The sequence below is a fragment of the Syngnathoides biaculeatus genome, chromosome 11 (genome assembly GCF_019802595.1).
Source record: "Syngnathoides biaculeatus isolate LvHL_M chromosome 11, ASM1980259v1, whole genome shotgun sequence".
NCBI classification, from domain to species: Eukaryota; Metazoa; Chordata; class Actinopteri; order Syngnathiformes; family Syngnathidae; genus Syngnathoides; species Syngnathoides biaculeatus.
In genome coordinates, this window is record NC_084650.1 from 31,072,741 (window position 1) to 31,201,557 (window position 128,817).

At 49.7% G+C, this 128,817-nt stretch overlaps 10 protein-coding genes and 1 long non-coding RNA gene across 44 annotated transcripts; 7 read left to right on the top strand and 4 right to left on the bottom strand.

Moving 5' to 3' along the window:
- Nucleotides 1–5,320: 5,320 nt before the first annotated feature.
- On the top strand, nucleotides 5,321–18,616 carry tbc1d2 (TBC1 domain family, member 2). 9 transcript variants are annotated; one of them, XM_061834440.1, is made up of 19 exons: nucleotides 5,399–5,477; nucleotides 5,557–5,609; nucleotides 5,715–5,814; nucleotides 6,044–6,373; nucleotides 6,446–7,846; nucleotides 7,927–8,038; nucleotides 10,111–10,231; nucleotides 10,311–10,420; nucleotides 10,886–11,055; nucleotides 11,908–12,138; nucleotides 12,662–12,766; nucleotides 12,834–12,944; nucleotides 13,030–13,311; nucleotides 13,587–13,787; nucleotides 14,677–14,864; nucleotides 15,324–15,444; nucleotides 15,526–15,711; nucleotides 15,778–15,899; nucleotides 16,791–18,212. In XM_061834440.1, exons 5-19 carry the CDS (start codon nucleotides 6,488–6,490, stop codon nucleotides 16,990–16,992), a joined length of 3,621 nt encoding a protein of 1,206 aa, XP_061690424.1. In that variant the 5' UTR covers nucleotides 5,399–5,477; nucleotides 5,557–5,609; nucleotides 5,715–5,814; nucleotides 6,044–6,373; nucleotides 6,446–6,487; the 3' UTR covers nucleotides 16,993–18,212. The 9 variants fall into 9 exon arrangements, with proteins under 9 accessions (XP_061690429.1, XP_061690424.1, XP_061690425.1 ...); XM_061834441.1 differs by lacking the exon at nucleotides 16,791–18,212 and adding an exon at nucleotides 18,479–18,616 and having other exon boundaries at nucleotides 6,044–7,846; XM_061834436.1 differs by having other exon boundaries at nucleotides 6,044–7,846.
- Nucleotides 18,617–18,619: 3 nt separating this feature from the next.
- On the bottom strand, nucleotides 18,620–29,735 carry slc44a1b (solute carrier family 44 member 1b). Of its 9 annotated transcripts, none has more exons than XM_061834446.1 (17): nucleotides 29,402–29,732; nucleotides 26,201–26,290; nucleotides 24,967–25,109; nucleotides 24,739–24,875; nucleotides 24,044–24,137; nucleotides 23,799–23,968; nucleotides 23,183–23,272; nucleotides 22,970–23,115; nucleotides 22,105–22,291; nucleotides 21,503–21,671; nucleotides 21,107–21,263; nucleotides 20,953–21,036; nucleotides 20,718–20,855; nucleotides 20,401–20,637; nucleotides 20,147–20,245; nucleotides 19,103–19,159; nucleotides 18,620–18,913 (listed from the first exon to the last, which is right to left on the bottom strand). In XM_061834446.1, the coding sequence occupies exons 1-17, from the start codon at nucleotides 29,633–29,635 to the stop codon at nucleotides 18,620–18,622; spliced, it is 2,526 nt and encodes an 841-aa protein (XP_061690430.1). In that variant the 5' UTR covers nucleotides 29,636–29,732. The 9 variants fall into 9 exon arrangements, 7 of the variants coding, with proteins under 7 accessions (XP_061690430.1, XP_061690434.1, XP_061690431.1 ...); XM_061834450.1 differs by lacking the exon at nucleotides 29,402–29,732 and adding an exon at nucleotides 26,499–26,633; XM_061834453.1 differs by having other exon boundaries at nucleotides 18,787–18,913; nucleotides 19,103–19,166; nucleotides 29,402–29,733.
- Nucleotides 26,297–29,146, top strand: LOC133508421 (uncharacterized). Of its 2 annotated transcripts, none has more exons than XR_009797049.1 (3): nucleotides 26,297–26,531; nucleotides 27,431–27,538; nucleotides 28,014–29,146. It is a non-coding gene; the product is annotated as an uncharacterized LOC133508421 (long non-coding RNA). The 2 variants fall into 2 exon arrangements; XR_009797048.1 differs by lacking the exon at nucleotides 26,297–26,531 and adding an exon at nucleotides 26,891–27,020.
- Nucleotides 29,736–31,496: 1,761 nt separating the features above from the next.
- Nucleotides 31,497–57,086, top strand: LOC133508410 (phospholipid-transporting ATPase ABCA1-like). 3 transcript variants are annotated; one of them, XM_061834413.1, is made up of 49 exons: nucleotides 31,497–31,702; nucleotides 32,584–32,723; nucleotides 33,632–33,725; nucleotides 36,528–36,669; nucleotides 37,526–37,644; nucleotides 38,509–38,630; nucleotides 38,717–38,920; nucleotides 40,317–40,406; nucleotides 41,504–41,744; nucleotides 42,301–42,440; nucleotides 42,522–42,638; nucleotides 42,743–42,937; nucleotides 43,033–43,238; nucleotides 43,355–43,531; nucleotides 43,606–43,828; nucleotides 44,166–44,387; nucleotides 44,476–44,680; nucleotides 45,915–46,028; nucleotides 46,130–46,304; nucleotides 46,391–46,522; nucleotides 46,612–46,889; nucleotides 47,596–47,816; nucleotides 47,886–47,958; nucleotides 48,043–48,293; nucleotides 48,776–48,827; nucleotides 48,900–49,022; nucleotides 49,100–49,248; nucleotides 49,329–49,453; nucleotides 49,532–49,630; nucleotides 49,732–49,921; nucleotides 49,993–50,087; nucleotides 50,159–50,191; nucleotides 50,259–50,364; nucleotides 50,505–50,579; nucleotides 50,642–50,811; nucleotides 50,890–51,067; nucleotides 51,138–51,253; nucleotides 51,646–51,790; nucleotides 51,853–51,976; nucleotides 52,175–52,304; nucleotides 52,950–53,076; nucleotides 53,154–53,216; nucleotides 53,297–53,403; nucleotides 53,468–53,609; nucleotides 53,697–53,831; nucleotides 55,169–55,272; nucleotides 56,223–56,315; nucleotides 56,376–56,619; nucleotides 56,680–57,086. In XM_061834413.1, exons 2-49 carry the CDS (start codon nucleotides 32,658–32,660, stop codon nucleotides 56,794–56,796), a joined length of 6,849 nt encoding a protein of 2,282 aa, XP_061690397.1. In that variant the 5' UTR covers nucleotides 31,497–31,702; nucleotides 32,584–32,657; the 3' UTR covers nucleotides 56,797–57,086. The 3 variants fall into 3 exon arrangements, with proteins under 3 accessions (XP_061690397.1, XP_061690396.1, XP_061690398.1); XM_061834412.1 differs by having other exon boundaries at nucleotides 47,596–47,958; XM_061834414.1 differs by lacking the exons at nucleotides 45,915–46,028; nucleotides 46,130–46,304; nucleotides 46,391–46,522; nucleotides 46,612–46,889 and having other exon boundaries at nucleotides 47,596–47,958.
- Nucleotides 56,963–61,007, bottom strand: nipsnap3a (nipsnap homolog 3A (C. elegans)). Its single transcript, XM_061834435.1, has 6 exons — nucleotides 60,796–61,007; nucleotides 59,569–59,782; nucleotides 59,326–59,487; nucleotides 57,493–57,633; nucleotides 57,365–57,427; nucleotides 56,963–57,297 (listed from the first exon to the last, which is right to left on the bottom strand). The coding sequence occupies exons 1-6, from the start codon at nucleotides 60,865–60,867 to the stop codon at nucleotides 57,221–57,223; spliced, it is 729 nt and encodes a 242-aa protein (XP_061690419.1). The 5' UTR covers nucleotides 60,868–61,007; the 3' UTR covers nucleotides 56,963–57,220.
- Nucleotides 61,008–61,553: 546 nt separating this feature from the next.
- noa1 (nitric oxide associated 1) lies at nucleotides 61,554–67,113 on the top strand. Of its 2 annotated transcripts, XM_061834418.1 has the most exons (10): nucleotides 61,554–61,918; nucleotides 62,858–63,573; nucleotides 63,643–63,790; nucleotides 64,988–65,152; nucleotides 65,220–65,327; nucleotides 65,385–65,479; nucleotides 65,564–65,695; nucleotides 66,352–66,468; nucleotides 66,542–66,659; nucleotides 66,728–67,113. In XM_061834418.1, exons 1-10 carry the CDS (start codon nucleotides 61,714–61,716, stop codon nucleotides 66,979–66,981), a joined length of 2,058 nt encoding a protein of 685 aa, XP_061690402.1. In that variant the 5' UTR covers nucleotides 61,554–61,713; the 3' UTR covers nucleotides 66,982–67,113. The 2 variants fall into 2 exon arrangements, with proteins under 2 accessions (XP_061690402.1, XP_061690401.1); XM_061834417.1 differs by having other exon boundaries at nucleotides 62,858–63,790; nucleotides 66,728–67,112.
- A 2,732-nt stretch (nucleotides 67,114–69,845) lies between these two features.
- On the bottom strand, nucleotides 69,846–78,368 carry rest (RE1-silencing transcription factor). Of its 2 annotated transcripts, none has more exons than XM_061834416.1 (6): nucleotides 78,109–78,368; nucleotides 75,052–75,302; nucleotides 74,446–74,979; nucleotides 73,999–74,159; nucleotides 73,806–73,889; nucleotides 69,846–71,691 (listed from the first exon to the last, which is right to left on the bottom strand). In XM_061834416.1, exons 2-6 carry the CDS (start codon nucleotides 75,276–75,278, stop codon nucleotides 70,172–70,174), a joined length of 2,526 nt encoding a protein of 841 aa, XP_061690400.1. In that variant the 5' UTR covers nucleotides 75,279–75,302; nucleotides 78,109–78,368; the 3' UTR covers nucleotides 69,846–70,171. The 2 variants fall into 2 exon arrangements, with proteins under 2 accessions (XP_061690400.1, XP_061690399.1); XM_061834415.1 differs by lacking the exon at nucleotides 78,109–78,368 and adding an exon at nucleotides 77,708–78,033 and having other exon boundaries at nucleotides 69,848–71,691.
- A 3,850-nt stretch (nucleotides 78,369–82,218) lies between these two features.
- Nucleotides 82,219–97,714, top strand: b4galt1l (DP-Gal:betaGlcNAc beta 1,4- galactosyltransferase, polypeptide 1, like). The gene is made up of 6 exons (XM_061834434.1): nucleotides 82,219–82,778; nucleotides 85,364–85,599; nucleotides 88,273–88,460; nucleotides 89,825–89,947; nucleotides 94,126–94,230; nucleotides 96,513–97,714. The coding sequence occupies exons 1-6, from the start codon at nucleotides 82,511–82,513 to the stop codon at nucleotides 96,640–96,642; spliced, it is 1,050 nt and encodes a 349-aa protein (XP_061690418.1). The 5' UTR covers nucleotides 82,219–82,510; the 3' UTR covers nucleotides 96,643–97,714.
- Nucleotides 94,136–116,067, top strand: stard15 (StAR-related lipid transfer (START) domain containing 15). Of its 12 annotated transcripts, none has more exons than XM_061834421.1 (10): nucleotides 106,873–107,751; nucleotides 107,924–108,188; nucleotides 108,458–108,557; nucleotides 109,364–109,542; nucleotides 110,161–110,265; nucleotides 110,762–110,909; nucleotides 111,497–111,600; nucleotides 111,743–111,860; nucleotides 111,974–112,026; nucleotides 114,629–116,067. In XM_061834421.1, the coding sequence occupies exons 2-10, from the start codon at nucleotides 108,024–108,026 to the stop codon at nucleotides 114,848–114,850; spliced, it is 1,194 nt and encodes a 397-aa protein (XP_061690405.1). In that variant the 5' UTR covers nucleotides 106,873–107,751; nucleotides 107,924–108,023; the 3' UTR covers nucleotides 114,851–116,067. The 12 variants fall into 12 exon arrangements, with proteins under 12 accessions (XP_061690410.1, XP_061690409.1, XP_061690405.1 ...); XM_061834424.1 differs by having other exon boundaries at nucleotides 107,924–108,028; nucleotides 109,286–109,542; XM_061834422.1 differs by having other exon boundaries at nucleotides 107,924–108,028.
- tgfbi (transforming growth factor, beta-induced) lies at nucleotides 97,853–106,759 on the bottom strand. Its single transcript, XM_061834420.1, has 17 exons — nucleotides 106,512–106,759; nucleotides 105,876–105,974; nucleotides 103,333–103,397; nucleotides 102,950–103,107; nucleotides 101,599–101,763; nucleotides 101,381–101,527; nucleotides 101,156–101,297; nucleotides 100,860–101,072; nucleotides 100,007–100,144; nucleotides 99,794–99,930; nucleotides 99,341–99,477; nucleotides 99,144–99,274; nucleotides 98,800–98,924; nucleotides 98,631–98,733; nucleotides 98,486–98,562; nucleotides 98,349–98,376; nucleotides 97,853–98,288 (listed from the first exon to the last, which is right to left on the bottom strand). Exons 1-17 carry the CDS (start codon nucleotides 106,631–106,633, stop codon nucleotides 98,227–98,229), a joined length of 2,049 nt encoding a protein of 682 aa, XP_061690404.1. The 5' UTR covers nucleotides 106,634–106,759; the 3' UTR covers nucleotides 97,853–98,226.
- A 3,222-nt stretch (nucleotides 116,068–119,289) lies between the features above and the next one.
- tsr2 (TSR2 ribosome maturation factor) lies at nucleotides 119,290–127,671 on the top strand. 2 transcript variants are annotated; one of them, XM_061835277.1, is made up of 6 exons: nucleotides 119,299–119,482; nucleotides 121,384–121,474; nucleotides 122,043–122,134; nucleotides 123,998–124,156; nucleotides 125,777–125,895; nucleotides 125,979–127,671. In XM_061835277.1, the coding sequence occupies exons 1-5, from the start codon at nucleotides 119,405–119,407 to the stop codon at nucleotides 125,864–125,866; spliced, it is 510 nt and encodes a 169-aa protein (XP_061691261.1). In that variant the 5' UTR covers nucleotides 119,299–119,404; the 3' UTR covers nucleotides 125,867–125,895; nucleotides 125,979–127,671. The 2 variants fall into 2 exon arrangements, with proteins under 2 accessions (XP_061691262.1, XP_061691261.1); XM_061835278.1 differs by lacking the exon at nucleotides 125,979–127,671 and having other exon boundaries at nucleotides 119,290–119,482; nucleotides 125,777–125,899.
- The last annotated feature ends 1,146 nt before the right edge of the window (nucleotides 127,672–128,817 follow it).

Genomic DNA, 128,817 nt, shown 5'->3' on the forward strand with positions numbered 1-128,817 from the left:
GATACACATACAGATTCCGCACACAAGTGTGATATGTAACATGTTATAATATATTATATTATGTGGCTTCTCGGTCTTCCTCTGACTCCGGAAAGATCTCGCGCTAATATCGATGCTTTCTCCGCCGATATGCATGGAAATACTATTGAAATCCCCCTCGCTGAAGTACTTGAAGCCCTGCTGTCTGCTTTTCAATTATATCAATATTTCACTATTCGCTAAGAATGCGAGTGAGAAATCAGCTGGTAAATCGGACAATTTCGCTCTCGTCTTTTCTTCCTGCGCCGCCATTTTTGCTACTTGTTTGTCCGAGGTTAGCGCAGGTGGGGTGACGTAACTTCGGGAGGCGTGGTTAAGCGCGCCCTGGTCGGAGGGGTCGATTCACGTCAAATTGCACCAGACGCGTCTGATCATTTCAAACAAAAATTCATGACGGAATCAGGCACTCATTGCTTTTCTTTTCTATTTGTTCTTTTCTCTTTTTGCTGATGTCACTTCTGAGTTTGACTTGAGCTAGAGAAGATCATTTTCTCCACCCATTCTTCCCAACCATTACTGAACTAAACGTGGTCGATTGCCATCTGGCGGACGAGCGTGGAATTGCTCTGCCCGTCACTCGACGTCGTTGGCATCGACAGAAAGATTGGTGGCAAATCATCCATCCATCCATCCATCCACCCATATCATATTACTGTATTGAGGCACACCTGTCTGTATTGATATGATTGGCTGTCAGAGTTTACAAGTGGGAGGGGCTTTTGCCTTTTTTTATGGCACGTCAACTTCAAAGTGTCGGCGTGCTGTAAACTTTACGGATGCGCGTGCGGGTGGGCGTGCGCGCACACATTGTCATCGGCCTCGGCGTGCTAACAGAGCTAGCGTTCGCGATGCACAGGATGCTAAACGTGAAAATCAAGCTAGCCCAAAGTTGGCAGCTGGTGAGACCGTGATGGCGGCTTTCTTTCTTCCTTGTGGCCACGTTCATTTGTTTTGTGTACCCTTGCACACTCTGTGATACATCCCAAAAGCCTCAGCCCCCCTCCCTAAAAGCGTCCCCCCACCCCTGATGAGGAGAAAGAAAACAAGTGAGGGAGAAAAGCACAGGAGTGAGAGGTCTGCACGGAGAGCAGCTCGGACGGGATTAAGACACAGACACCCCCCCGCCAAACTCACGCAAGGGCGGAAACCTCATCCTCCCTCGACGATGGTTTTGGTCTTGCGCCGCCGAAAAGTAAAAGTAGGTCACGATTTTGGAGAAGCAGCGTCAGGAGAGGCCGTTTGGAGAAAAGTCCGGAGGGCCAAAGCAAAGCAAAGCAAAGCCTCCGGAAGTCCCACCCTCGGAAGAAAGCAAATTCCCAGAGGTCCATCGCGTGAAAGTCGCCAAAAGTCACTTTGAAGAAGGGCTCGAGCTCATCACTCCAACTCGAAACTCCGGCAAAAAGAGCAACCGTCGTGTCTACGTGGAAGATTTCACGGCATCAAGAAGTAATCCAGACCGAGGAGAACGCAGCGTCATGGCGGCCATCTTGACTTGTTGCCGTCGACGGGAAATGGTCAAAATGTGCCGCTTGGAGGTGTGGAGAAATCATTGTTATTCTTCCATTTGATTCAAAGTTCATTTGACCTTTGGGGCGGCGAGATACCGTCCGTCAAGTGCGAGCCACTCGGGCCGGTAACCTTGGCCTTGAAATTGATTAAAAGGTCACGCCGTTCGACCCCGGTCGCGACACAATCCCTTGAGCGTCGCAACATTTGCCTGACGAGCCAACGACGAGAATGTCGTCAACCTCGTTCTGCGCGGCGCGTTTCTTGCCGCAACGCCAGCACGAAGCAGGTCACTTTTGACTTTTGCCGTCTCGCTTCACCCGGACCCAAACTTTTTTGGGGAGATGAAATTATTTTCAAAACACAGAGTTTTTTTTCTCCAAATACGCAGAGGCCAATCTCGCAATAATCAATCTTCACCGCAGGGGCGAGTTTTGTCAGGTGTACGCAAGCGACGACGATATCAGAGATGACGTCAGCAGTGTGGCGGCTTTCGGGACATTTCCTGTACGCTTTCTCGAGATCAACTTTTGCTCGCGAGATGACGTGTGACGGGTCGCCATCCCGTTCTGCCCACATCTCCACCGATCGTCCTTTTTCTTCCGCAACGCAACAAAGCAACCGTGACAAAACTAGCCAATGGGAGGCTTTGGCACGTCTCCAGATGGTGGAGCGGGCAACTTTGCCCACTCAGTCCGCCGCTTGCTGTGCAGTCTTCGTCACGATGGACCCGGGAGAACACAGCAAAAAAAAAAAAAAAAAAAAAAAAAGCTTCGGTGGTTCTGCCTCAGAACCCGGCGAAAGAGACCTGACAAGCGGGTCCGCCTCAGGCCTCTTCTTCTTCGTCGACCGAGTCGAACCGGCATCGAGTCCTCCTACGGACGCAAAGAGGTCGCAACCTTTGAAATGTTTGCCAAGATGACTTCTGCCGCTCGTCCGTGGCCCGGGTCAGGCGAGGCGGCCGTTTGCAGCCTCGGCTCCAAACTTTCCAATGCGGATAAATGAGTGGGCCTCGCGTAACATTTGCGACAACCCGACCCGGCCTTCCTTCATACGCAAAACCTCGGACAAAAAATGGGCGCTCGCGGGCTCGGAGGTGTCGTCAAGGGGGGGGCCGCTATTGTAAAGCGGGCAGCCGGGAAGCCGCGAACAAAACCCGGTTTCATAAAACGTGCGCCCCGCCGGCCCGGACGGCCTCGACGCCGCCAGTTTGCGGGGCGACCTGACGAGCGTTTCCCCGGTGCCGGCAAAACGAGGAAGTAAATTATCAGACGAGCAAACAGCGGGCGACAAGTGAAAAGGGAGCGTCGGCCTCCCACAATCCCTCAGCAGATTGATGAAGACGCATTCACGCGTGGGTGATTGACGACGGCCAGCGTTACATTAAAACCTTCCTGGGCGACAATGGACGGGGCCCGCCGTGATGGATGCAAAGACGGTCGGTCTCAGGGAGGGAAGAGCGCCGCGCCGCGCCGCTTTGTCCTGATGTTTACCCGCCCGCCGCACGTTTGCGGGGGCCCCGGGACGCGGAGGTGCCGGATGCCGCTCACGTGACTCGTCGCTGACAACGTCCACAATTTCAGGACTTGGGCGAAAACTTGAGCCCGAGCTTCATGACCTGACGGGAGGAAAAGACGTATTTCATTACTACTCGGACGGCACAGTCGAGAATTTTATGTGTAGAGTGGTGACTTGAGCTACAAGTTTCATTCCTTCTGTGTCCGTGCTCTGAAGTCAAAACACTCCTATCCCAAATCATCTTTCCCCATTGAAATGAATGAAAATGCCATCGAACCCCGATCCCCGGAACTGCGAGGCCGACGCTCGAACCGTTTCCCATCGTCCTGCCTGTTGTCGAAATAGAATCGAGATATAAGTTGATAAAGCGTTTGCAAAGGTCATCAGATAGCAGGAAGAAGGAACAATGCAGACAACGGTTTGCAGCGGCAATAGTTGTCTCCTTTTTAGGAAAGGAAGGAAGGAAGGAAGGAAGGAAGGAAGGAAGGACGCCCATCAAAGCAGAAGAAAACTGAACATGGTTCGCTGAAAACAGCAAATATAGCGTTAACTTCATGACGCTCTTGTCTTTCTTACAGTCTTTGCAAGCTCCGTATGTCGGTACCATCCCGAAGCGCCCGTCCAAGACCCGTCCCAAATGCTTCCGTGACCCACTTTTAGGTGCCCACCCACCAGTTGAGAACCACTCGCACATTTCCTCAATGTGCCTGCTGACGACCGTTTGTGGTGTCAGCATTTACGACAGCCGAAATGGACCGTGGCATTCAGGCCGAGCCAGCCTGTACGTGTGTGTGTGTGTGTGTCTGTGGGTTATGGCTGGGTGCGTGAGGGGTCGGGTTGGGAGGGGGGGGGGGGGGGGTCCTCGGGGCTGTTTTTGAGAGCAATAACTTGAATTGGTGGCAACAAAAGAAGCGGTGAAAGGGAGACGACGAGCTGCGAGTCTTGACTTGACAAAGCTGCAAAAACTTTCTTTCAGGCTAATGAAGCTGTTGTCTGGGGGCGGGGGCGGGGGCGGGGGCGGGCCAGGGGGGTGGTCGCACGGCGGAGGGCCGACGGGCGGGTGGGTGTCCTCGGACGTGATTTGTCATACAATCAGAATCTTTAGGAGCCCACGACACCTCCTCTCCATATGTCTGCTTAGTTTGCATCTGAAAGGGGGGGGGGGGGGCACAGCGTGTGTGTGTGTGTGTGTGTGTGTGGGGGGGGTCTTCTTTATGGCTGCATGGTTTCAACTCTGACCAAGACAACACACACACACAATAAAACTAAAGATTAATAAAAGATTGTTTTTGATGTGTCTGGATGTGGACGTTGTTGGGGAACCATGGCAACATCACAATGACGATGATGATAGCGTCCGTAGATAGAGCGGGACGGACGTCCGGTGACGCAAGGGGGTCGTCGGTTCGAATCCCTGCTCCGACTGCCCGTATGTCCAAGTGTTCTTGGGCAAGACGCAGTTGACCGATTTGGTCCCGGCCGGCGGGCCTGCCAGCGGTCGCTCGTCCGGAGCTGTCGAAAGTTTGAAATGCGAACATTTGGAAAAGGCCTCTGCGGCCACCGCCGTGGTGGCGAGGAAGATGAGGATGAAGATGAGGATGGGGACGGTGGTGATGACGATGACTGCAGGGGAAATCCTGATGAGGATGGAGATGACGACCATGTTGACGTTGTTTTTAGACATTCTCAATCAGGCTGTCAGCTGCACTGTGAGAGGAGGAGAAGAAGACAAAGAGAAAGAAAGAGAGAAGGAGAGAAAGAGAGCGAGGTGCGCTTGTGTCAGCGTGTGTGCGTGCGTGTGTTTTCCTGTGCTGCCATCTGCTGGCGGAGATGCTTGAGTACTTGCACGTTTCACGTCGCATGGACCGAGATGAGCTCACATCACTGCAAGAATATGCGGAATTGCAATCTTAGTCATGCTTGAAATAGTTGTTGATTTTTTTTTTTCTCATTAGTCTCCAATATGACCATGGTGGGCGACGGTGGTTCAAATCCAGGCCTCGAAATTGCCGTTCAGCTCATGCTTGCCCTGCGATTGGCTGGCGGCCAGTTCAGGGTCTGCCCCGCCCCCTTCCCGAAGTTATCTGGGATAGGCTCTGGCGCTCCCGCGACCCTTGTGAGGATAACTAGCTCCAGTGTGGTCCACTAACAAGTGGGTGTGTTCACTGGCAAGAGGGAAATGCGGACAACAAATTTCCTGTGCGTGCATGTTCGTGCCAATAAAAATTCTCAACAATTCAGTTTCAAGTGTATTTTTCTTGTCAAATGGCTCCATGTGTGGATGCTATTATTTTGATACTCCACAGCGGAAGTTGCGAGTTTAGGAATGTGGGTGGGGCAGAAGAAGAAGAAGAAGAAGAAGAAGAAAAAAGGTCGGCAAGGCGAACAAGTGAGCAAGCAAGTCTGAGACGCGGGTGAGAAGAAAACGGAGAAAAAGAAACACAAAGACATGACAGGAAGTCAACTTCCTTCCTTCTTTCCTTCCTTGTGCAGCTGCCAATCAAAGAGGATCCTTCACCCAGGTGTGCTCAGGCCACGCCCCCCCGGTGAGTTCTCTGAAACCGTCGCGTTCGTTCGTCTTCCTCTTCACATTTGACACAAATAACTAAAAGTGTACTGCAGCACTCAACGTGTATTACTGCATGTTCTAGCGAATCCTCACTGAGCGCTCATGAAGTTCCTCATGGAAAGTGGACTGCGGTACTCCCCAATTGTACTTCTGTGCTAGCTAAGTTTGCTTTAAGCAGTAAGGTAATGTTTTCTTCTTCATTGGACTGTTTTTCTTTTGTTTTGAGAGCGAATGACGTCAGCGTCCGTGTCCTTGCGAGACGTTGCCCAGTGGGCTCTGACGTGGTCGTTCCGTCTCAAACAAATTGTCTTCTCTTCGGGATGGACGCAAAGCACTTAACAGGAAATGACATCGGCACCTCGTCTGGCTCATTTACTCCATCCATTGTAAACACTACTCATCCCGCTTCAGGTCGCGGAACCCTGGAACCTAACCCAGTTAACATCGGGCAAAGGGCGGACTGAGCAAGCAAGCGCCCTGAGGCGGTCGCCAGCCAGTTGCAGACACGGACAGGCACTCACTGACAAGTTTCAACACCATTTAAACAGCCTCCGATGTGGTCGCGGAGCCACCAGCTACCAAGTCTGCCGGTCCGTGTCCCGACAGAGTGCACCAGAGACCTCCCACGGCACTCCAGAGACGTAAAAGACCAATCATACTCCTGCAGAAACTCCCTAGACAGTCTGCATAGTCCTCCATACACACAAGGGACCCACCAGAATCCTGCAGAGAAACCAAACAGTAAGCCAGAAAAGCAAAGATTTCCCACCAAAACCAGGCCAGCATTTGGTGACGGAACAATCTTTGTTCCAGGGAAGGGGCCTGGAAACTGACTCACTTGTTGAAGAGCAGGTGATGAACCAGGACAAAGACCACCAGAGTCACCAGAAGGCTACAACGAGGCTAACTTCAATCACACCTCTGGCTCCTCTCCCTGCTCACCTCGACCTTCATCAGACTGTTAATTCTGCTGACCTGGACCCCCACCAGGCTCAGAGTCCTACCCCTACTGCCCTGCATCCCCAGCTTCCTGCTCACCTGGACTCCTATCAGGATACACTCCATGCTGACCTAGAACGCCATCAGACTGCTAGCTCTGCGCACTTGGATTCCCATCATTCACCACTTCATGGTCACCTAGACCTCCAACAGACTCCTAACCCTCCTCACCCGGACCCTCAGCTTCCTGCCGACCGGGACTCCCATCAGTCTCCATTCCCTGCTGAGCGAGAGCTCCATCAGACTACTACCTCTGTTCCGCTAGACCCCCATCAAGCCCCTGACTCTGCCCACCTAAACCCCCAGTTTCCTGCTCACCTGAATTCTGATCAGCCACATCTTCCTGCTCACCTGGAACCCCCACCAACATCTACCCCTGCTATAGAAACCCATCAGGCTCCACCTGCTCATCCGGATCGCCCTCAGGCTGCTTCTGTTCACATGGACCCACAGCTTCATGTTTCTCTGAAGTCCCACCGGGTTCCTCGTCCTGCTCACCTAGACATCCATCAAGCTCCTCCCCGTGCTCCCCCGGACCCTTACAAGCCTCTTCCCTCCGTTCATATGGATCCGCAGGTTCCTGCTCACCCGGACCCAGACCAGAACTCCCATCAGATGTGTGTTTCTGCTCAGCTGGAGCGCCATCGATCTCCCTCAGCTGCCCGGCAAGCCCCTTCCGTTGCTCTCCCGGACTCGCCCCGGACTCGTTCATCCGTCCACTCGGACACGAATCAGACTCCTCCGTCTCCTTACACGGACCCCCGTCAGACGTGTACCTCTGCTCACCTGGTTCCTCAGCATCCTGCTCAGCTACTATCCCATCGGACCTCTCTCCCGGCTCACCCGGACCCCCATCAGACGAGTCTACCTGTTCACCTTGACCATTGTGAGGCACCCTCACTTGCTGGACTGGACTCGCATGACACTCCACTCTCTGTTCAGTTTGAGGGCCAAGACGCCGGCAACTTTTCGGGTAGTTCAGGTGAGGCCAAACTTTGCGGCTTTCTGCAGAAGCAGGGTGGTCCTCTGCGGGCCTGGAAGCGGCGCTGGTTCACCTACGAGGAGAAGCAGAACCAGATGTACTACTACCGCACCCCGCAGGATGTGACTCCTCTGGGCCGGGTGGACCTCACCTCCGCCACCTTCTCCTACCCGCTCAAGGCGGAGATGGGCACCTTCCACATTGAGACGCCCGAGCGCATTTACACCCTCAAAGTATGACTTTGACAAGCCCAGACCGGACTCAGACTTTCTCCCCGTTTTGTTCACCCCGTCTTTTGCTCTTCCCCACTCAGGCTGTGACTCAAGACCTGATGCTTTATTGGTTGCACCAGCTGCAGCTCAAACGCTGGCATCACCGACAGAACCAAAAGACGAGTTCTTGCCCCGAGGCCGCTGACATTGGAGGTACCCCCGCATTGTACTGCTTAACTTCACTGATCTGATACTGGTTTCACTGGGCTCAGCTGCTTCGTTTGTTTTTTGTTTTGTTTTTTTTCCCCTCGTTTGAATCAATTTTTTTGTGGTCCAAAATAAGGTTTTAACTGGTCTAGTAGGGTTTTCACTGATGGGAACAGGTTTAAGTGGCCTGTATTTTTTTCCTTCCCCGATCTGATACAGGCTTAACCCATCTGAATTTGTTGGAATCGGTCTGATATCGGTCACACGAGTGGGGAATATTTTTCCACTTGTTGAACTGTCCGGCAGAGGTTTCGGTGGTCACTTTCAAGCATTGTAAAAGCTTCCAGTGGTTTGGAAGTCACTTCCCGTGCAGAGGTCCACTTGTGAGCGACATCGTCACCGGTGATGTCATAGCAAAGATCTTCCAGAGAGTTCCCAAATCAAGTGTCGCTCTGGCTCAGGCGTGGTTAGACCGACCTCGAGTCCTTCCTCCCTCCCAAATGTTTTTAGTGGAGTTCATCTAGTGTGGAGAAGGGATGTCGCGGAGGTGGGCCGGGCGGGAGGAAGGTCGGAAGTGACTTTTCCGGGAGCTTCCCGTTTTTACCCTCCTCGTTGTGACGGCGGCGGCTCCTCTCTCCCGAGCCTTCAGCGACAACCTCAGCGGACTCAAAACCGTTCGCCTTTGCTCACGTGTGCGGTGTGTACGCGTACACGTCCGCTTGCGTGTTTGGCGCTTGCGGCAGATGACTCGTTCGTCAGGAATCACGGTCCTGTTGTCGTAACTTGTTCAAGCGTCAAAAAGTTTCGACATCCTGTCTGACGTCGCGAAAGTCCACTTTAGGAATGTTCGGATTCGGTCTTGATGTTCTCTCCTCGCTCGCCCGGGTTGTCCTTTGGGTACTCGGGCTTCCTCTTACATTCCATAAACATGTTACCGTCGTTGAAGTTGTCCGTAGGTGTAAGACTGTGAATGGTCATAGGATTGGATCACTAACGGTAAAGGCACAAAAAACCCCAAATGAAAAGTCGCTACGTTTTGCACGCCGCCTCGGTTTTCTCTGGGTAAATGTCTCCCACGCACGGAAATTCCCGCTTTCCCCAAAAGTTGCGGATTTCCACATGTGATGGCTCTGTGGGGGCCTGTTGAAGCACGTTTGGAGAAGGCCTGAGACAAAAGTGGCGACCGTCAAGGACATCACCCAAATGGTGGTTCTCTTGGAGCTCTGATGAAGCGCATGAACCATCGATCCCAACGACTCATTCAAGACGTTCATTACGCGCGTGTTGTGACGCGCAAAAAGTTACAACACTGCAGATCCAACATACGCGCGTAGTGTGACTTCGTCTCTCAGAAACGACAGAATATCTCCGGTGCGTCAACGCAGAATGGCCGCCGCCTCAAAGAGGTGCGGGACTTTCTCACAACGTTTAGAAAGTGGCATTAATCCTAACGAGAGCTTGAGTGACAGAAAAAAAACCCAGATGAATTCATGCCAGTTTTCAAAGAAGAGAGGAGGGGAAAAAAAAAAAAAAAAAAACCCTCCCCCAAAATGTCATCAGACCTCGTTTAGGACACCTCGTTGTGAAGACGTTTTCTCATTCAAAGTTTGAAAAATGGGCCTTTTACAAACACATTGGTGAACTTTTGATGGATAGCAACTGACAAGAAATGAAATGATTTGATTTCAGTCGGAAACTCTTTGGTTAGGGTTATTGATCAAGTTGTACGAAAGTGACCCAAATGTACCGTTGTCAAAATGTGACAAGTTCAGGTTGTACGGCGCTTCTCGGCCACCGTCTGCCGCGACCCCGACCCCGACCCTGGTGGGGTCAAGCGTGCTAGAAAAACAATGGAGGCCGAAAAGCATCGGCGGCGCCCCCTGCCGCTGACCAATGAGCATCGCAGGCCTTGGGGAAGGTGGCGCCTGACGAGGAGAACTCTCCTTATGAGCCCTTTCGCTGTCGTAAAGGTCTAAAACGACGTCGGTTCGGAGCACTGGAACAAGCGAGGTCCGCGTTTGTAATTGCTGGAAGGTCCGAGTGAGCAACGGCAGCGTTTGTGCATCCTGTCACTGCAGACGACTTCCTGCCGCTGTTGAAAAGTCCCGCGGGGCTAGTCGGGGAGGAGGCCGCCGACGAGTCGCCTCACGGGACGGCGCTCGGCGACGTGTCCATCAAACATCCCTTCATCCAGATCCAGTGAGTCCCTTTGGGCTGCCAAATGTCCCAAAAGTGAAGGACGCAGAGAAGGAAAGACGCTTTGCACTTACCGCGACAGGAACACAGTCCACAGTCTTCGGAAGAGGTCTTCCCAGGACTGGGCGCAAAGTGTCTTCTACGTGCGGGCTCCAGCCGGCGTCGGAGTGGACGCCGACGCCGACGACCCCGGTAGGTACCATTTGACCGCATTGCAGTACCGTCCGAGGTGTACCGTTCTACGCACGCTCTGGCAACGCAGTAACAACTCCGTACTTCCAATGTGTACTACTGGGCCCACGCTGCAGTACCGGTCCACCTTCACCGCAGTAGGTTGCTCAGGTCAAAGCGTGGTGAAGTCAAATACCCCCCCACCCCACCCCCCCCAAAATAAATAAATAAATAAATAAATAAAAAGTACTGTTTTGATGCCATCTTGTAGCTACGACCCTCAGTTCAAAAGCAGGCCTGGCATTTGACTAAGTCGAGACTTTTTGAAAGAAGCCTTGTGAAATAGCGCAAGGTGCTCGACTGCAATCTTGTGGCGGACTTACGGCCATTCCATTTAGGTGTCCGTTCGTGACGTATTCGGTGGGTGTCGGTGATGGGGTCTGGACTTCTGGATCAGGGTCGTGTCTCCTTTTTTCTTTCTTCAAGCCTCCGTGACGGCGCCTCCCACTGTTCCGGTCGGACGGGCGCTGGTGCGCGCCGCCAGCTGCGCTCTGCCGAACACTCGGCGGAGAAAGAAGGATTTCAGCTCCTCGGAGTCTGTGTCCCGCCTCCAGCGTGACAAGGAGATGCTAATGGAGGAAGTTAAAGCTCAGAAGGTCAGCACGCTCACATTGTGTTGGGACTCATCCCCGCAGCGTAATCGAGGTAATTGGCCATTTTCTAGTGTTGTCGGACTGCGGCAAAAGGTTTTCCCCAGCGGTGACGGTGGCGCCTCGATAAGACGCACCCCGAAATAACCGGTGTAATATAAAAGGGGACTGAACAATGTGTCCAAAATAGTTTCCAAAGTCTGTTAGGTCCAGAATCGGCGCTGTGGCGCAATGCAGGCAGAGAACGGAGCTGGCATATTTCCTGCCGCGAGACGTGCAGCATTGCAAGATCCGATTCCAAAAATCGTGCCAGCCGGCCATGTCGGATGTGGCACCTGGTGTCCTGTTGTCTTATTTTACGTAGAGTGAAATGGGAAGATTGTCTCGGGACTCTGGAACATGCTAGTTTGGGTACAGCCGCTTGCCTTTGGCAACAGATTTGGGGCGAGGAAGCTCACCGTTTCCTCACAGCTCATGAGTGCAGTCTGTCCAAAATGTCAACGGCGTGCTCGGTTTTGATAAAATGTCAAACTTTTCAAACATTTTCAATCTTTCGCGTATGCATTTACAATAAGAGTGCAGTACATGAAAATCCTGTCGCTGAGTTCGCCATCATTCACTCATTCCCTAATTCCTAAAGTGTGAGTGGACGTTTTAGGAAGTATCTCGCTCCGCTATCTCTCAGTCACCGCGTATTCGTAATTTCGCTTTGGTGAATGGATCTACAGTATTTGTGGATTTTCTTTGGAACCTCGGTTTCCTGAAGCAGCGGGAGATTGCTCCAGTCTATCTGGTCCTCGTGTCAAACACAAGACTTGACTTGCGCTGATGTGGGGATGACGTGAGTGCTCCCTGCAGGAGCTCGTGTGGTTGCTCCACAAAACCTTGGAGGCCACCCAGCTGGAAAGGCCGGCAGGCGTCGACTTCGTGGCGGCCGAAGGAGAGCGGGAGCGACCGGAACTGCTGCGACACCCGCTCGGCCGGTCAGAACAAGTGGCCGGGAACCATCTGGACCGGAAGGACCCGCGGGTGGCGCAACTTCGTGAGCGGGTCAGGGAGCTGACGGAAAAGAACCATGCCAAGCAGGAGGTCATCCTCACTCGCCAGGCCACACGGGAACTTCTCATCGTGCCCAACTTCCTGCCCCGAACGTGCCGTTTTCACCTTTTTGGGGCCGACTTTATGTGTCCAACTGCCACTGTGCAACTTCCTCTTCCCAAATTCTCGTGTCCAATTTCCTGGGGCCTGTGTTCAGCTTCTTCTATTGGAGTCCTTTTGCGTCTAAATTCCTGCGTCCAAGTGCCTGTTTTTTTTTTTTTTTTTTTGGCCGACTTCCTGTGCTCGTTTCCCTGTGTCCAACTTCTCGTGATCAACTTCCTGTATCCAACTTACTCTGCCCAAATTCCTTCCTTCATTCAACTTCCTGTGTTCACTTTCCAGCGTCTTACTTCTCTGTGGAGCTTTCAGTTGTCCTACTGGCCGTGTCCAACTTCCATCGTCGTGCTTCCTGTGTCCCCTTCCGACGTCCATCTTGCAGTGTCCAACATCCCGTATCCGAATTCCTGTTTCCTGTTGCTAGTTTGTGACCGGTCGTTGTCTCCTTTCCGCTCAGGTGATCCTCAAGCTGTCCGACCACGTGGCCGCATTCCCGCCAACTTCCGCCTCGTCCGTCCCAGACACAATCAGACAACTGCAGCAGCGTGTCGAGGACCTGAAGGTAAAGAGAGTCCTCCAGGGGGAGCCGGTACATTGAGCCTCTCACGATTTGTTCATGTGTCCTTCAGGACGACATTGAGGCTTACAAGACACAGAACAAGTTTCTGAACTCTGAGATCCTCCAGCTGACCAAACTGTGGAGGAAGAGCTCGGAGCAGGAGCGCAGTCTGATGGTCAAGGTACGTCGGCCCAAGAACGCCGTTAGCCTTTAACCTTCTTTTGTGTATCCGCTGAACGTCCCTGTGTGTGTGTGCGTGTCCCCAGTGTGCTTACCTGGAGGCTTGGTGCTGCCAGGCCGAGAGTCGCTACCTTGGAGTCCTGCGGAAGCTGCAGGAGAACAGAAGTCTGGCTCCGGACCAGCAGCGGACTATACAAAAGATAGTTGAGGATGCTCTGGAAGGGCAGACAAAGAACGTCAATGCCACCACAAGGATCCTTCACGATGAGTATGGCTTCAAGTTCTTTCCCGACTATGAGGTGGAAGACGTGAAGCTTCTGGCTAAAATCCAAGCGCTGGAGATTCGCTCGCACAACCTGCTCCAACAGGTTTGACCTGATGCCATCTACTAAATTGATGCTAAATTTTTGCAGGTGGACTTTTGTTTGGTTTTGGTGCCTTGATAAACTTGCCAGTGTAAATTTTCCAACTGTAACAGTGATTTATAGATTATTGCAAGACAATCCTAAACCTATTTAAAGAAAAACCGTGTTTGTGGTGAAAATAATTTCATCTCAAAAAGGAAGGCGCTGCGACCACAAGTTTGGGAAGGGTTAGTGTTAGACTTGACACGTCTCCAAACTTCACCCGGTCTTTGTTGCAGGAGGATCGAGAGCGCCCGCTGTTGAGTCGCTGGGCTCAGTACCTGGCCGGCAGGTCGGATGAGGACTTTTGCCATTCGCCAGAACTCAAAGGTCTGCTGCGGGCCGGGGTACCGCAAGAGTACCGGCAGAGCGTTTGGCGCTCCCTCGTCCGATCCAGGACCAGGACCGTCAGAGAGCGCCACCCGCAGCGATACCAGCAGGTAATTGTAGTGCATTACTGACCTTGTCTGAAGGCATGTCCCTTTGACAGACCTTCCGTCATCCCGTTAGCTCAAATGCTACGTGTAACATTCAGGTCGGCTCGAGTAGTGAGTAGTCACTCAACTGACGTGGTCGAGTGGTGATCTTTCGCAATCGTGTTTAAGTCTCGGCGGTTACCTGATGGAGCTAGAGCAGTCGTTTTGGATCTGGTGCGATCACCTGACTGATCAGGTGTGGTGACAGGTCACAGGACGTACTCTTTAAAATACCTCGAAAGCTCACACTTGCGGCACCCAAGAGGCTCTTCTTTAAGGGTGGCGATATTCCAGGGGGAGGACTGCTACCCGCTTCCCGGTGCCCTGAAGCCCAAAAGTCACACGTGTGTCATTCTGGACGCTACCCTGTCCTTCCGGTACCAAATTCTCAACTTCGCCCAACACCGTCCTCGAGGCCCTCACCCATGCTTTCAGCTTCAGATGTCTGGCAATGGAGTCCTTTTCCTGGCCCTACTCTGGGTACCCTGAACAGAACTCCCCAAACACCAGTACATCCAGGACTGAGGTGCCAGCGTTCTCATCCACGCCAGGCCCCGGTTCGTTTATCTGGTGAACGTATTAAGTAATGCCGTCTGATTGCTTTATCGCTTGCCGGCGTACAAAGTGCGCGTTTATCGTCCCAGTTTCAACGGAAAATGGTCCGAGTCAAGCAGAGTGGCTCCCGAAGTCGCGCGACAACATTTTTCCAGATTTTGGAACTCAATGCACTATTTTGGAGAAAAGTAAACGCTTTCAGGTGGGCCTCGTAGTGCGTACAATACGGTGGTATAGGTCCACCGTGTGGGGTCTAGTGGCACACCATCTGACCGAGCTCCTGCTTGTGTGCCTCCAGTTGTGTGACAAGAGCCGCACGTGTCCTCATCCCGCCTCCAGACAGATCCAGTTGGACCTTCACCGAACTCTAACCAGCAACCTCCATTTCTCCTCGCCGTCCAGTCCCGCCCACCAGCAGCTGCAGCGCATCCTATTGGCCTTCTCCTGGCAGAACCCCTCCGTTGGCTACTGCCAGGGACTGAACAGGTACACGCACTCCTTACGTACAGTATACTCCTCGAAAGCTTACAAATGCAGCGCTACCTTGACTTCAACTCGTTCCGTGATGAAGCCAAATTCATGGGAATACCTTGAATCCTTTCCAGCGGAACCAAAAAACAAAACCTCACGCTGGGTGTTTTGAACGAAGCCAAATCGGCCCGTATCACACAAAAACCTGTAACGATACAAAGGGCGCATCCATTTGTGAGCAGCGTCGCAGTCCAATCCTGCCTAAGCGTGTTTGCTTCTCGCTCTTACCCAAGTCTGCAAGCCCGACTGGCTTTCTCTGCCCCAAGAATTTCTCGGCTTTATTCTGGACCTAAACCATGGACCAGACCGCTTCCAAATCTGTTCTATAGCTGACTGGGAGACTGACTCGAGGACTGGAGTCATATGCTGCCATCTTGTTAAGTCAAGAAACTAGTAATGTCTTTGCTGTCTCAGGTTGGCCGCCATTGCTCTTTTAGTTCTCCAAAGTGAAGAGGAAGCGTTTTGGTGCGTGGTGGCCGTGGTTGATGCCATCATGCCTCAGGACTACTACAGCAAGAACCTGCTGGCCGCACAGGTGCGCAACCCACCACAAGGACTCGGTCGGTCGGTCGGTCAATCGACTGACTGACTGACTGACTGACTGACTGATCGACAGGCGGACCAGTACGTTCTGAAGGACTTTCTCGTGGAGAAGGTTCCTCGCCTGGCGGCGCACTTTGACCTTTATGGAGTCGACGTGTCTCTCGTTACCTTAAACTGGTTCCTGGTGGTTTTTGTTGAGAGTCTGCCCAGCGACATCCTGCTGCCTGTGTGGGACGCCTTTTTGCACGAGGGCACCAAGGTACGCTGGCACCCGCGCGCCCACGCTCAAGCGCGCCCGCAAACTTAACGCGTCTCCACGTTTCAGGTGATGTTCAGGTATGCTTTGGCGTTGTTCAAATACAAAGAAGACGACATCCTGAAGATCCGTGACGGCGCCGACATCCACCAATACCTCCGTTTCTTCACCAAGACCATCACCGACACCAGGTACCGCCGTCACACACATTAGCATCCGATCATCTGATCTGAACACGCGCACCTCTGGCTTCTTAGTCTTGTTGTTCGTACACGCATTCATCAAAAATCGCCTCTCAGCTTTTCTCACGATAAACAGGCGCGGCATACGGTCTATTCTATTAATGCGCAGAATGAACCACACCGCAAAAACCTTATTTTGAAGAAGGCAACCAACACAAGATGACAAAGACCTGCTTAAAAAAAAATGATGTACAGCAAATGAATGAGACTTGCCGTCGCCTTCCGGGGCAGCGTTCGAAATAACGACCGGTCAACCGGCGAGAAGTTGCCACTGGTGGACTTTGTCCTTTTCTGTCTTTTGAACCGCTCGCAAAATACATTTTATATTTCAAGGGTTATGCTACCATTTGGTGACACCGAAAGCATGAGAGCGTTTATGTGGTTTGCCATCCGCTCCGTTGCCGAGACCGGATCCAAACCTGGTTCATAACCACAATCGCAGCTGGTTTTGATGATTGACGGTACCCCGGGCATATTGTAGATCAGGGGGCTCACACGCTTTTGCCCCAAAATCTACTTTTCACGCAGTCAGCTCTCATGATCTGTTGACGTGGGTGCAGCTCGCTAGAACGGACCTTTATGAACACGTGGTTCGTCAAGCCAAGCGGCAGTCAACCAACGCGTGTTGGCCACGCCCGCCCGCATCGAGCACCAAGATGGATGCTAGGCCCGTGTCTCGACGATCCACACATCGGCCTCCACCCTCGCTGTCGTTGATCCGAGCGCAGTATGCCCGACATCGGCGCAATTGCTTGAGGCGTACGCAACGACGTCGGATTTCGGCACCCTCGACGTCGACGTCGGTCCGACGGAGTTGCGCTCGCGCTTGTGTCCGTGCAGGAAGTTGATGAGAATGGCCTTCGTCGACGTGAACCCGTTCCCCGGCCGGCTGCTGAGGAACCGGCGAGCTCTTCATCTGGAGCGCCTGCTGGGGGAGCTGCGAGAACTGGAGGAACAGCAGAAGGCGTTTGCGGCGCTCGACGACGACCCCTCGCAACGGCGCGCCGGCGACCCCGTCACTGACGATGAGGAGATGAGCTGAGTCCCGTCGCTGGATTCCCTGCCTGACCTTCGCCGCTTTGTGCCGACCGATTTCACCCAAAACATTTTGAATCAGGGAAACTACGACATCTATTCCAATGTCAGCTGTCACTCAAATTTGGGTGCAAATTGCAGGCAAACCCGCACTGTGGGACTAATAAAGGTTGTCTAATGTAATCTACATTGACTGGACGTTGAATTCTGTTCATGTCCAACCGGAAATGAGGTGACTTGCCCCGCTGTCCAAATGTCCATCTCCAAACAAGCATCTTCTATCACTCGTATGGCGGAAAACCACCCAGGTCGGCAGAAGCCGTCATTGGCTCACAATGCGGAGAAACGCCAGCGTTGACCTCGCGGTTACCGTAGTTGCGAGGACCACGGGTTCAAATCCCGGCCACCTCCTGTGTGGCTTTTCTCCTCCAGCATCCCCAAAACCTTCATTGGACACTGTGAATTGTCCCGAGGTGTGATTGTGACTGCCACAATTGTCTCTTATGTGCCCCGTGACTGGCTGGCAACAGGTTGAGGGCGTACCCTCCCTCCTGCCCGACGATAGCCGGGATTGCCTCTGGCGCTCCCGCGACCCTCGTGAGGTTAAGCGGCTCGGAAAATGGATGGATGCGCGAGTCCGAGGCCGGATGAGGCGGCGGGAGCGTCTGATCCGGAGGTCGTCCCGGTGGGAGGAGAACCCGGGGACGACCGGGGACACGCCGGAAGGACCGTCTCTCGGCCGGCCGGGGAACCCCTCGGCACCCGCCCAGAGGAGCCGGATGAGGTGGCTGCGGAAAGGGAAGTCTGGGTGTCCCCGCTAAAGCTACTGCCTTCGTGACCCGACTTCCGATAAGTGGGAGAAGATGGATGAAAAAATGATTTTATTCCTTCTTTGATCGTCTCCATTCTCTTTCAAGTAACAATTTGCCCAGTCGTGACCCCGGAGACGTCCGTTTTTATTTGGTTGTAAAGATCACACCTGTTGTTTTGTACGTACATTTGAACGTGCCGACCCCGACCCATGCGGCCTCTAACATTGGGACTAATCCACTTTTTTCACACCTCAGACCACAGGATCGTCCTGGGAGATGGAACGTACGTACGCGACATACGTTATTCTTTGCGGTCGGGAGGGTGCAAAATCAGGACAAAACGGGCCAGCGTGGGGTCAAAGTTGAGGATTGGCCATGGTGAAGGGGGCGGGGCCATCTTTGTTAACTGCGTCCAGCTTTCATTATCATTAAAGTCAGAGCATTAAAATTCATTGTGATTTTTATTGGAAGATTTTCTAAAAAAAAAAAAAAAAAAAAAAACTTAAATATATTTATAAAATCTCCAGGAAGAGAAGAAAACGTTCTCAAGCGAGTCAAGTGATGCGATGGCCTCGATGACGGCATTTCCATTTCCTGCTGAGCTCGCGAGATTTGGAATGTTTCAGCGGCAACAGACAGGAAGTGACCTAACGCATCATTTGTGATGTCACAATTCTGCAGATCGTGTGCCCTTTGGTGGCCTTTCTCCTCTGCTTGGTGACCGGTTGTCAACGCGCGCCGCGATCCTGGCGTCCAATGGGGCGACGCTCGCTACTGGAAGCGGACGCTGTAAAAGATTCCAGCTTTTACAGGTCACGCGCGTCAAAGAAATTCACCCAAGTTGCGCTTCGCGTTTGTTTTTGAAAAGGTGCGATGCCTCTTCCGACCACCGGGGAGCGTCGTCGTCACCAGCGCAGCAATCGCTGCACTTGGAACTGTGTAACATCCTGTCCGAGACACGAGGAAGATCTTTTTATTGCCGTGGCCGCAATCGCTCGTAACCTTTGCGCCGAGAGCTCCGGGGAGTCGGGATCCACCAATCGCAGACGCAGCCTCCAATGACATCGTCGTCCTTTTCGCCCGGGTGGTTAGAAAGCGTCTTGTCCAAACAAACATCTTTGAAAGTGAACATGAGTCATGTTTAGATTTAAAAAAAAAAAAAAAAAAAGAAAAGAAAAAAACAAGCAAAAAAAAAAAAAGGAGCAGTGCTTCCATATAAAGTGCTTGTTACATTGTCTTGTTATTAAAATATTGTTTTCCTGGAGTGAAAAGAGAGTAAACAAGTTGCACGTCGCTAAAAAATACATTTTCTTTTCTTTGAACAAGTCCCACCGGCTCCTTTTCGTCAAGCCGAACTTGTCCCTGGAGCCTGAAACGGGAAATGACAATCGCGAGGTTAGACGGGAACATTGCGGGAAATCAAGCCAACGAGCGAGCGATCGTCTGGCGTACCGTCGGGTGTCACCGGGGTGATGATGAAAATGAGGAGTCGGCGATGGAAAACCGCAAAGAAAAACATGGCGGGAACAAAATGATGATGATTAGGGATGGGCGAGTGCGCGTTTGGGCCGATTTGCGAAGGCTGCCAATACTTAAGGCAAAAAAACGTTAGGCCTCCTCACAAGCTAAACGGTGGCGCTTTGACACATTGCGCCGTCGTCGTGTGGAAGGAAGGAAAGAGTGAGTGAGAGAGAGAGAGAGTCTTCACCATTGTCTGTCATTACGTATTATAAATGCTGATGCTCCTGGTAATCTACAAATAATTACAATTGCCATGGATAAAGGTTGTCCCCCCCCCCCAAAAAAAATAGGCGGGAATGCACCGACTACAGGCATTTTCCACACACATGAAAAAAAAACAAGAGGGGCTGGTTCCGCTGTTGTCAAAATGTAAAAACTGCACAATTGATCCTAACCCTACGAACAGGCAAATCCGTGAAGAAGCAAATAACCGTTTGGAAGCAGTAAAGCGCCGCAATCAAGTGTGAACAAGTAGCGCTGTCGAGCATCCCTCATGATGAATATGACGGCGGCCTCGACGACGACGACGACAAGGCGTGAACCACGGAGCAGTTGGCGTGTCCGTCGCTCCGCTTAGTGAGCAGAGCCAGGCGGCGTGGAAGGGGCGGAGCCCGGAGTGGAGTCCAGCAGGCGTACGAACAGGAAGAGGGTGGAGGTCGGCAGGAAGACGCACAGGAAGAGGAAGATGTCGTGGCTGAGGCAGAACAGGAAGTCTGCGCGCGGTGTGAGGGCGCAGTCCAGGAAGACCGCCACCAGGAGGTAGTACACCTGGAACTCCTCCAGCTCCTCCCACTCCACGCACACCCCGGCCCCACCCTCGCCACTCACCATGGGTTTCATCTCCGCCCCCTCCGACGGCGCTTCCTTGACGCGGGTCCGCCCCCTGCCGGCCGCCCGCTCCGAGCGCCGGCTGCGCTCGACCAGTTCCTGCACACACGAGCGGCCGACGGGTGTGTCCAAATGTGTGCGGCGGATGCGGACGCGGACTAACCCGAACCGGATCCAGATCTTCAGATCCCGGCGGCGGCTTTAATGTTCTAGCGAAGTGAGAAAGAGTTCTGCGAACATCCCGGGGGACTCACCATGAGAGCTTTGTCCATGAAGAACTCCTTTCCCGGCGTGCCGTCGTTGTACTTTGTGTCGATGGCGAAGCACAGGAAGAGGACGTCCACCACCATCTCGAAGACGGACAGGAAGCAGTGCGCCACCAAGAAGGCGAACAGACACACGATGACCAGCGGCAGCAGCCACTCGGCGTAATCTCGACGCGCGTTGAGCAGCAGAACGCCGGCGAACGCCGTCGTGGTAACGATCAGAATCTACCGGAGCAAACGCACACGGACAGGTCTCAGCTGAAGCGCCCCGTCTTTGAGGGAGGAGGGCGCCTCCGAGCGCTCACCTTCCCCAGGAAGAGAACAAAGTCCCCGATGGCGTTGACAGTCGCGACCCGCAGGGCGTTCTCCACCAGCAGGACGAAAGCGTCTCGGGCGGACGTGCAGAAGCCCGTGCTGTTGATGGCGGTGGCGGCGTAAGCGTTCTGGGGAGGGGGTTGGAGTGCAATGCCACAATCATCAGGACTTTTAATTCCACAGACCCCCCCACCCGCCCCTGACGGAAGGACAGCAAAAGGTCACCTGGTTGAGATAATTGAGGCACTTCTCCAGACACCAGAGGCAGCAGATGCACGACCTGAGCACGCAGCGAGCGCACGCGTTTTCCTGAAAGCATCAACGCGCATCAGCCCCTTTTCGCGGCCCCCCGCCCCCGCCCCCGCCCCACCTTCATTACCTTCCCTTTGAGCTGCTTGTGCACGTAGATGAGGAGGAGTCTGGGCACCTTGACCAGCGTGATGATGAAGGAGCCCTTGGCCACCGTGCCCACGTGATAGCGCAGCAGCCGCAAGGCCGCGCCAACGACGGGCCAGGCCGGAAGTCGCTTCTTGTCCCTGCAAACCCGCCGGCCCGCCGTCACTTAGCGGCGCAATGGCAGCACTTTAGCAGCCACATCCAAACCCGACGTTTTGCTCTGCTTGGAATTGTCAACTCGACTCCTTTCCACGCAGCCTTTTTGGGCTTCTACCGCGTCCGCGCGTCAAGTAGCGATCGCTCACGCTGTTCAAGCGCTCGCCCAATAGCGGGACGACACCGGATAACCTGACGGATGCGTGCGGCGTTGTCGGCTAACCTGGTGAAGTAGTAGGTGACCACGGCGCCGGCCACCGTCATCTGCTGGCAGGCCAGGATGAACTCGGTAATCCACAGCAGGCCCACGGCGTGGAACCAGGTCAGGTACTCCAGGCGACCCGTCAGACGGAATTCGGTCAGCCCGGCCTCCTCGTTGTGCACCGCCTCCCCTGCGCCGGCGACGGAGTCACAAGCTAACTCGTCGCCGAACGCGCTCGACACGAGCCGCTGGCGCTTCCGCCGTGAGCCGATCGAGCGGAAAAGGCCACGAGTGTGACGGTGAGCGCGCAACTCAAATGAATCGACCGACAGCTGCTCGACAAATCTGTCCTTTGATCTTATCTGGTTTTGATTTGCAAAGGTACGTGATGGCCGAGCACAACGTGGACCCCCGAAGCTTTTGCGTCGGGACTTCTTCGGCTTAGGTCGCCGTCCCGCTACAAGGGTCACGAGTTCAAATGGGGCGGCTGGAGAGCCTCGGCCTTACGGTTCTGACAAACAACCGGTCCCACTCACAATCACACCATCGTTATTACTTTGAGGAATAATGCTGAGTATCGTGATGACGATACATATTGAAGAAGTTTGCGGGTGGGCACGTACCGCTAGTTCCCAGGAACAGGAGGACCAGGATCCAATAAATCCAGAAGAAGAGCAGCACGAGAAAGGTGACGAACGGCTGCAGCGTGAGCAGCGGCAAATGAATGAAAACTTTTCCGGCCACGTGGAACAGAGCGATGGCCAACGCCACGCGCTTCCTCATGAACAGCATCAGCAGCAGCAGGATCCCCTGACGGAGCACAAGAACCCGTCAGCCCGTCAGGACGGAAACGGCAAAAACTAAATCACAAACCGTATAGAAACGCTCGACGGGACCCGGAGGACCGTCAAAGAGGGAAGAGTAAGATTCCGGCGTCAAAGTTATTCTGGAGCCTATCCCAGCTGTCAACGGGCAGGAGGCGGGGCACACCCTGAACTGGTCGCCGGTCAGTCGCGGGGCACAACGGACACCGTCATTGAGTGGGAACTGAACCCAGACGGGGGAGTGGACCGCTACACCAGCAGTGACCGTCAGGACAGCCTCACTCTGGAAAAAGCTTCTTGCAGTCTAGGCAAACCACACCGGCTAGGACCTGATGAACCCGTTGAAGAAGACCTAATGGGGGCGGGGGGGCTAAATGAGAAACTAAATGAAGAAGATTTGACATATATAAACGGGAATGTCTCTTGTTCTTTGTTCCTGACCGACCGCCGGAGAAAAATTCCTTGTGTATTTTTACACATTTGGTTATCAAAGCCGATTCTGAAAAAGTGCAGGTCGAAACGAGGAAAGCTGCCCGGTCATTTGAGGGAGTCCTTTCCGGTGCGAGCCCCCGGCTGCAACTTCTATCGCAAGGCAAAATAGGAAGCGCTCGACAATCCTACGGAGAGCCCCGAAACCTCATTTTGAAGGCGTGTGCGTCGATACCGTGAAGACGGAGGCGGCGACGGCGTAGACCAGCAGCGTCCGGTCTCCGTCCCAACCGAGCTCCTCCTCTTTGGCCGCCTCGGTGTCCGTGTGGTTTCTGTGGAGACGGTGGTCCACGTAGAACCACCACAGAATGCCGGTGCCCGCTGGGGCACCACGGCCGTCACGGCGACGCTCTCGTCTTAAAAGCGAGCCAACGGGAACCGGACTCACCCAGAGAGCCGAGCACCGCCAACGAGCTGAGGATCCACACCAGGGCCGTCGAGATGTAGCGAATGATTACCGTCAGCACCGTCGACAGAACTGAAACGCACACACAATTACGTCTGAACCAGCTTTATGGGATCTTCGGAACCACCTTCAGTCACATGGGAAGAGTCAAGGTCACGTCGTACAAGTCACACGGGAGGCTCACAGATCTGACAAGTAACTGTTAAATCCAGGACACGGCAGTCTTAGATCTGGCCAAGATCCCATACATCTGTCTACAGATGAGTCCGAAGACAGCCAAGGCGCTAATCGTTGAGTCTCAAACACATACGAGCCAGTGACGTAAGAGTTGGGTAACTTTCTGATCCATCAAATGCAGATAAGTCGCAGAAAAGAAGTCGGAATTCGAAGACGCGCGAGTCGGCGATATGACGCGTGCAATTTCGACCCATCGCAAATAAACACGGCGAAAGCAATTGCTCCGAGCCAAAGACAGACCGGCCGGAGATTGGCCGGTCACGGACAAATGGATCGGACACAGGTCACAGTCGGTGACGAGCGGGTGATAAAAAAACTCGACCGGTCAAATCCGGATGGAGGTTGACGTTTGTGGGCTGACCGAGCGCGAAGACACAAAGGCCCACGATGACTTCTTTACAGGCCGCCACGCCGGCGATGACTCGATGCAGGAAGGAGTCGTCGCTAACGAAGGTCACCACGGCTTCGGCGAACTTGGAGTAACACGAGATGTCCACCGGCGTGCAGCGATTGAAGAGCGGCAAAGGCTTGCTGGCGACGGCAAAAGGTCTCGGCTTAGGGTCGGGCTTTCTGCTTCTTCGGACCGCGGGCGTCGCTCATTCTTACCTGGGCGGGACGGGAAGCTTGGGACACTTGGCGAACCTCTCGGGCAGGCCGGGGTACTTGTGACCCGCCAACTCGTACGAACACAGCTCAGAACCTGGAACGCAGGTGCGCACGTTGAAATACGAACGGCGTCCTGTCCCACAACTGTCACCTCAAGGAGGGAGAGGACACACATCACCGTCGTTCCCATCAAAGGCGTACTTATCGGATGTCTTTGAACCGGCGTGCCTTCACGGTCGCTTTTACTCTTGTGTCTGTCAAGCCGTTTCAAATGTTACTGACGTTAAAGCGGTTCAGTATTTTCCAGCGCAAATCCTTGTGCGAGCGCTCGATTGTGATCGTGACGTTAAATGCGACGATAGCCAGCGGGGAAGCGACTGACCGGCGACCAGTCCAGGGTGAATTCCGCCTTTTGCCCGGAGTCAGCCGGCATTGGCTCGACGCCCCGTGATCCTAACTGTTGAAAATGGAGGGACGGCGCTGAAACCATCCAAATACTAATGAAGGTTGGTGGCTTCATTTTCATCGGTTTGGGGTTTGCGCTCCCGGAGTACGACTGTCGAGCGACGCATATTTCACCGTTTTCCTGGACCTTTGCCTGCGACGTGTGTACCACCCCCCCCAACCCCCCACCCCACTTGGATTCTGCTCATCATTATGTGTTCGAATGTCTTCGGCGTGTGCGTGACTGTCACCGTTGAGCACGGCGAAGGTCTTGAGGTCGTGGTAGGTGTGGAGGGTGTGGGGGGGGCACAGGGACACGCAGAGCGCCACCGACTTCATCTTCCTCTGAACGATGTCGATGTTGCACGGATCCAAAAAGAAGACGAACCTGGGGGGAGGGGCACAGGAGCAAGACAACGCCACATTTGTCATCTGAGCAGCGCACCCGCCGCCAAACATGGGCGTGCGCAAACACTGACTTCCTGTCCGTGTGGTCCAGGCCGCTGAGCCGGACCCCGTCCAGGTGCTGGTTCCGGCGTCCGCAGGTGTTGCCGTAGCTGTCGTAGCCCGAGATCAGGCGGGCCGCGCCCCCCGACGCCACCGTGAACGCGCACACGCTGCCCTGAGGGACACCGCGACAATCGAGGACGTCAGCGTTTCCCGACCTCGATTGAGTCGGGGCGCATATTTGATATTTTACGATGTAACGGCTCCCCCCAAAAAAGGGGATGCAAAGACAAGATTTCATTGCACGAGTCTGACAAATTTGTCTTATCGTCGTGTTTTTTTTTTTTTGGGGGGGGGGGGGGGGAATAACTTTGTAATCCGTCCAATATTTACAGTCGTGCGTCAAACGACCCGCGACAAGCTTTCGGATGCAAATACGCTGCACGACGCCGACACGTCTTTTGCGGAGGCCGTCAATGAAGTCATTGATCAAATGGGCAAATGATGACACTGAAGCCGATCGGCCTAAAATGCAAAATATCGACGTCGTCTAAAAGAAAGCGATTGATGCAAACCTCATTACAACAAAGTCGTGTTAAACATTTCAAAACAGAATCGAATGATTTGCAAATCATTGAATGCACGATCTCGAATGTTCAAAGTGATAAAGTAAATAATGAGGAACTTTCATTTGATGTTCCCAAAAGGCGCGACCGGGTCACGTTTAGCGCTCGCGTTCCGTCACCTTTTCTTTGAACAAGATTCAGTCGCCATGTAGGAAGCGACCCCCGCGGCGGGGACCCGAACCCCGAACTTTTCCAAACAGGGTTGGGTTGTTATTTTTTGTTTGTTTTTTTTTTTCCCCTTTATGAGCGGAATCGCCATTTAAAAACAAGCATTTTCAGTTCATATTTGCCTATTTCCATTTGTTTGATGACGTGTAAGAATTTTCCGTGGGACAACACTGAGGAGAAACGGCACCTCGCTAGCGTAGACCGTTTACGTACCACGTAAAGTCCAAAGCACGGGCAGGTCAAGAAAACGGAGGGCAAATGTTGATTGTTGCAAAATGTCCTTTCGTCAGTGTCGCCCCGTGAAGCGAGACCAGAAAAGATTGACAAAAGCCACCCGTGACTGATTGTTCGGAGCAAATGAATCCGACTCGGGCGAGTTTCCCGACACATTAAATGTGTTTGGCGATCATTGTTCTAGGTGAACGTGATCTACGATGAGATGAGGATGAGGAGAAGGAGGAGGCTGCGTTACCATGCCGACACAGAAGATGATGAAGAGCAGGAACCAGGGCAGGTCAGTGCAGCTTCGCTCCTCCAGCGGTCTCCAGTCTCTCTTTGTCCTCTGCAACAACACAAACACGTCCACGTCCACGTCCACGTTCGCAATGCAGAGGATTCGTGCGCGCGCACGCAGCCGGTGTTAGCAGGCCCGGTGACCCCGCGGCGGCTAATTGGATGACGCGCAAACAGCATTCTTGGATTAAGGGGGGACGGATCGTTCGAATCGCACATCGACGCCGCAGACGAGAACCGAGCTGAGCCGAGCTCACCTCCGCGCTACCGCAGCATCCCATCTCATCCGGGTGGGTGTGTGGGTGGGGCGGAGGGGGTTCCGTGCGCGCGATGATGATGAGACGGAGCTCGGGGCGAGCGGCACCGACGGCCGGAGCCGGGAGGGGGTCGGGGGCAGTTAGGGCTGGGGCTGGGGCTGGGGCTCGGAACGCGCGGCCCCGCGGACGCAGGCGGCTCGCATGAAAGGCCAAAGTCGGAACCGGACCCGACGCTCGCAGTCCGAGCCGATGGCGTCCAAACGTCTGTCAGATCGGTCGCACGCCTCACTTCCTGGTGGCCTGGCAGCGTAGCGGCCATTCATGTCATTGCGCATGCGCAACGCCGAGACGCCGACGACGCCTGCTCGGCCGCCGGGAGGTGACGCAGTACTCGATGCCACCGCGAGGGGTCTCTCTGCACGTGAAAACGTCCGGAGATGTGAACGTGAACAACGAAGAAGCCGTCGGGGTCGACGTGCTTACGAGACGGCCATGACGGAAAGGTCGACCTTCCCATAGAAAGTACGGAGCATGAAGTCGTAACTTGCTTTTCTCAATCGATTTCTGTGAGAATTGCTTCTTTGTCAGTGCCAAAACGTATACTTTCGATAAATAACCTTTTTGTCGTTGTTGTTGAAAAAGCAGCAAAGATTATATGTAAGTCCATTTTTTTTTTTTCACGTGAAAGAGACGCGCAAGTCTGACACGACGCACCAGGACGAAGCAGAAGGGAAGCGAAAGTTTTGTCGCTCTTTTGCTTCTCTTGCGACTTTGACCTTCGGCACGGAGCTGAGAATGCGCGTGCGCGTGCGCGGGACGCCTGTCTTCTTTTGGTTCTCTTTCCTCCTCTTCACATTTCGGAGGAGCAAAGAAAATAAAACGTTTGAAGAAGAAAATCAAGAGTTGACGTCATTTAGTTTTTTTCTTTTTAGGGACAGCAGTTCGGGGGAGCAAGGTCCAAATCCTGGGTGGAGTTTGCATATTCTCCACATACCTGCCAGTTTTTCTTGGGCCACTCTGGTCTCCCGGTCGCTGTGATTGTGAGTGCCACTGTTGTCTGTCTCCGTGTGCGTGCCCTGCGATTGACCGGCGACCAGTTCAGGGTGAAAGTATCCACAGTGCAGTCTGCAAACATCTGCCTTCTCTTTGTATTCATCTCTTTGTCATTGAGTGACAGTGCTGCAGTATTTCAAAATGATGTCACGGTGGGAAGGCACTGAATACAAAATGTATGACGTCATCGCCGAGAACGTCGACAGTGTAGAGCACAGTTGTCAAAGTCAAGGCCCGGGGGCCGGACCTGGCCCACCGCATCATTCTGTGCCTTCCGTGATTCCCCGTGAAAAATCTCTACCGAAATTCCAAATGTTCATGGATAATATGAGCATTTTTGCGTTACCAATCATGAACAATGGTTGAAAAACAATGGCGACAATGAAAACAAACTTCTGAAAGAACACGTTTTCTCTAATAATTATTTGTTAATTATTCATTCTTTCTTTTTTCCTTGCCCAGACTTCCCTCCCCCCAGCATCTTTGTTCCGCACTTTCGGGGAGCTCACGAGGCGTTGGTAGGCCAGCCGGGAGACGGACGTGTCGCGGGTGGTCCCCGGCCAGGGAGCCGCTCGTTAGGCATCCTAACCAGATACCCGAACCGCCTTATCTGGCTGCTTTTGAGATGAAGAGCGACACGTGGACTCTGACTCAGGACTCTCCGATTTGACAGTGCTGATTCTCACTGGGGCCTTAAAACACCCCAGCGAGAGTTGGAGATTGCGGCTTGATGAAGCCACCAGAACCACATTTTCTGCAAAAGCAGAGATGTCATTACTGAGGTTACCAAATTGGCACCTCATATTCCTGGAGCACCCTCCACAGGAGTCCCCGAGAGACGCCGTTAAACGCCATCTCAAAGTCCACAAAGCACACGTACGCTGGTTGTGCAAACTGCCACGTACTCTTTAGAACCCCGCAGAGGGTGTGGAGCCGGTCCACATATTCCACGGCCAGGACGAAAACCAAAGCCGACCAAACCTAAATCTGAGATGGAATTTCCGAGCACCCCGCAATAGAGAACAGCAGAGAGGCACAGCAGTGTGATCCCTTTCTAGTTGGAACCCGGCCGGCCCTTCTTATGGGGGGGGGGCGACCCGTCTCCAAGCCCACAGGTACCGTCCATGCCGCAGAGGCGCGTACGCCAGGTCTGCCCCGCAACATCAAGAGTACCTTCCATCGCCTCCGGGGGTCTTGCCCAAGAGCGGATTTTGAAACTCAGATGTAGAAAACTGGAAGTCTTTTTCAGTTTCAGACAGCTGAATTATGTTTACGTTTTATGAAAACGAAATCGATGTTTCGAGCTCTGTTTATGTTAAGAAGGGAAAAAAATCGGAGCATATCTTGTAAGAAGTGAAGAAAGATGACAATTTCGGGACCTCGAAGTCCACTCACTTTTTTTTGCTGGGGTGGGCCACAAAAAAACGATGTGATGTGTGGCCCATCACATCACAACTTAGACAAGTGTTATGTGTAAGAAAAAAATTATATTATCCCACGACTGTACACAAGATTATTGCTGTCGGGCAGAACCGTATTCTTTGATAAATTTCATATTTTTTTCACAGATCAATAAAGCTACTGCTCAGTCCCAACCTGATTCAGTTTTTTTTTTTTAAACATTGTATTGTATTACCAATCTAAAGTGTTGAAAATAGCAAGCTCTCTTTCACGATACGTTTGTGTTTTTTAATTGCCGCTTTTTGATATGCAAGGGTGAGGTTCCGCCCGACATCAACGATGGATCCCCTACGATTTTGAAGGTGAACATTTTTTCAAAATCACACACGGGAATTGAAGGTGACGGCAAATTTTGGCAATGTTATTCCATCTCCGTGAACATTTTCTACCTTCAACCTGAAGCGGAGTTGCTGCTCAGGACGTCTGGACTCCATGTTGACAGATTGCCCTGGAGAGACTTGGAAGCTTCTGGAAGGTCTCGGAAGGTCCTGCTGATACATGGGAGGACGTTGCGCAAGGTCTCGGACGGGCTTTGAAAGTTTGGGAGCGATTTGAACGGTCCCGGAGTGACTTGGAAGGTGGCGCACGGACTTTGGGGGTTTTAGAAGGTCCTGGGTAGACATGTGAGATCTTGGACGGTCCCGAAGGCTCTCGGAGGATCTGGAAGGGCCTCGGAGGCTCTCGGGGTTGTCACTGTGTGAATAAGGTCTGCTCTGATGTGCTTACAGTCACACACAGAGATCTTCTGTCCTTTTGTTTACTGTTGTACCAGGACGTGTGTGTGTGTGTGTGTGTGTGTGTGCGCGTGAGAGAGGGGGGGGGGGGGGGGGGGGGAGAGAGAGAGAGAGAGAGAGAGAGAGAGAGAGAGAGAGAGAGAGAGAGAGAGGGAGGGAGAGAGACAAACGGTTGATTCATTGATTGGAGAAACACACTTTATCTTTGAAATGGAATGAGGAGCAGAGCTACTTTGATTACGGATACGCTCAATTACGCCAATAACAATCAATACATAAATTAATTGGCGATTCTAAACGGGAGAAAGCTTTGAGGAGGGCGCCCTCTAGTGCTTGCTTCCGTGAACACTGACACCATCGTCAATGCAGTTGACGCGCACACTTGACTTGCTCCATACTCGAGAATCTGACATGCAGTACTCTTGAGGTAGTGACGCAATCGGGATTTTGTGTGTGGATGTTCAGTTTTAGGAGATTTTTTTTTTCTTTCATCCAATCAGATTTCAGCATGTGCCCGTTGGCATGTGTATGTCATGTGCAGAGATGTCCAAAGTACTGCTATACAGTACAGTACTTAAGTAAAAGTAGGGAGTGTCCAAAGAAATAAAAGTACTGAAGCCACGCAGTTGTTTAAGTAAAAGTACAAAAGTATACACTTATAAATGTCCATCCATTTTCTGAGCCACTCATCCTCACAAGGGCCGGCTGTCATCGTACAGGAGGCGGGGCGCACGCTGAACTGGTCGCCGGTCAATCGCAGGGCACACGGAGACAGACAGCAGTCGCACTCACAATCACAGCGACCGGGAGACCAGAGTGCCCCAAGAAAAACTGGCAGGTATGCGGAGAATATGCAAACTCCACCCAGGATTTGGACCTTGCTCCCCCGAACTGCGAGACCACCGCTTTACCGCTGGCCTACTGTGCCGCCTGGAGTATTGCAATCACAGTACAAAAAGAATAAAAATGACTCAAAGAAGATGAAAATAAGCAAATTGTGGAAATTTTCACGTTGGTGGGCAAACGGAGGGCCCGCAACTCAGTGGTTAGAGCACTGGTTTGGTAAGCCAGGGTTTGTGGGTTCGTATCCCACTGGGGCCTCCACTCTCTGAGAAGGCTCGAGTCAGGAACCCCAAAAGGGACAATCCGAAAGATTTACATTGTCAATGGGCAAATGTTGTATGGAACACGACATCGATTACTGCCGGGAGGCTGGCAAAGCTTCGCAGCTCTTTGCTACAAAAGAATAAGATAAAATAGAGTTTTTAAAAAAAAAAAAACAAGAGAGTGTGGAAAAAGATGCTGCTTCTTTGTATTTCTCTTTGTTGCCGCCATTGGGGGGAGGTGGTTCATCTAAGATGACACGCTGTAGCGACCCCTAACGGGACAAGCCGAAAGGAAAAGAAGAAGAAGAAGAAGAAGAAGAAGAAAGATGGCTTATTTTTGGAGAAATTACCTTTTCAAACGGCTGCTGTTTAGTTGTTATGAATGCTGCCTCCATTTGAAAGAAAGAAAGAAAGAAAGAAAGAAAGAAAGAAGAAAGAAAGAAAGAAAGAAAGAAAGAAAGAAAGAAAGAAAGAAAGCAAAACGCGTCGTCATTGAATTGTTGTTTTTCCCGGCCACCGTACATAACGCTCGGGAGCAACATGGCGCCGTTAAAGCACGTGACACCGATTCAACCAATGACGGAGTAGTGCGCGGACTCACAATGTCTAATCTTTGTTTCTCTTCCGCTTTGAGGAAGGCACCGATTTTTATTTTGAAGAGCCTGGCGGAAGCAGCGCGTGCAACTAACTGCTGCTGCTGCTGCTGCTGCTCACAGACGCCGGTCCATTACGGAGAAAGTGAGCCGAGACTTTTTTTTCCAGCGGGGCGGCCGAAAAACATAAACTACGCTGACGAGCTCGCCAAAAGAAGAAGAAGAAGGAGAAGGAGAGGAAGACGAAGAGGGTGGAGGTAAGTTCGCTGTTTTTTTCCTGACGTCTTTTCGTCAGCGAACCCTGGAAGTTTTCCGTTTCGCCCCCCCAACAAGTCAGCTCAAGTTTGTCGTACAAAAGTTCATCAAAGTTCACCAAAGGCACAAAAAGAAGGTTGATGTTGATCGACAAGTGGAGACGGTCCATCCATCACCTGCTCATCATTCTGCCATTTTATTATTTTTTTTTTGAAAAATAGTTCTTTCGTGAAAGGGCTCCAATGAATTGTGTGAATGGTTGCCAACGTCCAGATTGATTCCCTTTCAAAGAGCTTCATTTGTTGGACTGACAGCTCGTCAGTCAATTTGAGTCATGGCGGGGTCGTCTTCCAGACGAAATCCGCGAAGTAGCCACCACTCTAGATTCTTCTTAATCTTCTCTTAACCTCGTCCATAATCTTAGAAACGCATCTTTCTATACTTGCCGTTCACCTCTCAAGTATACAGTAATGCGTTTGATTTCCATCCAGAGAATTCAACCCAAAATGCTTTTGGCGTTTGCGAGCAAGCCAAACGTTTGCCGAGGATCCCGAAGTGCTGCCCCCCAAAGGTTTGCCGGGGATCCCGAGATGCTGCCCCCCACCCCACCCCAAGTTTGCCGAGGATCCCGAGATGCCCACCCCACTCCGGACGCGAAAGGGGTCCAACGTCGACCCTTTTGTTTGCTTTTATTCTCGTTCGCGCTTCCGGCCCGAGGGACAGAATATTAGGGACACTGCTCAGGTCAACACTGGTTATTGATTAGTGATCAGCGGAAGATAACCAGGTCTCCCTAATAAAGCGACACGATAGCGTGCGTAGAAGCGCCGTGATCAGCACCTTCGCTATCTGACGCAGCGTTTGTTGACCTTTCCCCTTTGAGACGTGCGTCAGAGAGTCGGCGAGGGTCGTGGTCCCCGCCTGCGCCGGGCGCTCGCATCCTCCGCCGCCGCCGCCATGTCCCGGCGGACGCAGCTGACTCTGCTGCTATGGAAGAACTTCACATACAGACGTAGGCAAAAGGTGAGAGGTCGTCGTCTCTCTTGTTCACTTACCGTATGCGTCATTTCGGGTTGCGAGCTAAATATCTGATTTTTTTTTTTTTTTTTTTTTTTTTTTGGAATGAGAATATTTTTCCATTCCCATCCCTCCAGTTGACATTCACCGAGGTCTCCAAATTACGACTCGATTATCAAAATAGTTTCATAGATGAGGGATTAGCTGTCCGTCCGTAAATTGTCACCCGAAGCTTTACGGTCCCAACCTTCCTGAAATTGTTGCACGTTTTGCCATTTTTGCACAAGTTGCAGTTCGACAGCAAGGACCAATTTTCCAAGGACGTCCTCTCGTGCGCCTTTCTGTGACCCCCTCCAGTGGCCCACGCCGTTGGGAATATTGGACTTGAAACGGAGGGAGGGGGGCGCGGCCACTGACGGCAGAGAGCGGAGGAGTCACAGAAAGGAACTTTTCATCCACGCATGGACGCAGGAAAGTTGATCTGAGGTCAAAGAGCATTTGAGCTTCATTTGGAAATTTCAAATTTTAGTGGAAACCTTTTGAGAGCGGTCGAAAATGTTTACTTGACAAAGTCACGACGAGGAGTTAACTTCTTCTTTGGTGCTTGTGGCGGGTGCCATAGCAACACACAAACGCAGCGATTGTCCATCGTTGGCTTGCCTTGCGTTGACGTGTTGTGTTCCGTTAGCTTGGGTGGTGTTGACTTGTGCTGTACTGTGTGATGTGTTGTTTTGTTTCATTTTGTGTCGTGCGGTCTTTGTCCCTTTTGTGTTGTTGTTGTTGTCTGGTATGTTGCAATTACTCGTATGGTATTGTGGCCTTCTGCGCCGTGTCCCTTTTGCCTGGCCGGCTGTTGACTCGGGTGGTTTTGCGACGTGCCCTTTTGGGGTCGTGTCGTGTTGTGTTGTGTGCAGCTGCAGCTGCTGGTGGAGATCGTGTGGCCGCTCTTCATCTTCGTCATCCTCATCGCCGTGCGCCTCAGCTACCCGCCGTACGAGCAGCACCAATGTGAGTCCGCTGGCTCGGCCTTCCTCTTTTCTCCAGTCCGTCCGTCGGTGTCGCGTCCGCCGCCCCGTTTGAACTTTGAACTTTGAAAGGGTCGGCACCCAACGGCTCCCCGCCCGTCGACCGAAGCCGCGCGCGGGCGGACTTTGACGCCCGTGTCAACACGTCAGCCGTCGTGCGACGATTGGCCCGCTATCAGCGAGCGGAGCGCCTGACCGACAAACAATTGATAAGCTCGACCTCCTCCTCCTCATCCTCAATTATCCTTTGCTTTTGCTTTTTTTTTTTTTTTTTTTTAATGAACGCGATATTTGACTGACATCGCCGTCCGGCATGAAACCTTTTGGACTTGGGGTCGTGACCCTTACTGGCCCAGCCCCAGGCAGATCTTGAAAATCTGTGCGCAATAATTACGTGGAAACGTGTTTATTTATTCATGAATTCATGTAAGGGGATGGAAATCCCAGAAACTCTGCCAGTGAGCAGTTAAAAAAAAAAAAAAAAAAAAAAAAAGCAAATAGACTGGACCCCCCCACGACCCCGGCAAAAATCGTCGAAGCGCAAGCATGCGGGCGTCCTCCGTCTTACTTTGACTCGTAATGATGACGAACTCTTGCGTTGATATGAATGCGTATAGATATCCATTTCTGGAAAAGCACCATTGATAGATTCAAGTACCAAACTACCGACATCTTCAATGTTCGTTTAACATTTCAGCTTGGCTGTTTAATATATTTCATGCAATGTCTTGGTACCACCGATTGACCTATTCCTGTAATTTTTTTTTTTTCTTTCCATTTTTTTCCACTTTTTTCCCCCCTTGCTGGAGCAGCACTGACAATTGCAGAATAAACCTCGTCTTGTCATCTGTAACGCGATGAAGGTCAGGGACGGAGGACGTGCGGCAAAAATGAACCCAATTGAAAAGCGTCATCCGCCGCCAGCCTTCCCATTTGACTTGGAAAGCCGTCAATGGCAGTGAATGTCTTTTGAATGGAATGCATGAAACTCTTGCGTATTTGCCTTGGTGCAAAAGCAAAGACAGTTCGTGCCTTCCCGATCATTCCTCGTTATTCTCGACTCCCCAATCGGCACCGCTGGATTCGCAGTGGCCGTGAAATCATTCTGCCCGAGTAAAATGTATTTCTGGCCACTGGGGGACAGGTCAACGGTTCCTAACGTTTGGTTTTTTTTTTGTGCCGACCGCGTCTGCGTCGGGAGTAGTTTGAGGAATGTCGGCACAGTGATTCAGCGACTCGGCCTTTTGTAACTTGTCGTGACTTGTCGCCGCCGAGTCAGCCCGCGGTGGAAATATTCGACTTGGTTCCAGGCCGCACCGAGACGCGAACATTCTATATCACGCCTCACGTAATTGCTGTTAACATTTAACAATATGTAAAGTGATTTCAGTACAAAATGTTTGTCATCGTAATACAGTAATGACATTAGTGGGGGGAAAATGTGTAGCGAATGTTCATGATTGCAGTTTTCCTTACGTTTGAAAAATAGCCCCAAAAGCTCAGGTGCTCCGGCTCCTCCGCCGCTTGTGATTGGCTCTCTCTCTTTGTACACATAAAATGAAAATTCCCTTTTGAACATCTGTCAGCTTTCTCATTTTGGGCTTGTCTTATGGAACATTCACTTCTCTAGTTGTCATATGAAGCCATGTTGAGGTCAACGTGGTGTCGCCTTTTCCACATCCAGTAGACAAAAGCTTTTTTTAACCATGGATTTACATGTTTTGTTAGCGGTCTATTATTTGTGGAAAGATGAAACAATGTGGTGAATTCAAAATAATGATCACTTTTTTTGGAAGTGTCATGCTGATGCGTTCATTCAGACTTAGCAGAAGTCGTCAAAATGTAATCACTTGCTTGATAAAGTCAATGAAATCGTGAACCTTCTCTTCCGTTTCCAACGGGGTAACTTGTAATTGTCAGCGATTCCAAAGTCATCTTAGGTAATATAATGATGATGATAAACAACAGAGCGCACGCACGTATATAACGCTTTTGCTACACGATACTGCGGGCAAAGCGCTTTCCTGAGGCTCTCATTCGCGCCCCGAAAGGCAGCTGCTGCCGTCCAAGCACTGCGAGGCCCAATGTGAACAATTTAGGCTTCAGTGTATTACCCAAGGGCGCTTTGGCAGTCGACGGTTGCCCACCGCTGACCCGGTCTCCCAACTGATACTGATACTGATAACTGATAGCGTAATCGCCGTCGTACCTTTCTTCTTCTTTCTTTCGGCTTGTCCCTTTCGGGGTCGCCACAGCGTGTCATCTCAGATGAACGCATATATATGTTTGGCACAATTTTTACGCCGGATGCCCTTCCTGACGCAACCCTTCTCAGGGAGTGGAGGCCCCAGTGGGATACGAACCCACAACCCCTGGTTTACCAAACCAGTGCTCTAACCACTGAGCTACAGGGCCTCTTATCGCCGTCGTACCATCACTATCAAATTAAGAATCTGCTTTATTGTCATTGCACCGAAAAAAGAAACGGAAGAAAAACAATAGCCGCACGCACGCACGCACAACATGCCTAGAAATAATATCTCAAATATTGGACCGGGTTTCACCTGGAAAACCTAAAGTATCAACGAGTCTCCGAATACTTCAGTCTTGGATGAAGAAGATCAAGGACGCGGAGTTTAGTCAGCACCGTTGGCTTTCTGTTGTTTGTTATCTAATCAGACGCGATAAAAGGTGTCACTTGTCTTCCGATTGCGCATCCGGGGTCGGGGGTCAAGGCCGAGGGACGTGCGGCCGCGCCCGTTGACTTCCTGTTTTCCGTCCGCAGGTCACTTCCCCAACAAGGCCATGCCCTCGGCGGGCACGTTGCCATGGATACAGGGCATCCTGTGCAACGCCAACAACCCGTGCTTCCGCAGCCCCACGCCGGGCGAGTCGCCCGGCGTCGTCGGGAACTTCAATGACTCCATGTGAGACCCGCCTCGCTTCACTTCGGCTTTAAGGTTTCAAGTCTGCGTTAAAGTGTCCAATTTGGCTTCGGAGCCGGTGGCGTTAGACCAGTGGTCCCCAACCGTACCGGTCCGCCGAAGTCATAATTAGTTCCGTTGTATTCATTATCTGAGTGTGAAGAATCTTTGATTTTGAAAAGTGATGGGATTCTTTGGGGTACATATCGGTCACTCGAGCGCTATTTAAAAAAACAAAAACAAAAAAAAAAAACATTGAATAGCTCGAAGAAGAGCCTCCAACTTCCAGGAAAAAGAAAGTTCCAAATTTTAACGGGCGCCTTTTTGAGGAGCTTTGCAAAGCGACGGACGCAGATGCTTCTCATCCGCACGGAAATGCTCAGGTGGTCATCCGGAGGGAAATCGCTCACAAGACGAGAGCCGCCGCAAAGATTTCTCTCGTTTGCGACATATCCGTGAAGCGAGCTTTTGTGGGATGACGCCAACCAAAAGGAAACACTTGGGGTGACGTTAGCGTCTGGTTGCGGAGAAACAAGCTCAGGGCTCCCGTTGATCCTAATTCCCAATTTGAGTATAAAGCCGCAGTGAAGGTTCCAAGCCTGGGTTGGGGTTTCAAACGAGGGTGAAGTTTGCAGACAAATTTTCCAGGTTTTGAAGGTAGGGTCTCAAGACGGTAAGATAGAAGGTCAGGGCTGAATGAAATGCAACGGAATCGAGGAGACCACGTCAGCTGGAGGTGAAAGTGTTGGTGTCATCGCCGGCACCTCCTACTGGTGAAAAGGAGCAGAAGGGGACTGCAGTAGCGCTGTTGTTGTCTGCGGCGGTAGACTCAAGAGGTTTTGTGTGTGTGTGTGCCCAGAATCTCTCGCCTGTTCTCCGACGCCAAGAAGATTCTTCTGTACAGTCAGAACGACAAAAATTTGGACGGCTTTAAGGAGCTCGCACGTGCCCTCGGGAAACTCCAGAGCACCAGAACAGGTACCGACCCATCCAAACCAAACCATCGCCTCATTATTACGACCCGGTCATCGTCGTCGTCGTCGGCGGCGGCGGCGGCGGCGGTGGTGGTGGTCTTTTTGTTTTGTTTTTTTTTTTTTTTTTTTTGAAAGAACTTGATCGGTGGTCAGATTTTTACAGTACTACATCAAAAGATCAAATAAATCAACTCAAATCAACTGCGCAGAATGGCAACACTGTAAATGTCTTTTTGGGGAGGATTGATCCGATCGGGCGACTAAGACACGAAAGCCGATCGGCATAAAATGCTTCTTATCGGCTGCTCCAGATCAGAGCCATCAGATGGGTGTAAAGTCTACTTTCAGTCCCAGGTTGACCCTCACGGTGCTTTGTGTTTGCGCTTGCTTCGGTGCCACAGTTTTACCTTAATTGCAAAAGCTGCTGCGGTAAAGGAATGTTGCCGTGGCAACTGGAGCTCGCGCAATACGCCATCGGCATAACAAGCTGCCACTTCTCGCCGCGCCGTCAAGAGTTGACGTCCCGGAATAAGCCGTCCCCCGGGAAACGCACGGACGCGGGCCTTTGACGAACGGGAGCCGACGGGCTTCTCTGCTGGAAACGCGGCTCGCTCGTTTGACCGATCTCGTCGCGGCGAGTCAAGCCGTCGCGCTTTCCGCACTCCCCCCTTTCGCAATCTCACCCGTGCTTGTTTTTACTTGCAAGTCAAGACGAAGCCGGAGGAGGCGTGTGTAATTCTTTGATCAAAAAAAGGAACAGTCGCCGGTCCTGACATGTGACAGCTTGAAAATGTGACATCATCAAATAAAGCCCACATCGCCTGATGTGACGCGGGGGTGGGGGGTGTTTTGCCTGCGTACATTTCAGGCTTCAAGTTAAAGCACTTCCTGCGGGATGAGGAGACTTTGTCCAGCTTCCTGTTGAGGAACGCCTCCTTGCCTGCGTCTGTGGTGGACCAGCTCCTGGAGGCCGACGTGAACTTGGAGAAGGTCAACATCCCACGATGGAGCGATCCAACGATGAGTGACAAACGTGTGAACCAAAGTGATCCGCGTCCGCGCGTGCGTGCGTTCAGGTCCTCCTGAGAGGTTTCGGGGTCCGTTTGCGGGACGCGTGTCCCCGCAGGCCCGGGGGCCTGGCCGTGCGGGACTTCGTGGAGATCGCGGACCCCCTGGCCGCCGTGATGGTGCAGGAAGTGGTGTGCCGGGCGCCGCCGGCGTGGCTCGACCAGGCCGAGCTTCACTTCCTAGACGACGTGGACTTCCTCAAACCCATCCTGGTGAGCCGGGCCGCAAAACCGCCCCGAGGCGCACGCACAGCGCGTCACTCGGCTCTCCTTCGCCCGCGGGCGTGTCGCGGCGCGTCTTTTTTTCTTCCGTTTCTGTGGTCGACAGTCCCGCTTTCCGCCGCCCGAGGCTTCTCTTTTCCAACCCGGGAAACGGGAAGCGAGTGGCCGACGGAGCGTGTGAACCCGGGGCCTTGAACGCTCGTTTCCATAGCAACGCGCCACAGCCAGCAAAACATCGATTGTGAATTCGAAAGAAAGAAAGAAAGAAAGAAACGGGACTGTTCAGTTTTACGAGCGACCGGTACTTGATTTGTGTTCGAGTCGCACGAGCCAACTTTAAGAAATCCAAAAAGAGGCTGTGCTGGGGACCCCTCGATATTCGCTCGCGTCCATTTTCAGGCGCTGTTGGAATGTGTAGCGTGTGTGTGGTTGGGGGGGGGGGGGGTTGCTTCGCCAAGGGTCGCCGCTCAGGGTCCACGTTTGAATTTGAAAAGGCACACCTGGGCTCTCAGCTGTCGTTAAGAATTTAGGAGTAAGTCGCGGCGACTTAACCCTAACCCTGATTCTCAGGAATAGTTCACGTGGAACAATATTGTACACATCAATTGTTGCAATGCTTCAAGGATAGGCAATCTTTTTCCTGCCGGTACGCAGATATGGTCAGATCTGCCAACCCTCATGCAGGCGACTCTGGGGGAACGCGGAGACTGACTTACTGACTTGATCCTCCCTCTGAATTGAACTTCGAAATCGTTCTAGAAGCGACGATGCAGTCTCACTTTTAAGCGCTTCAGGCATGTTAGGCAACATCCAGTCTGTGTCTGTTTTCAAAGAACTTTTCATTTTTCGATACGCCTCCACGAATAGTAGATGTTTCTGCATGTTTTTACATGTCCTTGGTCACATTTCGCATGTCAGAATTACCTGTCATGGTAGGTATTATTCATTTAAACCTCGGCGAAAGTGCGAGAACGTTAAAAAGCGGACACGCAAACTTTGACTTTCAAGTATATCGATTTAGCAACCGTTTCAGCCCCCCACGCTTTGCGCCGATGCTTTTGTGGATTGTTGCAAGAGTTTTCCAATGTCTGACTGTCTTTAAGACCGTGAAGGGCTCCAGACATGCAAGTGTGACAGAAGAGAGCTAAGATAGGAGCAGGTGCAAAGGTTCTGTATTCAGAGCAAACGCTTTGGCCTTGACAAAAAAAAAAAAAACCCTCATGAAAAACCAGTTGAGAAATGAGCAAAGTCACCCCCACCGACATGGCCGTCGCGTAGACACGTCGGTTAGCCCGTACATACTGCCGTGACTGGTGTCAAAGATTTCAGGGGATGTCTTTCGGAACAATCCGAGGCCACGATGTCAAAGTGTGTGCGTGTGTCTCAGAGGGACGCCCGATCGGACCCTGACGCCGTCCAGGATGTTTCTATGGCAACCAACAAGCTGCTGGACAGTCTGGGATCCCTGGCCGTGGAGGTAAGACCTCCCCTCCCTGTGATATCGCATCACACGCGCCGCCTGGACGTGACGTCACGTGAACTCCACCCGTAGTCCTCATTGTCCTTTGGTGTTGGGAGGACGCTAACGCGTTGGATTCGGTTCAGAGGTCAGGAGCGTGTGCGTGACTTTGAGCGGCTTCTCCCGGAAGAAGGCTGCGGATAAAAAGTCACGTTAGCCGCTTCACGGTCAGGACACCCGACGTTTCAGCTGAACAAAGAACCAGAACCAACAAACACACGGCGTGCGACCACCAGCTGTCTCGGCCTCGTTGACTTGCGGTCCGCGGAAACATCTGGAAGCGGCGCACATCAGGCTTCGTGAACTCATTGACTACGGTTGACTGTTCGGTAACGGGAAAATGAAGACATAATGCCGTTATCTAGAAAAATAGCAAATGGCACTTTGTTCTTGACTTTATTTGGGGAAAATGACATTTTGTTCATTATTCTGATAAGGTGATGGTTTCTTCCAGTTTCCGATTCCGTACCGTGACAGAGCACATTCATTTGTGATGGTTGGATAACATTTTGTCGTGTCTTATCTCACAACGTCCTCCAATGCGTCTCCCCAAACACATGGGCAGGTTTGCGGACAAGCGTGGACCCTTTTCCGAGAAACGTGAACTTGATTTGCTCCTGGTCAATTTGGGGATGAATGAAGGGAGGCTGTCTTAGTTGTCGTGACTGAAGCTGCAGTCGTTGTGCAAAGTTTGACCTGGAATCGAAATCATCTTTTTTTGGCCACGTATGAATGACACGAGGAATTTGTCTCCGGTAGACGGATTCCCGACCTCCCTCTATTGTTTTTTTTTTTTTGAAGCGAGCCAACCCCAAAAGTAGTTATTGGCAATTTATCTCCACTCTTTCAAAAAAAGTGTGTGCGTTAAGAAGTAAGTGCAGTTCTTTGCGGATTTTCCCTATTCACGGTCCGGCCAGGTCCTCCCCCGTAGCGGGCGTCCACTGTACTGATCAAGAAGCATGAGACGTAAAAATAACGCTTTCCTGGAAGCGGAGCCCGACCAGACTGCGCCGGATGGACAGAGGGCCGATCTGGTTTGTGTGAATTTGCCGCAGCTGGCCGGCATGAAAAGCTGGATGGACCTGAGGAAGGAGATCGTCTTCCTGACGCGCAACGCCACGTCCTCGCCCAGCGCCATGTACCAAGCCGTGTCGCGCATCGTGTGTGGCCACCCGGAGGGCGGCGGTCTGCAGATCAAATCCCTCAACTGGTACGAGGACAGCAACTACAAGGCGCTCTTCGGGAACCACAACAGCAGCGAGGACGACGCCGCGCAGCACTACGACAACTCCTCATGTCAGTGCGCAGACCGCTTTCCGTCTCCATCCCGCCGCTTCCCGTCTGGTCTGCGCGACGTCACCTCCTGCCCCGTCTTTGCCGTTTCCTTTCCGTATTGCACCACTTCCTGTTGGTGTCTCACAACTTCCCGTCTGCCACTTCCCCGCAGCTTCCTGTCCGCGTCCTGCCGCTTCCAGTCTGTGTCACCCCACTTCCTGTGTACGTCACATCACTGCTTTCCTGTCCTGGCCGCTTCCTGTCTGGTTCCCTTCACGGAGCGTCTTGTCCCGTCCGTGTTGTGCCGCTTCCTGTCTGCCTCACGCCGCTTCCTGGCTCGTCCGCGTCACGCCGGGTCGCCGTCCGAGGTGTTCGTCTTTTCAGAAGTTGACCGACTCCCCGTGGTGGCCGTCTTGCCGCGTTGTAAAAGTGAAACTGCGATCCCTCTCGAGCGGACATGTCGAAAACGGCCAGATGCGAGCCCCGTGATGTTTGATTTCGTCTGTCTGGGAAACGTTTCACGTTGCGACATCCCTCTCGATAAAGGGCACGTGTGCGTGTACCGTTTGTCTTGTAGCTCCTTTCTGCAACAGTCTGGTGAGGAACATGGATTCCAACCCCATGTCCAGGATGATATGGGAAGCGGTGAAGCCACTATTGATGGGGAAAATCCTCTACACTCCCGACACTCCTGCCACCCAGAGGGTTATCCACCAGGTGATGATGTCACTTCCTTGTTGCCCACCTCCAGTCTGCCGTGAGTGAGTGCGCGGCAACGCTGTGTGTGTTTGCCTTCAGGTCAACCGGACGTTCCAGGAGTTAGGCGTGTTCAGGGACTTGGAAGGAATGTGGAAGGAGATGCGACCCAAAGTTTGGAACTTCCTGGAGAACAGCGAACAGATGAACCTGATCCGGGTAATCCGTCGTTCCGTGAAAACCGATTTGATGACGCTCGTGATGATTCTTTACTTGCTGCCAACGAAAGACAAGATAAGTCAAAGCACATGTGTGCGTTCCAGTCCCTGCTGAAAAACAACGCGACCGCCACCTACTTCCACGCGCAATTGGCCGACACCGACTGGACAGTGGCCGACGTCTCCGACTTCCTGTCCAGGCACGCCGACCGGCATCGACTGACGAGCGGAGCCCTCACCTGGAGAGACGTCTTCAATGAGACCGATCAGGCCGTCACCAGCATCTCCCGTTTCATGGAGGTTAGCGTCCAAACGCCGGCTAAAAACCCGCTAGCGACCAGCGCGCACTTGGCCTTGACTCGAGACTGGCTTCGCGTGACCGGGACATGTTTCAGTGCGTGAATCTGGACAAACTGGAGCCCGTCTCGACCGAGGAGCACATGATCAACGAGTCGATGGTCCTGCTGGAGGACAGGAAGTTCTGGGCCGGGATCGTCTTCCCGGACGTCGCCACCAATGCCACAGAGCTCCCCCCCGTCATGAGCTACAAAATCCGTATGGACATCGACAACGTGGAGCGGACCAATAAGATCAAAGACGCGTAAGGAGAGGCGTGGGCCGCTACGAGACGGACTAAAAACTCGTTTGTTTTCAAGGACTTTGTTCAATCTGCTGCACCTGCGCTGTTGAGACACTGCTCTGCCTGGTCATCTTCAGGTACTGGGACCCGGGTCCTCGCGCTGACCCTTTTGAGGACATGCGCTACATCTGGGGAGGGTTCTCCTACCTGCAAGACGTCATCGAGCACGCCCTTGTCCGAGCCATGACCGACACCAAAGAGAAGACGGGAGTCTACATCCAGCAGATGCCGTACCCGTGCTACGTGGACGACATGTACGCCGCTAGTCGCCGCTGGCGGGGCGCGCGGGAGTCGGCTCACTTGTCTGCTTCTTTCTGTGCCCCCTCAGCTTCCTGCGGGTCATGAGCCGCTCCATGCCGCTCTTCATGACCCTGGCCTGGATGTTCTCCGTGTCCATCATTCTGAAGAGTGTGGTGTACGAGAAGGAGGCACGTCTGAAGGAGACCATGAGGATCATGGGATTAGACAACGGCATCCTGTGGTTCAGCTGGTTCATCAGCAGTCTGATTCCTCTGCTCATCAGTGCTGGACTCCTGGTGTTGATGCTCAAGGTCAGTTTATTTGTCGACGTTTTTTTACGGTTCTGAACGGAGGCAAAGGAATTGCGGTCTCAGCATGTCGCAGCGCATAAGATTCAAATGTGCTCCCGAGAGTTTGGATGCTCGCTTGTGGGCTGCTCCGTTGTTGTCTTGGTGCGGGTGACTTTTTCATCGGGGTCGGGTTACCTGATTTATTGAGGTCTGATTGTAGTGGCCCGAGTGATTGTGATCCGGCTGTCCGGTTGATTTTGGACGGGTTCTGTTATCGGTTGCGATCTTGCTGTTAGGACGATTGCGGTCCGTGTGACTACAGTTCGTTCCCTCAAGAATCTGATTCTCTGGCCCTCAGAAAGGAAACTTGCTGCCATACAGCGACAGCGGCGTCGTCTTCCTCTTCCTGGCGTCTTTTGCCGTGGTGACCATCATGCAGTGCTTTCTCCTCAGCACGGCATTCGCTCGAGCCAATTTGGCTGCTGCCTGTGGAGGAATCATCTACTTCACGCTGTACTTGCCCTACGTACTCTGCGTGGCCTGGCAGGACCACATCGGGTTTGGCACCAAAGTCTTTGCCGTACGAACGCACAAGAGTGACACTTTGTGAGATGTGAAGTTACCATTTGACAGCGCAACTCACGAGTCCGGTACCCCAACTCTTACAGAGCCTCCTGTCGCCTGTGGCTTTTGGGTTCGGCTGCGAGTACTTTGCTCTCTTCGAAGAGCAGGGCGTTGGCATCCAGTGGAAGAACCTGGTGGCGAGTCCCCTGGAGGAAGACGACTTCAGCCTCCGCACCGCCATTATCATCATGTATTTTGACTCCTTCCTTTACGGGCTCCTCACCTGGTACATCGAAGCCGTCTTTCCAGGTGGGCGACTCAGCGTGTGTAGTCAAACATTGTTTCCAAAAATTGTGTGAGTATGCGGACGTCCGCTTCGCATTTGTGAGGACCGGGATTCTCCCTGTGCCTGTCTCCGTGGCTTTTCTCCGGCCACTCTTCTTCTTTGAAGACTCTAAATCACTAAATCGGTGTGAATGGTTGTTTTGGTTGGTTCTGTGCCTCGCGGTTGGCTGGCAATCAGTCCGGGGTCTACCTTGCCTCCTGGCGTCCTGGCCGAAGATAGCTGGGATAGGCTTAAAAACTTGTGAGGATAAGCGGCTCAGAAAACTGATGGATGGATGGATGGATGGATGGATACTATAAATTACTAGCATATATTGTTACCACCTCATATTTGTGTGCACTTGAGTTTTGTGTTTTTTGTTTTTTTTTTTGTTTGTTTTTTTTACACATCCCTGTTTGTTTTCATTTTTTTTGCTACACTTCTGCTAGAGACTGTGTGTGCGTGTGTGTGTTTGTGTGTATTCCTCTTCTTGTTAGAAGTGTGAGAAAACATTGATTGTCAAACTTCGAAGAGAAATGACCTTATTTGCAGCAGAATACAGACATAAGACCAATAAACTGGACTCCACTGAACAATGGGAGCCAGAGAACATGCGTAAAGACTAGAACGTACTAAGAGGAAAACAATGGCAACAAAAGGTTGGGTGTGGAAACCCAAGAAACTTAAGTCGATGGAGTGAGCCACAACCAGAGTTAGCTGTCACTAAAGTTCAAATAAGAACAAAATCTCTAGGAAACAAGAATTAACAGTAGCAAGCACAACAAATGAACAGCATCTTCATTGCACAAATTAACAAGGAACTTAAGACATGATAAGAACAATGTAGAAAGTTGCTTTGACAAATGAACCACACAGGAAGTACGAGGAGGAATCAAGAAAATAACTAGAAGTACGTTTGACAAGTGTACACAGAAGCATCGTAAAAAAGTTGGAAATCAAAATAAGCGAACAAGCACTAGGACCGGCAAATGGTCCGGCATTCCCGCTGCGCTCAAGAATCTAAAATTGTTGTAATGCAGACTGACACGTGTACACAGGAGGCTCCGCCCATCCAGACTCGCAGGCCACTGAGAAACCCAAAAACGAGGCAGGAAGGAAGCAGACAGATACTGGGATCACAACATCATCTGCATTCAACAGAACCAAACGGGACTCTCGGTCCAGCCAGTTAGGATGCGACTTGTTTGTGTGTTCCAGGTCAATACGGAATTCCTCGGCCGTGGTTCTTCCCCTTCACCAAGTCCTACTGGTTTGGAGACAAGGAGAATAAATCCAACAAAGTGCCTCTGAAATACAAAGGAAACCGCAGTGGTGAGAACGCAAACCGCGACAAACAAAGACAACAAATCCGAACGATGACCGTGAGTTTTATTGCCAAAGTACTAAACTGTGTGCGTTTTGTTGGCGGCCAGCGGTGTGCACGGAAGAGGAGCCGGCTCATCTCGACCCCGGCGTCTACATCGAGAATCTGGTGAAGGTTTACCGGCACGGAAAGAAGCTGGCGGTGGACGGACTGACGCTGGGCTTCTACGAGGGACAGATCACCTCCTTCCTGGGACATAACGGCGCAGGAAAGACCACCACCATGTAAGCCGGGACAAGCGCACCCTCAAGCACTCGCAGACTATTTGGGGAATTGAAAGGAGTACCGACTCGACTGCCCGTCACCGCAGGTCCATCCTCACCGGCCTGTTCCCACCCACCTCCGGTACAGCCTACATTCTGGGTCGAGACATCCGCACGGAGCTGAGCGCCATCAGGCAGAGTCTGGGCGTCTGCCCTCAACACAACGTCCTCTTCAGCATGTGAGCACTCTTCTGTTCCCGCTCGAGTTCTTTCTCAGTCTTCCCTTTTGGCCGGCGACTGTTACGCGCGCATCGGGCGCCCCGCACAGGTTGACTGTGGAAGAGCACATCTGGTTCTACGCTCAACTCAAAGGCCTGTCGGAGGAGCAGGTGAAGGGGGAGATGGAGCAGATCCTCCACGATACTGGCCTGCCACACAAACGCAAGTCCAAGACCAGCACCTTGTCCGGCGGCATGCAGAGGAAGCTGTCTGTCGCTCTCGCCTTCGTCGGGGGTTCGAAGGTGGTCATCCTGGACGAGCCCACGGCCGGAGTCGATCCCTACGCCCGGAGGGGAATCTGGGATCTGCTGCTGAAGTATCGGCAGGGTGGGTGAGCTTCATCCTGGACTTCTTTCCTCTTGAGATGGGCTCTTGTTTTTGAGGGGATCTCGGTGTGTGCAGAAAGAATGAGTGGCCAAGCGTAACGTTCTGCAAAGTCAGATGAAGTAGTAGTTCTAGTAGTAGTAGTAGTTCAAAAACTAGTTCATAGCAGACACGCAGAATTCTGGAGAAAGACCATTTCTTCTATCAGGCTATATTTGTCTAGAATCCTGGTTGCTTAGACCCATCTGCCCATTTTTCGTAGCACTTCTCTTCAGGCAGGTCAGGGGCACGCTGGAGTCCATCGCGGCTATCTTCGGGCCCCGACCCGGACGCCGGCCCTTCGCGGGGCACATTGAAACAAACAACCCGTGGCGATCACATTCACACCTACGTGCACGTTAGAGACTTCAGTTACTCTCCGCTGCATGTAGCCACCCAGGCACGGGGAGAAGGTGCAAGTCCCACATAAGTGGGACTGGGATTTCAATCCCAGTCCCCAGAACTGTGAGGCAGGTGTGCAAACCACTCCACCACTGCGCCAGCACTGATTTCTATTTGTACATTGTTTTTACATCGGTGAAACCAGGATGATGATTGGGTATTGGGACCGCCAAGAATAAAATGACATGCGGTATTTGAAAAGAAAGCTGCGAGTTCAACATCGTAGCAAGATTGAGAAGTCGTCCATCATTTCTGAACCCAAACTCAGGACGCACCATCATCCTGTCCACGCACCACATGGACGAGGCCGACATCCTGGGCGACCGGATCGCCATCATCTCGCACGGCAAGTTGTGCTGTGTCGGGTCCTCGCTCTTCCTCAAAAACCAGCTGGGGACGGGCTACTACCTGACCCTGGTCAAGAAGGACCCCGAACCCTCGCTCAGCTCCTACAGGAACTCGTCCAGCACCGTGTCCTTTACCAAGAAGGTCCCGTACCCCCGGGCTACTTTTCATTCACGAGCGGCTCGACCCACGAGTCTTCTGGTTCGATTGCAGGACGAGAACGGTTCCGTCAGCAGCAGTGACGCCGGACTGGGGAGCGAGCAGGAAAGTGACGCCGCCACCGTCGGTGAGGGGCGTGCCATCTTCTTCACCTTCTAAACTGTCATCACTTTGCTGTGGAACCACTTTCCCCTTTCATCTGTATCCCTAGAAACCGGGAAGGCGGCGTCGGGGTGCGACGCGCCCCTCTCGCCGGTGGATACGTCCCGGGTGTCGGCTCTGATCCTGCGCCACATCCCCGCCGCCCGCATGGTGGAGGACCTCGGCCACGAGCTGACCTTCGTGCTGCCGTACTCTGCAGCCAAGGACGGAGCCTTTGTAGAGCTTTTCAGGGAAATGGACGAAAAGCTGAGCGACTTGAACATCTCCAGTTACGGCGTGTCCGACACCACCTTGGAGGAGGTGAGTCGCTAATCTCCCCCCCCCGTACAAAGCACATGACTGGGTCCCTTGAAGTAACGATCAATCAAAATCCAAACATTCATTGAACCAGAGAAACCTAGACCAATTTTGGGTCTGGCCAAGAAGGCGACACGCAATATGCATATTCAGTGTATAGAAGAAGGAGACTCCGATGACAAACAAAAAACTGCTATTGTTCGACTAGCATCCACGCAGAATAGAGACGAGTCGATAGTGGTCAGAGGGACAAAGTGCAAGCGCGATAAAACAAAAGAATATCAGCACCCAATTGGGAGGATCAGCAAAGTCAGTGAGTGTGCAGGTGCAACGAGGATCACAAACTCCAGCAATGCGTTTGAATTGACTCTGAAGGTCGTTCCAGAAGTAAAAAGAGATTCTCTTACTGGCCCCAACGAGGCACTGAGATTTGTGGAATTTCAATCATCACGAAATGTTTTTTTTTTTTGTTGTTGCTGCGACAGATTTTCCTGAAAGTGGCTGAAGATAACGGCGTGGACACAGACGTGCCCTCGGGTAACGTCCCATCTCCGAGGCGCTCGCCGCGTTCCGCGCTCCGACGGGTTATAATCCGCCTCGTGTGTGTAGACGGCACGCTTCCTGTGCGCCGCCGCCGCCGACGGGCCCACGCCTTCGGAGGAAGCGACCCTCAGAGTTGCCTGAGACCGTTGACTGACGAGCACGACGACGACGCGTCCGACGTCGATCCCGGTATACACGCGCACCTGACCGACACGAACGCGCGAGGACGTCGGCGCGCACGTCAAACAGCGTACGTGGTGTTCCAGAGAGTCGTGAAACGGACCGCTTGAAGTGTGTCGGCGGGAAGGGGTCGGAGAAAGTGAGCGGCTGGAATCTGAGGAAACAGCAATTTGTGGCGCTCATGTGGAAACGATTTCTTTACGCCCGACGCTCCCGCAAAGGTTTCTTTGCCCAGGTCTGCCTACGGCCGCTCGCCATTTTTATCACGCTCTTTGTCAACGTTCACGCTGGTGATGACACGGTCTCGTCTCGCAGATCGTCCTTCCCGCCGTCTTCGTCTGCATCGCGCTCGTCTTCAGCCTAATCGTCCCTCCTTTCGGGAAATATCCCAATTTGGAGCTGCAGCCCTGGATGTACGAAGACCAGGTCACCTTCATCAGGTACTCCCGTCTCCGTGACTCACTTTTGTGCCAGCAACATAAACGCGACCTTGGACTCTCATTGCGCGTGTCCGATAGTGACGACGCGCCAGGAGACGCCACCATGCAGAAATTGCTGAGTTCGCTTTTGGACCCGCCGGGACTGGGGACGCGTTGCATGCTGGGACATCCCGTCCCGTAAGACGAGCGTTCCTCTCGCCTCGCCCCTCTTCTGGCCTCCTTCGGGCCCTACCCGTCTTTCCGGGTTCTCACGAGCAGTCTGGACTTCTCCTCGCCAGCGACGCGCCGTGCACAATGGGCGACGACGACTGGAGCGCCCCGGAGGTCCCGGAGAGTGTCCGGCGACTGTTTGTGTCCGGGAACTGGACTATGGAGGACCCGTCTCCCGCCTGCTTGTGCAGCTGCGACGGCAGGAAGAAGATGCTGCCCGAGTGCCCCGCCGGAGCCGGCGGAATGCCCCCGCCCGAGGTAACAGTGACGCGGCGACGCCGACGACGGCATCGCAGGGCACGAGTCAGCGACGTGCGCTTTGTGTTCAGATGAAGGTGAGTTCCACAGACACGCTGCAGAACCTGACCGGGAGAAACGTCTCGGACTACCTGGTCAAGACTTACGCTCAAATCATCGGCAAGAGGTCGGAGACGATACGCGGTGCACACGGGCTGCGCAAAACACACCTCAACTTGAAGTTTGTGTCCTTTGCAGTTTGAAGAACAAAGTTTGGGTCAACGAGTTCAGGTGAGTCTGCGCGATCGCTGATTATGTTTGGGATCAGTGGTTGATCACGTGACCGGCGGGCGCACAGGTACGGAGGCTTCTCGTTGGGCGCCAGGAGCACGCAGGTCCTGCCCCCGGCCGCCGAGATCGACGACGCCATCCGGCGCATCCGCAAAATCTTCGAAGTCCCGAAGGTTCGCTTCCTCGATGACTGTTGGTTGTGTTTATCTGCTTAGTATTGGTCACGTCCTCGTTACGATGCGGGGGTTAGCGATCGTTAGTACGTGCGCGTCGCCCGCGACCTCCCCATGACGACTTGTCGACGGTTGAACAGGGAGCCGCGGCCGATCGATTTCTGGACAATTTGTCGGCTTTCATCAACGGTTTGGACACCAAAAACAACGTCAAGGTGAGCACAGGCGCACACGAGCGAGCGACGGGCCGACTGTTGACTGTCGACCGGCCGTCCAGATCTGGTTCAACAACAAAGGCTGGCACAGCATGGGCTCCTTCATGAACGTGATGAGCAACGCCATCCTGAGGGCCAACCTCCCTCCCGGGAAGGACGCCGCCCGCTTCGGCATCCGGGCCTTCAATCACCCGCTCAACCTGACCAAGGAGCAACTGTCCCAGGTGGCGCTGTGAGTGACTCGCGGGAATACACGGCCGCACTCGCCGGCGCCGTCCCGTGCGTGAGCGCTTGCGCCGCTGCTCTGCAGGGTGACCACCTCGGTGGACGTGCTGGTGTCCATCTGCGTGATCTTCGCCATGTCCTTCGTCCCGGCCAGCTTTGTGGTTTTCCTCATCCAGGAGCGCGTGAGCAAAGCCAAGCACATGCACTTCATCAGCGGCGTGCACCCCCTCCTCTACTGGAGCGCCAACTTCATCTGGGACATGGTACGTACGTGCGTGCGTGCGTGCGTGCGCGCCTGCCGACTGGCTGACCTGCTGTGTTGCGTCTCTGCAGTGCAACTACGTCGTCCCGGCAACGCTGGTCATCGTCATCTTCGTGTGTTTCCAACAAAAAGCTTACGTCTCGTCCACAAACCTTCCCGTGCTCGCTCTGCTACTCCTGCTCTACGGGTACACACGTGCGACCGCACGACACGCGGGTTCGGGTTACAAATAACCCGACATTGTGGTTGGTTGGTGCACTCGATGCATTAGCTGAAAGTTCCAGGTTCCGTTGCGTACCTTGACGACTACGTGTGCGGGGTTACTGCAAAAACCAAAGTCAACACGGACACAAAAGTTTGACGCTTGTTACTACTACTAATTTGATAGTTCTACACGACGTCATATTAGATGGAAAAACTATTCAGAAAATCAACACACAACTGTTAATTGGAACTCTGGTTATTTTGCATCAAGTACGAGTGAAAGTTGATCAAATCCAAGTTAACCGTGTACAATAAAAATGCTGCTATCACATACGGCGTCCTACCATCGACTCCGGTACACGCGTGTGCGTGCAGGTGGTCGATCACGCCGCTGATGTACCCGGCGTCGTTCGTCTTCAGCATCCCCAGCACGGCCTACGTGGTCCTCACCAGCGTCAACATCCTCATCGGCATCAACGGGAGCATCTCCACCTTTGTCATGGAGCTCTTCGGAGACCACGTGAGTGCACTGCGCCGCGCCACCGATCTCGCTAGTGTGTTTACCCGCTAATGTGGCTTCAGGAGATCGGCGGCATCAACGACATCCTGAAGAACGTCCTCCTCATCTTCCCGCACTTCTGTTTGGGCCGAGGCCTCATCGACATGGTCAAGAACCAGGCCATGGCCGACGCGCTGCAGAGATTTGGTAACGTCTGCGTGGGTGACGTGACCTGACGTGACCTGACGTGAGGTGACGTGACGTGACGTGACCTGACCTGACCTGACCTGACCTGACCTGACCTGACCTGACCTGACCTGACCTGACCTGACCTGACCTGACCTGACGTGACCTGACCTGACCTGACGTGACGTGACCTGACCTGACGTGCATTTGGTGTTTCAGGAGAGAACAGGCTGCGTTCTCCTCTGGAGTGGGACATGGTGGGCAAGAATTTGTTTGCCATGGCGCTGGAGGGTGTCGTCTTCTTCATCATCACCGTCCTCATACAGTACAGGTTCTGCGTCAAACCCAGGTGAGAAACGCAACCAGACGCGGTCGTGCTTTACTCAGCGATTCAGTTCATTTGTGTGATGAATGCGTCTGTTTTTTTCTTTTCAACTCTGCGTTCGTTATACATTTTTTTTTTTAAAAAAAACCCACTTTTTTAAACTATAGTTTTTATTTTAGTATTAGTTTTTTGTTTTTGTTTTTAAATACAGGGTATTTCTGGCAGCATGTCAGACAACTGATTAGCACATCTGCCTCACAGTTCTGAGAACCGGGGTTCAAATCCCGGCCCGCCCGCCTGTGTGGCGTTCGCGTGCTCCGCCTGTCCCTGCGTGGCTTTTCTCCGGTTTCCTCCCACGTCCCCAAAACATGCCTACATTGAAGACTCTAAATTGCCCTTAGGTGTGATTGTGAGTGCGAATGGTTGTTCGTTTCTACGTGCCCTGCGATTGGCTGGCGACCAATTCAAGTCGTTGGCTGTCAAATGCGGCTTCGACACTCGCTTTCCTTCCGTTGCTGGCCAATTGTAAAGTGGAGTTGGGGCGCGGGAAGGATATCACTCATAAATTTGCTTGAGTCATAGTTAGCTTGAGTTCATTTGGGAATTTCTTTTACAACATTTTTTTCAGTTTGAGTGAGTTCTTTTGTTGCTGTTGTACACGTACGACAGGCCAACGAGTCATATGGGCAAACTGGGAGTTCTGGGAGAGGAAGACGAGGACGTCGCCCGCGAGAGGCAGCGGATCGTACACGGACTCGGGCACGGACACATTCTGGAACTCCGACAACTCACAAAAGTCCGTCCGTCCGTCCGTCCGTCCTTCCGTCCTCGTGTGCGTGTGCTTCTCATCACTTCCTGCTTCCTGGCCTCCAGGTGTTCAAAAGGAAACAGAAACCGGCAGTCGATCGACTTTGCGTCGGAATTCCTCCCGGAGAGGTTTGTTGTGTACGCGCGCATGGGCAGTTGTCTGTCTGTCTGTATCAAGTGTGTAAGTGCGTGCGCGTGCGTGCGGTCAGTGTTTTGGCCTGCTGGGCGTGAACGGCGCAGGAAAGACCACCACCTTCAAAATGCTGACAGGCGACACCACGGTGACCAGCGGGGAGGCCTTCCTGGCTGGGAAGAGGTGAGGTCAGGTCAAAGTTCTCCAGTCACTGTCACGCCCAGGCTAACGTGCTAATCCTCATCAGCATCCTGCGGGAGCTGGACCAGGTCCACCAGAACATGGGCTACTGTCCGCAGTTCGACGCCGTCAACGAGCTGCTTACGGGCCGAGAACATCTCGAGCTCTACGCCATCCTCAGAGGCGTTCCCGGCGAGGAAGTGTGCGACGTGCGTGGCGAGCCCAGATTGCCGCCGGCCCTTACGGCCTGATGATGATGATGATGACGATGACGACGACGCCGGTGTCATTGATAGGTGGCCGAGTGGGGCATCAGGAGATTGGGCCTGCTCAAGTACGCCGACAAAGCGACAGGAAGTTACAGTGGCGGTAATCTGCGCAAACTGTCCACCGCCATGGCGCTTATCGGCGCGCCGCCCGTCGTCTTCCTGGTGAGTGCAGCGGTGGCGACGCGCTCTACGGGAGCTGATCCGTGCGCACCTTCAGCGTCCTTCGCTTGGCACAGCGCTACTTCCTACGTGACGTTATTAGTTACAGCAACCTGAGGCCTGGTCCGCACACGGCCGCCGCAATCAGACAGTTTTTGTCCCGATTTTGCTTCGACCTTACCGAGTGTGTCAAATGCCACATCAGATCCTGTCTTATTAGCGGATCCTTAAGTTTGTATTCCCTTCTTTTTTTTGTGAAGGCTTAGGTTCCGGACCGTCCTCGCTATCGGGGAAATCTGCAAAGTCGCTACCGCATATTTTTAGGCTCATACATTTCCATCTTTTAAAGCCCTATCCACAAGCCAGTGCAAAGAGGCGATGTAGGGTTAAAACAAAAGAGGAAAAAAACTGTAAAAAAAAAAAAAAAGCAATAAAAATACTCAGCTGTTGGGGAAAAGCAGTACAAAGGGAAATAGCACAAATGCAAAGATGAGGAAAAATATGCAAGAAACAGAGCGTAAACTAAACTCGCAATAAGAAAAGTGCAAAACCATCCGTGTGGGGAAAGAGAAACGGCGGAGAAGAAGCAGACCGTCGACAACGGGCGCACGAGACGACGAGCTCTCTCGTGTCTGTCGGACCTGCCAAATTCGGGCTGGAGGCTCCAAAAAAAGAACGCGAGCGTTCAGACTGGATTCATCGCCTTCGTTGGGTTCCAAACGGGTCACTATTGAACGCGTTCAGTATTTGCGAGCACAAATCTGACCCCCGCCGAGTCGCTGCTCAGTGAATTGTGACCCGGGACAGAATGAAGCTGGCTTCAAAAAAAAAAAAACCAAAAAACAGGAAGTGGCCATCAACCAAAACCGTTCTGCAACACCCACGCTTCCAGTCCCCCTTCCGCTCATGCTTCCTCTTCTTTGGTTTTACGAGCTCGATCTCGGTCTTGGAGTACCGGATTGGAGATCAGTGGCCAAACAGAAACTTTACGTGCGTGGTGTTGACATTGTCGGACAACGCCGCGCGCGGTACGAGCGAGCGTAGGTTCTGAATCAAAACAATTTAGTCTTGTGTGGACCAGGCCTGGTTTCGACGTTAGGACTTTTTTGGTGTGCACTTTCTCGTTGTTTTGATGAATTCGTAGTCATGTGATCGGGGTCGATTGGGTAGAAGTTTGTGTTTCGGGTTTTACACACCAGATTAGGAGGCCCTCGGCCCTTCACCGCTCAGTTTTAAATGACATCGTCCCGAAGATCTTCTCGTCATCCTCGCGGCCTTCTTGCTCTGCTCCTTTATGCGCTTGCGGGCGGAGCTAACGGTGGCTGTCGCCGTGACAACAGGACGAGCCAACCACGGGCATGGACCCCAAAGCCCGCCGAGCGCTCTGGAACTGCATCCTCGGGGTCGTCAAGGAGGGACGCTCCGTGGTGCTCACCTCGCACAGGTGCCACACACCGTTCCTTGTCTCCTTGTCTCCTCGTCCCCTCGTCTCCTTGTCCTTCGCATTTCGCCTCGTCCTCCTTGTCACTTTGCCCTTGTTACGGCTTTGTGCACAGTTCGCTTGGTACTAAATAAAAGGCCGGCGCAAAACAGGTTGGACCATCGATTGCCAAAAAACGATTTAGCATCACGCGCGCACGCAGATAAACACAAGAATATTTTCTGAAGAAAAAGAAAAAAGGAGTCCTTCCTTCGGGGTACGCCGAGGCCAAAACATGTCTGACTTTCACCAATTCACCGATTGGACCAGCAGGATGTGAGTGTGTGTCCCAACGATGGCACAAGGCAGAAAATAGGAGGGCCGCTCGATCGACAATTATACGATTTCATTGGCAGAGGGAAAAACAAAACCGTTAAAAAAAAGTTTGGACGAGCATCGATCTGTAGCGCCGACCTGAAGGAAGGCGCTGGAAGAGCAGGTGGCCAGGATGCGGAGGGGCCGAAAGGATCCTGCCCGCTCTGGACTTAGCCTGCCTGTGCAAGTCTTAAGTCAAGTGGGTAGACGGGTGGCGACGATCCGTTCAGTGGTTTTGATTGTCCGTTTCAGGAAATGGGAGCTTCGTGCTCGACGTACAGACGGTTAACAAATTCGGGGAAAGCACAAAATGCTCACCAACAACGGGAGGAAATACTGTAGTACTGAACGAACGAGAGGCTTTACGGCTGCTACAGAGAAAACAAAAGTGAAGCAGCGAAGAGCGATTCTGCTCCCGGTTCCAAACCATTTGCTTCTGTAAGGACGGATTTCAGTTAGCGGCTCATCACCCCCGCGTTAATGGAGGGGACACTGTAAACAGACGTTTCTGTGCACGTTAAACGTATTAGAAAACGTTTTAGTGGTATTTTGAAGACATTTTTGGAATATTGACAAAATGTCCTCTGTGTTTGCGTCAGTATGGAGGAGTGTGAGGCCTTGTGCACCCGCATGGCCATCATGGTGAACGGCAGGTTCAAATGTCTCGGCAGCGTCCAACATTTGAAGAACAGGTACGGCGGCCGGCGCGCAACCCGATTGTCGCGGAAGCACCTCATGCGCTCGCACGGCAGGTTCGGCGACGGATACACCATCGTGCTGCGCGTGGCGGGGCCCGACCCCGATCTGGTTCCCGTCATGAAGTTCATCGAGAGCGAGCTGAGCGGCAGCGCGCTGAAGGAGAAACACGGAAACATGCTGCAGTACCAGCTGCCGTCCACGCGGGGCTCTCTCACGCACATTTTCTCCACGCTAGCCGACAACAAACAGGCCCTCAACATCCAAGACTACTCGGTCACGCAGACCACACTGGACCAGGTAAACACAGGCGCACGCGCACGCCTGTGTGTCATTGACACGCGCTTGCTTTGCGCGCAGGTTTTCGTGAACTTCGCCAAGGACCAAAGTGACGACTATCATCACTCCAAAGACATTCCCTTTTCCTCTTCCTCAACAAAGCGGCGCCCGGGAAGACCCGACGAGAGCGCCGTGTGACATCCGCGTGAGCCCACATTTCCGGGGGAGGGAAGAAAAACAAACAAAAAAAACACGGCGGAAGAAAAAAAAAACTTGAAGCGGTGCTCGCGCATCACTGCCTTTTTTTAATTTGGCGAACGGTCTCGCGCCGTCCGTGTTGATGAAGATTCCAAACAATTTCAAATCAGCTTTCTTTAACTTTATTTATCTTTGTTCGACTACGAATCATAGTGTTGCTTTTTTTTAAGAAACCAAAATGTGAAAATAACTGTCAGTGAAAACATTAAAATCAAAGAAGTCCACTCTTACTTTCTGCCAACTGCTCCGTCCACATCAAATAGCTATTTTTTTTTTTGGGGGGGGGGGGGGGCTCTCCATGGCGACAGAAGACAAGCTCCGCCCACCACCGGTCATCGAAGACGAAGCCGAAGCTGCCAGAAAATCACTTGAGCGGCGAGAAGGAACATGGGAACAGGACTTTGTTTTCGCGGGATTCCACGTGGGCCAAACTGTGCAGGACTGAAGAACCGCACCACAATGACGCCATCGTTCAGTGCGATGTGATAGGCCGGCGGGGGGGTCTCACCTGCAGTGTCGCTTTCCGCTGGACGGCGCTCGTCGGCGCTCTCGAACCAACGCAGGGCGTAAACTGAGGAGAGAAAAAGGACGTCACGCGTGTACAAAGCCACACGGGCTGACGCGCGTTCGGCTGACCCGTGTCCAGCTGGCCCACGTCGCTGTGGAAGGCGGCGACCAGGTGAGCGCGTCGGGGTTCTTCGAGGCCGTCCCGGAGGGCGGCGCCCAAAAGTCCGGCCCCGCCCGGACGGATCCTGAATGACGCCAGTTCAAACGCGCCTGAAAGGTGGACGCACGCCACGTGAATGGCCATGCCAAACATTTCGAGTCATCCCGTTGAAAATGTGCAACAAAAAAGGTATTTAGTCAGCAACCGATTGCGCATCTTCTCCCGCTTCAAAAGATGAGAGGCCTGGGAGTGTTCATCATCGCTGGACACTGTCTCATCTTTAAACGAATGTATTTGCAATTTGGGCCGGTAGGACAAGCTGAGAAGCAGGGCGTCGCGCTCCTGTACGGTAAGTGGAGAGTTGGGGGGTTTGTCAGCTGACCGTTGAGCTCCTCTGCCACTGGTGGGCTTGTGTCACGTCACAGCCTCTGAGGTTCGGGAGGCTCCGTAGCGACTGCCGCTGTCAAAATCGGACTTCCGCTCATACTCCTTTTTGATAACTCCCCCCCCCCCCAGTTCCGTTGGAGCCGTGCCGTAAAGACCTCTGTCACCTGACCCGAGGACTGAAGGGAACCAACTGGTCATCGGGGGTTTCTGATTGGGAAAAACCCTGATGCACACAATTTGATAGAGTCTAGTACCATGCTCATGTATCTATCCAGGTCCAAGTCTGTTTATTGAGAGCAGGTCCGGCCAGGTTGTTACCGTCTTGGCGGTGGCCCCGGTTCTGCGTCTGAGGCGGATGTGGTCTGAATCACCAACGTGGGGGAGGGGAGCGGTCGTGTCGCCGTGCTTGGTGTTGGAGGACACGCGGTCGAAAGGGTTTCCATCCTTTATTGGATATTTAACACGCCGGTGGAATTTAGGGAGGACAGTTTTCGAATAGTCCCCCGCTAGAACGTGAATGCCTTTACGCCGCTCTGAATGAATGTGGTTCGGCAACGGAGAAAGAGCAGCTTTAGCGTTAGCGTCTGGTGGTATGTAAAACAGCCATGATGACGGCTACAGTTAGGTTAGCTCCCTCGGGATGTACACGCGCACTTATCCGATCAACTTGGCTGTGGTGGTCCAGTCTTTTGGAAGCTTCTCCTGTCTCACCTCTTCCGGAAAAGTCACACCACACTCTTTCTTGGTTCCCTGGTTCACTGCCTTTGTCTTATTCATCTTCTTCCCCGCCACCCCGACCCTAACCCTATCTTGATTCTCTTCCTGCCAAGGGCAGAGCACCGGACAGGACCCAAATGCACGAGTCCAACAACAAGGGGAAGTTGCAGACGAGAAGTTCAGTTTCAGGCAACCGTGTCCAAATTGTGATGCGAAGAGGCGAGATCAAAAAACACAACAGGGTCCAGCTCACTATGAGTCCGTGACGAGGAACGCTGCAACACGGACGTGGCGACGATCAAAATGTGGGGCAAAAAGGCGGGGTCAAAGAACACGGCAGGGTCCAGCTCACTATGAGTCCGTGACGAGGAACGCTGCAACACGGACGTGGCGACGATCAAAATGTGGGGCAAAAAGGCGGGGTCAAAGAACACGGCAGCGTCGAGCTCACTATGAGTCAGTGACGGGGACGCAAGACTGCATTTTTCTGGGGTTGGGACAGGCCTATAGTTTGCATCGTGCAACACAAGTGCAAAAAGGATGAAAAGGATGCGTTTGCAAGTGAAAAGTGTTTCTAGGTCGACCAAGTCGATAACCGGGTGCATGACGCTGAGCGTTTTGTTTTAGTCGTATTTATGTACTGCCCTGTATGACGTGCGGTGGCGTGAAGTGATGAGATTGAGCGTGACGCCTCTGACCTCCGTGGTGCGGCGGCGCGCAGATACGGCTCCAGGGCAGCAGGGAGGCGACCTGGTTGTCCTGGCGTGCGAGCATGGGGATGGCGCGGCTCACGTACTCTTGGATCCAGCGCTCGTCCCGGGCCAGCGCCGCACGCACCGCCGCACGCTGGCCGAATGACTCTAATGGGAGGAAGCACAGCGCAGCTTAGTCACACTTCCTAGAGGGGCAAGACCACGACAGAAGGGCGGACGGCCACGCACCGTATTTCCAAATGTGAAAGACCTGATTGAGAGCGCCGTACTCGACGCTCCAGTAGCCAATGAGCTCTGAGTGGGCAGTCCTGAGGTGAATCTTCTCGTCGGTCAGCTTCAGGAAGGCAGAGCATCGGTCCGGATGAATTTGGTAGGTGCGGAACTCGTACAAGGGTCCGCCTCCTTGCCGGGGTACCGCAGAGCGGCTCGCTGCGCTCGCGCACTGACAACACACAAAGTCTTGAACGTGTCCTTATGTACGGCGTTCCCTCCTTACTTCGCCCTTCACTTTTTTCGGCTTCAGTGCTTCGCGCATTTGTATTCATCAAAAACAAACAAACGTGTAAAATACGGTCAGATCGGCATATTGCAGAAGACATGTCGATACGAGTCGCGGGATCGGTTCCCGGCGTGACATCGGCCGAGGAGAGCACGAGCGGCTCGATCCCGTGAGCCGACCGGTCGTACGTCATCGGAGCCTCACCCGGCAACGTCCCTTCAGCCGCCCATTTCCTTGTTTTGCGCGATGGCTCGTCCACGCACTGTTGACCGTCTCGCGCGTGTATTTGTATGTCTCTTAACGCCGTGTACGTGATCAGAATCAGAATCAGCTTTAATGGCCGAGTGTGTAAAAACACACGAGGCAGTCGGTGCTGCCCTGGTACGGCACGCAGAAGAAAGAACAAGGAACAAGAGTTGATAGGAACTATTCCATATAAGACGTGCAAGTGTGTTAACAATGTCAACTGTGCACATGCTTTGTTGCAAACGGATCAATGAGACTTTTTTGTTGGTTAGTGAAGGCCGGCAAACTTGGTTTGGACTTGGTTAATTTTCAACTTGAAAGATTTCACAGTTCATCCAGTCCAAAGAGCGACACTGTTTTTGTTTGCGTACGTAAAGCACTCGCCTTAAGTCCTGAAATGGTCTTGAGTCCATTTGAATTGAATACAAAGAAAATGCTACCACTCGATTGATTGATTGCAAAGTAGACATTCTTTTTTTTTTGCAAAGCCTTCAGATTGGGTTTGTTTTGTGATTTTTAAAAAAAAATTCCGTGATTTTTTTAATGTGGTTTTTCTGCTTGTTATCCATTACTATGACAGATCACGCGTCAAGTGTTCTAATAAGTCACGCTATGGCGATACATAAATCGGTGGATAAAGATGAAACTTTGGAGTTGTCAGAGTCCTGACACGTCACTAATCCGTTTCAATCGGGTTAGGGTGCACTCACGTGAGCCTGAAGAACATCCGGCGAGAGGCGGAAACGAGCCAACAGTCGCGTGCAGCGTGACGTGAGGGGCATCGTCTCGAAATCGAAAGGCAAGAAAAAAGTGACGAAAAAGAGAAGAAAAGGAGAGGCGAGAAAGCGCTCAAAGATCCTCTCGAGTTGGAGGCCTCACTCCACTTTTTTTTTTTTTTTTTTGCATGAACGTGTCTACAAACGATTTTCACCTTTCTCCTTTCTAGTTAGTATTATTACTATTGGAGAATGTGTCTTCATGTTAAGAGAAAAATGACCAAATGCATTTGGAGCTATTGGCGGCTTGATTTAGTTGTGACGACCTTCAAATGCGGCCTCGCATTTGGCGTTGGCGTTGGCATGCTCTCCCCGTGCCTGTGTGGCTTTTCTCCGGGTTCCGTTTTGCGGTTTCTTCCCACATTCCAAAAACATGCCTGGCGGGTTCAGGGGATGGACGAACGGTGGCTTCGAATTGTATTGTGACGGAAGAGCGAGGCCTGCTTTTTTTTTTTTTTTTTCACTTCGACTTCTTTTTCTTTACTCCTCCCCTCCGGTCCGTTTTCCGAAGTGCTTTCCATTTTCTTTTTGTACAAACTTGAGTCGTTTTTTTTTTCTTTGACAAAGTAAGACAACTTGCCTAAGATTCTATCTCGATGTGACGTATTGAGGGGGCCGTCATCCCGTGCATGTCGGTCACGTGTTACAGTTCGCTGTCGTTTGTTTTTTTTTTTTCCGACGTATTATTTTCATATTCGTTTATCTTCTATTTTTCTCCAACTTTTTTTGGACCAGCAGTATAGTATGCACCCGTCCCCCCTGGTCGGTTTGACGACGTCTGTATACGGCGTGACGTCACATCCGCGAAGTGACGACTCGACCGCGTGACTTAGTGTCGAAGCAGACCGAAGCATGCAGAAAGTCGCACGCGTAGCCGCGACCTTGGGGCGCGCGTTGCGGGGTTCGGCTGGAAGTTGCGGCTCACTTCCGGGTCCAAGATCAGCGTCGGGAGGCTTTTTGAGCCGGCACGCGCACGACAGGTTCCCGCGTGGCGTCGAACGGAGCTGCGTGGTGGACCCGAACCAGGAAGAAGGCTTCTGGTTCGATGAGGTCACAGGTCAGTCAGCACTGCGCTGCTCGGGTTTGTGTATCGTGCCAATGCTTGTTTCCTGCTGTGTTAACTGTTTGTTTACGTTGGCGTGTGTATGGTTTTCAAATATGTTGAGTTGACGGGTGTCGCACGTGCGACCCGGTGGCCAGACATCGGTACCGATTATATGAACTGGAGCGCTTTTCTTCTTTTCCTGCTTCATTCACTCAAGTGATGGCGGTTCGGTTTCTTGTTCACAGAAACAAGTTGTGCTTGGAGTCCAAAAGTTTAGTTGACAAAAGAGCTCAGTCCACAAAAAAAAAAAAAAGTCGCTGCCCTTTGACCCATCAAGTTCCTTTTTTTGGTGTTCCTGCCTGCGGAGTATTTCATTTCAATTTTTTCCCCCGTACAGCGGAGCATCGGTAAAACAGACCCCGATCGAACGGGTATCGTATAAAACGGACCGTGGGAACTCGAACGCTGCGTCCCAGAAATAGTTCCTCCAGTGCCTCTGTGGCAGCCATCTTGAATGAGGGGCCATCAAAATGACATCGGTGGTGCCGATTTGATCGCGCGTTAGCACCTGAGGAGTGCAAAATGCAGTTTTGGGTATCAAGCCAAGCCAAGCCATTTACCTTCGCCAACTAGAAGCACGTGAATTCCGTGCTGCTCATGAAAGCAACTCGACTATGACGACGAGTACTGTATGTCAACAATGTCGCCGGAATGGTGAGCTTGGATAAAAGGTTCAACATTCAAACATTTGTAAGCTCTTTTGAAATGTGTTTAGAATCAGTTTGTGTCGTACATAAAAAGACCCTACAATACAATTTTGTACTGTACGCTTATACACGGCCTAAAAACGTAACGGACGATGGGAGATTACGGAAGGCCATCTGATATTGCAGGTCTGTCGAACTCTGACTCCCATTTGGCGCGCTTCAAACCGGTCTCCTGTCCTTTCAGATCCGGAGGAGGAACCTGTTGTGGCGGATTTAGGACCAAAGCAGAGCTCGCCGCCGCCGCCGCCGCCTCCTCTGGCTCTCGGTCATCGTCCTCCGTGGACTCCCGGCAGTTCTGTTCTGCTTGACTTGAATAATTTAACCGGGCCGGACCTTGAGGATGACTCCCTCGTTCGGTTCCACGATGCAGAATTCCGCCTGCGCCCGAGCGCGGTGGCGTCCGTCCAGAAAAAAAAGGAGGCGCCCAAGCGAGGGCACAAGACCTACGGGACACCAGATTCAATGGAACCCATTAGCGATACCCGCTGCTCAGGCTGCGGCGCCGTTCTCCACTGCGCCCACGCCACCGTCCCGGGCTACCTCCCCAGCGAGAAGTATAAGGTCCTGCTCCGGGAGGAACGGCTCAACAGCGCCACCTGCCAGCGATGCCATCTGCTGCGCCACCACCAAGAGGCTCTGAACCTGCAAGTGTCCAAGGACGAGTTTCGCAACGTGTTGCGGAAGATCCGCTCCCAGAGAGCGCTGGTCCTTCTCATCGTGGACCTCCTGGACGTCCCCGACTCGCTTGTCCCAGAACTTCCAGACTTGGTGGGTCCGAACAAACACGTGGTGGTTTTGGGCAACAAGATCGACCTCCTTCCCGCGGACTCGCCCAACCACCTGCAACGAATCCGACGGCAGCTGGGCCAGTTCTGTCGGGAAGCCGGATTTGGGCCTCAGGTGAGCGACGTCCACCTGATCAGCGCCAAGACCGGCTACGGCATCGAAGATCTGATCTCCGGCCTGCAGCGCTCGTGGAAGTACAAAGGCGACGTGTACCTGGTGGGAAGCGCCAATGCGGGAAAGTCCACGCTCTTCAATACGCTGCTCCAGTCAGACTACTGCAAGTCCAGAGCCTCAGACGTCGTCGGTAAAGCCACCATTTCCCCGTGGCCCGGTGAGCTCTCCGCCAAGCGGACCAGGACGAGGGAGGAGGCCGCTCGTCGACCTCCTTTGAAGATTTGATGCGTGCGTTGAATTTTGCCAAGTGGACTGACCCTCGTCTTGCCGTCGGCCCATGTCGGAGTTCGTTTGATGAGCAGAGACTGTAGATTCAGATCAAAATCATCCCGATGAGGATTTTTTTTTTTTTTTTTTTAAATAGTCTTGTGGCCCTGCCGTGAAGCAAATATGTCCGCTTTCGGCCAAAAATTCGCCGTCTTAAGCTCAAAGCAGGCCATTTCCGCGGATCGCGTAAATTCGATGAGTTTTTCTCGGAGGGGGTCGCAGGCGGTCTCGCGCTCCTTGAACGCTGGCAACTTGATCCATTCCGCAGGATAAGTTTTGATCCAGTATGAATGGCAAATTTTACAGTGTTGTGTGCGGAGCTGACGCAGCTATCAATAACGTTGGGGTGCACGGTACCAGGCGAGAAACATTTTTCAGTGACTCGGTTACAGCAGCATTGCCATAGAGAGTGGTGCGCACCACCAGCGCATCTTATTTTGCGTAAAAAAAAAAAATCAAGATGTTTGACAAAGATTGCATTTTTTTTAAGCAGCTTGATTCTGCCTCCGGTGGGCCTGAGTTAAACTGACTTTGAGACCCCTGATGTACACGAACGTAATTGCCAATATACATACGTTCATCTGAGGTGACACGCTGTGGCGACCCCGAAAGGGACAAGCCGAAAGAAACGGATGGACTAATATGCGGGTGCGTCGTCTGGAGGTTTTCCCTGTCCGCTCGGGACCGGCTTAGGATCAATTACGGGAGTCGACGAGACCAGAACCCCCCCCCCCCTCCCCCCCCTTTTTGTTGTTAACGGTGGTTTACTTTATGACAACGGTCCACATGTCACTCGCTACTTTTCTTCATGATTGATAGCCGGACCTCCCCAACCTGGTTGCCTTTGAAGTACTTTGTCACAAGTTTGCAGATCTTGTCAATCACGGAACGGTACCTTACCGTAAACCAGAGACTACCGTACGTACGTACACCTTTAGCACATGCTACGTTTGGTACGGGGTTCGTTCCCTTCCTAATCCGTCCGACTGCCGAAAATTCTTCACCGATGAGTCCAGTTGGCAAGATTCAACTTTTGCAGAGTCCCGTGACCGACTCGGGGCGTGACGGTGGGCCATATTGTGTGCAGGGACCACTCTGAACCTGCTCAAGTTCCCCATCATCAACCCCACGCCGTACCGGATGTTCCGACGGCACGAGCGTCTACGGGGGTGTCGCCGGCAGACGGAGGACGACCTGACCCCCGATGAGCTGAAGAGTCTGAAAGCGCTCCGCCGCCAGGGCTACTTAGTAGGTACGACGCGGGGGACGGGGGGCGTGCCTGCCGGAGGGCTCGAATCAACTCTCCGTTTTGCGTTTAGGTCGGGTCGGTCGAACGTTCCTACCCAAAGTCGGCCGCAGAACTATCGTCTTTGATCCTGACACTCTGGCCTTTGGAGAGGATCACGACGGGGAAAGCATGACCCCTGGTGAGAAACGCCGTTGCTCAGGTTCTTCGGTATTCCAACAAACGAAAGTTTTCACAGGACACGGGGAAGACGCCCCCCGCGAGCTGACACAGAACGAGCTGAAAGACGCGCACTGGCTGTTCGACACGCCGGGAATCATCAAGGACCGGGACGTGAGTGAGCGGCAGTCGGCCGGGTCGGCGCTCGCTTCAGCGGCTTCCGCCGGCTCACCGGAGTCGGCCTTTGTCTGTCCGCAGGTGCTCGCTCTGCTCACCCAACAGGAAGTGAAGGCCGTGGTTCCGACGCGGGCCGTCGTTCCTCGCACGTTTTTGTTGAAGCCCGGAATGAGTCTGTTTGTCGGGGCTCTGGCCAGGATCGACTTCCTGGAGGTCAGTCGGCCTGGCGCTAACCGTCGATGACGAGGAAGCGTTTCCAGACCGTTACCTAACCGTAACTGATGAGCACTCGTCATGTGCGCCGGCCGTCAAATCAAATGGAGGAGGCGAGTCGTTTGGAAGCGCGCTGCCCTGATTGACTTATGACGGTGGTTCTCAACCGTAAGCCTCGCTTTCCGGGGCTTGAACGCTCCTGGATAGTTCCCTAAAGAGTCCGCTCTTTTGCATTGCTTTCCCGATCGTTCATTATTTGTGACTCCCCAATCGGTAAGTTCAGGGGGCAATGTGACGAGCTCTTCCTTTCCCCAAAACGACGGTCTGTCCACGTGCCGAGTGTGGAGCTCGCTTCAGTCTGAGTACAAGGCGGCAAGAATTTTGAAAATCAGATGATGGGTTGCAAGATTGATTTAAATTTTTTTTTTGGGTGCGGTTTGGGTTAGGCATCAATTCTGAAGGTGACTCGTGAAAAAACTTCACTGAATTAGCGCAAATGGAACATTGTCGCGGAGAAGGGCAGCCGTGCAGCTCGTGTACGCCTGTCGTCAATTTGTTCTGGAGGGCTTCCAGGGCATTTGAAATGCTCTTTCCGCTTACCACTTTTGAGCTTCTTTGCCACACCAATGTCAGGATTTTGGATGGGTTCGTTCCAGGGGGAGAAGTCCTGCTGGTTTTCAGTCATTGCCTCCAGTCAGGTTCCGGTTCACGTCAGCAGCGTGGAAAAAGCCGACGGCATTTATCGGAAACACGCCGGACGTGAGCTTCTGGGGGTGAGAGGTCGCTCGTGGCCGGCTGCGAGATTCCAGTCCGCTCGAGTTGAAGTTCGTCTGGTTTTGGCTTCAGGTACCGGCGGGAGGAACGGAGCGCATGAAGAACTTTCCGGCGCTGATCCCTCAGGATTTCCGCCTGGAGGGTCGAGGTCCCGCGGAGGCCGCCGCCGACGTCAAGTTGTCGTCCGCAGGTACGCCGCAAACCCGGCTCGGATGTCGGCGCTCGGTCATCACGGAAATGGCTCCCGTTTGTGGTCAGGTTGGGTGGCGGTGACCGCGTTGGAGGGTGAGCGGCCGCTGCTGAGGGTTCACGGGCCGCCCTCGGCCGCTTTTAGTCTGAGGACGCCGCCCCTGCTTCCTCACGTGGTTTCCCTGAAGGGGCCTCGCATCCCAAAGTCGTGTGCCTACAAAGCGCTGACGCCGACGGCGTTGCTGGACGTCGGCCGGAAGAGGAAGACGGGCACCTCCGGGAAGGACAAGAGACGAGCGGCTGACAAGAAGAGTCTCAATTAAAACAACTTGTCGAATACGGGAAGAAGAAAAAAATGCTTTCATCAGTCCAACTCTTAAAGTGTTGATTTTGAGAGTGTGGGGGGTGTAAAACGTAATGGCATCCTTTTTTTTTGGGGGGGGGGGTGTTATTGTGCAGTGTCCTTAAAATGTTTGGAAAGGTGCTTACAAATAAAATGTTTCATGACTTTCTTTCTTTCGGCTTTGTCCCGTTAAGGGTCGCCGCAGCGTGTCATCTCAGATGAACGCTCATATTTGCTTGGCACAGTTTTTACGTCCCAGTGAGAAAAAAAACTCACCGCCCCGGGTTTACCAAACCAATGCCCTAAACACTGAGATGTAGGTGGGGCCCCTACAAAAATAAATGTTTCGTTCATCTTTTAATTTCAGGATGTCGAATGTTATTAGGCACAGAACTGTTTCCAATATTTTGACCACATTGGCGGCATAAGTAATGGTCAAAATACGGCAAACATTTGTCAGTTTGATGACACGCGATATAAACATCCATCCATGCATCCATTTTCTTAGCCGCTTATCTTCAGCAGGGTCGCGGTTGTGCCGGAGCCTATCCCGGCTGTCAATTAGGGAGGAGGCGGGGTGGTCACCCTGAGCTGGTTGCCAGCCAGCCAGCCAGCCAATCGACACAAACAGCCGCACGCAAATCACACCCGACGGGGCAATTTAGTGTCCAATTAATTCGTGGGCAGCGTCCCGTTTTCGGGACAGCAGGATTTTCACGCATTATATCGAAAGTGCGTGAAGCGGAGAGGATAATTCGTCGGTCAAAGTCAGCACGGAGTGATTTCTCTTTCCTTCCTGACCCAACGTGGCTGCCTCAAGTACACATGGAGCGTTTTCCAAGAGAAGAAAGGGAGAAAGGTCAGTATGCAACCGAGTTTGTCTTCAAAATGCTAATCCGTCAGTGCTATTAATGCGAACGTGTCGTTCTAGAATAAGAATGAATGAAGAAACATATCTCTAGTATGTAACGCTTCACAGAATTGATAACTGGGACGCTGCCCGCGAGAAGGTACAGCTTTGTTTTATGCATCAAACGAAAAAGAAGTGTTTATTTCCCTGATTGTGGCCTGTTAGGAGACTTTGATCTCAATAAGGCAAACAATTGCCACCCTGCCCATGAATGGGTTGTTAAAGGGCTCCTGTCATGAAATGCACGATTGGTAGGATGTGATTAATGAAAAGGGGAAAAAAAAAAAACGGCAGCCGACATGGACCCGCTCGTTTTTTTCACCACAAATTATGATTTTGACATGTACAGCTTTTTTTTTTAACTCCTGCCATGAAAATCCTCTCGAGGGATTTGTTTTTGAGGAGAAGCAGGAAGTGACATCCATGGCAGGACCGCCGTCAACTGGACTCGTTTCTTTCTAGTAGTTTTACCTCCGGGAAGGTAGCTCGTTGTTCCTTCCCGTTAGCCAAAATGCCGACACGTCGCGTTGCTGGACACTCTTGACTTGAACACTCGAGACCCTTCAGAAGACCGGCTTTGTCGTGAAAAATGGATTGCATGGGTTCCGGATGACCGGTAGGTCTGTATACAGCTACTAAAAAAATGATACTTTGAGGCGGACCACGTAATCGGTCTCTACATAACAAAAGATCCGCGTACGTATGACAGGGTGCCACGTGTCGATGTGCGCGGCGGCTCTGAACAACAACGCCGACGGTGTTGGTCATAGGGTTAGGGTTACCCAAACCCTATTACAAACAACCTCGGCGCAAGGCCTAACCCTACGGCTCATCTCCGACGCGGAAGTGGATCGGACGGGGAGGCGGTTTGGCCGCGATGGCATATCATCTGAATATGGTTTGAAACAATAGTGTCATATTGCCCCGCTAACTTCACTCGGTTGCGTGACGTTCTCTTCTTCGACAAGAGCTTCCGTGTCAGAAGGGGCGCGTTCGTCTCCCATAGTCCTGAACAGTCCTTAATGGCTGCCTACTCGCTGTTATCGTGCGCACTCTGTAACATCCATCCATCCATTCTCAACCCCACTCATCCCGGTTTGGGTCCCGGGGCACAGAAGCCGATCCCGGCTGAGTTCGGGCGAAAGGAGGACAACGCCCTAACCTGCTCGCTACTCAATCGCTGGGCACATTAAGACCCGGCGGCCACATGCGCTCGCATCCGCACCGTCGCCGAGTGGGACCCTGACCAAAGTCAGGCGAGTGGCCAGTGACTTTTTGCAACACTTGCAGTGTAGCGTACAGTCGCGTGTACTTTGTGCACAACGTTAACACGGCCGCCCTGCACACTGAGCCCTCACAGCTCTTGTGAAACAGAAAATTGTGCTTTTTCATTTTTGCTTTGGCCCACGTCGGAAATCTCCTCCGGTGTTTCTGTTGATTTCTTTTGTCCGGCCAACCGTTTTCCTTAGCGCTTCCGCTCACCATCTGTAGCCGGTCCAAGCGGACTCTGGGCCAGAGGCGGGATACGCCCTCGAATGGCAGGGCGCAGGCAGACAATCAACCGTTGACACCGACGGACAAATTAGTCTTCACTCAGCATGCCATGCGTGTTTTTGGAATGTGGGAAGAAACCGGAATGCCTGGAGGAAAGTCACGCAGGCGAGGCTGGACTTGAACCCAGGTTCTCAGACCTCTGAGGCAGATGTCGTTTACGTCTTAGCTTTTAAACAGGAGCTATTTTATTGGAGAAAAGTTTTGGTCTTTACGTTATTATTTCTGGTTTGCTGCACAAACTGGTCTTATTTGATATTTTACAATTGTGAATCATTGTTCAAAAAAGTACATTTTTAAAAATTAGAATTTTACATCCATCCAAAAAGAGGGCCAGAAATCCAGACGTGTGTCAAATGGTGACTTGTTTGAGCCCTAATATAGAATGTCCACACAACTCCGGGCACTCACTTTTTCACGTCGGATTTAATGAGAATTGAACCTTTTAGAATCAATTTAACATTGATCAAGTGGCTGCCAACAGCTGATGAGGTTGACACAAAGTAAAAAAAAAAAAAAAAAAAAAAAAAAAATGCACAACAAGGTGAAATGTTTAGTGAGCTGAATGTGATCAAGAAAATCTATTTTGGAGGTTTTCGTCGACCTGCTTGCCCGCGGACGCCGCCTGCTGCCCGTATTTTTCAAATGGGTGTTTGTGCTTTGGCTTCAGAGGGACGTCGCAGAGGACCGCTCAGTGTTCGGCAAGGGTTCAGTTGCCCGTCGGCGTTGCGTCCATGTAGTACACGTTGACAAGATGGCGATTGAGGTGGCGACGGTATTCTGCCTCCACGGGGAAATGTCGGTCACAGAAGATGCACACGTGACTTTTGAGCTCGGTCGGCGTGGGAATTTCATGGGTGGGCGTCTCTGGGTCAGTGGCCATTTTTTCAGCGCCATTTCCGTTGAGTCCCGAGTCGTCGCTGCCTTCGGAGGCACCGTCGCTGTTGTCGCTGACGTTGCCGCAGTCGCCGCCTCCTTCGTGGCTGCTGTGGACACCTTCGTCGTCCTCGAGGTCCAATGCTTTGCAGGAACTCCCTGGAAGGGACTCCGGCGGCAGGGGGGAGGCTTTAGCCGGAGTGGGCGGTGCAGGGGTTGCGTCAGCAGCCCCGTCTGCGGGACTTTCTTCTGTCCTGACGAAGGGCTTCGTGGCCTTTACCGGCGCGGCGGTCGACTCAACTGGGCGCGTGGAGCTCTCTGGCACATCCGGAACGCCGGGCTGGCTCTCTGGCTGATCTGCCAAAGGCTTTCTGGTGGATCTCCTGGCCCTTTTGGTAGGCAAGCTGGACGAGGGCGGTACATTGGAACCGTGCTTGTATTTTGAAGTGGGATTGGACTTGTTGCTGGTTCGGAGCCGCCGGACCTTGGAGGTGGGTGCGCCCGAAATGTTGAGCGCTTGTACCGCTTTCCTCTTTTTGGCGTCCTTCTGAAGACCTTGTGGAGTAGGGTCTTCTTGTTCAGACTTCTTGCTGCCGGACCTCCTCGGCTTGCCCCTTTCATTTCCAGCGTGCTGCCCCGCCGTTCCTTCCACTTCCAACTTCTCCCTCTTGTCCTTTGTTGCTTCCAAGTCAGACGGTTTATCGGTCATTGTCTTCTTGACTCTTCTCTTGGCCTTCACGACTCTGACCACGTCTTCCTGGTTCTCCTTCGACTTCTTTTGTCTTGTCGTGATAGTTTTCTCCTGCTCCACTTTCACCGCAGAACCATTGGATTCCCCGGGACTCACTTCTGGCTCGTCTTCACTCTGCCGCGGTTTTCCGCTCTTTCTGACGGACAGATTAATGGGACCAGACGGTTTGTCGCGAGGAATGGGCTCCTTAATTGGTCCAGACGGTTTGTCTCGAGGAACCGGCTCCTTGTCTGCCTCCTCGCCATCACAGTCCTCCTCCCCGCCGGACAGATTTGTTTTGGAAGGCTCCTCGGGTTTTTTGACCCTCAATTTGACCTTGGAGACGTCTACGGTGACATTGCAGCCCGAGTGTCGCGATTTGATGTGGTACTGCAGGTTGCACTTCTTGGACGCGGCGTACTTGCACAGTGGGCAGAGGAACTGGCGAGGGTTGAGGTGGAGCTCGACGTGCTTCTTGAAGTTGCTGCGGTCGGCCGTCTTGTACTCACAGTAGGGGCACGCCAGCGGTTTGGGACCGTTGTGGACCTGGCGGGCGTGGCGGGTCACCTCGTGCTGATTTGCTGCCAGGTAGTTGCAGCTCTCGCACTTGAAAGGTCGCTCGCCTGGGCACAAAACACAACAAGCATCAGGATAGGGATCATGCAGCTTCACCTGACGTCATCAGCAAATGATGTCCATCAGACAGGAAGTCAACTGGAGCGTCAGGTGGAAGCCGTCGGATGTGACTGAAGGGACAAATGTGTCACAATGGCAGTGTTTGTCAAACAAACAGAAGACAACCAACAGTTTTCACTCAAGACAACCAGACAGTCGTTTTCTACAGTCCTTGTCCTATTTGGGTTAGGGATAACCCATCTGACTTTGGGGAAAGGCAGGGTACAGGGTACGACCTGGACTGGTCGCCGGCCAATTGCAGGGAAACAGACAGACAGACAGACAGACCAGGCGCCATTCAATGTCAGGGCACATATAAACAAACGAGCATTCACATCTAAATACAATTCCGAGTATTCAGTAAAGCCAGTGTGCTACAGTCTTTGGTTGTGGAAAGTGGGAGGGACCCAGAAAGCCGGACAAAAACTAGGCCTGTGCAAATAACTGAAGTTGAATCGCGATATCGTATCAAAAATCATATCGATCAAAACTAGACCTCAGACTGTAAACGCGACACCCGACTCCCCAATCGCTATGCGTATTGACAGTAATGAATGACTAGTGAATCACAACCAAGTAGTAACTCCTTGTACTGTCCCAAAATAAAAGTTGCGTAATTGTCCAAAAATATAAAAACTCAATTCATTCCAAAACCATCGATAGCACCTGGTTAACTCCTCATCGCATTTCTTTTGCCAAAGGTTTTTGATTTTGATGGCTTATTTTAACGGGGATCCCTTCGCTGCATCGTGGCATTTTGTGGGGCTCTCCGTGCTGCAAGATCTGTGAATCGATGCTGGCTGGCAACATCATTTTCTGTTAAGTCGGCTGGCTACCGTAGCTACCAGTTAGCGGCAGCGCTTGGCCCTCATTTGCCGCAATGGGTGAAATGAATTTTGCACAACTTCATCCAATTGATCTGCTGCCATTGCAGTCTCCCGAGCGCATACGTGCAGCTCCACCGTCGAACGTTGCGTGGATATTTTATCGACTCGAGGCAGGGAACCGCTACGTAATGCGAGTGATCAGCGAGCACGGGTACATCTGGGCATATGCGCATCAAGTCAAAATGGTGGCAGATTAAGGAAAAGAAAGGACGCTTTTCCTGTCAGAATCAAAGACTTGGTTTCCTGTTTCATTCTTACGAGTGTCTATATTTACTTATGTATTTATTCTTCTTACGTACATTCTGGAGTACGTACGCTATTATGTCGTCGGATGTGAATCTTTGTGGAACTTTCGGGAAGTGCCTATATACGTAACATCATTCAAAAACAAAAATGATGATGATTACTTTGGCCATAATTGTGCAGCCCATGCAAACATACGCTCACGTCACACAGGAAGACACTCGAACCAGGCTCATACTTTTAACCGCTACACAAGAAGAAAAGATTGAACGTCAACTGTTTACGTGTGACGTGATCAATTTCAATCTGGTGCAAACGTGCACAAAATTGAATCTGAATCGTTTTACCGATACGTTTGATCATGATGGAGGTATTTAGCATCGCAGTCGGGATTGTTTTTCATATTTGTAAAAACATCATCTTGACAAAATCAGGTTGCACGGAGATGAAAACGGCTCCGTCGCACAGCAGCTCCGGTCGGAAGCCGCCACGTTGTCAAAGGCGTAAACGATGGCGTCCCAGCACATTTACGTCAAGACGGAACATGCACAGACTAACAAGATTGTAATTCACATGACCCAAATTTACTCTGAATTTTCACCCGTCCGCATTGGGCCTTTGCCAATTGAAGTGTTTGTGGAGCACTTTCATTCATTTTGGCCTTGCAAAGTGAATATATGCAAAACGCAAAGCTGCCTACCGAGTCTTCAAAACATGACTACATCAACAACCGTGAGACACACACACACACACACACACACACACAATTGGTTTTTACCGTGTTGCTTTGCCATTTGAGCGCTTGAGAGGACAGACAAAAGTCACAACAAGGAAGCACTGTCAATACACATGCATCGTTTGTGCAACCTTCTAAGTTGTCCAGCAAATTGGAGCGGCGGAAGTAAAGCTGACTTTGCGTACGGCCTACTGACCGGAGTGTGTCCGCATGTGTCTGGTCAGGTGGGTCTTCTGAGAGCTGGAGTAGTCGCAGTACGGACACTGGAACGGACGCACACCTGGAACATGGACAGCGGCAAATTGACGGAACGTGGGCCTAAAACGCGTGCGTGCGTCCGTGCGGCGTAACGTGGGCCTAAAACGCGTGCGTGCGTCCGTGCGGCTCACCAGTATGCGTCCGGATGTGCTGGATGTAGTTGCTCTTGCGGTCGGAAAAGTAGGAGCACTGAGTGCACGTGTGCAGTTTGCTGGGAAAGTGATTTCGCAGGTGCTTGCGCCAGTGGTACTGACTGACCGTGCTGTACGCGCACAACGTGCACTTGAACACTCTGCAACAGCACCAGCACGCCGTCAGTTGTCGGGTCGGTGACCCGTGGTCAGGGAGAGCGAGACACAAATGAATGAGACTGGACTTAGAGAGAAAGAAGACACCAAAATAATAGAGTACGAAAGCATGAAAAAGAGGAAGTGGGAAAAAAAGTGAAAGCGTGTGACGAAAAAACAAAAGGCTGGATGGAAAGGACAAGAAGCAAAGAGAAATGTAAGAGGACGAGAGCTGAAGCGTATCAAGGTCCAAAGAAAGAAAAAGGAAAAAAAAAAAAAAATGTGCTTGACCTGTGGTCCTGCCCGTCCTTGCTGTGGTGCTTGAGGTGTGCCACGTAGTGGTCGTAGCGGTTGGTGTTATAACCGCAGCGCTCGCACCGGATCAGGCCTTTGGCGTCCCCCGCCGTCGCCGTCGCATCCTCGCCGCGGCCGTCCGGGGCCGTCTGGGCCTCTTTGGCCTTCAGTCTGCTGCGCCCCTCCACGCGATTCACCACCGCCATCTTGCTGACTGCGTGCGTCCGCAGGTGGTCTACGAATCCTTTCTCGTCGTGAGCCTGAAAGTGGCACGGTTTGCAATGAAAGGGCTTCTTCTTCTTCGGCCCCTCCGCGGGGACAGCAGGCGCCGGAGGTGCGTCTTTGTGCGGTGGCGGGGCGGGGACGGCGGGCGCCGCAGGTGCGTCTTTGTGCGGGGGCGGGACGGGGCCGCTCGATTTCGCCGGCGGGAATTCGCCATCGTCTTCCCGTCCGCCGTTCTGTCCTCGCGTGGCGTCGAGCCCCGGGGCCTCAGCGTAATTGACGCAGACGTCGCGGTTGTCGTAACCGTACCTGCGGACCAAGGCCACGTCTCGTCAAGGCGGGTGTACACGGTTCCCCCGCGCGTCGGTAGGGGGCGCTCACCTGACGACGCTCTCATCCTCGCTATCCGAGTACCCGCACGGCACCGTCTTGAGCTCCATCATCTCCTTGTCGTCAGCCACGCTCCCTTCCGCCAGGGCGCCGCCGCCGTCTACGGCCGCCACGGCCGCCACGTTGGCCAGCATGACCAGCTGCGGGGCCGCCGAACTGCGGACGTCGTCGTCCATCAGCGGAAACGTCTCCATCGAGAACACGGAGGGAGCGGCCATGCTGACTTTTTTGATTTCGGCCTCCTAAACAGAAAGCGGCCTGATAAAGTCCACGTGAGGACAATAAAGGAATGAGTGGTGCAACGATTAATCGAGTCGTTGACAACTCATCGATTCGCCAATGAACAACTTCTTCATCGTTCAGCGCCACCGTTCACTTCAAACTGTCCTAATACTCAGAATCCATCGCGGGGGGCTTCAAAAATCTCTTTTCTAAGCACAACATGTCACCGCACGGCCAGCAGCGATGACGATAGTCGATGTTAGGACTGTTGGTGTCTCCGTTCAGCCGAACCACAAGTTGACGTAGATTTCTTTTGTCAGGGCCGCACAAGTAAGCACAGAGAAAAGCCACGCGGCCTCAGGGAGAACGTGAAAACTTCACTCGGGCGGGGCCGGGATTTGAACCCCAGACCTCGGAACTGTGAGTCCCCGAGCCAAGGGGTCGGGAACTTTTTCGGCTGAGAGAGCCATAAGTGCCAAATATTTGAAAATGGGGTTTCAAAAGAGCCGTGCAATAGTTTAAAAACTAAATACAGGTGTATTTGAGCGTTTATGTAGAACCAACGCCTTCAGATTGAAATAAGATTGGAATGACGTTGCGAACCAATGATGACAAAAGTACTTCTCAACATGAATGCGACTTCTGCTGCGGCCCGGTTTTGCTGACGCTTTGGAATCTGTTTCATACGGCGTTAAGATGAAGCTCCATGCAGGCGTTGGGACTTCCATCCGTTAATTGTGAACATATTTCAATTAGATTTGCCATCACGACTGTACGACGGCGAATACTTCTCGCCGACGAAGGCGTGTCTTTGATTCATTTGATTATCTTGACTTTATACAAAAAAAAAAAAAAAAAGTTTCTTGGCAACATCAAGCACGAATGCTTTGGCATCCTCCCTGATCTGCGCAGTCTTGCTGAAAACCCTTAGTAAAAGTGCATTTTACATGTAAATGGCGTCATCCGTTGCAAGCCCCACGACCCTGAGCCAAAAATAAGCATTCAAAGTACATGTCAAGAATAATGAAAAAATGATGCACAAAGTGAATACAAGGAAAATATGGCAGACTGTCTCAGAGGAAACCATTTGCCCTTTCATAAAGAAAGTGAAATGTTTCAGCTTGTCTTTAACCAAGCAAAATGATTTGGTCCTTATACCTCCTTATTCCAATAGAGTTGCCTGTAGAATACTCGATGACTAATTTAACGTCACTTCAGAAATAAAGTGAGGAAAAAGTCAGAGCATCTTAAAGAGAATAACTGAAAAGGTATCATCAATCACTTTTGAAAGGGCCATTAATTAACCAGTTTCGAAGGCGGAAACATTTTGATTAGTATCCTTGGTTTTTTGAGGGCGTTCAATGCACTTGTTGATATAGTTTTGAGAAAAGAAGAAGAAGGAAAAAAAGATCATATCCAGATCTAAAAGATGATATCCATATTATATATGTTACAATATATTTAGTTTCTCCTGTAAATGGCTCAAAAGGTCTTGAAGCTCTAAGTGAAGGACTTGCCTATCCCGACTTGGAACTTTCCTCGGGACTTGAGGGGAAGCACTTGGGACTTTGTGACTTTATTCCACCTCTAGACACTACAAAGTGCTTTTTATTTGTTTATTTACTTTAAAGGGGTCATTTTAGGAAGGTCCAAAAGTTGGTGTGCTCCATTTGAGAAGATTGAGGACTGCATGAAAGGAAGAAGTTTGAGCACTTCTACTGACGTCATTGTTATGAAGAATGCGTCAGTGACAAAGTTCGCAGTTTGCAAGAGGGGTGGGGGGTAGGGGGTAGGGGCTGGTCGGCCATTTTGAAACAGCACCACCAGGGTCGACAGCGCCTCCATCGCAAAAGCAGCAAAACAAACTAACCAAAAAAAAAAAAAAAAGACAAAACCAAAAAGCACATCGAGGACACTCCTTCAGATTAGGGGAAATCTTTCAACCGTCAAGCACAAAGTTGGAAGCCTTTTACTCACAATTTTCATTGATTTCGGTTGCGCATGAACTGTCCCCCAAAATGTAGAAGCACAACGAAGAGAGAAGATTCAAAGCAGAAAGATTGAAAATGAAGCTGTCAAACCAACATGTGCTGTTCTGACGTGCCACCATGACACTTTTCAACAAAGTTTGCGGAAGCAAACAGCCACCGAGTGAGCGAGCGGGGAGCCGGGGGGGGGGGGGGGGAAGCCTCCCCAAAAGTGCAAGTGACGAGGCTGAGGAGCAATCAAAGAAGGCCAAAGTGTCGCTTTCAAAGTGTTAGCCATGGTCCTGATCAGCGGCGGACAGCGCCTCCGCCTTTTGCTCTTTTTTTTTTTGGTGCTCTTTCCGCTCGCCTCCATTTTCCGCAGAGTGCCCAAAGTTTGTCTGCAACGATCGACGGAAGGTCAGGTTCGCCAGCGTCACCCAGAACCCGGACTCACTCACCCGCTCTTCGGCGACGAATTTGTCGAGCGAGCCGCTGGCTTTCGGACAACTTTCACACGACGACGACGAAGGAGAAGGAAGAAAAGTTTGCGCACATTCCTGCACAGCCCACCGACTGACGTCGCGTGTGTGACGTCATCACGTTGGCCCGCACACAACTCCAAACAAAAAAACAATCTCTAACTTGACTACAAATAATTAATTTGCTACATTACTTTCTGTTTACAATTCTTATCGATTTTGCTACAGTTTTTCAACCGTACATTTTACTGTAGAACGGGTACTTGATTTTTGAATAATTACAAAAGTAACAAAAATGTTCTCAAATTGAACCCATCTGAACCAAATTGCTCAATAAAACCAAATTTTGATGCTAAGTAGACACGTGTACTTTATATTACCAATCAGTGTCAGTTCCACCTGGAGCGTCCGTTCATAATTCGACTCGGTCGCATCATGAGTGATTGCGTGGGCATTGTTCTTGTTGTTGTTGTCAATAATGATGGGGAAATGACAGCGAGCCTTTGTAGCTTTTGTCACTCTTCGTGTTACGTTGGCCAACAATTTCTTCCAAAGGACTTAGGACTTTTTAATGAACAAACCGATCCAACTCAGTTTCCTTTTGCTTGGCCACCGTGAGGCGAGCGAGTCGCCCGGGAGCGGAAACGGAACTGTTGAAGCGTTCTGTCACTCACTTCGGAGGATGCGGAGAGTGACCAATGAGCAGGGTTAGGCCTGGGGGGGCGGGGGCGGGGGCGGGACGGATTTGCCACTCGCCACCGACGTCACTCACTTCGGCCAATGACCGTTGAGCGGCAAGCGCCACTCAGCAACATGGAAGAGAGGGAACAAATTGAAGTCCACAAAGATCGCTTCACTCAACTGCTGTACGGAGAAACTAAAGAGTGATTCGTTCCTTTGTGATCCGCTAAGAAGAAGAACCAAGTACTTAAGAGTGATTTTAACAGCGAGCCCTGACGTCATCGCGGGAAAGCTCTCACTTCAGTGGCTTCTGCAAACTAGCGGCTAATTGGAGTCAGCGGCGAACATGAAAACAAGCGCACATATTTAAAACTAATGGAAATTCACTGGAATTGTATAAACGTACACGTACATACAAATCAGGTTATTAAAGTCTTTTTTTCCATTTGAGAATAATGATGATAATACTCTTTTACTTTCGGTTTATCCCGCTAGGGGTCGCCACAGCGCGTCATCTTTTTCCATCTAAGCCGAACCTTCTCCTGCATCTCCCTCCCTAACACCAACTGCCCTCATGTCTTCTCTCACAACATCCACCAACCTTCTCTTTGGTTTTCCTCTCGCTCTTTTGCCTCTGAACATGTCCAAACCATCCAAGTCTGCTCTCTCCTACCTCGTCTCCGAAACATCCAACTTTGACTGTCCCTCGAATGAACTCTTTTCTAATCCTATCCAAACTGCTCACTCCTAGCGAGAACCGCAACATCTTCATTTCTGCTTCCTGTTGTTGCTGTTCCACCGTCTCTATTTCATACATCATGGCCGGCCTCACTACTGTTTTCTAAACTCTGCCCTTCATCCTCGCAGGGACTCTTCTGTCACATAGAACACCAGCCACCTTTCGCCATCATCCAAGCGGGGTGCGCTTGGACCCGTTTTTTTAACTTCCTTCCCGCACTCACCATTGTTCTGTGTCGTTGACCCCAAGTATTTGAAGTGGTCCACTCTCGCTATCCCTTTTCCCCTCCGCCCCTCTCATTCACGCACATACAAATATTCTACTTTACTTTGGCTAATCTTCTTTGCTCTCCTTTCCAGTGCATGCATCCATCTTTCAAATTGTTCCCCCGCCTGCTCCCAGCATTCACTGCAGATCACAATATCATCGGCGACCACCACGATGGTCCAAGGGGATTCCAGTCTAACCTCATCTGTCAGCCCATCCATGAGCACGGCAAACAGGAAGGGGCTCAGATGTGATCCCTGACGTAGTCCCACCTGCAGCCCTGTTCTGCCGCCCCCATACATGTTCTGTACTATTGTGACACATGTCTTGGCCACGCCAGACTTGCGCATCCAGTACCGCAGCTCCTCTCTTGGTGCTCTGTCGTAAGCTTTCTGGAGATCCGCGAAGACGCACTGTAGCTTCTTCTGACCTTGTCTGTGCTTTTCCACTCGCATCCTCAAGGCAAATAATGGATCTGCGGTACTCTTTCTCGCCATGAAAGCATCCCGTTGCTCGCAGTCACTTCCTTGTGTCCCGAGTCTCGCCTCCGCGACTTCATTGCGTGGCTCCTATCGACTTTCTTCCTCTGTAGTTCCCACAACTCTGCACGTGGCCTTTGTTGTTAAAAATGGGAAGTAGCACACTTTTCCTTCATTCTTCAGGCATTTTCTCACCTGCTAGTAATCTGTTGAACAAGTTGGTCAAAAACTCCACAGCCACCTCTCCAAATTGCTTCCATACCTCCACCGGTAAGTGCCTTTTGCATTTCTGTTATATACGGTAGGGTTTCTCAACGCTCAGACACTTTCCATTAATCAGATGACAACAGCAGTATGGTCAGGAGCCGAGCTGGCGTGTCGCAAAGTTTTGTTTTTTGCTCTTCCCGCCTTTCCTACTTCAAAATCCACGACAGAAACGCAGAATAGTCGAATGTGTTGAGTGAACGTGAACCGGAGGGATGGCTCCTTGACGGCACGAGGAAGCACTTGAATCGAAAAAGAAGCGAACGATTCCGTCAATCAATCTTTTGAACAAATCCTTTTAAGGATTCCGTACACGCAATACGAATAACCCGAAGCGGAGTGATTGGAAACGCCGTGTAGGAGCCCGGTTCAAACCACCAATGTCGCGTGACCGCTTCCAACGGCGTCTCTGTTTCGCTTGACTCTTCATTCCTTTCAAATGTTTCAAAGCTTTTCGACGCTTTCTGAGTCGACGACAGATTTGACAGATCGGCGTCGCACGGGCTGTGTGAAATGCATCCTTGAGGAGATGCATCTTAGGAAAGTGAGAGTATTTTGGGAAGTCAACCATACAACTCCCGAAATGACAATCCATTATTTTGAAAAGTTTTCCCAAAAAACATCTCACACACACACACACACACACAGACGCAAACAGAATTGTTTTTTTTTTTTTTTTCCCCCCTAAATTCACACACAATGGTCATTTGGAAAGTAGGACACCTCTCTAATCCTGTTTAGGACTTTCAGTATAGTTTTGAAATAAAGCTCAAAGCTTGAAATAAGCCCTTTACAACATTTAATAGAATTTGCTTTGGTTAATCCGTTTGAGAGTGTAAGGGCGAGCATCTGCTTATTTTATTGCAATGACGATGTAATCGTGATTTGGTGTGAAAGAACAAAACACTTTAAAGATCAGCCTTTTTTGAACTTTTCTTGCTGTCATGGGAACCTGTGCCTGTGCTTCAGTCGTGTTCTCGAGAGGTTGCATTCGGGTTCAATTTCACCATCCCCGCGAAACACTGACGCGGCCAATCTTTGCGAATGAACGAGTCAGACTTACGCAACTTTGCGCTTTTATAAAACGCTCTCGGCTCGCTTTTTCCGACCGATATTATCATCACAGTGATTAATATTAGGCAGCACGGTGGATCAGCCTGTAAAGCCTTGGCCTCACAGTTCTAGGGTTCCGGGTTCCATCCTGGACCGGCCTGTGTTGGAGTTTTGCATGCCCCCCCCCCGCGCCTGGGTGTGTTTTCTCCGGGCACTCCGGTTTCCTCCCATTTCCCCAAAACACGCAACAATACTTGGACACAGTAAATTGCCCCGAGATGGGATTGTGAGTGCGGCTGTTTGTCTCTCTGTGCCCTGCGACTGGCTGGCGACCAGTTCAGGGCGTACCCCGCCTCCTGCCCGTTGACAGGTGGGATCGGCTCCAGCACTCCCCGTGACCTTTGTGAGGATAAGCGGCTAAGAACATGGATGGATGATTAATATTGTTTGTAGTTTTGATTACAATACCTATTTTAAAAAGTGATTTTTCTGTCAGTGGCACTTTAAGTGTGGCATAGAGGCGATTTAAGCTCCAAAGCCACCCCTAAATCTCATGACAACGAAACTGATTTGTAGTGAAACGGAACATGTTTAGGATCGGTGGTCTCGTTTCAACTCCGGAGCTTGTCCGTTCCTCGAGGCGGGAGCCAATCACGTTGCAGTGGGGCGTGTCTCGCCGGCCGATCTACTTTTCTGTACCTATTTGTAATTCCCAGTCAAATGACGACGTACCAAAAAAGAAAAAAAAAAAAACAAACTTTGGTTTCCTTTCTTGATGTAAACCAGCTGTTCGCATTTTTATTTCTGTACACAATCTTCATTTCGTCATCAAATAAAACTAATAGGAATCTTCACAAAGGAAAAAAAAAAAACACGTGTCAAGCGCAAATAAATGTGAAACTCTATCGTGACTGCGTTTTTACTTGTATGTGTTGCAAATGAACTTAAATGTCCGTTGTGAAAAAAAACCAAAAGCAAAAACGTAGTAAAACCCCAAGTTTTATTTTGAAAGGTCTCAGCGCAGTTGTTTGGCTTATCGGAAGTAGAAGTTTCAGGACTTTCTGAACTGTTTCTAGCGTCAAGTTCTAGTGGCCCTCTTTGTACTTGTAACGTCACCACGAGGCTCCCGTGGACCGGTTCGAGCGTTCAAACTTTTGAAGACGGCTCGTGGGTGAAGCTAACGTGGCTAACCGACAGCGCTCTCGGTTCGTCCTCGTCGTGTCTACCTCAGGTAAGATGGAGGTCCACGCGAGCAGCTAGCACGATCAGCAGAAGCGAGTGAGGTCAGAGGTCATCAGGATGGCCTCTCCGGAACCGTCGGTCAACTTTAACCTCCTCCACCGGACGTGCAAGCTCGTGGTTCTGCTCTGCTTCCTGCACATCTCCGCCACGGTCTTCTTCTACGTCCTCTCATTGGATATCCGCGTAACCTTCGTCCAGAACCAGCACACCCGCAACGGCACCGCCGAGGCGAATCCGCCTCAGGACGCCAAAGAAGCCCAAAAAGCCGAGGACGACCAGGCGGGGAAAAGCTTGAAGAAATGTCCAGAACAGTCTCCCTTGCTCGGTCAGACCTTTTCCTCATCTGCTAAACAACCAACTCCGTTAACTTTTCAGTCCCACTTTTACTCATTTTATTGTGTTGTCCTTCTTTAATTAAAATGTTTTTTTTTTTTTTTTTTTTTTTTTTTTGGTGTTGTCCTTACCGTCTCTCTAACTTATGATGAGGGCCTTTTCTAAGCTATTAACTTTTGTTTGTACTCGTTTTGAATTTGTCCTTAACCTACTTTTGTATTTGTTCTCTGTCTTGTGTAGTTTGCATGCTCACCAACTTGTGGCCTCTCGAAATTTCCAAACTTGTTTGAGTTTGAGGCTTGTTGCCACTTTCAAGCTCATGACGCATATTCAATCAGGGGTGTTCCAACTGTGACCATTTATCTTTAATAATTGACCAAATGGGCCATGTGTTGTTTGCCTGCTTTGCGAAGTGTACTTAATCTCCTGAGTGGAAATTCAGGAAAAGAAGGGAGCAACCCAATTGTTGTCATCAGTCACCCACAACAATTACACTTTATCCCTTTACGATCGCTCTTGTTTTTGTTCAAGAGGTGAACGTTATGATTTGCTGCAGTGGTGCCCTTGAGACACAGAAAATGCCATCATTTGTTTTGGCACTTACCTGCTAATTTTTCCAAAAATATACATCTTCTTTTCCTTCAAGCTTGTCCCGTTAGGCGTCGCCACAGCGTGTCATCTTGCAGTATTCATTTTCACATCTTTATCTCAACTGATTCATGAAAGAAACTGAAAGGTGAAAAATGTCAATGTGGCCCTAGTATCAGTTGACTTTTCTGTTTGCTCGGAAGAAAAGGTTTGAACACCCCTGTGTTAAATTCTAAGTTGCAATCTTTGTGGAAGTGGCACAAAAATGTGGAGTAAGTGCTGAATTCCACCGCTAAAATCCTTCAGAGGGAATAAATTCACAATTGATGAAAGATGTCCTTCTCACCAAGCAGGTTGGATTTGCACAATTCAATTTGTTTTTTGACACCTATGGAAGTAAATGCATATGTGCCACCAGGATTTGAATGAAAAATGCCACTTAAATTAAACATTCACATTGTTATTTCAAGGTGATCACATTTTTTTAAGTTTTAACTTTTCAATGTTACCAAATCTATCGCCATCTAAAAAAATTCAACAATTTAAAATTGAAACGCAATATTTTCAGTCTCCTGAGATTTCAACTGGCTACAAATCGCCGTCTAAATTCAGGGTTACTTCAGGTCAGAACCCCACACTCAGCCAATCCAGTTCCGCATTCTTAGTACGTGACGTCACGTGACCTGACTGGTTTGTGAAGATGCCCGACTCTAAAGGCCTCTTTATACTTGCCCGCCCGCTCGCTCGCTCGCCCACATTACATCACTTGACTGACACATTGGCCCGCGTGGCTCCTGTGCCATCAGTTGATGCGCGTCGACTGCAGCAGAGATGAGCTCTCATAATTGGTCTGTTTTAGTCACATGCTATGATGACGTAGACACCGTTTCTCTTGGCTCTACGTACCACCGACTCGAAAGATTTTGCAGCTAATTGAAATGATTTGTCCCCGTTGTTGTTGCTTAGTTCCCTTTTACAGAAAGCAAAGTTCAAAACTGCTACTAAATATGATCAAATTTTTTTTTTTTTTTTTTTTTTTAAAAGTTCTGGTCGAGGCGTGCTGTAAAGAGCTCTGTCACCCGACCTGAAGGCAGTGCCGTGGGCCCCGATGAGTGAACGGACCCGGCCTGTTATCCAGGGTTTCCTATTTGCAAAAACCCTGTTGCTTGAGATGAGATGTACAGCTTTAGGATTAGCATTCGGTGGAATGATGGCCACAGTTAACAGACATACTTAATAACCGTGTAGTTGTTGCACCAGTTGTCATGCATGTACACACAGAGCACCCCACCTCTGCTTTTGTCTGAGTTTTCAGTCCAATCCCAGCGGTGCCGGTTGCGGTCTGCCGGCTGCACGCTAGCATCGGGACTGTTCGGGTGAAGCCGGGTCTCTGTGATGTTGAGGACACGGAAATCACACGAAGACCACGATTATCTGCAAGTTTTAATTCCAGCTCATCCATTTCATCCACGATGGATCTGGCGTTTGGGAGGTGCAGGCTTGGAAGAGGTGGTCTGTGTGGGTCGTTCTTTACCCTGAGGAGGTGGCCAGCCTGAGGGTCTCACTTTTGGTCCCTCCGCCTAAGCCCAACAACAATACAACAGCGAGTCCGGCGATGTTGCGAGCTCGCCTAGAATGTTGTGTCTCGGTGAAAGTTGCTCGAGACAGCTGTTTTATGTCGGTATCCGAGGTCCAAAAGTTCCTGGCGGGTGTAGCAGTGTATTGTCGAGGCATATGTTAGCAAAGTGCCCAAAACAACAAAGTCAAGATATGAAAATAAGCACAGATAGAGTGCTGCATCTGTGCTTTTATATATATATATATATATATATATATATATATATATATATATATTCAAATTTTCAAAACTGTACACGTGTGTTCTGCTTGAGTAGCAAGGCAAAGTACGTGCGGCATACCCGGAGTGACGTCATGGAGGTTGCCGTTCGCACCAATATGAAGAATTTTAACACTAGTTCTGGTTCCCAGTGGGTCCTCTGCGGGTGGAGTTCAACATTCCGGTGAGCCTGGACACAGTGAGGAAGGAGAACAGCAACGTCCGGCCCGGCGGCCGCTACAAGCCCAATGACTGCGTAGCGCTGCAGAAGGTCGCCATCATCATTCCGTTCCGCAAGAGAGATGAGCACCTCAAGTTATGGCTCTACTACCTCCACCCCATCCTGCAGCGCCAGCAGCTCGACTACGGCGTCTACGTCGTCAACCAGGTAGTCAGTTTGCGGGTTGGCTGGGCGTATTGTCAATTAGGGAGTCGTTGGCCTGGTTTACCAGGAGTCTAATATTCTCATTTGATTCGCGTTAGAAGCCCAAACAGAAAATGTGTGTGTGTGTGTGTGTGTGTGTGTGTGCGTGCGCGCGCGTGTGTGCGGGCGCACAAGAATTGAAGACTCTTAATTGCCCTGAGGTGTGATGATGAGTGTGACTGGTTTGTTTCTGTGTTCTCGGCGATTGGCTTGTAGTTATTTAAGGGTGTAGCCTCCCTCCTGCCCCAAGACAGCTGGGATGGGTTCCAGCACTCCTGCGACGCCTGTGAGGATAAGCGGATCGAAAATTGGATGGATGTGTGTGGTATATGTTAGCTTGTCCCGTTATGGGTCGCCACAGCGGGCGTTCTCAGGGTGTGTGTGTGTGTACTATATTTTCCAGATAACTTTGTTTCTCGGTGCTGTGACCCTTATTGCCTCTATACTGAACATATGCATATACAGATGCCTCATGTGGAGAAAATATTCACATGCTCTGGTGGGATTTTGTCCCATTCCACCACACAAGGAGTCTTCAAATCCTGCAGATTTTGTGGCCGCCTTTTATGGACTGCAATTCAATTTCAGTTCTTTACATATATTTTTGATTGGTGTTAAGTCAGGTGATTGGCTGGGCCATTCCAGCATCTTTGTTTTTCTTTGATACGAAATTGCCTGTTGGTGTGATTTGTAAATGTTTTTTTTTTTTTTTTAATAAGTTCCCTACAATTGGCTGGCAACCAGTTCAGGTTATCCCCTGCTTCTCTCCTGAAAATAGCTGGTATATGCTCCAGCACACCTGTGACCCTATTGAGGCTAAGCAGCAGAGAAAAAGGACAGATGAATGAAAACAATTTTGAGTTTCTTTGGCAGTATGTTTTAGATCATTAACCTGCTGAAATGCCCACCATCCTTTCATTTTCAACGTCCTTGTAGATCGCGGGAGATTGTTGTCAATGTCTGTGTACATTTGCCCAGTCACCCTTCCTTCAATAATGTGAAGTTTGCCAGTACCACTTGCAGAAAACCACCCCCAACACCAGCATGTTTCCACTTCTGAACCTCACTTGTTATGTAGTGCTAATTTGAGGTCTTTCTACAGGTGGTCTTTGGCTCTTGGACAAGTCTTGTGATTATTCTTTGCACTCCTCTGTCAGAAATCTTACCAGGAGCACCTGATCGAGGCAAATTTATGGCGGTGTGTTTGGGTTTCCACTGGCGCATTATGGCCACAACTGTGCTCTCTGCAATGATCACAAAGTTAGAGCGTTGGCCTCACAGTTGTGACGACCGGGGTTCAAATCCCGGCACCGCCTGTGTGGCGTTTGCATGTTTGCCCCGTGCCCGTCTGCGTGGCTTTTTTTTCTCCGGGCTTTTCTCCACTTTCTTCCCTTATCCCAAAAACATACATTCATTGGAGACTCTTAAATTGGCTGTTGGTGTGATTGTGAGTGCGTCTGTCTATGTGTCCTGCGATTGGTTGGCGACCAGTTGAGTGTGTACCCCGCCTCCTGCCCAATGGTAGCTGGGATAGACTCCGGCACTCCCGTGACCCTTCTGAGGATAAGCGGCTCAGTAAATGGATGGATTTATTCTTTAAAGATGTTAGCCGTATCTTGGACCTTTTATTAAGCCATCTTTCAGGTTCTCTTTTCAATTCAAATTGCTTGTTTGAAAAGGAATTATCGCTTGAGTTGTAACGCTTTTCAAATGTCAAGTTTGCATGTTTGCATGAACCTTTCTAACCTTTCTTCTTCTTTTCTTCCTCCTCCTCCTCCTCCTCCTCCTCTCCTCCTCCTCCTCCACCTCCTCGGTGCGTTTTAACCCTAACCCAGCACGACAGGTTTGTCTCTGTGGAGCTGCTGAGACTCATTCGGCTCCATGTCAGCCACTTGCAGCTCATCTTGGCTGACAGGTGATGAAAGGGGCTGCATGTTTTTCTTCCTCTTTTGCTTCTTCAATTCCTCCTCCTGTGCCTTTCTTGCTGGGGGCTTTCACAACATGCTTTCGTATTGCCATCGCTTGCAGGTGAGCTTACCTCGCTCTATATAAATTCACAATTTTTTTTGTCTGCCTCTTTTAAATCACCCCAACCCCGTTAAAAACCTGGAAAAAAACGTGTGTGTGTGTGTGTGTGTGTATGTGTGTGTGTGTGTATATATATATATATATATATATATATATATATATATTTAAATACATACATACAATTCTTTAAGCCTAAAAGGAATTAAGAGCAGCATTTGTTAAAACTTGGATGTGCTGTATTCCCCATTATTGGCAAGCGATGGGCAGAACCTGAGCTGTGCCACCAAATGGGCAATAGCTCTACAAGTACTTGATGCGCACCTGATTTTCTATAGATGCCATTTGATGGTATCAAAATACTACTACTACTACAAAACAGAGCTCCTCGACTCACTACCAATTGTTTCCTTGGCACTGAGATGCCATCACATGGCACTAAAGCAATGCTCGTGTTGTATTGGGGCCATCTGGTGGAATCTCAATACCAAGTACCAAAGCAAACCAGAATACAATAAAATGAATAAGGAAAGGTAGTTAAGCCCCCCCACCCCAAGTTCAAACACAAAAAGACCACTAAAGTGTGTGTGTGTGTGTGTGTCGCCGCATCAGGACGGAGACGAGATCTTCAATCGGGCCAAACTGTTGAACGTGGGCTACGTGGAGGCGTTGAAGGAGTACGACTACGACTGTTTTGTCTTCAGTGACGTGGACCTAATCCCCATGGATGACCGCAACATCTACAAATGCTTCAGCCAGCCCAGACACTTGTCGGTGTCCATGGACAAGTTTGGCTTCAGGTCAGATGCGCTGCGGCCTCCGCGCTTGTGTTCGTCACAAGGTCGGCGTGTTTACGCATCGGTGAGAGCAGAGAGGAAGGCGACGTTGTCTCCGGCCACACTTCCTCTTTCCTACGCTCACACCAAGGCAGGCTTCCTGTTACTCGCAAAATTTGTAGATCAGCATAACTCATTCCTCCTGATTTTTTTCAAAAGATATTTCGCAGTCATCATTTCTCCACATACAATAATCCCCAACTGGGATGAAAGACTGCGGAAAAGATGAGAGTCCGGTGGTTTGGGTTCATTTTTATCGGTGAAAAAAGAAAAGTAACGCAACGCAATGCAACGTATCAAATGCTCCACAGAACAGGCAAAAGGTCACGTTATACTTCTGCGTTGGACAACGCCCGAACGCATTACGCATTGCATCACGCAGAACCTCCGTGTAGCTTTGCCGCTCGCACGTCAAAAACGCTGCCGTAGAGCTCATGTCTCGTGATTGGCCTCTTTGAATCACATGCTGTGATGACGTACTCGCCGTTCCTCCACATAGCACCTTCGCCGCCACCTTCTTGATTGACTTTGCGGAATAATTAAACGTATCGTCCGATCATTTTGGTCCATTTGTTCCAAAACACACGGTTCCGCGGTCGCCGTAATTGTTTTGTTCCTTATGACTGGAAATGACCCGAAAGTGCTGAGGAAGCGCCACCGTTTCGTGTCCTAGCCAACAGCGGCCATAGTGACACCTCTGACTTGGAGAAGGACTACGGTACATTTTCAAACGTGCACGCTTGGGTTGCGCGGGAGAGCCGTAATCAGCGCTGTCGCCGCACGAGCGAATAGCGAATAGAGGCCTTCGTTTTTTCACTTTAAAGGTATTTTGAACTTGTCTGAAGATGGGCGGTCATTGGCTGACCCGTCTACTTTTTGTAGACACAATTGGAGTGCTGTCATGTCATTTTGAAATAGCAGTAGTATATTTTTAAAAATGAAAATACCTCACTTTGGTACTAATATTGGTACTTGGCGCAAGACAAATAGCCACAAGTGTACGTTCAATTGCTTTATTGAAGAAATGGCAAACGTTCAGTCAACACGCAAACTGCTTTGCTGAGGCAACAACCAGCAACACTACGTTCTCATTGGCTCATTCCCACGTCACTCACCCCTCCACCTCTTTAAAGGCCACTCATATTCCGAGTCAAAGTGTAGAATCTGATAATGGTGACTCCCAAGGTGATGCTTTGCGTGCATATTTTCTATTTCTGTTCTGCATAAAGGACCACTGTGCTACTCTGTAGTGTGGAGACTTAATTCTGGATTCTGGAAGTTTGCGGTCTTCCTCTTGTTCATGTTAGGCTTATCTTGTGCGCGTGCAGGTTGCCGTACAATCAGTACTTTGGGGGAGTGTCATCAATGATGAAAGAGCAGTACTTGAGCATCAACGGCTTCCCCAACAACTACTGGGGTTGGGGGGGTGAGGACGACGACATCTACAACAGGTGAGCAAGCAAACCTCACCCATGTTCTTCTTAAAAGGGAAGTAAAGCCACTCCCCCCCCCCCCCAAGTCCATACTTTGTGCCACTGCTAACATAAAAGATGCTATTCTGGCTAAAATCAAATGGGGGGGGGGGGGGGGTTGAAGAAGAACAATTCATCAATGGAGAGCGATCTCGGGGCACTGCCATTTTAGGTAATATTCTCTTCTGGCGACGAAAGCAATAGGAACCACAGTACTGTGTTTTGATTAGTGGACATACAATACAGGGAGTCCTCAGGTTCAAACGGTCTCGACCTAAAACATTTTGACTTTACAAGGCCCGTCCCCCTTCTGCCATTTTGGATGTGCAGTTAATGTGCATAGTGCTCGTCCGTGTTTGTGCATTTCTCACCCTCCTTTTTTAGACATTCTGGCCCTAAAGAAGAAAGGTGTGTCTTTTAGCAATGCTTCTGCAGCCAAAAGAAAATCCATTACCATGGAAGCCAAGCTCAAGATCCTAAAAAGATCGGACAAAGGAGAAGAGCTCGGCTTCAGTCGCTCGACAGCGGTGACAAATATTAAAGACAAGGCTCCCATTTTAACGCATGCGAAGGGTTCCATTCCTATGGCAGACAAAATGGTCACAAAACAAAGTTCTTTGATACTTGTCAGAGGCTTCTTACGTTATGGATTGAGGACCAGGTTCCTTTGCAATAGCTAAGCACAGCCTCCGCTTCTCCTCCATCCACCTCTCAACAGTAATGGGAAGTACAGCATCATATTTTTTTCATTTCAATGGATTTGTTTTTCAGCCAATTTTCTTTGCTCTCCTTTCCAGTGCATGCCTCCATCTTTCTAATTGTTCCTCCACCTGCTCCCTGCTTTCACTGCAGGTCACAATATCATCCGCAAACATCGTGGTCCAAGGGGATTCCAGTCTAAGCTCATCTGTCAGCCTAATGGATCGTCACTCTATCTGATACTCTTTTCACTTCCAAGACGTTCTTAGCCAGCTCTGCTTTAAAGTGACCCCGACTCCATTTCGCTTCCCGTCGACTCCGTGGTAAAATAATTTAAACCCTGCTCCTAAACTTCTGGCCTTGCTACCATTCCACCTGGTCTCTTGGATGCACAATATATCAACCTTTCTCCGAATCATCATGTCAACCAACTCCTAACCTTTTCCTGTCATAGTTCCAACATTCAAAGTCCCGACATTCAGTTGTAAGTTCTATGCCTTCCTCTTCTTCTGCCGACTCAGCCGCTTTCCTCCTTGTTTGTCTTGGACTCACAGTAGCTGAATTTCCACCGACACCCTGCAGGTTGACGGTGGGGGACGTCGTTAACCCGCCGGTATGGGATTCATTTGATGAACCCTCAATGTGTTTTACGCCAGATGTCCTTCCTGACGCAACCCTCTGCATTTATCTGGGCTTTGGACCGGCCTACAGATTGCACTTGCTTGTGCCGCCCATAGGGCTGCAGGTAGTCAAATAAAGAGAATCAAATAAACAAAGTCAACACACAAGGTACACAATTCACATACTACCAAGGCTAAGTTAAAGTAAGGGTCTGAACCCATATGACGATAGAAGAAAAAGACAGATAAGAGATTCAAAGCACAATGTCCCTGCAGTGTTTCACCCGGTAGGAGTGGAGCAATTTGAAGTTGAGGGTCGTGTCCACTTGTCCAGCGTCCTCTAAATCCTCACGGTCCTCTGTAGTCGTCTTCTTTGTGGTCCAATTTAGGCCTTCCCCCGCCACCCCTCTCATCCACGCACATATATTCTGTTTTACTTTGGATAATCTTCATTCCTCTCCTTTCCAGTGCATGTCTCCATCTTTCTAATTGCTCCCTGCTTTCACTGCATATCATAATATCATCTGTGAACATGATGGTCCAAGGGGATTCCAGTCTAACCTCATCTGTCAGCCTATCCATGACCGCAGCAAACAGGAAGGGGCTCAGAGCTGATCCCTGATGCAGTCCCACCTCCACCTTAAATTCTTCTTTCACACCTCGTTGCTGTTCTGCTGCCCTCATACATGTTCTGTACCATTCTGACATATTTCTTCGCCACGCCAGACTTCCGCATGCAGTGCCGCAGTTCCTCTCTTGGTGCTCTGTCTTAGGCTTTCTCTCGATCCACAAAGACACAATGTAGCTCCTTCTGACCGTCTCTGTACTTTTCCACTCGCATCCTCAAGGCATATAATGCATCTGTGGTACTCTTTCTAGGCATGAAACCATACTGTTGCTCGCTGATACTTCTGTCCGGAGTCTAGCCTCCTATGTGACTCATCACCTTTATTCCTCCATAATTCCCACAGCTCTGCAAGTCACCTTTGTCCTTAAAAATCGGAACTAACACACTTTTCCTCCATTCTTCAGGCATCTTCTCGCCTGCTAGTAATCTGTTAAATAAGTTGGTCAAAAATTCTACAGCCACCTCCCCAAATTGACCCCTCCGTGGATATTGCGCAATCCGCGTCACTGACCAATCAGAGGCCAGAGATCTGCATAAACCAAAGCCCGTTTTTGCTCCCGCCATTTTCTCAGACAAGATTGCATGGTCCAGTATAGCTTTTGGTAGCGTTTTATCGCGTATTTGGGTTCTTTAACAATAGATATGGTTAAGAGGTGTAGTCACGGACTTTGGAATAGTGACGACAGGTATCCCGAAAGGCTAGTTGGTGGAGTTCGATTCGTACCCTTTCCAAAACCGAAGACCCAGTACGAAAAATGCCTTCGATGGGTCAAACTTTGTGGAAGACCGCATCATCAACTAAATCCATCTAATATCAACCGGAACACACATGTTTGCACCAAGGTATGCCCTATATTTGATTTTCAATACACATCTCGTATAAATGATTTCGAAGTTCTTCGCGAGCATAACACCGCTGCGTGTGAACGATTGACACACTTATTCTTTGTTGAGCGATATTGAGCGATGATCGGACTGCACAAATGTATCGATTTCTTGCTGGCTCGTGGCCGAAAGTTAACCAGACTGTGTTTGCACGAAGATATGCCCTAAATTTGATTTTTAATACACGTCTCGTATAAATGAATGAGACTTTCTCCGCTAGCATAACATTGCTACGTGTGAATGATTGACACACTTATTCTTTGTTGAGCGATATTTAGCGATGATCGGACTGCACAAACGTGTCGCTTTCTTGCTGGCTCGCGGCCGAAGCTTAACCAGACTGTGTTTGCACCAAGATATGCCCTAAATTTGATTTTTAACACACGTCTCGTATAAATGAATGAGACGTTCTTCGCTAGCATAACACCGCTACGTGTGATCGATTGAATGAAATCAGAAGCATGGCGTCTCTCTCAGTTAAGAATGTATTGTATTGTATTTGCCATTTTTACCGTTTGTCTTACGTCAGCGCACGTGGCGTGACGTCACTTCAGGGGGCGTGGTTACGTGCCCTGTACGGAGGGGTCAATTGCTTCCATACCTCCACTGGCGCCAGTCAACACATTTCCATCTCTATCCTTAATCACCCTTACCTGCTCCACATCCTTCCCATCTCTATCCCTCTGTCATGGCCAACCTGTAGAGATCCTTTTCTCCTTCTTTCGTGCCCAACCTGGTGTACATGTCGTCATATTTCTCCTCTTTAGCCTTTGCCACCTCTACCTTTGTGCTACTTTGGATCTCAATGTATTCTTTTCACCTCTCCTCAGTCCTCTCAGTGTCCCACTTCTTGTTGGCGCATCTCTTTCCTTGTATGACTTCCTGTACTTTGAGGTTCCACCACCATGGCGAACCCCTTTCCTACCAGAAGATACATCGAGTATTCTTCCTGCCTGTCTCTGATCACCTCGGCTGCAGTGATCCGGTCTTCTGGAAGCTCCTCCTGTCCACCGAGAGCCCGTCTCACCTCTTCCTGAAAAGCTGCCCAATATTGCTATTTGGACCATACTGGTTGTGCTTAGCAGTCTTAGAGGAGCTTATCTAACATTCAAAGATGGAACAATGAATGACTAAAAGACCAACATATAGTCAACAGCAAATTCTGAAGCGTGAGATACTATTTGAGTTCTCCTTGAGACAGCGGTGCCTGATTCTATGTGACAAAAAAGTGTTTTGTTTGTCAACATTTGTTACATAGGCATGATTTGTGTGAGTTTGTTTTGGTTGCAAACGTTCCTGTGAACCCTATTATGTTCTTCTGGCAGGCTGGCATCCAAAGGAATGACCATCTCCAGGCCGAGCGGCGAGGTGGGAAAATGTCGGATGATTCGGCACGAGCGGGACAAACAGAACGAACCAAACCCTCAGCGGTATGACACAAAAAAATGCTTGCACGCTTCTCTTTGGTTCTTTGCTGTCTTGCTCTTATTGACTAAGAATCTAAAGTCTTGAAATGAATTTGGCACCCTTATTGCTATTATTCTTGTACTGCGACTACAAAAAAAACCCCAACCCACAATATACATAAAAGCAATATACATTTTGGATATACAGGTACAGTAAACCCCCCAAAAAGGCCTACTGTAAGGAAGACATTAATAAGCGTGAACCAATTTAGTACCACCCTTTTGCATTGAAGAGGAGCGACTCTGCTTGTCCCGGCTGGCATCGTTATCTTCTGGTACAATAATCATTCATGAGGAGAGGGGGAACAGTCTGCTTCTGTCGCTCTTCCAACCTACGAGGAACGTTCGACGAGACCGCGGAAATGAACTGGTCAGCGTGGCACCGTTCGGGAATGTGGACCACAAGGGATTTGTGTAAGATATTTAGAGCCCCTGCCAAAAAAAAAAAAAAAACTTTTCAGGGGATCAATGAAAGGTGACCGGAAATGCAGTTATGCTGATACACTTTAAAAAAAGCAAAAAAAAATTCCTTTCACAATTCCTTTCAGATCGCTGGCAGGTTCACGCAGCAACCTGATTGCGTACTTTTCTACATTTGAAAAGAATGCATGCTTTTCAATAAAGGGATGATATAAAGGTTTTGATCTGATGCATCGCTGAATTGAAAAAATAAGCAACCCATGAATCAATTATTAAAATGATGATTAGGTAGGTAACGGGAAGTCATTGCCCATATAAACCATTTGAGATGAGAAAGCGGTCTCAAATAACGATTTTAACACTGCTATATTCAAGCTAAAATATTAAGATTTGATATTGATGTTGGTTGTATGTAAAGAACCTCGTGTCAAATGTTCATTTTAGTCTATGCTGAGGGGTGCTAAGAAAATTAATATCCAGAATTTGGACGCCTCTTGTTAAAACAATGTAAACGTTTTGGACACGGCCCCCTAAAAGAATCAAAATCAAGCATCATTTGGAGTCAAAATCGAAATAAGAAACCAGAATCAGGACCGGAATTGCTCAAATTCAAGTGATACCTAACACTAGCCCCGAATCTCCGAGAAGAAGTCTGTGAAAATCCACCCCTCCCCCACCCCCCCCCCACCCAAAAAAAAAAAAAAAGAAAGCGATGTTTGAGGTAGGTGCCCTACTGCACTACGACCTCAATCAGTTTTGCATGTACTGAACTGGTTAACTGCTGAACGACAATCTCCTCCCAGAGCCTCCTCCAGCTTGGAGCTGTACTGCCAGCCGCACTGGTAGGTCCCACAGGTTCTCCCATGCGATTGAGGGCAGGCGATGACTGCGGCCACACCAGGAGTTTTCCTCCTTTTATACCCGCAGCAGCGAAAGCCTCACCGGCGCTTTCTGTAGCTTTGTCTCGCGGGAGAAGGATTTGAGGGCAGGAGGCGCGCTTCTTCTTCGACCACGGCACAAAATTGTCCACGAGAAACTCGCCAGTCATTTTGTGACATCGGGGAACCCCAAAGGGGACTAGCATCCCGCTCCCGTTCATCCCGGCCCGAAAGGTCCGTGCACGGAGATCTCCCCGGGATCCCTTCGAAGATCCGCTCGCATCTCATCGCCGACGTTTTCGCAGCCGCTCTCTGAACGGCGGACGGTTGCCCCACAGAAGGTTTCCTCACAATGCCTTAACGCTTGACCTTTGAGTCGCAAACAAAATGTTTCACGGTGCGATGATCCCACTGAAGTCTTCTGGAAATGTCCAGTCTCATCCCTTTTGCAAGGCACTTGGTGATTTCTCGCTTTTCCTCCCTTTCTCGTTTCCCGTGTTTGAGACTTGAAGACGCCCAAGTCATTCTACTTGACTGAAGGTCAGCAGTCTTTGGAAGCGGCAATGCCGACGACTGGACGGGCCTGGTGCTGTAGAGGAGGCGCTGGTATCTGGATGAGGGATTACTCCCCACCCCCCTTGCCGTCTCCTGCCCGTTCTGCCAAAATCAGTAGGACCCAAATCCCTGCCGGGGAAGATTCATTGGAACGCCCGCTTTATATGTCTTGGCTCCCCGTGGAATGCCGGAGGAAAGGAAATGCGGCAATCCCAGAAAGGCCTGATGGTTTGCTCCCCTCATGTTAGGCACCCAAAAAACAAGAAAATGGGCAAGACGGAAGTCACAAGGGGATCGGCGGCGCATGCGCACTCGTTCCTGCCTCCCTTCCTGCTTGCTCGCTTCTTGCTGCTCCAAATGTCTGACTTGTTGTTGTTTTTGTCACCGCGTCAGGTTCGACCGCATCGCCCACACCAGACAGACGATGTACAAGGACGGCATCAATTCTCTGTCCTACGAGCTGGTTTCCAAGGAAATTCTGGAGCTTTATACCAAAATCACCGTCGACGTCGGAAAACCGTAACAAGCGTCAGGCGGGCCGACGCGCCCGAGTGAATTGTTGTCTTTGCACAAGTCGGCTTTTCTCAGTTACTGGCTCTGCAAAACAATCATCAGTTGTCAATAGACAGCTGTGACTGCATGCTTTTTATATTGGGGGCAGGTATATGGTGATTTTTCAAATCAGCACGTTGAAGCGTGTTCTTGTTTCCGTGACAACAAATTGTGAACGGCTCAAGCTGCATTGATTTATTGATCAGCTTTATTCAAGTATGTTCCAATTGTTCTTATGTCACAACATCAATCATTTCTGATGAGCTCTATTTTCTTAGGTGTGTTAAGAGCTGTGCAATATGGACAAATCCAGATATGTGTCATTATATAGGCTTGGGTTTAAAGGGCTAACCCTTTAAGTGACATGAAATGAATGGCAATTTTCTGTGTTCTCTTCCCCAATTATTTATACAAAGACAAGCTCATCAAAGGAATACAAGGTTAATTAATACTTTTCAAAAATACAAATGTCCAAATAAATGCAATTGAAAATATCCAGGAGCACAACCACTTTTCCAGGAATGAATTAAGAAGCCAAAACAAATACGACACATCGCTTCACGTAACATTTACTCACGTATGTGTACCGTTGATCCGGTAAATGTATTGATCAAGGGCAGGAAAAGAAATGACGGAAATTGAGTAGCAGCAAGGCTAATCCAGCGATAAGAACCAATAGATAGTGGAGGAGAGATTATTAATAGCGGATCGTTGATTCATATCGTAATATCACACAGCCTCTCAGTGTCGCTTCCTGGTGTGTTGCAAGTGTACTTCGAGATGCCGTGTCATTGATTATTGCTCATTTTCAAATCACTGTGGTGGCTTCCAAGTGTCCTTATGGCTAGGAACATCATTGCTTACTGATCAGCTTTATTTGCGTGCTTTCAACGTTTATTCCCAAAAGCTTCATGCTGAGCTTTGACTTTCATGTTGTTGAATCTCGCATTTTTCACAAAAATTGCACTTTGGTTAGTTTTCAAAGTGAAACCTTAAACTGTGGGATCAGTGTGATACATTTGATAAAACTAAAGGTAAAATCACTTGAAGGTGGTTTTTGTGTATCTGTCAACTTTCTCATCTTGTGAACACACACACAAATACACTTTTACATTGGCGCTTTATTTTACAAAAACATTTTGGTTGGTTGATTTCCATTTTTAAAAACGGTTGCTTGAAAAAGAAAACAAAAAAACCTACATTTTGCCCCAAATTCTTTGAAGCAACATTTGGATGGACAACATCCTCAAGAGATAGTGAGATTTTGACACATTTTTGCGATTATTTGCTTAAGTTAGTGAATGAGCTAGCGAGTGTTAGCTAGTTAATAATGATACGCTAGTTAGCAACAATGCTAAGAAACAAAGATCGTTTCCTCCAGTTTGGACTAGTTTCACATTTTGACAAACCAAATTCATTTCTAGGATTTTTAAAGCTTGATACTGTCTTTTTTTGCGGCAAGATTGTCAACAGGAGTTGAGCACATGACTTCGTGGATTGAGAAGAGGAAAAAAAAAAAAAGAACAATGCAAAGTTGACAAGGGAGTTTGTGATATCAGTGAGGAACGTTCACAGTCCTGCTGGAGTGACTTTGGATGACCTTTTGGAAAAGGTCGTCTGCGAAAAGAAGGGAAAGTCAGGGTGCTTCATGAGATCCACTTGGAAGGAAAAACTCACCGTTTCTGAATCTCCCCGAGTCCGAGCGCTGGGGGGAAGAAAAAAAAAAAAGCGGCGACAGACATTTTTGTCAGCCTAAGTCACATGACTTGCGATGTGAACATTGCTGACCACGAATTCAGTTCAGTGGCTCTCACCGTGGAGGAGGTAGAAGAAGTAAAGGACCTGACTGAAGCCTCCGGCCCGTCCGCTTGTTCTCGGTCAACCTTGGGAGCTGCGGACAAGAGGACGCCGTCTTTACCACTAGCTCAAAATTAACCTCTCAGATCACTTTGGACTCACGCAACGGTTTGATGACGCTGTTGACTCCGTGGACCACACCGTTGGTGGCCATCAGGTCTCTGTGGGCCACCGGCACTCTGTTCACGAACACTGTGAAGTTCCTCTACAGGCGACGCGTGACATTAACCGATGATGAAGAACAAAGCCTGAAGTAGGCGGCATCACTTACCACGGCGAGCTCCAGCTTGTCGCCTTGCAAAGGTTTGATCCTGGTGTGGGAGCTCACTCCCCCACTGACCACCATCCCCTCACCCAGGTGGTACTTGAGTAAGGATGAGAGCTGCTGGCGGTTTCCTGGAACGGCAAAGGCACTAGTTGACATTTCTTTCTCCATGGACAGCTTCTTGTTGCGCTCACGTAAGTATTTGTCTTCTTGGAAGTCGCAGAGTGCAAATGGTTGTCGTTTAAATTAGCAAGTAGTGTCGACACCTGACCAAAGGAACAGTGAAAATGCAAACTAATCCCTGAAAAGCTTGAATTCCTCCATTTCCTGTTGACAAAAGTGTCACTTACGCATCAGATTGTTGAGTTCCAGCTGAGACATTGCCTCGAAAGCGGCATTGGTGGGTGCGAAGAACGTCAGCGCACCTGGTTGGTTGAGCAACTCCGTCATTCCGGCAATTTGGATGGCGCCGACCAGAACGCTGAGCGACCAAAGAAATTGCACGACATTAACTTCAGTCCATAGGTGGTCGAGATCCCTGACTCACCTAAAGCGGTTATCTGCCTTCAAGACATCCATGACTGTTCCCGCGGGGGGCGTGAGCACACTGTCGACGGTGAACATAGTGCCGTAGCGTCCCGTCTTGTCGTGGGCGGCCAGGCACGCGTTTTCAATGCACAGGTTCTACCCGTTCGGCACAAGAGCCAATTAAGCACCGCAAGCTTTTTCCATTAAAACACAAAAGGTCAGGAGAAAGAAGGGAACGGTACTGACAGGAAGTCAGGAACAACAACGGAAAGGCGCTGCCGGACAGGAAGTCAGGAGCAAAAAGGGAATGGCGCCGGCAGGTAGAAAGGCAGAAGCAAGAACAGAACGGCATGGCGCTGCTGGACAGGAAGCAGAGAGAAGAACGATGCTGGCAGACAGGAGGTCAGAATCGATGCAACGGCGTCGGTAGGAAGCAGCTGGGTGCGTGTCAATCACAAACATGATTGGTTACATTTCTGTAGACAAAGACTCGAAGTTTGACTCCCGACAGCGTCTCCAGCTCCTGATTGTGATACAAGGACTTGGATGAGAGCCGCTCCTTCATGATGTGATTGGTCATCAGCTTGGTCACATCACTCGTCACACTCCCTGTCAATTGCGCACACACACACACACGTCAAATCCGTGGCACCCCATTAGCGAAGCGGCGGGTGCTCGCTCTTACCTGTGAAGGCGTCGTCCAGGGGGGCCAGTATGGTCAGCGGTTCTGAGCCCTTCAGGTGGCTGCTCAGACCCGCTTCCACAAACAATTGAGTCGCCCTTGCCACATTGGCACTTTCGGCCAGCTCCAGCAGAGTTTTTGCTGCGCAACACGTCAAGTCAATTAGATGCTTTTCTGCTGTTTTAGTTTCTTCAATGGTCAACTTTGACTTGGAGCAAGGATTTCTAATACTTTGCCCAGTCATTATGTTGAGTGCTTGGACTAATTAGGCCCACTAAACGCATGAAGATATTGGTTTGCTCCTTCCTGACGAAGGACATCAAACAGCACACTATCTTAAGTCTGGAAGTGATCTTATAAGATGAGCCTATGGTCTGTTAAGGATGGATTTGTGTAGATACCGTAATAGGGCCCCCAAATGAGTCGGGACAACTATTTGAAATCTGTCTTTAACATTCCCCATCCACAGGCCAACTTGTCCAGAGTCATGAATTTGCAAATTGTAACATGAAACGGTATGTAGCTAATCAAGCAAAGTCCCTGACTCGGGCACAACAAAGCGTCCGTGAATACAGAAAAAATGTCCTTCTCAATGCCGAGCGCCCAATGTCGTGTGAGTGGCTTTACCAGACACCGAAAACTATTTCCCCTAGCGATTCCTTTTGACAGCGTCGCCATTGACAAGGCTCCTGCCTAAGGTCTCTGGAAACATTGTCGCAACATACGCGTGACCACGCTAGGGTTCGGTCTTTGTCGATCTGGGGCCGAGCGCAATCTGTGTTCTGTCATGAGATTATTGCAGCACACCGCACAGAGTACTTAGATTTCTGTCGTATGAATAAGTGTAGTGTGTTACCCGAGTCCGGGATGAGCAGTTCATTGATGTAGTGAATGACGCCGTTGGTGCCCAGCTGGTCCTTCTTTATGACCACGGCCTTTCCGTTGACCGTCAGCTGGTCTCTGTCGCATCCCACCTCCAGAACAGTACCCTGCAACGTCTCCATGGGCGTTCCCGACACAATGGACTCTGCGCAGCGCATGTTCTTCAGGATGTGGTAGTTGAGCAGATCTGAAAGCCCGCAGGAAATGCCGAGGAAGCAAATGGGCAAACAGAGGAAACAATTTTCATGATGCGTTCTGCTTTGCTTTTACCTCTGAGGGAGACAGGGTCTCCCAGGATCCTGTTCAGAGTCTCTTGTGGAATCTTCTCGAAGGCCTCGTTGGTAGGAGCGAAGATGGTGTACTGACCCTCATTCTCCAGAACGTTGGTAAGGCCGGCGGCGGCAATGGCTGTCTGAAAGATCGTCCCGTCTCGTTGTGGTCTGGCGTCCGGGGTGCGCACGCGTGCCAATCGTCGAACGAGAGCTCGGGACTCACGCGCAGTGTCTCCAGGTCGTCGTCAACGTCGATCAGCATGTGCACGTTGTTGGTAATGGCCGTGATGACGCGGTCCACCACGTGCACGATGCCATTGGTGGCGTGCTGGTCTGTTTTTATCAGGCGGGCGCAGTTGACGGTCACGATCTGAACGCAAAAGGCATTTGTCTTCCCTGCAGCTTTTTGCGAGCAAGTGCGTTCGTGTGTCTGCGTGTTACCCCGTTAGTGTAGTGGTGCAAGTGCACGTGGAAGTCCTGGTACATTGACGAGAAAGATGAGCCGTGCTTCAGCTCCTCCGATGTCAGCCGGCGATTGATCATGTGATAGTGGAGAGCATTGAGGAGCTCGATATTCACGTTGCTGACAAGTGCGTCCAAAATCTCCTGCGCGCGCGCACACACACACACACACACACACACACACACACACGTGAGCAGTCGACGTTATTTGTGGCTGACTCTCGTATTTTGGGATAGAACAACTTTTGCATTATATAACTCCACTTGGACAAACGCTGAGTCACATCACCAGGGTGACCCAAGACACTAAGTTCCAAATGATTGTGCTAATGCTAATGCTGCACCTCAAGTTGTGACCAGAGCAAAGAACTCTGAACACCGGTTTCCAGTCAATTTAGTAGTAGAGTAGATTTGAAAGTTTTGCTACCGGTGTCTAATTCACTAAATGGGGGAGGTCTTGGAATACGCGAGTGGAGAAATGCTAATGCGAGTCAAGCCAAGTAGGGCTCTGAGGTCCACTTACTCCGATCTAATAATGGAGTGCAGAGTCCAAAGCAAACACGGCGAAATAGCATTGAGCTATTATGCTGCACAAAAAAAACGGAAAATGTTGCCAACAGAGGTGACGCCAATGTCAGCCGTTTTAAAAGAGTCACTTGTAAGATGTACTGAAAGTCAAAAGCTAGGACTTTTCAATCAAACGCATCAGAACAAGTCAAGTCATGTTCTGCGATCGATAGGAGCCCTTCTTTGGCAGCAGCTTCACAGTTCTCTCATCTTGTTTTGCTTGAATTTCTCTGCCTGATGTCAGAATTGCCCCCCGAGAGCTCCTGTTTGGATGTTCCCTTGCCTCCCACCCATGGGTGTAAATCTTTTCCTTCTGCCTCACACCCTCCATACCCGTTTGTTTGAGGATGCTCCAAACATTATTGGTAGGGTTGAGATCAGTGGAGGATGCGGTTCACGACATGACTTTCCATCCATGTATATCCATAGCAGCAAATATGTAACGCAGAGGCATTCCACGCGGCACGCGATCCGCAAGCAAAGTATCGTAGAGGAGGTGGTTCAGTTGATATTGTAAAAGCAACTCTGGGAGGGAATTCTGAGATCAGCGAGGCTGGAATTGAACCTGGGTCCTCAAAACTGTGAGCCCGATGAGCTAACCAGTCACGCCGGTTGCTTTTTAAAAAGGTACGGAAGGTTTTTTTTTTTTGGAAATGGTACACTTGGGAAACTCAGAAAACTATCATTTGCAACGTAGTGCCGATGAGAACAAATTACAAAGGAAGGCAAAAAATGTTTTGAGACCCGAAGACACGCAGTGTACCGTGGGCAAGGCAGCCCAGGCCTGGTTGCTGGGCGCGAAGAAGGTGAAACTTCCGGGGCCTTCGATCTCCTCCCTGAGTTGGGCTCTGTCAGCGTACATCTTGGTGGTGGAGGCGCCCACCGCCCCCACTGTGTTGTAAATATTCACCAGAGGCAGAGCTGCACACACCACACCAATGACCCCTCAATAAATGGCCTCCATCTTGCCCGGTATGCGTTGAAACTGGAACGCTAGACTATCGATCACAGAATGAAAATGAAAGCAAACCCAACGCCCACAAGGTGATTTCAGATGGCTGAAGAGTTCAATGAAGACCGTGTCAAAGGGTGAAAGTACACAGGTGACTGACTGGATCTGAGGGTTAGCGGTCAAAAACGTCCTACCTGCAGGACAGCCTCTCTCTCCAGGAATCTTCTCGTAACCCGGACAACACTCGTAGGTCACCACCCTGTGCCGGACCACACATTGACGACGACATGAGCAACCACACATAGACCACAGGGCACGTAGGGCCTGTTACACATCAAGACAATCAGACTGGATTTGTCCCAATTTCTCAACAAATGGCATCAAACGAAGACTTTGGTCTGATGTGTGTTAAGAGTGGTTTTTGTCCAGATTTTCATGTCAGGAACAGGTTGGGGCTGAGAATCTGAGATACTGAACGCGTCCAATTATTTTCAACCAATCCTCTTTACATGTGTGCTTCTAGGCGAGTCATGGCATGCTAGAGAATGCAACCAATCCAGAATTGACCTGATTTAGGAATGCAGAAATGACCGTGAATAAATCCAAACATCTTCCCCGATTTCAAAATAAATGTGGCTTCTCCAGACAGTATTCAGTCTTGTTTACGTACTTCTTAACGTCGCTGTTTTGTAACATTCCCACTTCTGGCCACCGCGCCTATCCTCAAGTCTTGTTCAATTTTTTTGATCATGCACGGTTTCTGCCTCTGAGTTTTTTTTTTTTTTGTCCAAGATACGCCCCAAACCTGTTAAATGTCTATATATATATATATATATATATATTTTAGTCTTCATGTGTGGGAGTTTTCAGATTAAAAAAAAAAAAAAAAAATCTATCAGTTTCGAAAAATTCTCATCAACCAAAGACAACACAACAATAACGCAAGGAGTCATGCTGTCTTCCCAATTACGCGCAGATGTCTGCTTGCTGATGTTGGGCTGGGATGTTTGTGTGAGAGGAACTTAAGGTGGGATGAAACTTTTCAAACTTTTCCACACAAGGACGGACCACCTCCTTGAGCTCAGCGCGCACGGAAATTCTTTCTTGCTTGTAAAAGTTGTAAATGTTTTTTTCCACCATGTTTTTTTTGGTTTTGTTCCCACTTAGAATGTGTGTGTGTGTCTATTTGCGGTGAGAAGATGAATGAAAGCAGATCAGCGTAACGATCCAATCCAGCTGCCACAGTTGAAACTGTGTGAAACCTCGCCTCTCCACTTCCTGTTGAGATGTCAGTGATAAATTTGCCTCGTAAAGATCCCCCCCCCCCCCCCCCTCGGAGTCACCAAGGATAGGCAACTGAATGTCATCATAGGAACAAGTCAGGAAAAAAAAAAAACTTCCTGGTTGGGAAGGCCAAGAGAAGAAGAAAAAGGAAAATCATCACAACTTCAGAACACTTTCAACGTGAGCAAAAGGAGTCTTCGTCTTCACTTGCAACTGAACTGAACGAAATGTGGGCCGAGTCTTTTCAACTTTGACCTGGGAGACGACTCAGCTTTGCGACATTCTTCATTCGGGGTCTCCTTGCGCAATTATTTCCAGCACATCCATACAGGAAGTCCTTGAAGACTTTTTTTTGAAGCGGAACTTGTTGTAGCAGGAAGAATGAAGAATAAAATGTTCACACAAAGACAAGAAAAGTATTGCATGCACAAAATGGATTTACTCGGACCGATACATCATTTTGGAGCATTGTGTGTGTGTGTTAGCCTGCAAATGGAAGCAAGCAGGCAGGAAAGGGACGAGCTGCTTCAGGTCTTCAGTCACGTGACCTCATCAATAAAACGACTTTTCCAGATGAGTCTCTGGTAAAAAAAAAAAAAAAAATACGATAAGACAAGACGAGACCACCAGGGCAGTCATAAGTGGAAGGGGGCAGCTGATAGGGTTTCTTCTAATTTTGTTCTCATTGGGTCAGGTTGCCCCAGTGCTACGACAGTCGGCCATATTGGATGTGTCGATTTTTAAAGCAAAAACTGACAAGAACAATGAATCGGAGGATTTTCAATGTTTACGCCGTGCGGGATACGCTTACTACACATATATTTTTTGCTGGCAAGCGTGAACATTTTCCAGCTGCGGGGGTCCCCGACTGATGGCTTTTTTGTTGTTGCGGCATTTAAGATAGTGCTGTTGCAGATTTTTTGTTCTTGTTTGTTTCCAAGTACCTGACGTAAAAATGAATAAATAAAAATGGTACCATCTTATTTATTTATTTATTTATTTATTTTTTACACCAAAATACCTCCGTTTGATTTTGGTACCAATATTTGGCGCAAAACTACTTGGCTGGACAGATTGGTGTCACGATGTTGTTGCTTAACTACTTTGTCGCGGGTTTGAAGCTTTGCCATCATCTCACCTGCCCTCCTTCGTCCACTTCTTACGTCAGAGTTCTTTTTCATTTGCTTTGGTCAGTCCTGTTATTATTTCACCACTTTCCGACTCGCTGATATCTCTTTTGTTTGGACTGTTTTTTTTTTTTTTTTTTTTTTTAAATTCGGGTAGAGCGGGAAGACTTCAGTTTCCGGAAAGCTTTTTCTGACAGCGCTTGTTACGGTTATGTGATGCTATTTGACAGCAGTGCGTGTCCATATCTTGTTAATTTCTGTGTGTGCGTCTAAATGTTTAGCATTTGAGCAGCATTTGAGGGAAGTCAAGTGAGCGGCGCACTCACGTGGGCTGGTTGCAGATCTTGCGATGGTACCACTGCTTGCAGTTGGCTAAATATTTCTTGTCGCTCCCTCGCACTTGCTGGATGGCGCACACATTCGGCCTGCAGGGGGCGACACACAAAACAGCCTTTCACCTTTCTTCATCCGTCCGTCGGTGATCTGAGCCGCTAATCCTCATAAGGATAACGGGAGTGCCGGAACCTATCCCAACTATCTACGGGCAGGAGGCGGGGTCGCCAGCCAACCGCAGGGCACATAGAGCCAAACAAAAACAAAACAAAACCAAACATTCGCACTCACAATTAGGAAAGGAATCAAGGCAGTCGTGCCCGATGCGCTAATAGTTCAGGTTTTTTTCCACAATTGATCCCGTTTGGCTCTTTTGAGTAACTTTGAGTATCTTCTGCTTTCAACAAAAACATTTTCACTTTCAAGATGAACCTTTGCAAATCAGCTTCATTTTCCTCGTCATCGTCACTCGGGACCTTCAACGGCTCGAGGAAACGTTCATTGCTAGCAGTCGTCGTCGTCGTCATCATCATCATCATCATTATGATCGCGGCGTTAGTGGCGCTTGGCTAGAATGCGAGCGACTGAGTGGTTCGTTCCAAGTTGGGCGACGCCGGAATGTTGCTCACCCTTGCTGGCGTCCGCGGACGCGGCTGTGCTGCAGGACGGCCTGGTAAGGCGAGCGGGCCAAACTTTTGCGGCTCCCCGAGAACAAGAAGAGAAAAAACGCAAACAGCAAACGCGACTTCATTCTGGCCGAGCTTCTCCAAAACTTGTCTCCCGCTTAAGGATTCTTCTTTGCCTTAAGGCCTCTCAGCTTCCCGTCTCTCTCTCTCTCTCTCTTTCTCTCTCTCTCTCTCTCTCTCTCTCTCTCTCTCTCTCTCTCTCTCTCTCTCTCTTCTCTCTCTCTCTCTTTCTTTCTTTCCTGTTCTTGCACGGCTGCTGTTCTGCTCACTTTTATGCAAGAGGTGGGGGGGGGGGGGGTCGCTCAATGGGCGGAGACTTTTCCCTTCCACTTTGTGCAGTCACTTAGCAAATAATCATATTTCGTTTAATTGATCATCAATTCTGTTTGTCACATTTGACTTCATTCATTTGAATTGATTAAATGTGGCCTTTCTTTACTTGTTAACTTGTTTGGAATTCTCATTGAATGTCATACAAATATATATATTATTATATGATCTATAATTATATATATATGTTCTGTTTATATGACCCTGTATTACATAAATAGTGCTGGGAGTAGCTAATTTTATGTGAGAAGATGCAATTTAATCGCAATGTGATATAATAATTGTCATCCATTACATTGATGGGTGGGGGGAGAGTGGTGTTGGCCTCACAGTTCTGAGGTCGTGGGTTCAAATCCCTGCCCCCGCCTGTGTGGAGTTTGCATGTTCTCCCTGTGGCTTTTCTCCTCAGACATCCCAAAAACATCCAACATTAATTGGAGACTCCAAATTGCCCCGAGGTGCGATTGTGTGCATGACTGTTGTCTGTCTCCACGTGCGTGCAATTGGCTGGCGACCAGTTCAAGGTGTACCCCGCCTCCTGGCCGATGACGCCTCTCCCGTGACCCTTGTGAGGATAAGTGGCTAAGAAAATGGATGCCTGGATACATTGATGCTAGAAAATGTGGAATTAAATTGTCCTTAATTACAATTGTAGTTAAGTCTAGCAAAAGCTCAGATCATTTCACAGGAAAGCAATTAGTTCTTTCAATCGACCGGATCAGGGTGTACGCCGCCTTTCGCCCGAATTTAGCTGGGATATGCTCCACAACTCCGTGACCCTTGTGAGGATAAGCGGCTTGGAATATGAACACGGACCTTGAGAAGCTCATTGAAATAGTTGCATTTCAAAAGGGTAAGTTTGCAATAGTGACAACCGACATTCCCAAAGTCTTCTTCCCGACACCGGACATCAAGCGATGAAACACGCACGCATACCTTTATTCATCTGTTGTCGTGTGTTTGAGGTTTTCACTTAGGCTACGGTTGTCATGTTGTGTTGTGTTGTGTTGTGTTGTGCTGTGCAGCCACCGTGACGACAGACACGCAACATGTGTGAGGTGGTTTGTCGGAAAAGGAGATGATGGAGAAGCTTTCGGGATTTTCCTGGCGTGAATTGCATCCCACATGAGGTTGAGCACACGTGCACGTTTGCGGCCAAAAAGAAACTTTTGGTTCGGCGTTGAGAAAAAGTCAACATGTCTCCTGCTGACTCCACTTGAGGCTGACAACATATTTCCTGTTGTCCAAAATCCAAAAACCACCACAGACTCCAAGCGGATCTTGAGAATTGTAATTGCACCTCAGGTGTGACCTTTTTCCACACGAAAAGCAAACTTTGCAGTAGAGTGCTCCACAAGTCCAACAATGCAGAATCCCGCTCACATTTCAAGGACATAAACGTTGAACTCCCCAGAAAGTGAAAAACAAAGTCTTATGTATTTGACACGTAAGACTATGGAAATAGAGTGTGAACAGATCAAATTCAAATATTTAAACGAGTGAAAAAAAATCTGTGTAACGTCTCGCTCTCTCTCTCTCTCTCTCTCTCTCTAAACTAGGGTTGGCCCCCGTCCGTGGATGAGCACATCTGCCTTTCAGTTCTGAGGAATGGCGTTCAAATCCCGCTCCTGGCTGTATGGTGTCTCCACGTTTCTCCAGGTGATCCGGTTTTCTCCCACATCCCAAAAACATGCTCGGCAGGTTGATTGAAGACTGTAAATGTCCTGTAGGTGTGAATGTGTGTGTAAATAATTGTTTCTTTCTATGTGTTCTGCGATTGCCCGGCAACCAGTAAAGGGTGGTCTCCGCATCTCACACAAATATAGCTGGGATTGGCTCTGGCATGCCCGCAACCCTGGTGAGGTTAAGCGGCACTGAAAATGGATGGATGGATAGATACCGCGAGGTTTCAAAATGTTGAAAAACTGAGACATTTCCTCAGAACTCGGAGTCTGGGGGTGTTTGCATGCCCGCCCGATAGGCAAAACGCTGATTAATTTGCAACCTCGTCGCACGGCTGCTGATCCAAGAAGCCGCTCAATATGGTTCAAATACATGTTCAGTGAAGCTGGCATGTATTTGGAATGTGGGAGGAAAATGTCACCTGAGAACAAGATAGCCAAATATTGATGATGATGTGGGCTGAATGTTCTGAGACTTTTTTTATTTTGTGCGAAAATATCAACAAGATGATCGGACGCTACGAATGTGCTTTTAAAGCAAGTAGGCGTGTTGTCTTGGTTACACTTTAGTGACGCTTGTAAAGACACTTGTAAAGAAAAGTTAAACCAACCTTCTAACTGTAACCCACTTAACTAAACTACTGGTGTAGTAGATACGTTTGTGTGTAGATTCTTCACACGCTGTCGAATTTGTCACATTGCCAGGACCACATCCCTTGCATGATATTTCATCTCTAAGAATTTTGTCATATCCCGGATATCTGTGAACATATTTGCGGTTAGGCACAGGGATGTGCTTAGCAAAACCACTTGGTCTACCTCTCCCGGCGGAATCCCGAGGTGTTCCCGGCCCAAGTCCGGAGCGCCTCGCAAGGGAGGCGTCCGGGTTAGCCGATAGTCATCGAGCGCCCCGACTTAGCTCCAAGGATCATTGGGACATCCAAACCCCTCCACATGATAAGGTGAGAAAGGTTAAACCCTAACTCTAATTTGAAACCATGGCTAACTTTTTGAAAACAGTACTTTAAGCCTGGCTCATTCAGCATGGGCGACGTGTGCTACCACACAGAAAACCAAGGCAGCATAAAAGCAATAATTTTTGCGTGTCTTTGACGTTTTGATCAAATGATTTGTAAAGCGCCCAGTAAGCCTGTTCTTAAGGCTTAGTTCACTGCTCTTAATCCTTTGGCAGATTTGGAATTTGACAACTGCAATGATCTCTGCAGTGATCCACTTTTGCGCTGCACACAAACCTGAGTACTGAAAGCGCTGACGTTAGACTTGTGGCTGATGGGACCAGAAGCCTCTTCCGCATATTTGACAACGGAGTGGGAAAGTAGCTGAACGTGTGTCCTGCACACATGAAATCTCCCTGGCAACAAAAACGCTCCAGCCATTAGGCAGCTTTTGTTGCCACACCGGCAGATTGGTGGCGAGCGGGCTCACATGACCAGTGACGTCGGGTCACCTGAAATAGACACCTGTGTTCCAGCTCGCGCGACAACGGGGCGGAAAACCTTGTCAGTCCTCCCAAAATGGCCGTTCACATTCCTGACGACTCGGACTTCTCATCCTTTAAGGATCAGTGCCTCAGTGCCCAAGGCTGGACCCGGCGCTACCACAAGGGAGGGGTCGCCGTGTGGTGCTGTCCCGATGACGGGGACAACAGCGTCCAGAAGATTAAGGTGATCGGCGGGATCATTTCAGCACACACTCTTTTCAGCGCTCCATTCGATCAACATCAAACAAAGCACAATCAGTTTCTTTATGTTCAAACCCTGTCTTCCATTCCATTCATGCATTCCGCTAAGTTTCTTCTTTGTCATCATACCAAACGTTCGATACTGACAGAGAAAAACACACATAAATAGAAACAATCACACTAACCTCGATGAGAACATAAACACAATCAAACGTAGATGTGAACATGCAAACACAAACACGCAAGCAGCTGCTAACGCACATCGCAAAGCTTAGTTGTCAATTTTGAATGAGGATGCAGGTCCAGTTACACGATGGATGGAAAAAACAGATCACCTTCACACGCCCCGCGATGATGTTCTGCCGATAGCGTCTGTCGAGACGACGTTCTCTCAATACGCTCATTGTGCCATCGTTACGTTCTCACGATGTTCTCAAGAAGTCGTCATGATTCTTCTTCGTTCTCCTGATGTCATCCAGATGAAAATCGTGTGTAAGGACGTGAGGGCTGAGACACTGTACGACGTCTTACACGACACAAACTACCGCAAGAAGTGGGACAGCAACATGATGGACACGTACGACATCGGCCGGCTGACTGTCAACGCTGACGTCGGCTATTACTCCTGTAAGCTGTCGATCACTCTTTTGGCTTTATAGAGCTGGACGGATGGATGCTGGAATTGCCCAAACTAATGACAAGTGCTCACACTGGACTAAAAGACACCGTTGAACTACATTGACGTTGTGGCCTTTTTTGTCCCACTTCTCTTTTAGGTGGACAAATCTCAAAGACGGGCTAATGCTAATAGCGGGTACCAACGAAGAGAGCGTCCCAGTCTAATGTTTGTTTTTGTTGTCTTTTGTGAAATTTGCACGTTTGCCGGAATACACGCAGAAGCCCCGCACCAGCACGTCGGTCGTTTGCATGTTCTCCCCGCATTCGCCTGGTTTATGTCCAGGTGTTCCGTCTTCTTCCTGGATTCCAAAACCACGTTTGTTGGGTTCACTGAAGACTCTAAATTGTCCTTGGTTGTGAACACGAGTGTGAGGACTTGTCCTTTGAGCAGTCCAGGATCAGCCCATGTCGATCTGGCCCAAATTTGGCTCGGATCAATCAACTCCAGCTCAGTTTTCCGTCACGCTAATGCGGCTTTGAAAATGGATGGACGGTTGATGAATAAGCAGTGAAAGGATGAATGTTCTCGATCAAAGGGAGGTGTCCCAGTCCACTGAAGAATCGAGACTTTGTGACGTTGAGGTCATGGCTTCCGCTTGGCAACGACTTCCTGATCATCAACTACTCGGTCAAACACGCAGTAAATATTCATCAATCTCAAAGTACAAACAGTCTACTGCACGTGTGTCGTCCCATCAAAGACATTCAGCACAGAAGCACAATTGTCATTTCTTCTTTCAGCGTATCATTTACACTACATGACTGATTGAATGTCTCTGCAGCAACATCCTCCAAAGAAGGACTTTGTCCGCGCCGTCTCTCTGCTCACCGGGTACTTCATCCAGTCCGACGGAGCTGACAGCTCATCTCTGTACTACCTCAGCCACCTGGACCCGAGAGGTGACAACACAAACATCCATATCTCATCCCGGCGGGGACTCAAAATGGAGAAGGGCGACGTGTGGGGACCAACACGGAAACTGAATGAGGTTTTTCTTTTTCTTTGTCTGTAGGTTCTTTACCAAAGTGGGTGGTGAACAGAGTCGCTCAGTTTGTGGCTCCGAAGGTACGGTATATGAGGTTACCCAATGATAACCGAAGGATAAAATGAGTTCTTTGAGGGGATCTGCAGTGTTGAGTTCAGACAGTACATTCCAATATATTTCTTGACAATAGACACCAGGGCACCTCGAGGTGGGAGAAAGTCAATGATGACTGCTGACTGCTCAGTGAAGACCATGACAAGAACTTTTGTTGGGGCTTATGCCGCCAAATGGACAGAAAGGCTTTAGATTCTTTTTTCCATTTCCTTAAAACAATCAATCCAGAATAATCCAGCAAACTCAGCAGGAAAAATGGAGCAGATGTTGTCGACGTCAGGAAATAGTTAGCACTTGTCCGGGGAGCTATTGGGAAGCCAGTCTCCATCGCTGACTATGTGGGTAACATTTCTTACAAATCGGTTTTGCTTTGGTTGTCCTTGCGTAATTTCACAAAACATTGTGGCTAGCCTACCTCCTCCTAATGTGAGCACTTAAATCCCAAATCATCATTGCCGAGTCTCCCCGGTGGAACAGTGGCTCAGCTGGAATGCGATGGCCTTACCGTTTTTGAGTTCCCGGGTTCCAACCCTAACCCTAACCCGCCAGTGTGGACTTTGCATGTTCTCTAACCCTAACCCTGCGCGGCTTTCCTCCGGGCACTCTGGTTTCCTCCCACATCCCAAAAACATGCAACGTTGAATTGGACCCTCTAAATTAGCCCGAGGTGCGGCTCTCTCTGTCGATGTGCCCCGCGATTGGCCGGCAACCAGTTCAGGGCGTACCCCGCCTCCTGCCCATTGACAGCTGGGATAGGTTCGAGACACCCTGTGACCCTTGTGAGGATAAGCGGCCAAGAAAACGAATGGATGGATGGAGTCTGCCCGTTTCTTAATTCATTGATTTATTTACTTATGCAGGCTGTTCCCTGGTGGTGGTCAACAATCGGGTGTTGTTGCCGTTGCCTGCCGTGGTTTGTGAAACGACTCTTCACGATAGGAATCAATTGTCTTTTGGAGAAACGGCTCGCTGGGCCAATGTGGTGACGAGTGCAATGACCTCTACACCGGAGAGACATGTCGGCGTTCCTCAGGCGCATGGCACAGCATCATCGGGAGGTTTAGCCGATTCAGAATCAGTCGTTTGTTTGCATCACAAGAAGGAACATTCCGTTAAGGACAACAACAATTAATAAATACTGTATGGTTGGATGCGATCGGAGCAGTGCAGCGGTGCAGAATGGCAGCCACGGTTGAGGCAGACGGTACTCTGAATCAAGTTCCCGAGTTCTTTGGAGCCGAAGTGGTGTGCCTGAGCGCTTTGGCGATTCTGGCAGGTCACAGTTTCTGGGCTCCCGGCGGTATTGCTGTGCTCTGGTTTTGGTGATTCCTTGGCTCGGGTGTCTTAGTGGCTTGCCTATTTTGTGGTCCTTGTAATTCCTCATCTTTTGTGTCCTGGGGGATTGCCTAGATTGGGGCATCCGCGCTGGCGAGAGGTCGGCTGCATGATTTTAATCCGACACAGTAGCAACCGCTGTGATCCAATCCTCAGTACTGATCACGTCCAGAATCGGTGCTGCGGCCACAACTGCGATGTGTGGATGTGAGAAGTTATGAGGACACCAGCGGCTTTAGCGCGGAAGGAGATTCGAGTAGTACAAAAGAGGTTACTGCTTAAACGGCTCTTGCCTTTCTGGTCTTGCCCGTCTGTCTTTGTCTTGCTTTGCTTCACATTATGTTTTCTGTATACAATTGAACTAGTAAAGTTCAAGTGTGGTATTTTGGCCGCACGGTGGGTGACTGTTTGCGCGTCTGCATCACAGTTCTGAGGACCGGGGTTCAGATCCTGACATGCCTGTCCGTGTGCCCTTTCTCCGAGGGCTCTCGTTTTCTCCTACATCCCAAAAATCATGCAATTATTGTAGACTCTCAATCGCCCAGTCGGTGTGATTGTGAGTGCGACTGGCTGTTGACTAGTTCATGGGGTACGCTGCCTCCTGCCTGAAGATAGCTGGGACAGGCTCAAGCACCCACGTGACCCTTGTGAGGATAAGCAGCGCAGAAAATGGATGGATGCAAATGTGCTATTTCATTAGTTTTTTTCGTTTATGGTTATCTTATTTTATTTTGAGTTTTTGATGAATTTCACCTTTAGAGATGGGAGTGAGAAGTCACTATCACTGTACTCAAGCGCACGTTAAAACTTTTAATAAAAAAAAAAAAAAGATGCATTTTACCCCTGGAATGGTTTTTACCAGCCTCTGCATAAACAAAATCAAGCCATGCTATAAAAAACAACAACAACAACAAAAAACGTGTTCTGTGTTCCTTCCAAGCAGTTTACCTCATCTTTCAACTGACATTTCACACAGTGAAATGATAATGACTGAAATCACCATTGCAGCCATTTTCCAAGCTCTCTTAATGCTGCAACCGCCCTGTTCAAAGGACACATGAGGGTTTGTTTTCTACTGATGCCATCAGTAATGCCTCAGCTTTCACCCACCACAAGTGCGTGTATGTCAGCTTAGGGCAAAAAGAAGGTCTATTTATTCAGTTGGAAGGGAAAAACGTGACGACGGGTTAGGTTGAAGCAAGCGTGACGTACGTCTGTGTGGCTCCTTCTCAGGCAATGAGGAGGATCTACAAGGCATCTCAGAAGTATCCCGAATGGAAGCGGAAGCACGATCCCAATTTGAAGCCGTGGGTGTTTCCGGAGCAAAACACGTTGCCGTGCGTCCGTTTGTCAGAGCTGACGCCGCAAGGCGCCGACTCGTTGGAAAACATCGACGAGAGCAGCTTGAGTGAGGACAAGGCCAAGCAGAGCGACGACGACGACGACGAGACTTGAACACGTCCACTTTGTAACTTTCTGTTTTACCCTCTTTTGTTTGGCTGAGTGGAAAACTATCAAAGTCATCCTGATTATGCTCATCATAATGAATGTCATTTTCTGTCCAGAATCATTTTTTGTTTGCTCCTAAAGTTAAAAAAAAAACAAAAAACATTGTAACGAGTTGTCAAAAGCGCAAAAACTCCACAAGCACGTGTGCGCGTTGCTTATGTAATGTACGCTATTATATGACCTTGAGTACGACCACCTAGTGGTAAGCACGTCTGCCTCCCATTTCTGAGGTTTGTGGTTTGAATCTCAGCTCCAGACTACCTGTGTGTGTTCTGTTGTGGTTTCTCCTTCCATATTCTACAAATTCTTCTTCTTCTTTTCCTTTCGGCTTGTCCCGTTAGGGGTTGCCACAGCGCGTCATCTTTTTCCATCTAAGCCGAACCTTCTCCTGCGTCTTCCTCTCTTAACACCCCAACCGCCCTCATGTCTTCCCTCACCACATCCATAAACCTTCTCTTTGGTCTTCCTCTCTCTCGCTCTTTTGCCTGGGAGCTGCATCCTCAGCACCCTTCCACCATGATACTCCCTCTCTCGCATCTGAACATGTCCAAACCATCGAACTCTGCTCTCTCTCACCATGTCTCCAAAACATCCAACTTTGGCTGTCCCTCCCTCTAATGAGCTCATTTCTAATCCTATCCAACCTGCTCACTGCGAGCGAGAACCTCAACATCTTCATTTCTGCTTCCTGTTGTTTCTTCAGTGCCACTGTCTCTAATCCGTACATCATGGCCGCCCTCACCGCTGTTTTGTAAACTTTGCCCTTCATCCTAGCAGAGACTCTTCTGTCACATAACACACCAGACACCTTTCGCCAGCTGTTCCAACCTGCTTGGACCCATTTCGTCACTTCCTTACCACACTCACCGTTGCTCTGGATTGAGGATTGACCCTAAATATTTGAAGTCGTCCAGCCTCGCTATCTCTTCTCCCTGTAGCCTCACTCTTCCCCCTCCACTTTTGTCATTCACGCACAGATATTCTGTTTTACTTCGGCTAATCTTCATTCCTCTCCTTTCCAGTGCATGTCTCCATCTTTCCAATTGTTCCTCTGCGTGCTCCCTGCTTTCACTGCACATGACAATATCATCTGCGAACATCATGGTCCAAGGGGATTCCAGTCTAACCTCATCTGTCAGCCTATCCATTACCACTGCAAACAGGAAGGGGCTCAGAGCTGATCCCTGATGCAGTCCCACCTCCACCTTCAATTCCTCTGTCACACCTAAGGCACACCTCACCATTGTTCTGCTGCCATCATACACGTCCTGTACTATTTTAACATACTTCTCTGCCACACCAGATTTACGCATGCAGTACCACAGTTCCTCTCTTGGTACTCTGTCATAGGCTTTCTCTAGATCCACAAAGACACAAGGTAGCTCCTTCTGACCTTCTCTGTACTTTTCCACAAGCATCCTCAAGGCAAATAATGCATCTGTGGTACTCTTTCTAGGCACGAAACCATACTGTTGCTCGCAGATACTTACTTCTGTCCTGAGTCTAGCCTCCACTACTCTTTCCCATAACTTCATTGTGTGGCTCATCAACTTTATTCCTCTATAGTTCCCACAGCTCTGAACATCCCCTTTGTTCTTAAAAATGGGAACTAGAACACTTTTCCTCCATTCTTCAGGCATCTTTTCGCCCGCTAGTATTCTGTTGAATAAGTTGGTCAAAAACTCCACAGCCATCTCTCCAAATTGCTTCCATACCTCTACCGGTATGTCATCAGGACCAACTGCCTTTCCATTTTTCATCCTTTGTAGTGCCTTTCTGACTTCCCCCTTAGTAATCATTTCCACTTCCTGGTCCTTCACTCTTGCCTCTTCAACTCTTCCTTCTCTCTCATTTTCTTCATTCATCAACTTCTCAAAGTATTTTTTCCATCTATTTAGCACACTACCAGCACCAGTCAACACATTTTCATCTCTATCCTTAATCACCCTTACCTGCTACAGATCCTTCCCATCTCCATCCCTCTGTCTGGCCAACCTGTAGAGATCCTTTTCTCCTTCTTTCGTGTCCAACCTGGTGTACATGTCTTCATACGCCTCTTGTTTCGCCTTTGCCACCTCTACCTTTGCCCTACGTCGCATCTCGATGTACTCCTTTCGCCTCTCCTCAGTCCTCTCAGTATCCCACTTCTTCTTCGCTAATGTCTTGCCTTGTATTTTGGGGTTCCACCACCAAGTCTCCTTCTCCCCTTTCCTTCCCCTTACCAAAAGACACAGCAAGTAGTCTCCAGCCCGTCTCTCTGATTACCTTGGCTGTCGTCGTCCAGTCTTCCGGGAGCTTCTGCTGTCCATCGAGAGCCTGTCTCACCTGTTTCCGAAAGCCCAGGCTGCACAACCTTCTTCCTTTCTCAGCCTCCGCCGCATGGTTCTCTGCTCTACCTCTGTCTTCTTAATCTTCCTACCCACCGCCAGACTCATCCTACACACCACTATCCTAGGCTGTCGAGCTGGACTCTCCCCCCCTACCACTACTTTACAGTCAGTAACCTCCTTCAGATTACATCGTCTGCACAAAATATAATCCACCTGCGTGCTTCTACCTCCGCTCTTGTAGGTCACTATATATTCCTCCCTCTTCTGGAAATAATTGTTCACTACAGCCACCTCCATCCTTTTTGCAAAGTCCACCACCATCTGTCCCTCAAAGTTCCTTTCCTGGATGCCGTACTTACCCATCACGTCTTCATCGCCCCTGTTTCTTTTACCAATATGTCCATTACAATCTGCACCAATCACAACTCTCGCTGTCTGGGATGCTCAGAACTACTTCATCTCGTTCCTTGCAGAATTTCGCTTTCAACTCGAGGCCACATCCTACCTCCAAGACATTCTTAGCCACTTCTTCCTTTAAAATAACCCCTACTCCATTTCTCTTCCCATCTACTCCGTGGTAGAATAATTTAAACCCTGCTCCTAAACTTCTAGCCTTACTTCCTTTCCACCTGCTCTCTTGGATGCACAGAATATCAACCTTTCTCCTAATCATCATGTCAACCAACTCTTGAGCTTTTCCTGTCATGGTCCCAACATTCAAAGTCCCTACACTCAGTTGTAGGCTCTGTGCATTCCTCTTTTTCTTCTGACGACGGATCCCGTTTCCAACTCTTCTTTGTCTTCGACCCACAGTAGCTGAATTTCCATCGACGCCCTGCAGGTTAGCAGTGCCGGGGGCGGGCGTTGTTAACCCGGGCCACGACCGATCCGGTATGGGATTCTTTAGATGAACGCTCATATTTGTTTGGCACAGTTTTTACGCCGGATGCCCTTCCTGACGCAACCCTCTGCATTTATCCGGGCTTGGGACCGGCCTACAGATTGCACTGGTTTGTGCCCCCATAGGGCTGCATTCCATATTCTACAAATTATGCTTCTTCATTTGGTTGATTGTATCTTTGAACCCATGGTTCTCAAAGTGTGGTACTTTATCAGGTGGTACAATCACCAAATTAAAAGTTGAAAATGTGCATAATGATGCTGCAGTGGGTTACATTGGGGTGTGGGGGTGGGCGGTCGATTAAGTTGTTAAATACCATGATAATATTTAACCTTTTAATTCAATATATTTCCATTTGAATTTCAGACCTGTTTTTTCCCCAAACATTTGTTTAGACTTTTTTTATTTAACTAATGTAAAGTGTGTCTTCATAGAATCCGTTTGGAATTTTAAAAAAATATCCACATTAGATACATTTCAATTAATGTTCATTCAAACTGTGTATGAGAGAGTGGATTGATCCCATTTTGATGACCTCTGTACTGTAACTATGCAACTGTATTTTAATGTTGGTCACATGGTGGTATGTGGAGACCAAAGTGTCTTTTTATGCAGCAAGCTGTACTTAAACTTAAGAGAGCGATTGCTCAAACTTGTCAATTATTAGCCGGAATGTGGCTCTCCGTTGACTGGCGAACACTCCATTGTTTGTTTCTATGTGCCCTGCAATTAATTGCTGTCCAGGGCTTCACCCGGCTCTATCCGGGATAGGCCCCCAACAGTACGCGACCCTCGTGAGGATAAGCATGACTGCAAAGAAAATGGAGGGATGGAAACTTGTGGGGAAAGTATGCGCCCTAGTGGCTATTGAGAGTATTGTGAGTAATTGTTGACGCTTGAAGTTGACGAAAACAAAACAAAACAAAAAACACCCATCGTTTTATAAAGGGCAGGAGGCCTGGTACACCCTGAACTGGTTGGCAGCCAATCGCAGGGCACATCGAGACAAACAGCTGAACTCACAATCACTGCTTGGGGCGATTTAGAGTGTCCAATTAATGTTGCATGTTTTCTGGATGTGGGAGGAAACCGGAGTACCGGGAGGAAACCCACGCAGGCCCGGGGACAACATGCAAATTCCACACAGGTGGAACCCGGGACCTCAGAACTCAGAACAATGTGCCGCCTGATTGCACTAGTAGATCGACTATTGATGTCTGAGGCAAGTCAGCGCATCGAGATCTACTGCTCACGTCTGCCAAAGGCAACATGGCGGATACCGCAGATTCGCGTGCGCTTTTCACGGATGGCGTGAGGGCAGCTCTCCACACGTGGCCCGTTCTGCAGGTAAACAGCGAATGTATTTTACACGTTTATATACATACACTTCGATAACGTGCTGTCATTCACACGCATTCCCCGACGGAGAGATGAGCACGCTCGTTACGGTGTTCAATATTTCTGCTCACATTCTCTTGTTGGCTAGTACATGTAGGGTTACGAACGTTGATTGTCATTATTATGATCAGTAAGTGGCGAATTCTCCGATCTCTAGAGGAAGGAAAGACAATCTTTTTTGTTTCGAAATGAGCCCATTCAGAAACAAACAGTTGGCGTCAATTACGGAGAATAAAAACTCGACTGCGTACTCTGCATCCAAGATTGGTTCCGCCGTGGTCGACAGACTCTGACTTCCGGTCAGGGCAAAAAGCATCGTATGGAATACGATGCGATATATATCTATTTACTTGGGATGTTTTGGATTCCTATAAACATGAATACAATGTAAACATTTGCAGCATGCCCAGGAAGGTTTGAAAGCTACATTGACAAAAACATAGGAGGTACAGTCATTCATAATATTGGAATGATATATTTTCCCACATTCAAAATTATAATCATTAATTTTAAAGGTTAAGCTGAAAAATTCTTAATGGGGAAAAGTTACCTCTTTGTCACCGCCTGCACAGTTTTGACAGCTGACAGTGCAACAAGAATTAACCATATTGACACCAAAGAAGCTAAACCCAACATATTCCAACGCAATGTACAATTTTAAGGCTATCAAAGGATGTCAACTTTCTCATGAAATAGTACCCAAAGCAATGTTTTGCCCTGACCGGAAGTCGAAGCAGAATTATTACTTGAAAGGGGTCTGTGTGCATTCTCGTTTTTAGTCTACGTCATTGGGTGGTGTTGACAAAAGTGGGAAAGAGATGAAAACAACAACATACTAGAAGTGAACTAATACAAGTAACTATAACAGCAATTCTACTACTATTAGGAGAATAATAATTAAAAAAAAAAAATCAAGAAGCAGAACCGGTCTATTGGTCACCAGTTGAAGCATTCACTTTAGTTTTGCCACTTATTTCTGTGCATTCACTTAAACTGTGACATCTCTTTACAGTCTCATTGGATTTACCCATTTCTGCAGTGTCTTCAATTGCACACACCTCCCCATTTTATTTTTGTATGGTACTCGGTGGTGTGCATAATGCTATGCCTAGCGGAACAGTCGGTTTTCGTGTGGTTAACAAAAAGTGGTCTTCTTTCAAAGAACAACAAACTAAATGTAAAAATATCTTGCATATTTAGTATGTGGGCGGCACGGTGGACCTTCTGTAAAGCCATTGGCCTCACAATTCAGAGTTCAATCCTGGTCCCGCACGTGTGTCTCCTCGTGCCTGCGTGGCTTTTCTCCGGGTGGGCACTCCGGTTTCCTCCCACATCCCAAAAACATGCAACATTAATTGGACACTCGAAATTGCCCCGTCAGTGTGATTGTGAGTGCTGCTGTTTGTCTCGATGTGCCCTGCGATTGGCTGCCAACCAGTTCGGGGTTCACCCAGCTGGGACAAGGCTTCAGTACTCCTTCAGTACCCTTGTGAGGATAAGCGACTAAGAAAATCGATGGATGGATTTCGGATGTGCCAGTACTTACATACCTATATTTTATTTACAAAATACATATACAAGTACACAAATAAATGTAAATATTCACGTGAAAATAAAAAGATGCTGTATATGACTTTGAATATTTACAACAGTTAAACACAAAGTATTCACTTGAATCCTTGGACAATTTGATTTTTCGTGGAATAAAATGATGAATGAGGATTTTGGCAGTGACTCAAATCCTGATTGTGCTTATTGTAAGTTGGAGTGATGTTGTTGCAAGATGACGTGTGTTACCATGGTTTCTCAGAACATGAGAACGTGTGTTACCATAGTTTCCATGCTTTCAGATTGCGCTGGATAACGGCTTTGGAGGCGTGTACGGACAGCAAAAAGCTGATTGGCTGGTGGATGTTGTCCAGCAGTATTTCCAGGACAATGGTAAATAAATCAGCTGTCAACGACAACCAAAGAAAAGAAAAAGTCAATCGGTAGGAATAGTTGGGCTCCGTGTCCCTCTTTTGGTAGCCTGTTGCCTGCGTGTTGGGGCCTCTCTGTGGGGCTGCCAGACCGCCCTAACCTTGGGGACGGGTGGCGTCCTCTGTCAGATTCCCCATACATTGGGTGCAATGGCCTGTGCTGGCCCCTTTCGGAGGGTTGAAGTGGAGTCTGACTGTCCTTCATTGGGCTGGCACAGAAACTCTGCACAATAGATTGACAAAACACACTAGTGACTGTTAACAGATAGAAACAAGTACAGTGGTTCTTAGGAAATGGATTAGTTCTGGAAATTGTTTTGTCATGTGAATCTTTCGTAAGCAGAAGGGTCCGTTCCGTGGCAAAAAAACAAAGTACATAATGTAAAGAATAATGAAAATTATGTTCATTTGTTCACCTTTGGCGTCGGGCGACTATACGGAGAAGGCAAAGTGAAAAGTAAAAGGCATTGTGGGGGAAAAGCTGAGAGAAAATGTACGTACGAACGGACTGGTTTGTTTCATGTGATCAGCTGATTTGCAGCAGGATGAAGTTGAAGATTTCATTAGCACCCTCATGGATCAAGAGTTTCATACTGTGGTGGATGATGGGAGTTTACCTCAGGTACGTGCACCTCCATCCTCATCATCATCCCAATTATTGTCATGTTTGTTGTAATTATTTTGATAAACTAAGTAACAATCCTCACAAATGTTACTTACAAAAACTGAGTTCTTCACAACTAATACACACACCTGAGTTAAATGTGTGTGGGCAATGTCTACGGGAACATTGCCAACCATCCTGGTAACTGGCAAAGGTTCGACGGCAGCAACTGACCAGTTCTGGTTTGTTGAACACGTTTCATCCAGAAACTTTCTAATTTGAGTTACTGACACAATCAAAAGTCAAAGGCGACCTCCCTGTCGCACTTGACTCTGGTTCACTTGCAGTCCTCGCCCTCCTTAGAGTGTGTGTGTGTGTGTGTGTGCGCGCGTGTGCGTGCGTGCGTGTGAGTGAGTGAGTGCGTGTGTGATGTGCATGTGCATCCTTTGACATCATAATCCTTCATAGACTCTCCTCCACCGGTATGACCCACGCTTGCCAAGACTGGTTCCGCTGATACCGCAAAGAGTGCATGCAGATTCAGTATGTCTCGCTCAAATCCTTATCTAAACTCAAACCAGTCCATCAGGTGTGCTACTTTAAAACATCAACAGTACTTCCTTCCCCTCGCCTCACTTGGCTATTCCAATTATTTGTGGCTGACACCCAGCTCGACCTCAACTGCAAAGTCCAGATTTCAGTTCCTCCCTTCTCCCTTACCTTTTGCTTATCAGAAATGAATCCTTGGTTCACTTCCAACCAAACATTGATCAAACCAAAGTTGGACGTACATGACACGATTCAAAATCTACGCATCGCAGTTGATGGGTCACGTAATTGGTTGTCATCCTAAACAGCACCCACTTACCTACTCCGGGCCTCCCTGACCCGCATACTGGCTCTGTCTTGGTTTACAGTATCTTGTCACCTTTTTGTCTCGACTATTCTAACTCCTTGCTCTTCGGCCTCCCTCAATAAGTTGTAATTGGTCCGGATTGCTTGTGCACGCATCATCGCAGTGACCACCTCATCCGGTAACTTCATTGGCCGCCGGTCAAATTTCAAACGGAGTTCAAACTCCTCCTCTGCACTTTAAAAGGCATCCACAAGCTCAGCCCCTCCATACTTGTTTGACTTGCTCCACATCCGGACCCTCAGATCCCCCCCCTCCTCCTCACCGTCCCACCTTCTCTGTCTTAGCACCATGATCGCGTAGTCGCGCTGCTCCCCAGCTCGAGAGCCCTTTCCCATCAGACCTCTGCACCTCGGTTTATTTCACCACCTATAGACCCGAATTCAGATCCCACCTGGTCATTATCACCTACTCACTGTAATCTCACCGCTGTGTATTTGTGTCGTTATATTTGTTTTATTCTCTCTGTATCATTTTACTTTTCTAGTTGAATTGTTGGACCTAGTGTCCTTGAGGGTCTGGAAAGGCACGTAAAAATAATGTATTCTTATAAATAGAACACAACAAATACACGCTGTAGAGTTAGCAGTACCCAATGCAGACAAATGACTGAACAGTACAAAACTGGTACACTCTGAGTTTAGTTTACAACTAACCTACTCAACTGATTTAATAGGACTCGACAAATACAAACAGCTGAGTTAATAGAACATCACTAATACACGCAGCAGAGTTGGTAATATTCAGCTGATGCACACTGAGTTAATAGCAGGCAATACACAGCGGCATTCATAGTACTCGACTAATACTGCAGAGTTAATAGTTTACAAGTAATGCACATTTCACACTGCAAAATGAATCCACACGGTTCGGATTAATAGCACACAATTAATACACACTGTGGAGTTGTACGACACAACAAATGCACAAGGCGTGCTGTATGTTTTGTACTTTGCGTGTTTACACAGGTGTGTGTCCAACTGATGCAGATGTTCTGTCAGTGGCAGCAGGGGGCACTGCAGCAACTCTCACACTCCATCCAATTGCTGACACAGAACAAGATGCCCAGGGCAAAAGTCACAGCTCCGCCCACGCAGTCGGACTCGGACAGTGATGACGAAACACCGGTCAGGTCACACGTTGTCAACGATGTTATCGCACTAGAGTCCAGGACCATCAGTTCAGACACTTTTCAATGTCATCACCTTTTCATGCTTTTGCCATCGGGGAGGCAGTACAGGTCAACGAGCACACCACTAGCTTCATGAACTCATTTATTGCCACGGTCATAAAATCAGCTCTGCAAAAACCTGATCGTTTAATGCCACTGATGTGAAGTTACGTTTTTCATTTCAATTTGTATTAAAGGGCTTCGTGCAGCTCCTCATGAAGTATCTAGGGAAGGGTTTCGGTATGATTAACCGACACCGTCCCTCCTCGAGCCGTAACCTTATTGTGTGGAGGGGGTGTCCTGTATCCTGAAGATCCTCGGAGCTAAGTTGTCTGGGGCTGGTTCTCGGTAATGGACCAGACAAAGTACAGCTCCATAAACCCCTATGACGAATCAGAATAATGGATTCAGGTTTCTCTTGCCTGGACGCAGGTCGCCGTGGCCCTCATCTGGAGCTAGGCCCGAAAGTGGGGCTTAAAGGCGAGCTCCTGGCGGTCGGGGGGGGGGGGGGGGCGTCCGGCCGGGCACAGCCTGAAAGGGTAACACGGGTCTCCCTTCCCACGGGCTCACCACGTGTGAGAGGGGCCATAGGGGTCGGGTGCAATGCGAGCTGGGCGGTAGCCAAGGCGGGGACCTTAGCGAGCCGATCCCTGACTACAGAAACTAGCTCTGGGGACATGGAATGTCACCTCTCTGGCAGGGAAGGAGCCCGAGCTGGTGCGTGAGGTTGACAAGTTTCAACTAGATATAGTCTATAGTCGACGGAAATTTCTGCACGCCTTTGAGACCGGATTTTGTCATCGCACAAATCTCGGGAACAATATGAAGCAATTTCAGGGGCACTGAAGGTCCCGCACACCATCCGGGTTTCAATTACTCGGAAATGGAACCACTGGGACAGAATCCTGTGGTCAGTAAGCCAAAGATCCAGTGTTCCTTTGCGGACATCGAAGGATCCTTCCAGACGGTACATCGCTGCTAACACACTCCACCAATCACACCTTCATAGTCGTGTGACCAGATGAAAGCAACTTGTTACGAAAAGCCACATGGCAGACCACTTTTGCAGAGTTTGCAAAAAGCCACGTCGAGGCCTGTTAGAGCTGCAGAAACAAAAATCTTGTCATCCGGTGAAACCGAACTACTACATACATGCAAATCAGTCTTCTCTCGGTCAAATTTGGTGATTGTGATACAAGCACATTTACAGTGAGTGTAAACTACTTTTCATCAAAGGTTTGTCTCGAAATGTTGGCACATGTTCATTTAAAAAACAAAACAAACAAAATGTTGTGTGAATCATTTTAACAGTATTTTTATGTTTCGATTAGAAGCATGTGCAAATTGTTTTAGGTAGCACCAGAGATTTAGGAAAAAGCAGAAGTTGGAGACGTTTTTGGGCATGTCAGGTGAAAATGAGCCAGCAGCATTTAATGCTGAAGTTGTCGTTTATGGGACCACTTTCCAACTCAAGCGACAACGATGACGTTGCTCAGAAAGATTTCCAAAAATTGGGTCACAGTGTTTGTGGCGCTTTGTTATATGTGCGTTTCTGTTTCTCTGCATACATATTTAGATGATGGAGTGTGAAAGTATGTCAGTCAACAGAACAAATCATCCTCATGAAGACGACGACGGGTGGACGCTGGTCGGAAAGAGGAAGTGATGCAAGAGATGACCTTTGACTGAAGACAGGTGATGCTTCTGTGAAGTCATCGTTCACCACAAGACTATTAAATATTGTTTCAACATTCACATTTTTGTACTGTTCTTTTCAGGGGAAAGAAAAAGTCTGTGATTCCCATTGGTCATTTTGTGTCTGCTCTCTGAACTCACCATGAATGCTGAAACAGAATGAAGAATCTCACCAAAAGCAGACATTGTAAACAAACAAAAAAAAAACACGAGTCGAGCAAGCAGCTGAGTTTGTGCAAGGTAGCTTGTAGTGTATGGGCTTCTTTGTCTACAAAAGCTACGTTACCTCGACAGAGTTTTGTTTGGGCTGTGCCTGACCTGGTAACATATTACTGTATTTTCCAGACGACAGAGCGCAGTGGTTAAGACGCCGTGTATGCTCTTTTTTTATCATTTCATTTTCTTCTCCCGTACATTAGCTAGGCCGGACCGTATGGTGCGGTTATATACTGTACACAACTGTACTTTGTAAAATAACGCATTCATTTATTTCCAAACAGTGTCTGTAACCCTATAGTAAAAGCAGCTCAAACTTAACACAATAGCCATTGTTTTTATTCCTCCTCCAGTTCACTTGAACCACTAAAGTCGCCATCTTCAGTATTGGAGTTGAAGAGCTTCCAAAAGTCTCCGCAAGTCACAGCATTTCAGCCCCTCTGCCACCTTCAAAGTAATTTTCATCTCAAGTTACCGCTGAAATTGCGCTGCTGTTCTCACAACAGACCAGCCCTTCAATCTGTTGATTTTCTCACACTGCTCCACACGTTTTAGATCCACTGCCAGACCTCAGAAAAGGGTGTCCTTTGAGTGCAGCCGGTTTTTGCAAAGAATCCTAAATTAATTAAATTAAGGGTGTGTTAGGACCCCACCCGCCTCCCCTTGTATTGGAAGGAGTGCAATGCATGGCCCTTTCACCAGACCAGTGTGAAACTCTTACAGTGTCAAAGTAAATCTTTCTAACTTACCTGTGCAATGTTTTCTCACAGCCACCAAACTGGCGATTAACGTTGTTAATTGTTGTCGCTGCACAGGCTGGCATGGTTGTTTTGGGAGTATAAAGATGGCGGACGGTGACTTCAGTTTTGGTGGCCAGTGAGCCATCCATCCATCCAGTCTTGTTTTTTTAATTTTTTTTTTAGATCAGAGGGAGGGACAGCTCTGACCCTCCTGGAGAGTGTGTGCGCTTCGTTGTGACAGGAAGTGACGTCAAACACACCCCACGTAGCTTTAGGGTTAGCCACAGCTTCTCCCAACATATATTGGGACCAACGAAACTTGACATAATATCACATTGTCCGTCCATCTTCTTTGCCGCCTATCCTCACGAGGTTCACGGGGACTGCTGGAGCCTATCCCCGATGTCAACGGGCAGGAGGGCGGGGGACACCTTGAACTGGTCGCCAGCCAATCTCAGGACACATCGAGACTCACAATCACACCTCGGGGCAATTTAGTGCCCAATTAATGTTGCATGTTTTTGGGATTTGGGAGGAAACCGGAGTGCCTGGAGGAAAGCCACACAGGCACGTGAAGAACATGCAAACTCCACACAGGCGGGTGTGGGATTGAACCCATGACCTCAGACCTGTGAGCCCAACGCTTTACCAGCTGAACCACCGTGCTGCCTATCACATTGTCATTGATCTTGAATGAAATGTTTTCTTCAGTAAGGAGCTATCAAGGCCTTCTGTCGTAAATTGGTTGCCTTTTTACCTGACGGACAATTGCATGACAGGCATGCGTGGCCCGTGTGTTATTTGTGAATGTGTCCAGTAAGGATTAAACCATATTGCAAAATTGATTCTTGCAGTCCATTGTGTAAAGAGTTAAAAAAAAAAAATACCTGTGCTTATAAACACAAAAATAATACACAAGAATAAATGCAAACTGATTGTGGAAAAATTGTACATTTATGGCAAAAGCTGCAGAACCCAAACTTTTTGGGGAATATTTATCTAAATGTACTTGAAAATATCATTCAAACGAAAGACTTCCATTGCGTGTAAAGACCTCAAATAATTCTGTTTCAGAAATAAATATTGCCCCTTATAAATGAAAACTATTCACCAATCTTTCCTCCAAGTACTCTCACTTGATCACACTGTGATGGTAAAGAAAGTTGGCCAATCACGAGTTTTCCAGGTAGTGGGGGGGGGGGGGACGCAAAAATCTGCATTGCATCTGACCTTATTTTGTAGTTATACTGTGTGTGTGAGAGAGATAGAGGGGTTCGATTAAAATGATAAAACTCAAAAGAAAAAAAAGGACGTCTATATGTAAAGATGGAGGGGGGGGGGGGGCACAAAATAGCAAAGGAAGCCCCAAAGAGGGAGAGAGGGAAAAAACCAGTGGAACCCTGATTCGAACTTGAACTGAACTTGCCCTTTTCCATGTACTTGTCCAGTGCTCCAACGTTTCATTGGTCTATTTTTTGCTAGGCGGGGCTCTCATTTAGCTCAGGTGCCCGGTAATCGGTCCCAGCTGCTAACATGTCAACCCCTTCCGGGTCAGCCACCACTACTTTACTTAATGCGAGCTCAGCTTGTGTCCAGGCCAAGGAATGGACACCTACTACGTCGAAAATGATGAATTGTGAGGAGGAAGACATGAATTGCAGAGAGAAGTCCACAACTGACTTTTGTGAGTAGAAGCAGCTTCGAAATTGTTGGTCTTGTTGGCGCTGACTTGTTCAATGAAAGAAGAATAGTCCAGTCAACTTGGTCAAGGTGAGGTGCCTTTTTATTTTCTTGGTCGTGGCAACCTGTTGGTTTGTGGTTTCGTGATGTAAAGTTGTTCGGACCATGTGTTAGTGTATCCACCGTTTTCAAAGTTTCGAAGAGGTCAGAGAGCACAGGTAATAAGTGAAGTGCGATGATTTTTTTTTTTTTTTTTTTTTTTTTTTTTTCCTTTATTGAACATTAA

Bases quoted from the DNA above. Each gene is read 5' to 3' on its own strand.
- noa1 (XM_061834417.1), top strand. From the start codon at position 61,714: ATGCAGAAAGTCGCACGCGTAGCCGCGACCTTGGGGCGCGCGTTGCGG. The intron at 65,480-65,563 runs GTGAGTGAGCGG...GTCTGTCCGCAG, and splicing joins GAATCATCAAGGACCGGGAC to GTGCTCGCTCTGCTCACCCA. The intron at 65,696-66,351 runs GTCAGTCGGCCT...GGTTCGTTCCAG, and splicing joins CCAGGATCGACTTCCTGGAG to GGGGAGAAGTCCTGCTGGTT.
- slc44a1b (XM_061834446.1), bottom strand. From the start codon at position 29,635: ATGTCTACCCAGGACCTTCTAAAACCCCCAAAGTCCGTGCGCCACCTT. The intron at 23,969-24,043 runs GTAAGAATGAGC...TGCCGTCGCCAG, and splicing joins AAGCTTCCCGTCCCGCCCAG to CAAGCCTTTGCCGCTCTTCA. The intron at 20,856-20,952 runs GTGACCTTTTGC...CCCCCTCCCCAG, and splicing joins GCCTCAATTATCTCAACCAG to AACGCTTACGCCGCCACCGC.
- tbc1d2 (XM_061834436.1), top strand. From the start codon at position 6,488: ATGAACCAGGACAAAGACCACCAGAGTCACCAGAAGGCTACAACGAGG. The intron at 7,847-7,926 runs GTATGACTTTGA...TTCCCCACTCAG, and splicing joins AGCGCATTTACACCCTCAAA to GCTGTGACTCAAGACCTGAT. The intron at 15,712-15,777 runs GTACGCTGGCAC...TCCACGTTTCAG, and splicing joins TTTTGCACGAGGGCACCAAG to GTGATGTTCAGGTATGCTTT.
- rest (XM_061834416.1), bottom strand. From the start codon at position 75,278: ATGGCCGCTCCCTCCGTGTTCTCGATGGAGACGTTTCCGCTGATGGAC. The intron at 74,980-75,051 runs GTGAGCGCCCCC...CTTGGTCCGCAG, and splicing joins GAGGATGAGAGCGTCGTCAG to GTACGGTTACGACAACCGCG. The intron at 73,890-73,998 runs GTGAGCCGCACG...TCCATGTTCCAG, and splicing joins GCACATCCGGACGCATACTG to GTGTGCGTCCGTTCCAGTGT.
- tgfbi (XM_061834420.1), bottom strand. From the start codon at position 106,633: ATGAAGTCGCGTTTGCTGTTTGCGTTTTTTCTCTTCTTGTTCTCGGGG. The intron at 99,275-99,340 runs GTGAGTCAGGGA...TTGGTCGCTCAG, and splicing joins AAGGCAGATAACCGCTTTAG to CGTTCTGGTCGGCGCCATCC. The intron at 98,289-98,348 runs GTGAGTTTTTCC...TTCTTTTCGCAG, and splicing joins CTCGGGGAGATTCAGAAACG to ACGACCTTTTCCAAAAGGTC.
- tsr2 (XM_061835278.1), top strand. From the start codon at position 119,405: ATGGCGGATACCGCAGATTCGCGTGCGCTTTTCACGGATGGCGTGAGG. The intron at 119,483-121,383 runs GTAAACAGCGAA...CCATGCTTTCAG, and splicing joins ACACGTGGCCCGTTCTGCAG to ATTGCGCTGGATAACGGCTT. The intron at 121,475-122,042 runs GTAAATAAATCA...TCATGTGATCAG, and splicing joins GCAGTATTTCCAGGACAATG to CTGATTTGCAGCAGGATGAA.
- LOC133508410 (XM_061834412.1), top strand. From the start codon at position 32,658: ATGTCCCGGCGGACGCAGCTGACTCTGCTGCTATGGAAGAACTTCACA. The intron at 48,294-48,775 runs GTGAGTCGCTAA...TTGCTGCGACAG, and splicing joins CCGACACCACCTTGGAGGAG to ATTTTCCTGAAAGTGGCTGA. The intron at 53,217-53,296 runs GTTTGTTGTGTA...GCGTGCGGTCAG, and splicing joins TCGGAATTCCTCCCGGAGAG to TGTTTTGGCCTGCTGGGCGT.
- stard15 (XM_061834421.1), top strand. From the start codon at position 108,024: ATGAGGTTGAGCACACGTGCACGTTTGCGGCCAAAAAGAAACTTTTGG. The intron at 108,558-109,363 runs GTGATCCGGTTT...ATTTGCGGTTAG, and splicing joins GTGTCTCCACGTTTCTCCAG to GCACAGGGATGTGCTTAGCA. The intron at 109,543-110,160 runs GTGAGAAAGGTT...TCATCCTTTAAG, and splicing joins AAACCCCTCCACATGATAAG to GATCAGTGCCTCAGTGCCCA.
- nipsnap3a (XM_061834435.1), bottom strand. From the start codon at position 60,867: ATGCCCCTCACGTCACGCTGCACGCGACTGTTGGCTCGTTTCCGCCTC. The intron at 59,488-59,568 runs GTGCGTGGCCGT...TCCTCCCATTAG, and splicing joins CTTTCACATTTGGAAATACG to AGTCATTCGGCCAGCGTGCG. The intron at 57,298-57,364 runs GTGAGACCCCCC...GCGGTTCTTCAG, and splicing joins AGCGGAAAGCGACACTGCAG to TCCTGCACAGTTTGGCCCAC.
- b4galt1l (XM_061834434.1), top strand. From the start codon at position 82,511: ATGGCCTCTCCGGAACCGTCGGTCAACTTTAACCTCCTCCACCGGACG. The intron at 88,461-89,824 runs GTCAGATGCGCT...GTGCGCGTGCAG, and splicing joins ATGGACAAGTTTGGCTTCAG to GTTGCCGTACAATCAGTACT. The intron at 94,231-96,512 runs GTATGACACAAA...TCACCGCGTCAG, and splicing joins AACGAACCAAACCCTCAGCG to GTTCGACCGCATCGCCCACA.